Below are 122,608 nucleotides of genomic sequence, written 5' to 3' on the forward strand. Positions count from 1 at the left end.
CTGGGCTGCAGGATATTACGCCTGGCAGGGACACAAACCCCTTCCAGTTCCTGGAATTTGGATTGTCTCACAGAGTGCTGATTAAGCAGTGCTTTCAATCTGCACCCAAGACAAAACCCTCGCCTTGCCCCTGCACAGAGGCTCGGCTGCTGCGTGGCACTGGGACCTGCAGTGGGTTCTCTCTCCCCGAGCTCCAGGGACACAGAAAACTCCAAAAAAAATCCCAGATGAAAAGCTTTGCAGTTCCCGGGGCTGGATGAGCATTTGCTGCTCAGGGCTCTGTCTTTTGTGAAATAATAAATCACCAAAAAACCACCCCCTCCACAACACAGCCCTAGTGCCCTCCCCACCTTGGCATGCACTTGGTGGCAGCTGCACCTCCCAGTCTGCCCAGTTAAGACATTCACTGCTGCATGTCCCCATCTGCCTTTTTAATCTGCTGGGAATGAAACTGCCTTTACCAGCCTCACTAATGAGAGATTTGATAGCTGGGGTTGAGCAGAGGGAGGCAGCCTCAGTGTGTGCCACCCTGTGCAGCACGAAGGGCTGTCCTGGCCCCTGGAGCTGGCACTCCTGTCTGCATTCAGGAATGTGAAATAGGGGTGTCAGCAGGACTGGCAAACTGGAGATGGCACTCTGCCCAGCACCTGCAGAGGTGTCTGGTCCTTTGGGGTGGCCTGGTGCTGGAAGGTGAAGCTGAGCTGATTAGACCTCTATAACAGGCAGCCTGGATAGTCAGAGGGCTCTGAGAGCCACCTTGACACCCTGACATGCCCAGTGCCAGCATCCACAGCACAGCACAGCCCTCCACAGCGTGTCCAGCCCAGCTGGGTCACGGGGTGCTGCTGCTCTCTGTGCTGAGGGATCCCCTCCTGCAGTGCTGTAGTGGGGCCAGAGATGCCTCAGCTGGGCTTTGTCTCCTTGCTGGCACAACTATCATCCCACCAGCTGGGTGGGGAGTGGATGGAAATATCCCCCCAGCACATGTCTCATTGTGGGCCCCAGGGCCTGCAGCATCTTGAGTTGCTTTATGTGAGAGAGGATGCCAGGAAAAATATACAGAGGGGGCTCTTTCAGCAGAGGCTCCCAGCAGGGTGAGGCTGTATTGATACAGCACATCAGCTCAGCACCTGGGGGTTATTCCCACTCCATATCAGATCTGCTCCTCCCTGACCTCCTAATCAGCTTCTGTTGCACAGCAGGTCTCTGGGGTGGCTGGGTGCAGCTGGATGGACTCTGGGATGGGCTGTCAGTCACTGCATAGGCAGGAGTTGTGTGTCTGGGATCCTCAATTCTTGTCCCAGTCAAACCTGTGAGGATGACAAGCAGTGATGGGCTGCTGCTGTGGGACTTTCTCCTCCCTGCACTGTCCCAGCGGTGTCACCCTCCTTGTTACTCTGCTTGAGCACCAGCTTTTCTCTGGGCATGCTCTGGTCTCATCTCCATGCTTCCCTCTCCATGCCTCCCACCAGCTCAGGAGAGGGACTTCAGCCTTGGTGCTCCTCCTCATTCAACTGAAGAGCCAAATCCTGGCTCTAAACTGGCCTGTGCCCTGGTGAAACCAGGCCTAGTGAAGTGCAGGGTGAGCACCTTGCTGACCTGAGGCACTGTGGCCCAGGGGGATGATGGCAGCAAGCCCTGCTGCAGCTCCCACGTGGCCGCCCGCGCTGGCTCTGAGCACACCGGGAGGAAGATGTGATGGGCATTGCAAGCAGCCCCTGCAGCCAAACAGGCATCTTTGTGACCTGCAATAACTCAGTTGGCCCCTGGCATTGTGACTGTGTGGGATGTTGTAGGGAAACACACTTGATGCCGGAGGATAGTCCATGGCTTTCAGGCTGCTGTCCCCCCCTACCTGCGGACAGACACCTGGACACAGTGCAGGGAGCACAGCCCACTGAGGCTCTTTTCCCCTGAGATGCCCCTGACTGGGCACTGCCAGCCCAGGTCAGTGGTGGGGCCATGGGCAGAGCCCCCGTGGGCTATAACATGCCCTAGTCCTTGGGGAACAAGCAGGTGGCAGCTCCCAAGCCAGCAAGTGGCTTCATCTCTAACAGAGAAAGCTGCTGGCCCAGGGACACACCTAGTCACCAGGTCCCCTCCCAGCTGTCCCCAGAAAGAGACATCTCTGCCATCTGCTCAGCCCGCACCAAAACGGGGTGACCCCGGGGCTCCCGGCGAGTGCCAGCCCCGCCGCTGCCCTGCCGGGGCAAAACCCCGCCCGCATCCCTCGCCGGCCTGGACCCGCTTCCCTACCCACGGCTGCCAGCAAGACCCCAGCCTGGGGGGATGAACAGGGCAGACATGACCCTGGAAATCTCTCCCTTATAAGTGCATTGAACAAAACCCCAGCCAAGAGCGAGGAGCAGCCCCCCGTGCCCGCTGGAGCGGCGGGCCGGGCTCTGCCCGCTCCCCCCGGCCCCGTGCGGGGCTCCGTGTGCGCCGAGCCATCCACCAGCCTATAAATCTCCTGGCACGGCTCCTTCCAAACTTCAGGACATTCCCCGGGGGAAGAGTTAAGATGCAGGCTGTGCGTCAGCGGCCGCAGCGGGCTGCCCGCCGGGGCTGAGCCGAACCTCCCGCATCTGCCCCGGCAGGTTGTTCGTGCGGGTCAATCCCAGCGCTCCGCTGCTCCTGGCTCAGTCCTCACGGTACGTAGTCGGGGGAACGTCCTCCCCGCTGCTCCGGGAAAGGCTGGCAGGGATGCTCGGAGGTGCATCGGCTGACGGATGAGGGCATATTCCAGCGTTTTCCTTCCCTTTTTTTTTTTCTCTTTTTTCCTAATTTTTCTGCTTTTGCCGTGGTTATTTTTCTTTTCCTGAGATAAAAGAGTCGTTAGGATTTCTCGACGACGGTTTTAAATCTTGCCGTGCGTTTCTTTATCTGTGTGAGATTTCTGTTTGTGCCGGGGATTTATTCAACACACCAAATTCTTGGGAAGTTACAGGGCAGGCGGCTGCAGCGAATCTCTCAGCATGCTCCTAATTAGCCCCTGCCCCGCAGGTACGTGCCATAAGTGAAAAAATGGGGGAGATTTTTTACTGATTTTACTTTTTTTTTTTTTTTAAAGAAACAACAAGAAAACCAATCCCCCAGATATATCCCTGACAGTCACGGGGAAACTGCTGTGATAAATAAGGTTATTAAAGAGATTAATTTAAAACATTTATTTTGAAAAGTCCAAAAAAAAAAAAAAAAGAAAAGAAAATTAATTTCCGTCTTATTTTGGGAAGTGGGGCTTGCAATCCTGAGCGGTGCCTGTGTTGTTTTCTCTCCTAGATCCACCCGCCTGCAGCAGGGACCGGCGATCCCCCTTGTCCTTGCTCAACTCCGGGCGGGAGCAGAAAGGTGCTGACGGGTCCCAGCGGGCGGGCTGGCATGGCTGTGCTGCACTGGCACCTGTACCTCAGCGCCCTGGGCTGCTGGGTGACACAGCTCTCCAGCTCCTTCCTGCTGCCCAATGCCACCGAGCTGCTGTCCCCGCCCGGGGGCACGGCCGCGGGGCTGCTGTGGGGCGCGGGGGTCCCCCGGAGCCGTCGGAAGCGATACCTCTCTCCCCACGACATGAGCGTGATTTTGGATTACCACAACCAAGTGCGGGCTCAAGTGTCCCCCCCTGCTGCCAACATGGAGTTCATGGTGAGTCAGGCTCCAGATGGGCAGTTTGGGGTCCAAGGCTGTGGTGGGGTCGAGGGGCTCGCTTTTGGGAGCCCAAATTAGTAGGGATGGAGCATCCACCCCATGGGGATGTCGGGATGCTGAACACCTGTCCCGGAGGATGTTTCATGTCCCCAGGGCAGGGCAGACACATCCAGCCTCTGTGCAGGAGGAGTGGAGCTCCAGAGGGAGATGCTTCCACATGAGGGTAGATTTAGGACCTGTGGTCCTGTGTCTGGGACACCTGGGAGCTTGCTGGCTGTGGGATGGCAGGATCCCTCCAGCTGAGCTGCAGAGGTAGCACTAGAGGAAGGGAGGCGGCTACAAGCATGAGAAGCTCAGGGTCCAACCCAAAGACCAGGTGGGAGCCTCTCCCCTAACTGCAGCTGGGAGGGATGACCACATTCCAAGCTCCAGGGTCCTTTGGGAGTGTGCCCAGTGATGCCAACCCCTGGGAGAAGAAAGTGCAGCAGTGGGTCAGAGAGGGCCTGGGCACCCTCACAGGGTCAGGCCCCTCCAGACAAGGGTCACCCTGAGCAGAGCTTTTCCCAAGTTGTCTCCACCCTGGTTGAAGCTCCTAACCCAGCCCTCAAGGGAGGAGAAATGGGGAGCCACCAAGAGGAGGGATTTCCAGCCTGCACAGGGTGGGACTGTCGAGGCAGGAGGTGTCATGTGCAGCTCTGCTCCCAGGGAAGGGACTGGAGCTCCAATGGAGCCCCTGGGTGGTCCCTGGATGCTGGTTTGGGAGAAGCATGCAGCAGCCTGGCTTGATGGGTACCAGGTCAGACATGCCCAGGAGCATCCTGTGCTGCTTCTTGCTTGGCCTCAATTCCTGCCTTCCAAAATAACTCACAGAGGCATCTCCCCAAAGCAGTCCAGGATGGGTGAGGAAGCTTTAAATAATGCATGAAGGAAGCAGCTGTGCTCACCGGTCAGTCTGTGGCCAGGGCTGCACTGAGGGCTGGGGACAGCTGTGAGGACTGCAGGGTTTCACCCCTGGGTGCAGCTCCACCTTCCTGAGGAGCCCATTCCTGCAGGGAATCACTCACACAGGGCTTGCATTGCTTCAGGGCATCCCTGCTCTGCCTGGGCAGTGGGCAGTGCCCAGGAGCCGTGGTGGCAGCGGGGAGGTCCATCACCGGACACGCTGCTGTGCTTCCCCTGGGCACTTCCCAGCCTGGATGCACATGTCATATTTTTTGGACACTCATGGGTGCTCAGAAAGCCCCCTGAGCACAATGGAGCAGGTTTCTCCTCTTCCCTCCTCTGGGAAGCCAAGATTCCTGGCTGCCCTTTTCCTTTCCCCTGGCCAGGTGTGGGATGAGCGGCTGGCCAGGGCAGCAGAGGCGTGGGCTGCACGTTGCCTGTGGGACCACGGGCCCCCTGAGCTGATGAAATATGTGGGGCAGAACCTCTCCATCCAGTCGGGCAGGTGAGTGCCCTGGGGGCAGAGTGAGCTCCTGGGAACCCCCCAGACCCCACAGCAGAGGAGGAGTAGCAGCAGCCCTGTGGTCAAGAAGCAGAGAGGCTCTGAGCTGGGCTTGCACAGGACTGGGATGCAGCTGAGAGGCACACCAAGTCCCTCTGGGGTGGAGAAGGGTCCAGCTCTTGCAGAAGGGTAAATATAGGAAAGCAGAGGTGCCCTCTTCATTTGAGAAGTGGGGCATTACTCCTGTCTCTGCCAGGCACAGGGACCAGGGAGATGTGGGTCCTAAATCTCCACCACATGGCTGAGAGCTCAGGTGTCTCCATGAAGGTCCAGGTCTTCTGGCCTTGGGCACAAGCGGGCTTGGCACAAGGCTGTCATTGCCCCCTTCTCCCCCAGGAATGCTTGGTCCTGATAGGCCCTGGCTCCCAACTGTTTCTCTCTCCTCAGTGTGGAGCCTTCCCTTCCTCTCCTTCACCCACGGCCTCTGGTGTGGGGGAGGTCCAGCTCACGTGGAGCGCCTTTCACAGGTACCGCTCGGTCACGGACATGGTGAAATCCTGGCACCAGGAGCAGCAGCACTACTCCTTCCCCCACCCCCGCGAGTGCAGCCCCCGCTGCCCCAGCAAGTGCAGCGGCTCCGTCTGCAGCCACTACACGCAGGTGAGCCCTGCAGCCCCCACAGCCCCCGGGACCCCAGAGGGGGGCCCCGTGCAGCTCACAGCCCCTCTCCCAGCAGCAGCTGGGATCCAGGATCAAATCCTGGCAGCTGCCAGCTTCAGATCCTGGCAGCGTGTCTGCCGGTGGCAATGCCTTCCTGTCCTGGAGCCTTGCAGGATTCAGGCCGTTGCAGGGAGGTCCCAGGGGCTCACAACCCACTGAAGAGCAGCTGGGACCTTCTGGCCTGTTGACAAGGAGGTTTCCATTACTTTTTTTAAGGCTTTTTTTTCCCTGCTTTGGCCTTTTTTCCCTTACTACACCACTGGCAACTCGAAGGTGGTGAGTGAAGAGGAGAAAAAAGCCCCTTTGTACTTTTGCCAAGTGTGAACCCTCTCCTCTGTGATGGAGCACAATTACAGCACCCAGCTGTGTTCACCTCCCCGGGAATGCAGCCCCTTCATCCCCTGGCACATCCCCCAACAGCCTGGCCAGCACAAGGTGAAAAACTCTCCTGCTCCTGTGCCCAGTAGCAAAGCTGAACCAAACCCTGACTACCTCCTCTGCACAGCTCCAGCCTTTACCTGAGCACGTGCATCCCCCTGTGGCTCCTCTATGGGGGTGCTCAGGGATTCTCGGAGTTGCAAAAGGGCAATATACACTTTTTAAGGAAGAAAGTCAGCCTGGGGAGGCTTTAGGAGGAGCTTCTGTCTCTGCTCGACCTCCCTGTGTGCAGGGTAAGCTGCTGGCCATGATTCAGGGTGAGGTCTGGGAGCTAATTTGGGTAAATTGGAGAAGTGACCCAGACGCTGCTGCTCACTCCTGTGAGCTTGGCAAGGCAGCCCCTTGCAGGGCAGTGCAGGCTGCAGGCAGGAGAGGGAGAGCAAAAAGTCACCCTCTGGTGACAAAGCACTGCCCGTGATGGGACAGCACCCAGCCAAGGAGACTCAGGCAGGTGGGCTGTGATGCCCTGGTGGGACAGAGCCCTGTTCTGGGGTCTCGAGGTGATGGTCTGCGGGATGCCTGGGTGGATGGACACTTACAGTGCCTGTTCTCTGTCCTGGAACAGATGGTGTGGGCAACCTCCAGCCGCCTGGGCTGTGCCCTGGGCACCTGTGCCAACGTGCAGGTGTGGGGCAGCACGTGGCGTCACGCCATCCTCCTCGTCTGCAACTACGCCATCAAGTAAGTGCCTGGAGGGAACCCCCCTCCCCCTGCCATCCTCCCTCCTCTCGCCGGTGGCAAGGCGAGGTGCTGGTGCTCAGAGGTGATGCCCTCCTCTCTTTTTAGGGGCAACTGGCTGGGAGAAGCACCGTACAAGGTGGGGCGGCCGTGCTCAGCCTGCCCCCCCACCTACGGCCGGGGCTGCTCCAACAACATGTGCTTCTCCGGAGTCAAATCCAACCAAGTCAGCTGGTTCTAGGGCTGCAGCCCCAGGAGGAACCCCGGGAATGGGGTCAACCAGAATTATTTATAACACTGACCCCCAGCAGCCCGGCTGTCCAACCTGCTTCATCCCCAGTGCCACATAGGAAACTGCTTTTCTAACCCACCTCTCCAGCAGTGCTCACGTCACCTGGCTGCTTCCCACTTTGAGGGAACTAGGGACAGTTCAGGTTCCTATTTTCTGAAATAGGGAAGGTTTGGGGGTGCATGGAGGGAGTGGGGCTGGCTGGTGTGGTCCCTGCTCTGCAGACTTGGGGGGCTTTCCCCACTGCCCCCCTCGGTGCTAAGGCAGAGTCTGGTGTAAGCAAATACCAAGATGTTCCCTCATGGTGAGCAGCTGGAGAAGTGGGGAACCCCGAGCGTGCCCCTGCTCCACAGCAGCCCTTCCAGCCATGGGGACCCAGCTCTGAGCCCCCAATAAAGCAGCCTGGAGACCCCCATGCTCGTGTCAGTCCTCCCTCACTCACAGGCAGAGCCTCGGGGTTACACCAAGCCAGTGTCTTTGCTCTGGTTTGGGGGGTAAACTGCAAAGTGGTGCAGAAGCCTTGGGTGGGGCCACGGGCTCTGGGCACAGGAGATGCCTGGGTGCTTTGCTCCATCGTGTGGGAGAAGCCAGCACTGCTGGGACACCAGGTGATGGTGATGCTGAAGGGCCACGAACTCCCTGTCCCACCCAGGCCATCCCATGTGATCCTGCTGCCCTACCTCACCCCATTATCCACATTCCCTCCCTCTCTGGAACCTCTCAGCAGTCAGAAAACTCAGAGGCCCCCAGATTTCCAGACCTTGGATCTGAGCATCCAGCTGTGTATTCCAGGATGCACAGCCCTCCGCATCCTGGCAGCACTCTTCCCACTGCACGCTCCCTTGGGATTTGCTTTTCCATCCAGAGGAGCAGATGTCCTAAGTTTGTCCCCTCAGGGCTGCAGGATTTCAGTAGTTGAGGTGCTGGGGGGTCCTGGGATTGACGGGGATCCCTTTGTACCTCCTTCAGCCTGGCCCTGTCCTGAGATGTGCAGGGGATGTGGAAGGCTCTGCACTGCTGGACAATCACTTTTTCTGCTCCAGCTCTGAATTCTCCATATATTTGGTGTCCTCTCAGCAACCCTTCTTGTATGTGGCCCTGCTTGCCTCAGGGCAGCCCCCAGGAGCCTGGACTGCTCCTGTCACGGAGCCACCGGTGGCACAGGGGCTGCCACAGCCCCACGGGGAGTTTGGGGACCCCACTCACACATCTGCCACCATGAGGTCTGGGGTGCTGCGGTCCCAAAGGGAGCACAGATGTCTGTGAGTGGCTGGGGCACCCTGAGAGTCCCTCCAGTTTGGGGAGCAGAGGGAGACGGAGGAGCTGCAAACTCCCTGTGCCTGGCCCAGCACTCAGGGTACCACCCTGCATCCCACCACAGCATCCCTGCAGCTCCCCATCCCCAAACAACCCCCCTAGTTCAGCACCAGGCAGACAAGTCCCAATTCATGGCCGGGGCATTTTGCCCCTTGTGCCTCAGCCAGGCTCCACTCTGCCCCTGCCAGCCCCCACACTTGCCCCACAGCCCCTGGCCCCCCGTGCCATGTTTGCCCTTTGCCGCAGGTGGGCTCAGACATGGTTTTCCCACCGTGGGTGGGTGATGGCACAGAACTCGGCAGGGCCTGGGGCGCTGCAGAGTTGGATCCAGACGCTCCATCTCCGTGACCAGGGGTGAACCCCAGCCCAGCCACTGCCCTGGCCTTGACACTGTCTGCAAACGGGAGCCCCAAAAGAGTCCAGTAAAAGCCATGTTTGAGTTTCTAGCTTGGCAGCAGTTACTATAGCTACAGCAACGGCACCTTGCAGATTGGTTTCCATAAGAGCTTGGTTACTATTTAACATCTCCACCCACATTAGCCCTGATTAAGCGAATCAATAAGATAACAGGAGAGGCAGGTTTCCTCGCCCTGCCTCTCCGCTGCTCCCTCCTGCCTTCACCCAGTTCCTTAGTGAGAGACATTTTTATTTATTTATTTAGATTTCTTTTTTTGTTCCTCTACTTCCTCTGGTTTTTCCACCCCAAGTCCCCATAGCAGTAGCCGGCGAGACATGGTCAATGTAAGCACCCAGCTAAGCGCTAAGATGGAGGCTCCATATGGTGAGTACGGCGTTCCCATCGCCCGCGCTGCCGTCCCGGCGTCGCTCGCGGGGACCGGGGCTGCCAGCGGGCAGCAGCCCCCAGCCCCACGTCCCAGCCCCGCCACGCTGCCTGGCCCCCACCGGCTCAGGCGCCTGCAAAGGCTGGAGATGGAGGCAGGAAAAGGGTTCTGATTGATTTTTTATGCGATGTGAATACATCTGTATACGCGATTTCTCTCTCTCCCGCTCTACTTGGCCCGAAGAAGAAGGCACGTGCCCAAGCCGGCAGAGGGGCTGCTGGAGGGTTGGCAGCACAAGTGGCAGCAGCTTAGAGGAGGTGATGTGCTGCCTCAGGACATGCAGCCAGCCCTGGTGCTCGGGCTGCGGGCGGCCCGTGGCACAGCCGGGCTGTGTGAGCGGGCACAGCGGGCACAGCCAGTGCTGAGCTCTGCCGAGGGCCGGGGCTGAGCCGTCGTTACAGCTGGGCAGGTTTCCCAGCAGGGAGTGCAGCACCTGGATGAACAGCAGCCTCCAGCCTCTGTGGTGCAGAGCATCAGGTGGCACGCTGCTGCCCAGGCTCCTGGCCACAGGGAATGCTCTCTAGGCCTGTGCCTGTGCTCCCTGCATGGCTCAGCAGGCACCATCCCGGAGCAGCCCCGCACCACTTTGCTCCTTGGCTGTGTCGGGTGCCAACTGCCAACAAATGCACATGGGCACCAGGGCACAGGTGCCCCTGCCCGGGCTGACATCAGCTCGCTGTTATCCTCAGGACAGGTCAACTGTGCCTGTGCTGCTGCACAGCAAAGGGCTGGGGCTGGTTTGGTCCCATGTGATCTGGGAACACCAGTTCCCTGGACGTGGCCAGGGTGTGGAGTGAGGCCACAGCAGTTGAGGTGTCACAGTTATGAGGCTCTCCATCACTCTCCATGGCTCTCCATCACTTCCTGTGGCTCTCCATCAGATCCTCATGGCTCTCCATCACTCTCAATGGCTCTCCATCATAGTACCTTGCCTTTCCTCTATTTTTCATGTCCTGCTTCTCTTTTCCTTTACGAACATGTGCAGCCCCCCCAGCCCACCTTCCAGCCAGGTGCCAGGAGGGCTTGTGGGACTCCCAGGCCACCTCCTCACACTTTGCTCATGGCCTCGCTTTGGGTGGTGGTTTCTCTTGCTCCAGACCTGCAGCCTCCTGTGGGTGCCACCTCCAGACCTAACCCACCCCTGTGGTGGCATCCACGCTGCCCTGTGCATCCTGGCCCCAGTCCCCAACACTTCAGTACTCTGCAGATCACTTTATTTCAGATCACATCTCCCCATGGTGAGCCATGGGCTCATCAGCATTTTGGTGGATCCATGGCCTGTGGCAATAGAAACATGTAGGAACTGCACAGGGTCTGTAGTGGTGTCACTGTACTGGGCTGGACCAGGCAGCTGTGGTCAAGCAGTTACGAAATGCTGAGTTTTAGCCTGTTTTTATCAGGTTGCTCATTTGTGCATCCCAGGCCCACAGGAGCCAGGGCCCTGGAGGACCTCCGTTCACCCCGGCCTCTGAGCTGCAGGATACAGAAGTGGGACTGGGCCTGACACAAAGCTGGACTCAGAAAAATGCCCAGTTTTTGGTCTGTTCAGTGCAGGTCGTGGCTTTGTGTCCAGATGGTGCTTCTTGGACAACATGCAAGGAGCCATGTAATGCAGGATGCTTGTGAACAGGTGGAACAAGGGCTTGATGCCTCTGAGATGTGCTGAGTGTCAGATCCTGGAGCGAGGGCTGGCCCAGGAGCAGTGAGTACTGAGCATCCTCCGTGCTGAAGCCCCTGCTGCTGGTGGGAGATGGCTCCTGGCCCACCCAGCTTGCTGGGACTGACTTGAGCCTCCTTTGCAAGAGAAGGGGAGGCTCAAGGGCTGTTCCCATCAGCCTGGGAGACATGGTAGTGCAGGATGACTGGATCTGGCTGCCCCCGCATCCAGGGTGCCTGTGTCCAGCTTTGCCCCAGGGTGCAAAGCCAGCCTCATTTCTGTAGCGAGCAGCCAGCTTTGCCTGACAGAAGCAATGCAAGGAGCTGGACAAGCCCCTTAATCACTTAATATGAAGTTACTCTGCCCACTTGCATCTGGCTCTAATGGGAGCAGCCTCTTGCCAGCCCTGGAACATCGGGGACCTAAAACACAGGCAAGCAAACATTTCTGATATTAATTTCCTCCTGAATTTTTTTTTTTTAATTTTTATTTTTTTTAATCCTGGTTTTCTCCTAATTTTTAAGTCTGAGAGTCAGTGAGCTCATGAGCCACATGCTGAGCTTGGGCAAGTGCAGGCAGAGCCGGGTGCCGTTGGGTGGACGGGGAGGAATCGCTGCCCATCCCACCCGCGGCCGCTCTCCCATCTGCTCCCGGGGCTGAACAAAGGCTCCGGCCGCTGCCTGCGAGCCTGGGGCCGTGCGAGGGGGAGAGAAATAAAAAGCGTAACAAAGCGAGATGGGCCTCCCAGAGCAGAACGAGAGGAAACTCAGAGTGTTGGCAGAAGGAGGGGAGCCCTCATAAATAAAACGGGTGAAAAAGTTATCCAAATAGAGGCGAGGAAGGGCTGGAGGGACGGGGGACCGGGCAGTGCTCCCCTGGCAGCCTGCAGGGCTGGGATGGGGGTGGGCAGTAGGGTGGGCACAGCAGCCAGGATGCATCATCATGAAGATGGCAAAGTGGTGGCCAAACCCTTCCCAGGGCCACTGGCAGTTTTATTCTCGTGCAGAGCAATGAGGGGGCTCATGCAGTGAGTGCTGAGTGGTGGTGCTGAGTCCCAGCCCAGCCCATCAGTGCTGCTCTCCCAGCCCTGGAAGGACAGTCCATTCCAGCTGGCATGGCTGGTAGATGCACACCAGGGTTCACCTTCAGCACTGGATGAGCCTTCAGCCTTAGAAGGGTTGCACAGTTATCTTCAGTTTCCTTTGATAGATGGAAACATATTCTGATTTTTCCTTCTCCCCCTCTATCTCGAGGGCTCTGGGATTTCAGCCTCCATCTGAAGCCAGGGATATATTCAAAGGGGGAATCTGGGCACTGGCATTCAGCCTAAGGTCTAGCCCTCTCTTGGCACTGGTGGCATCAGTAAGAGCAGGGAGTGGGGCATCCTCCCACTGCAGTTACTGCAACCCTCCCATCCATTCCCTGCCTCAGACTGCCATCAGCATTCCCCCCAAACCATACCTCGGGGGCACTCTTTTCCCTCCCATCAGACCTGTGCCTTGTGGAAGGGATCCAGGGGATGCCCTACCAGGTGGTGACAAAGGTGGCCTGTCCCCAGCACCCTGCACTGACCCCTGGCCAAGGGGGGAGTGTTGCCACAGCTCATGGAGAGCCAGGGAGCTGGAGCACAGTCAGCATCCTCACCACCACGTGCTGAGGACAGGCTGGGAGCTGGAAAGGGCTCCACTGGGCAAACTGGTGCTAAATCCCCATGGGAATCTGCAAATGGTTGTGCAAGAAGGCAGGGGATGGAGAGAGGGTGAAGGCACCATCCTCTGCTGGGCAGCGAGGAGGGGATGAGCCCCTGGCTCCACCTTTATCCTCCTGATGACACTTGGGCACAATCTGGGCAATTGGTCTCAATCCCAGTGCAGGCAGCACTGGGAGCAGCTCTGGGGTGCCCAGGGTTGGTGGTTACAGCAGGGCCCAGCGCATGATCAGTAAAGCAGCTTTGGAAAATAGCTGAAAAATGTGAGACGTCATTGCTGCTCAGGCGTTCTGGTCAGATGTGGGCAACAGTTTCAACTGAGGAACATAAAAGGAGGCAGAATTTCCAAATATTTTTACTTTTCATTGTGAAGCAATTATTTTTCACTGCCAAATGCATCTAGTTTTTTACAGCTTTGCACTAGATATGACCTGAACTGAGCTTTTCCTCCTTGATTGCTCATGTCAGCTGCTGCTTAATTCCTCTGTTTACACCTCGTGCTCTGTGTCCATGGCCCGGAGGCCATCAGGGACCAGTGGGTGTTAGGACACCTGAGACAGCCCCCTTCCTTGTCCCCATTCCTGCTGTCCTTGCTGGCTGTTGGGGGAGGCTGTAACACTGGTGTGGCAAGGTCAGCACTTTCCAGTGCCTGAGCAGGGTCTTGATGCAGGCAGGAAGAAGCACAGGTATTTACTGGGATGCAAAAGGGACAATCACTGCTTTAGTGCCTTGGCCTGATCCCGAGAGTTATTTGCTGGTGCTTGGTGAAGGTTTCCCTGGGGAGGAGTTGGGGATGCTCCCCCCATTTCAGGGGCTGCAGGGATGCTGCTCAGTGTCACAGGGCAGCTGCACTTGCCCACAGGACTGTGACTTCTCCTGCCTCACCCCAGCTGTTCACTGGGCCAGGGGAGTGAGCCCAGAGGGCTGCTGTCAGTGGGAAATGAGCTCTGGCTCTGCGAAGTGAGCAGCAAGAGGTTCTGGAAGGCTTGAGGAGTGTCTGAGATATGTTCTGAGCTTGGCAGGGCAGGTGTAGGTCTGCGAGTCAGACATACTGTGTTAGTCATCTGCTGACATCTCTTGAATGGAATTAAAAATGTTTACTTAGCATGAGTGTAAAGGGATGGTGAGCAATGGTGGTCCCACAGACAGCAAGGGCTGGGTGAGTTTTGTTTTGCATATAGCAGTATTTACAGCAGGGCCAGCAAAGGGGCTCAAGGCAGCACACAGGGCAGAGCCAAGGGGTGTGTCGGGCAGGGGGATGCCTGCAAGTATCTCTGCCAGCAGGCCTGGGGTCAGAACAGGGCAAAGACTGCAAAAAAACATCCACGACTGTTTGTGTTCAGGCTCCTTCTCTGTTTGCTTTCCTCAAATATTCAAGCAAACAAGGTTCCTGGCAGAAATGTATGTGGAAATGGCAAGTGTTGCAGAATTTTCATGGAAGGCAGGTTTCAAGGTAGTGGTTGTATTGTGAACCTGGGGCTGATGGCTCTGCTCTCCTGTGCTGGGCACGGGCACCCACATTCCCAGCCTCAGCCTGAGCGTGGACTGAAATTACCCAGCAAATCCCATCAGGAAGTACATGCCTCAAAAAATAAAGGTAGGCTCAGGATGCTCCACTGAAGTTATGAGAGGAGCAGCTCCATGCAGAGCAAGTGGCTGTGGAAAGGCACCAGCAGTCAAAGGTTCCTGGCTCCAAAAAGCTGCAGGGTCTGCGAGGCCAGACCAGTCTTTCTATCCCAGAATGCTGCAGCCACCAGAGGGACTCCAGCTGCATCCACACAGTAACAGGAGCTCTGGTGCTGAGAGGCAGACAGGGACCATCACTATGGGCTCAAGCCCCCTGAGCCCCCAGCACCAAGGTGTCACTGAGGGCACAGCCAGTGCTGGCACCTCCCGATGGGAAGAGGACTGGCAGTAGGGAATGGATGACACTACATGCCTCCTACTGTAGGTCACCAAGCATGGCCCATCTCCTTTGTGACGGTGCTCTGGGAGCCCTGACACCTTCTCCTTCTCTGGACATCCAAATGGGTTTTGACATCCCAATTTCATCGCAGCCCTACAGACCTCTGACTTTGCCCCGGACTTCCCAGGGCAGCACCTTCCCTCAGCTTTGCCCATCCATCTGTCAGGGTGGGTGGCTCAGCTCCTGCCGCTGAGCACAGGGCACCCAAACCCACCAACCAGTGGTGGGGACCAGTGGGCACCTTTCACCTGCCTCTGCACCAGAAACCTGTCCCAGCCATGGGTGTGTGTGAGATTTTATAGGCGATAACACCTGGGAAAGTGGGAAACGCAAGGAGAGCCGAACACTCAACTTCCTGGCGTGGCCCAACGCTCTGGTTGGGAGAGCCAATGTCAACAGATAGACCTGAAGGAAGGAGTAAAACCAAATACCTGGGCACTTCTCAGAACGAGAGCTGTAAAACCTGCACAAACCTGAACAAGTGCCACAACACTGGTTTATGTGGTCAGAATCAATAGTCGAGCCCACTCAGTGTGTTTGCTGACACATAAATGACAGCCACCGTGCCATGTTTATGGCCCAGTGCCCTTCATGGAGTCCCCAGAGCCCGGCTCCTCTGCCCTGCTCAGCCACTTCTCTCCCCCTCTGCTCCCAGGGGAGGCTCATCATTTTGCTGCACGGCCCCCAAGATAAAAGGCTGACACCCCATGGCTGACACCCCATGGTAAGAGACTGCTGCAGCTCCTCTCCAGTGTTCCAAGCTGCCCTGGCTTCCAGCTGGCTGGACAAGTCCTGCATCCCACCTCATAGCCAGGGTGGCACTGTCCACCCCACCACTCCAGTGAAAAGCAGCGGCTCAGCATGGGAAGAGGATTCTCTGGTGCTACTGTCACCCAAGCAAATCTGGCATTGGGCTGTGAGGCTGGGCAAGGTGTCAGGTTAGTGGACAGGGCAGCACCAGGGAGCTCAGCAGAAGGCATAAAACAACACACACCCACATACACCCCGTGGAAAAGGGCCCTGCCTGTGCTGCAGTTTCCCATCCAGCTGCCTGGCCTCTCGCCTGCAGCCACCACGACTTGTGAGCAGGAGCAGGCCCTGCCCCAGGGATGGGCAGGCTCAGCCAGGTGGAGGTGCCCAGGCAGGGAAGAGTGTGCAAGGCACTGATGGATTCCCAAGGGAACCAGCCTGGTGTCGGCAGGGCAAAGGCGGCATCAACAAATGAAGGGTGGAATAAGGAAGCAGGAGGGGCAACAGGACAAACACCCAGATCCACAGCCCTGGCTGCTCTCCTGCCTGAAGTCTGCTGCCATTGAGGACTAAATGGTGGTGGGATGGAGGGGGTGGAAGCAGAGCCAGGTAGTGCCTGTGGCTCATCCATGGGTGTGTGCCTGGGGACTGCCATCGGCTGGGAGAAGTCTGTGTTGACTTGGGTGTGTTTCCCTGTTATAGGCATTAAAAGCTGTGTGGAAACAGAGGGGTGAAGGGAGGTGTCATGGGGTTACACACAGTTCAGTCCCAGCCCTGCCCTTGATGCTGCTCCCTGCTCCACGTGGGAATGTTGGGCATCAGTCCCCACTGCAGCAGCTTCACCTCCAGAAAAAAGCCCAGAGAGGGCAGCGCTGGGGTGGCACAGAGAGGTTTCTTGTAGTCTGGCAGTTGGAAAATCCCTTTTCTTCCAGTGGGCTTGTCTTGGATGGGCTGTGGGACAAGGTACAGCCAAAATCTCAGGCTGCCTGGGATAGGGAGCACCGGGTAGGCAACTCCCTCCTGCCACGCTGCTTCATCCCTATGCCTCCTATCCCACACATCATGATGGTGGCTAGAAGGGGAGACCAAGGTTGTTGCTCAAGGATGTGGTGTTCTGGGTATTTATATAAAAACATTTTAAAGAGAAAACAGTCAGCCCCTCCCTGGAGAAGGAGTCAGACCCACTCCCGCTGTCAGACACACCCAGGCACATTTTCTGAATCAACCTCCAGAGCTGCATGTGTGGCCAGGCACCCCTGCCCAGAAGAAACCTAGTGGCAGGCCAGAGAGCAGGGTGAGGGCACCTCTGAAAGGTGGCCCAGAGAGCAGCAGGTACTGCTGCGGGTGCGGCTGCAGGGCACAGACCCAGGACCACCTTATAATTTTCCTCTGGGTAGCGGCCAGAACCCTTTAAAACCTGCAGCTCTGCAGCACAAACTCCTGCTCCCCATCAAATCTCATTGTGACCAGCATTAAGGGATTAGCCAGCCCCTGCTGCTGCGCTGCAGCCAGCTCCTGGGCATGGCTCGTGCCCCGCTGCCCACGAGGGGCTCACCCACGGCTGGACAGCCCCGTCCAGGGGCAAGACTCCCTTAGCTCTGCCCACGGAGCTGAGCACCTCTGGAAGATGAATGGCAGCAGATACGACCTGCTCCAGGAAACTCCAGGTACCCCCCGCGCTCCCCTCGGCGCTCACAGCACGGAGAGAAGGGGCTGCGTAGCCAGGCTGTGTGAGTGAGGGGCACCAGCAACCCCCAGGGCCTCCCGTGGGGATTCGAGCTGCCAAAATGTGCTTATTCCCACTGGTATTGCTGGTCCTCACCTGAAGGGACCCCACACATTTTGTTTTGTGCGGGGTGAACGTGCCAGGTTTATGGGTGCTGATGGCTGATGTCCCCAGGCTGGTTCTGGGGCTCCAGAGAGAGGCACCCCAATGTGGGTGGCACGTTGGTGGGTGCTGTGACTCCTGGGGGAAGAGGTGGTGGAGTTAGGCTGGCATCCCATGGACAGTCCAGTGACTGCCTGTGCCATTTGCAAAATGATTTAGTCATTCTCAGCCCAGCTCCCAGTGTCTGGCATTACTGCCCTGTGCTGCAGTCTCAGCAGGCCTGGGGACGGATCCTGCCACTTGCAGCACAGCTTCTGCTCCTGAGCCACATCTGCAGCAGGACTTACCCAGTCCTCATAATGAAAGCTTAAAAGCAACTAAGAGAAAAACACTTGCAACTCAAACCTTACCACTTGCACGGAGTTCTTACCAGAGTAGTTTTTTGGTTCCCCCTCCGTGGCCCCCTCCAGAACTTGTCCCCCTCCAGCCAGCTCTGTGCTCAGCCCCAGCACTCACAGGGACCTTGGTGAGGAGGCAAGGAAATGAGGAGGCTGAGCGGGCTCAGGGTGCTGCCGGAGGGGCTGCAGGCACTTGGACATGTTTTATTCATCCCGAGCCCTGCACCCTTGTTGCCTCACAGAGCCTCATCCCCAAGACACCCCGACATCCCCCCTCCACCCTGGGGCACAGCAAAAACCCTCGGGCTCCTCTGGCTTGAGCAATTCCCCCCAGGCAGGGCCTGTGCTGGCAGTGGGGTTGGTGCCTCCTGTCCAGCCTGCACCCGTCACCACCCCACGGGACAAGCTCCCCACGCCAGGGCTGAGTGGGGAACCACGTGCTGGGGGCTGCTCCCAGCAATACCTGAGCTCTTTATCAGCTGGCAATTCATTTAGGAAAGTTCATGGCTTCAGTGTCCCGTGATACGTTCGGTAGAAATGGTTCATTTCCTCAAATGATGTAGTTTATGGTCATAATATAGTTTAATATTTTTATGATACAAAAGGCCAATGGCACTGGGTCTTACAGGAATGCAAAAGGAAAAATAATAGTGTTATCCAGTCTTGGAGACACAGGTCAAATACTCAAAGGCTAATTAGCAGTTTCCCATGTTTGGTTGCAGTTGGCACTGCAGTGTCCTGGCCATGGGTTCCTGGGACTGTGGAGACCTGTGATCCCCTTCTCTTGCTGTTCCCCAAGTAGGAGACTCCCATGTTCCCAGACCTTGCTTTCTGCTGTGTTTTTGTGTCCCTGGCAGTGGACAGGATGGTTGCCTTGTACAGGAGGGTGTGTGGTGGCCACGGGCTGCAGGGCTGCACAGCTGCTGTGGACACAGAGCCCCTGGGTCCTGTTTGGCTCCTACTCACCCCTTGCTGCGCTCTGGCAACTGGGACACTGGGGACAACACAGGCACTCTGCACACTCCTGCAGAGAAAAAGCATTTTGCACTAACTTGTTTCCTTCTGTCTCCAGAAACTGGAATCTCTCAAATTTTAACTTAGAACGCCTTTGTGTTTTCCTTTTTCCCATGCCCAGCCTACTTCTCCCCATTCAGTCCTGCCAGTGCTCCCACCCACAGCAGCTTTTGGCCTTCCTCGTGCTGCCTCCCATCAGGGGCCCGCTTGGCCCTGTCCTGAGATGTTCCCCCAAAGTTCAGCTGAACTCCCCAGCTGAACTCCCCAGCTGGGAATGACTTTGCCAGCCAGCCCAGGGCAGGAGGAGGGCAGCTCGAGCAGCCCACAGCTTGGGGTTCAGGAAGACACTTTCTGCCCTTGAGGTGCCCTTGCTTGATCCTCCCCTGGGGCCATTGGCTCAGACTGTCCCCCTGCTACCCCTGTCCTGCTGCAGCTCGGCCTCCACCCTCCTCCAGCCCCCCCCAGCAGCTTTGCAGATTTTTGCCTTGATTTTGAGTGAGGGCTGATCCCGAGAGCCCCAGCAGCCCCTGGAGGTCACTTCCAGGCGTGGCTTGCTGATGCATCCACCTTTGCAAAAAGAAATTTTTTAAAAAAAAAAAAAGTAAAATTTGATGTGTAACCATTGTTGATTTTGGCTGTTCTCCTCCCCCTATTGCTCCACAGCTGGAACGATTCAGGGGCTGTTTCACGTGTGTACAATGAACATATAATGTCAGCGAAACGCAAGAGCCCTGCAAACAGCTGGCAGGGCTGAAGGCAGGGACTTGCTTGCCTGTCAGACTGTGAGCTCAGTAAGAATCCTCGTCCTGGGAAGCTGCAAGATTATTTCAGGTCCAAAGGGATCACATCCACCTGCTAAACAATTCTCTCTAGGTCCAGAGTGGGCTGCTGAGTTCCCTGCCACACTAAACGAGTGAGCTGGCGAGGCACAGAGGGCAATAGGTGCTTGTTGCTGACAGCAAACCCTCCTCCAGAGCTGCTGCTTCCCTGTGGCTTCTGCTCCCCCTTTTAAATGGGGCTTAAACCACAGGCAAGCAACTGCCAGTGCAGACAGTGAATCCAGAACAGCACATGGCAAAGTCAGAGATTTTCTGGATTTCCTCCCAGATAGGCAGGAGAGTGTTTTGCAGGAAAGTGGCCGAGTCTTCATTGGGTTGGGATTTGGATGGAGTGCAATGCTCCTGCTGTAGGGGCTTAGGGGGGCAAGTGGGATCAGTGGTGGGAGCTGTAACTCGAGACAAATTGCAGCCTGTGATGTAAAGGAAGGAGATGAATCTAGCAGTTCCTCTTCCTCACTTGGTCTTGGGCTCATTGGGCAATTTTACATGAAAACAGAGCAGCCAGATTTCCACAGCCTCAGGTCCCAGAGGCCAGATGCTGTTTTCAGGGGCTGCAGTACAGGCAGGGTGATGTTGATACACACCAGTAAATGCCCTGGCATTTTTGAGCACAGCTGCCCTTCTGGGAACAGCTCAGACTTACTGTCCTTGCATAATAACAGCTCCTAAGGGAAATAATAATTACTTCCTCAAGAGTTCAGAGCCTTTGTTAGGGCAAGATAATAAACCCCTTTCTGGTCCTGGGATGAAAGGCACACACGGTGTTATTGCTAGAGCAGTATATCCTGAAATGGTCTGACTGTCCCCAGGTTTGCAGTTCTTTCCCTACCACATTTGGAGAGCAGCTATTTATTTAACTCCAATAATTGTCTCCAGCCTCAACATCCATCCCAGCTTCGGCTGAAATGCACATGTTGCTTTTGGAGAGGAGTTCAGGCAGAGTCTTCTACCTCCTTTGAAGTGTCTCTTCCCATGCACATAAACTGCCTTGATTCTCCACACGGGGCTTTTCGTTGGTTTGGCCCCATTTTGATAACTTTGGCATTGGTGAGAAACAGCCTGAGGCTGCAGGCTGCCTCTGTCACTCTGAGCTGTGCTGGGGAGCCTGGGCTGCCACCACAGGTCACAAGCTCATCAGTGACAGTGTGTCTGGGGTCTGCTCAGGGACTACCTGTCCTGGGCATCACCCCAGCCCCAAACCACATCTGTCCCAACCTCGGTGGCAGGTGCTTCAGCCCTGGGGAAAGTAAATCACCAAGAGTGACTTGCTGTTTAAAATTGCCCCTTCCCCCAGGCATGTGGCTGTGGTCTCCTCCTGCCTGTTGGTGCTGGAGCTTTTTGATGCTCCTCCCTGTCTGGAGCTGGTGGATCATTTTGGTTCACCTCCACAAAGTGTTTTGCCAGGACATGGATGTGCTGTGTGCAGCTGGCAAGGGGCAAACAGACCCTAAGCAACTTCTGCTGAATCACCAGTTTTCCTGGAAGCTTCTCGCTGCTCCTGGGGGGATGGACACAGGAGCAGACCCCCATCTGTGTGTCTGTCATATGATTGCCCAGAACAGAGGCAAAGATCTGCTCCTTGGACTGGGGGCTTGTGCAGCTGCACTGACCTGTAGGCCCCCAGCCCCTAACAAATTCCTTGGAGCTGCTTATTAACACACTGTCAGCTCTGCTCCAGAGTCACGCCGAGGTAGAAGGCAGAAGGGTTTGACAGTGTGGCCTAAATATCCCTGTTTACAAAAGTCTGACAAAACACAAGCCCTTGGCTTTATCTTTCCCATTTGGAAAGAGTCACAGAGCAAATATACTCATGGCATGGAGGGAGGGGGATTTATATTGACTTTAGAAAATGCTGTTCTTTAAAAACAGGAAAAAAAGCTCATCCTCAAGCTGTGCAGACTGGCTGTGAGACCCAAAAGTCCTGTGTAGAGGCTTAAAGCCTGCCTGCTAATCTGTAGCAGTTCTGTGTGAGCAACTCAAGCAGTAAACTGCTCTCTGTTAATTTTTTAATGCAGAACAAACAGGTCAGGAAATGATTAGCATGAGAATAAGTTGAGCTTAATTGGGAGAATCAGAAAAGATGAGAGGGAAGAGGCAAATTGGAGTTATCAGTTAACCATACAGAGTGGCTCTGCCTCCACAAGCTCATGTTCCCTCTTGCTTTTCACCCCCTCTGAAGCTGCTTTTTTTTCCCCCTTCCCTTATTTAAATCATGAGATAAAATTGCTGGTATAAGCACAATGGAAGTCCTTGTTTCACTTTCTCGGTTTCTATCTGTAGTGACTGGTCAAATGAATTGCAGGTGATAAAACTCCTACCTGGTTATTCCTGATGGTCCTTCCCAGAAAGGGAGCTGCTGACATTAAGTGCAAAATCCTCTTTGTGCAAGTACCAGTGCTGTGCTCCAGTGCAAAATTTCGGCACGATCCTGGCGGATCCAAGGACTGAGCAGAGGCATCTGTGGGCAAGGGGAAGAGCAGTCCTCGGGACTGCTTGGACTGGAGTTTGGTCAGTGGTCGGAGATCTATATTCTCAGATAGGCAGGACTTTGTCCACAAACTGGAATTTGAAATTTCAAAGGGGAAAAAAAAAAAGGCAGAAGGGACCTTTGCATGTGTGGAGATGACTCTGCTGGTGACGTTCCCCCAGGACTTTTGTTCTTTGTCTTGTAACTGGGCTTCCTGCTTCCCCACGGCTCGCTCGGTGACACAGTGATGGGCTGGGCAGTGGCCCTGACCTTGTTCAGGGTTTTCCTGCTCTAGAGAGGTTTCAGACCTGAGCTCATCTCTGCTTCACTTGCATGACAAGAAAAAGCCATTCCAGCTCTACAGTGGCCTTGGAGCTGCGAGTGACATGAGAGACGGGATCTGCAGCAAGGACATCACCAGTGAAAGATGAGGTTGGTCCTGCTGGCTCTGGGCACTGGCATTTCTACCAGGCATTTCTTAAGAGTGGGGAGCTGGCAGGAGGAGATCAACAGGCATAAAAACTGGAGACAGGTTCAGCCAGTGGCTAAGGAGAAGCTTCCCATTAGGACAGTCAAGCATGAGCTGCCTAGAGAGGCTGTGCACTCTCCATCCTTGGAAGTGTTCAAGACCCCACTAGATAAAGCCCCAAGCAACCCATGCTGCTCTCACAGCTGCCCCTGCTTCCAGCAAGAGGCTGGAGTAGAGACTTTGAGGTCCCTTCCAACCTCAATTATCCTCTCATCCTACAAGACCCTGTTCAAGAAGTGCCCGAGGAGCCCTGAGAGAGGTGCCTGATCACCCACTTGACATGAAGAGCTCAGATGTAGCTGATGGCATCCTTACCAAAAATGCCCTATTAAATACTCTATTCCTGATTCTCATTTACTGAGAAGCAGAGATCTTATTTTCAGGGAATCCCCTTTAGCATTGCATGAATTTACCAGTCAGGGATATATAGATAAGGCAGAATTAGTGTCATGATGTGCCAGTGTGGGAAAGGATTTACTGCTCAACAGATAAAAATTAAATACTCACTTGGCATAGAACACTTCATGCCCCAGAGCTGTCATGGTCTCCTTTGCAGCCATCTCCTGACACAGGAAACAGTGGGTGGAGGGACAGGAGGGAGGAAGGGGTCTGGGAGCAGAACTTCCCTGGAGCACCTGATCTGGGAACAGCCTTCACCAGCTGGTGGGGTTTTGCCAGCTATGAGTTGTCTGTCTTGGACTAAAAATGACAAAACATCTTCTGTGACCAGAAGTGTTTGAAACAGCCCCACAACCAGCTGCTGACTTGAACATTTCCAACCTAAAACATATGTGGGGCCGTGGGGTCCTGTTGGTGAGTCCAAGCTATGACTACATTGGCAAGCTGTCCCAAAACCCACCACACAAGGATGTCAGGGGGAGACAAGGACTCCCCAGGCAGAAGATCCCAGGGGAGACATCATGTCCCCCAAGAGCCTGTGCCCAGGGAGCAGCCGACGCGTCTCCATCAGAGCCCATCTCCAGGGCATGGTGTTCTTGGCTGGTCTGGCTGCGAGAAGAGGGATTTAGGAGGAGGTGCTGGTGACCCACAGAGGATGGTGGCAGTGAGAAAACAACAGTGAACACAATTCCAGGCGGAAAACACCACGTCCCATTGACAGTCCCAGCCTTATGAGCCACCTAATGCTCTCCAAACTTCCCCGCTCCTTATCTGCCGCTCTCCTGCACACGCTGCCTCTCCAATTTCTATTTCTGGCCCTTTTAATCCTTCCTGCCTGGGGAGAAAACAGCCTTTGCAGCCTCCTTGCTCAGCAGGCTATTGAAGTAAAAGGTTTGTTTTGCTGAGCAGAGCAGAACGGGCCCTGTTTTTACAATATTTTACCAGACGCTGTGGCAAATCCTGCACATATTTGACCTGGTGTCTGTAGCATTTATCTAATCAAAGGGATCACTGTGGCCTGGCCAGGATTGGGATGGAGGTCCCTGGGATGAGGCTATGGAGGGGGCTATGCTCCACCTTAGCATCCCCATCCCAGTTTGCACATCGTAAAAACAACTTTTGGCCAGGACTGTGTCTGCTTAAGAGAAGAGCCACGTGAGTGCAGAGAGCTCTGGCCTGTCCCTCAGGAGAACTGGCCAGATGACTGTTTTACCTGCAGCAAAGGGTCATTTATCACCAGCCCCAAGTGAGAAGGCAGGGCCTTTCCCCTGAGCTCAGATTCACTCCTGCATACCAGAAGCCTCAGGGTAGAAGAGCTGTTTAGAAGTGTTATGTAGGTCATTGTTTTGTGGGGGGGTAAGGGCTGCTTGAACAATTCCTCGTCCTCCTAAAATGTGAACAGCAAATCATCACTAGCATCACTGCCCAAAGGCATGAGCTATGGTGGAGCCAGAGACCTTGGTGTCACACCGTGGCCCAGGTGGCTCAGCAGGGCTGGCACTGCACTGGGGTGCCTGGGAAGGACAAACACAAGCCAGTTGGGAGCTCAAACCAACAGTGCTGGTTGCGAAATCCCAGGGATGTTTTCAGCGCAGAGCGAACTGATACCGGGTCATTAATTGCTGGTTCTCTTGTTCAGTGGTCGATTAAATCCCCACTCAATGATCTCACAATTGCACTGAAATGTCTCAGTTCTGGCTGAAGTGGAGGAGTGATGTGCTCAGGGGCAGCTGGGGAGGAGAGCACCCAGGTTTAGCAAGGAGGAGAGCACAGGCAGCTCTGCTGCTTGCTCCAGTCAAGGGGGTCCAGCACCAGCAGAGTCAGACCCGAGGTCTGGGCAAGGCAGCAGAACCACTGTTGGTGCACCTGCAGAAGGAAAAATCCCACTGCAGAATAGAGCTCTGCTGCGTTTTAGCACGTCTAATTTATTATTGATTATTTATTATTTAACACGTCTAATTAAAATTTTAAGACACATCAGTCAAATCCCAAGGCTGGGGGTGTCCAGCATGGAGTGATTTCAGTCATGGGACAGGAGCTGCCCCGATGATTCCCAGGGTGCCTGTGCCACCCTCCAGCCCCACTCACTGCTTGGGCACGGAGAGTGGGATCTGTTTATGGGGCATCCAGACGCTGTAAAACCTGATTTATAGGGAAGTAAAAGGAGTCATACACTTTGCTTTACATAGCAACGTGTAAATTGCCAGGCAGGAGCTGACCTTCCCTGACCGTGAGGGAGAGAGAAGGAGAAGGAGTGGGAGGGATGGAGGGAGCAAGAGAAGGGAAGAGCAGGGGTGAAGGCAACCAGTGATGGGGAGGGGAAGGCAATGACAGAAGCCAAGAGCAACCTTGTTCTGCTGGTAGGGTTTCCTACAAGTTTTCCATCCCAGGCACCATTAAGACCAACATTCAGCATCAAGGTCAATAGCCTGGGAAGGTGTTCCCTTGTCGGTGAGCGCCTGCTCCCATGGTCCTGCCCGTGCCCAGGAGGAGCCAGGATCAGCAAAGTGCCTTGAGATTCCATAATAAACAGTCAACAACAATCACTGCAGCTCCACCAAAAAAAAAAAAAAAAAAAGCTTAGCAGCATTCGGCAGTGGGTGAGATGATTAAAGATTAACCCCTGCCTCCTGCCTCCACCCCTCTGGGGAGTATAGGCCTTGAGGCTCAGCAAATCCTTTCAGAGAAATATCTGAAATAAAAGACAACAGATAGGGGACGCAGCCAAGGCAGAGGGAGGCAAGAGGGCCAATAGCCTCGGACAGGGGAATCGGTACAATCTGGCCCGTGTTTGCTGATGATAATGCGCCTTTCCAAAGCCCTAATAGACATGGAGATGGCAGATTATAGCGCAGCGCTGGACCCGGCGTACACCACCCTGGAGTTTGAGAACATGCAGGTCCTGGCCATGGGCAACGGTGAGTCCCCTCTGCTTTCTCCCCTCTGCTGGGGTGGGATGAGCCGGGGGCTGCCGGAGGAGAAGTCCCTGGGGTGGCCACCAAAATGCTCCCAGCGGGGCTGGGGCACGGCAGGGGTGTCAGACGGGGGACTCCTGGCAGCTCATGGGGAGTTTCTGCTTCCCCCAGGGAAAAACAGAGGTGTCGGAGCAAAGGTGTGTTTGGGGTAGGTGGGATGGTGCCCTGCAGCCCAGACACCTCGGGAACAGGCACACAGCAGGAGCTGGGTGGAATGAGAGGTCCCCACCAGACATTCAGCGCAGGGATTGGGCCTGGGGCTGGACACGGTGGGGTCTCACCTCCCCCAGACCCCAGCCAAGAGAAAAGCCTGGCCAAAAGATTTTGAGTGAAATGCTGCTGATGGTTCACCAGACAGATGACTCAGCCTGTGGCTCCAGAGCAGAGAGCCAGCCCCAGTCCAGCAGCAGCTGGAGATAGGTTTTCCTGGAGCAGAAAGGCATTTAGCACCTGGCAAGGGTGAAAATCACTATAAGAAGTGATTTAGGTGCTGTCCCCACAGCTGCTCCGAGGCCATGGCCCTTCCCTTGTGCAGTGCTGGGGTGTGGGGTGGCATCCCCTTCCCTGGCAGCACTGTGGGGCCAGGAGTCTCAGCCCCCAGTAAGAGGGACAAAGGGACATTGAGAGGATAGACAAATGTTCCCTTCAGATGGGTATGGATCACACTTAACCACCCAGGGTTCACACTGGCCCACCCATTTGGGGACCCAAGAGTCCTGGTGATTAAATGCTCAAAGATAACAGAAGATTCCCCTCCAAGTCCTCCCTAAAGTCTCTCTAAATGTGAGGTTAATGGCTAAATGCAGCACACCTCAGAGAGCAACCCTCCAAGCCCTTTCCTCCTGTGTGTTGTGTCACCGAGGCTGCTGGGGCACCTCTGTCCCAGAAGGGCTGTGCTGGTGGGATGGACTCCCCCATCACAGCCTCTGTGGGTCTCCCCCAGGTTATGCTCTGCTCCACCAGGGATGTAACACCGTGGTGCCAAAGCAGCTCTGCTGTGCCATAACCTGCCACCACTCTGGGTCTCAGCCCCTTCTCCACCCCCGCGGTCTGGTCCTACCCACCCAGGTGCCTCAGGACCAAAAGCTGCCCCCTCCGGCTCTGCTGATGTCCATGGACACTCAGGGGCAAGCCCAGGCCTTGCTCCCTCTCTGTGTCTCTCTCCCAACCAGCAAGCATTTGCACAGGGGGCTGCGAGTCGGCTCCCCTGGACCGAGGGCTCTCTGGGGCAGAGAAACACGATAATTTTATATGACAAGCTCAGGTGTGATGTGACACACACTCCAGGGGTGGATGAGTCAGCTGGGGCAGGCAGCACCAACTCCTCTCCTCTTCCTCTGCCCAGCTCCAGACCAGGGACAGGTCTCATTTCCAGGCTGCTTTGCTGTGCCCATGTCTCTGCCTGCAGAACCTCCACCTGTAGAATCTCTGCCTCCTTTTCTGGCCGAGGACCCAGAGCTTGGTCCCTGCCCTGCACAGTTCTGCAGCTCCAGCCCTGAGGCAGCTGCTCAGCAGGGAGTTTGTCACCATCACAGGCCAAAATTAGTCCTGTGTTCAGACAGGCTCTGGGACCTCTCGAGGAGCTCCTGTCCTATCACAAATCTCAGCTGCGAGGTCTCAAAGCCCGTTTTTTTCCTTTCCCCCATTTACCTCAACTCCAAATCAATCCCATGAAGAAATGCTTGACTGCAGCAGTCAGAGCCCACGTTTCTGGCACTACAAAATAAACTTAATTGGAAAATTATCTATTAGGCAATGATTTCATTGTTGCTGGCTGTTAGACCAAGATGTTGCAATTTTTCTGATAATGGTGCCAGTTTTTCCTGCTCTATGTTCATCTGATTACAGTGTGATAGACTGCTAAAAAGGGATTTATCTGGGCTGTCACAGATACACAAGTAATGTGATTACAGGCAGATCAGCCCTTCCTCTCTCATCTAAGTCCTACGTTTAGCTGAAAGTGGAAATTTAACTTTACTTCTGGAATGACCTGCATGCAGCTGAGCCCTCAAGAGGAAGGATGTTTTTAGAGGCAAGCTGCTCATAGGGACAGGAGACAGCCAGAATGGCCTTGGGAGGAGCTCAGGACTTTGGGAGTGGGGAGAGGAGCTTTGCCCCAGTGTTGCTGCACGCAGGGAAACGCAGCTGTGTGACAGGGTGTGCCAGGCAGGGACATGGAGAGGCAGCCAACTGACTCAGAAAGAAACACAGGAGAGACACAAGGAATTACAAAGACAGAAAGCAGGCAGGGAAATGAAAGATACTGCCAGAGCCAGGGCTGGCTCCAGAACCCTCCCATGCTAGCTCACTGCTGGGTCCACGCCAGTCACTCCTGCTGAGGGATGGCGTGAGCAGGATGTGCAGCACCTGCTGCAACACATCTTCTTCTGCAAAACAGAAGTTAAAATTGCAGCCCCGCCCCAGACAGCCTTGCCTTGGCTTCACCTCCCCCAGCACCCACACTCCAGCTACCACTTGGGACCAGCTTTTTTATGGCACCCAGCCCCTTTCTGCTGGGTGCCAAGAGGGAGCAGCTGTGACCCTCCCAGGGTGAGCGTTAACTGTGTCCCTGCCAAACCCAGAGACCAGGGACCAATAGACTCAAGCATTAAAAATCCCAGCAGTTTCTATGGCTTTGTAGATCCTAGGTATTATTTGCAACTGGCATTTCCACTGAGGCAGGGGAATGTGCCTATGCTGATACAGAAAACATGCATGGGAGGGGACAATTAGATCAACTGAATTAAGGGCTGATCCCTTCAGCCTTGAGGTTTGTTTGGCTTGCTGGAGGGGTTTAGTGTAGGTTTTTAGCCTTTCCTTCAGAGGCTGCTGCAATTCCCCATCCTCCCAAAAAAACCCTGTAAATGCCAGTCCCCCTTGGTCTGTAAGGACTGCAAGACAAATCAACCTCCACTGTGGTCCTAACCAGACTCCGGGTAGTTTTTGCCCACGTGAGTTTTCCAGCTGAAGTCATTTGAGTTTGTTATGTACCTAAAGTCTTGTTCTCCCAAAGAAGTGCTGTGCAGGCTGGAGCTGCAGGCCTGGCACTGAGGCTCTCTGGGAAAGGGAGCTGGTCACCTTGTTTCTGTAACTGCATCTGCCCAGGGCTGGCTTGGGCTCTTTCAGTGCTATAACACAAACACCTCCCTAATACATCAGCTGCTCGCCCTGAGCTGTAATACCTCAACTTTAACTCTGCATCAGCTTTTTCTCTGGCCACACTGCTGCAGCCCCAAGGCGTCTGCAAATCCCTGAGGAATTTTGGCTCCTCTCTGTGACTCCTGCAAATGGGCCTCTGCTTTATCTGAAGGCCTTTGGGAAGAGCTGTCTCACCCTAACACACAGGGAGCTTTTGCACACTCAAAATATGACTCCAGCACTCCAGCACTCCAACACTGCTCCTTACACACCTCTCTGACCGGCCCTTGTCACACAGCCTGGCTGCAGCAGCCTCGTTCCTCCAAAAATCAAGTTTCTCACTGGAAACTGAGTTAGGAAATGTCGGCCGTCTGTCTCACTGCGTTCTTCTTCTGCGTCCTTCCCCAAGCAGACACGTCTCCATCAGAAGCAGCCAACCTCAACACTTCCAGCAGCATCGGGGTGAGCGCGCTGTGTGCCATCTGCGGGGACCGCGCCACGGGCAAGCATTACGGAGCCTCCAGCTGCGATGGCTGCAAAGGCTTCTTCAGGAGGAGTGTCAGGAAGAACCACATGTACTCCTGCAGGTAAGGGCAGAGGGGGCAGTGGCTGAGACAAAACAGTCCCCGGGAGCTGAGCAGCAAAGCCCTCAAAGCACAGCAGCACCGTCCTTCGGCCTCATCATCCTCCCTGCAGCATCCACCGCTTTCCCTGACCTCGCCCCCCAGCTGGGAGGGGTCAGGGACTGCTCTAACTTTGGGATTGCCCTCCACTGATCAGTGGGTAAGATCCTGGGAGGTCTTGCCCGTACTTCAGGGGCCAAGCACATCCTGCAAATGGATATGTCCAGCCCTGGATGTGGCAGAGAGATGCTGGGAGAGAAGATGTTACAGGGGCTGAGCACCTCACTACTCAGTGCTCTGAGTGCAGCACAAACCTTGCTCGCTCCCTGGGGGCTCTCCTTCTCCATCATGAGATGGAAGGGTGCCTGCCATCCACCTAAAATGCTGTCACTGCCTGTGACGTGATACAAGAACATCTAAGGAGCACCAAGCTGGGCAGCATGGTGGGCACATCTCTGAGGATGAGGCACTCATATTGCTCCTGCAACTCATGCACTGCACATTGTGCCATGGGTGGTGGCCCTTGGCTCTCCTGTGCCATCAGCAGCTGTGACCCACTCGTTCCCTGCTCTGAGTAACCCACACATAGAGAGTCACAGAGGAAACTGAGGAATCCTCAGCTCAGAGTGTCTAAATCCTTTTGGCTTTTTGAGTTACTCCTGAAGGCCTGACAGCCACTTGGAGAGCGTGAAGAGCAACATGACTCTAAAATCTGAGTGACAGAAGGAAGATCTGGGTTTAAGAGTGCATGTGAAACACATTATCACTTGCAGCCTGGGATTATTTAAGCTGCCTGCCAAGGGAGCCCTCTCCCCACAGCTCCACCAGAAAAGCCAAGGTGCCCAATTCTTTGGAGGCTGAGGCTTTTACGTGTGCCACAGAAATGCTTAAAAAACTGCTTTCAGGCATCCATTTGGGCAAATCTTAGCTTGGGGCTTTGAAAAGCACTGTAGAAACAAGCCTTTTCAAAAGCTACAGAACTCGGCGTGGCTGGGAGCCCTTTCCCAGCTCTGTACCCCTTTGTCTTTACTCTGCAAATTTGAGCAAATTTGCAAGTGAAATTCATGCTTCAAGTGGCCACCAGGCCTGTGCTGCCTGCAGGAGCCACACACATGGGAGATCAGTGTTTGCCCTACCAGGTGCAATGGAGGTGGTGACAGTTTAGAGGGAAGGAGCTGGTTGACTCCCAAGTCCTCTCTCAAGTGCAAGTGGCAGCAGAGCTGTTTGCACACCAGTGATGCTGTCCAGAGGTCAGAACCAACCTGTGAGCATCCCAGACACAGCCCTGGAGAGATGCAGGGATTTAAACTGACTCCTTAACCTTACTAGCTCAAGAACAACCCTCTACCCGCTTTTTATTCAGAATAAATTCATTCTTCCTTCATTCTAACTGGGATCTTCCTTCCTCTAACTTAAAACAGAGGCTACCAAATTGGTTCTGACCCTCCTAGATCACACTTTTAACTTCCCTGGGACTTGCTAGTCCATTATGGGCATCCTATGCCTAAAGAGTTAGTCAGACCAGCAGCCTGAGCTCCTGCATGTGACTCTCAGCTCTAATCTGTCCTTACTGAACATCCTGAGGGAGAGTACAGAGCTGACATGTTCAGTGCAAAGAAGAAACTGTAAGCATAGAAAAGGCACAGACCAGAGCTCCTTTCTCGGGATGAGCCTCTGGGAACCTGCTCTGAGCACGTCTTGGAGCTTAGGGCTCTGTCTTGTCCTGCCTTCAGGCTCAGTCCTGCTGCTCCTCACACCTTTCTTTCTTCCCAGGTTTAACAGGCAGTGTGTGGTAGACAAAGACAAAAGAAACCAGTGCCGGTACTGCAGGCTTAAGAAGTGCTTCCGAGCGGGAATGAAGAAGGAAGGTGGGTGATGGTGTGGCTTCCTGCACTCCCCCAGCAGCAGCCACGCTGGCTCTGTATGTTTGAGGAAGCCCTCACAGCCCAAGGCCAGGCCCCGCCATGCACACACTTGTCCAGCCATCTCAGCCCTGTCTTCCCTCCACAGTGCTCACCTGGGCACGGATCCAGATTTAGGGAGAGTTTTGACCTCCAGTCATGAGCCCGGCATGTGCCCTTACAGGGCTGCATGACAGGAGTCACCGCTCGTTTAGCCCTGCTTCTCGGGACTGGCAGGAAAACCTGGTGGCCCTAATGATGGTCCTGTTGGACCCTGCTGGTGCCCCTGCTGGTGGCCCTGTTGGTGGAGGGACACACTGCCAGGAGCAGCCCAGAGGAGCTGTCAGCCATCCCACAGAGCTCAACCCACTGATGTCTGCAAAGGGACAACCGGGAGGCACTTGGTCCTGTTGTTCCATACAGAGAAATTAAACCCTGTGCTCCTCCCAGTTCACACCTGCTCAAGGAGAAACTTTGGAGTAAAAGGTCCTTGAAGACAACAGGGAAGTACCAGTGGTACCTGGGTGGCCTGCAGGAACACCTCTGGACAGGAACATTTCTTCTCTGTTAAAGGGGATGAGGCATTGCAAGGAACTTGTCTTGGCTTTTCCTGAAGAACATAGGAATCCTCTTCTCCCTGCAGCGTCCGCTCATCCCGTGCCCAGAGCTGTGCTGTTGTCTGTTAATATTCAATAGAAGTTACATTAGGTGCATGACCAGCTAATACTGAGCAAACATTTGGAAAACATCATGGCGTGACTGAACTCGGGGGCCTGCTACTGATAACAAGCAGCATAACCTTGAGAGCTCCTATTTACAGCCGCTGACTGCAGGGCTTTTCTCCTGGCCCAGCCTCATTATTGCTTTTTATCAGGTGGATTTATACATTGAGAACGTATCAATCCAGAGAGCCACCAGCCCAAGGCAGGCACTGTTCTGGTTCCTGTGCCACCAATCAATAGCTTATTTGAGCAGACGCCTTTGAGTGGCACGGCCAGGGTGAGTTACATCCAGCCCGTGGCCTCGTGACAGACAGACAGGCAAATCCTCCCCTTTGGCACTACTGCTGCTGTTCTGGCTGCTGCCACCTTGGACTCAAAGCCCAGACCCTCAAGACTAGACCAAGCAGGGAGGCACACTGGGGTCAAATCTGTCCTGGCTTTACAATACAGGATGAGCAACGCTTTTACAGCAAGGTGTGAGAGAGCTCTGTTGCTCTGGATAGATGAGTAGGAGTAGTTCTGCACTTCTTTCCTTATTGTAGCTTAGATGAAGTTTTCCAACTGCACCCATCTGGTGCAAGAGCTTCCCAAATGGACTCGCAGGAGTCCTGTGGACAAAGGAGCCTTGCAGGTACTCTCCCCCTTCATTGCACACGCCAGCTTTGGGCTGCACACGTGAGCAGGGCCACCATTTCAGACCCTGTATCTTGAAGCAAAAAAAGCTCGGATCCTTTGAGAGGAAATTTTCCCATTGAACTCTACAGGTGTTTGGGTTCTGAACTGACCCCATCCCAGGGAAGTCTAATAAAGCAAATAGGAAATCAGAACCACCAGATGTAGTGAGCTCTCGCAGGCATCCCGTCACAAACCAGACACAGCTGCTCCTCCACCCTGCCTGGCAGGGAAGCTGGGAAACTGCAGCTAAGGAAGGGGATTGCCAAGAGTCTGTGCTAGTTTTTGGTGTGCATTGCCATGAACGACCTGCAGCTCAGCTAAAATGCTTTCTTGCAGCTGTACAAAACGAACGGGACCGAATCAGCACCCGCAGATCGAGTTACGAGGACAGCAGCTTGCCCTCCATCAATGCCCTACTGCAGGCAGAAGTCCTGGCACAGCAGGTACCTCTTCTTTCTTCTTTACCAAATAGAAAAGCATCAGGCACTATCTGGCTCACAGAGCCAGCTAACTATTTAATAGCTGAGTCTTCGAATTACCACCTCTGTTCTAAGTGACTTATCTGCCAACTCAACCCTGTCTTTTCAAAAACCATTTGTTACCTGAAACCACCCCTTTTATTTCTCCTTGGTCCAGAACTCAGTTGTAACAATATGCAATGATTTGTTCTGCTCTGATGAGACACATGAAGGCTGGAGAGTCTGCTGGAAGAAAACAGGGTAGAACCACTGAAATCCAAAGAGCTGTGGCTGCCTAAGTCCACGAGGGGCTGGCCCTGCATGAGCAGCCTCCCTTCCCCCTTGGCCATTAGGATCTTCAGATTCTGGCTTCCTGCACAGTTTCACAAGGAATCGGTTACATTCTTGCTTTATGTAGATATCTTTTCCAGTTCTTGCTGACATTCCCCATCTCCACTAGCATACTGCCAAGATTTCCTAGAGTTTCAGAGCTCACCTGAAAAGATGGCTCTGGTTTAAGAGTCTGGATATTACAAGTGGTGAACACCAGCTCAGCACTCTGTGGGAGGACACAGGACAGGATGGATGCACACTGTGGGGAGGGTTTGTCTGTGAGCACAAGTGATGAGGATGGGGCTGTGCCAGTGGCAAGAGTTCATGGGAGCTGGGGAGAGCAGCAGTTTGTGTCCTGGGGAAAATGAAGAGGGGTTTGTGTTGGCAGTCCATGTTCTTAATTGCTTCAAGGGTCATGTTACCCTGAAGGCTACCCTGGGAGGTGCTCCAGGACAGGATCTGCTGTGTCTGGGCTCCACACGAGGCTCAGGCTGTAAGATCCACTTCCCCGAGGAGGTGATGTGCCAGAAGGGCCAAGGACCAATCCTGTACACAGGAAACACATCCAAACTCATCCCCCATCTCACCTTTTCCTATGCAGGACCTAATATATCTACATACCCCATAAAAATAATATTGGTGCTGCTCCCAGAGGTGTGAGATAAGGGGGTCTCAAGTCATCTCAAGGGAAGGACATTTCCGAGACTCAGAGCCCTGCAGTGGCATCACATGTAAGCCTGTAGCAGAGTCTGCTGATAAAAACTACCACCATGGACAAATCCAGAGGAGCTCCTGCTCTCCCACAGAGCACAGAGAGACTCATTAAACAAGGCAGGCTCCAGCACGGTAATTGGTAACTTTTATGTGCCTGGCTAATTAGAACAAGATACTGCTGAGGAGCTGCTTTCTCCAAGATCTAGGGTCACTCACTCAGAGGTCTTTATTTATTTGCTAAGCCTTCCGGGCCCACTGATTAGGGTAATACATGGTGAGATTTTTACAATCTTATTTATTCAATAATAGCTGGTGATCTGGAAAGCCTCCAGGTAATGCAACCTGCAAAAAAAAAAAAAAAATGCAGGTGGCATTTGAATTCCATTTCCTTGGAGAGGCTGGCAGGGTCCAAGCTGAAAACGCTGGCAGGAACAGGACAGGAAGAGCTGATGTTGTACAAGAGCACAGAGGGCAGGCAGAGGGCAGCCATGGGGTTGAGTTAATTGCTTACAGAAGCATAAGGATAAAGTAGTGACTAAGGGCAAATTTTTAGATGGCCTGAGTGAGCAGCTATGCATGAGAAGCAGGCAGGAGGTTGGGTGCCTGGTTTGGGGGAGATGTCCTGTCCAGCTCTGTGTGACACTACTTGCAGAGCTTTCAGGCTTGTCCTTTGCAAATGAAATGGCCCTATTTGCCTCTCAGTCACAAATAATTGGTCATGCAACAAACGTGGCCTGTGTTGTGGGCATGCTTGCACTTGTCCAGTTTTGCCAAAGGACCTAAAAGCTGGTGGGAGGTGGGAGGTTGTTGTCTTTGAAGTCTGTCTTTAGTAATTCAAAGTGGGTAAGGTCAGATAATTTATGACCTGGTGCTCACAGAAAGCAATGTCAGACCTGGAAAGCTGCCTTGAGCAGAGACTTGGTGTGCTCATGGTGACTCAGGAGAGAAGCAGAGCCTGCACGTCTCCAGCTCTGGCCAAGCACTGGCTCTGGAGCAAGGTGGAAGGAGGAAGCAGTTCTCTGCCCCTTGGTGGGACCAAGTATCTTGTGCAGCAGCACTGGGTGGACATTTCTGGTGAGGCTGACTGCTACACCATCCCCTCTGTTCCCTCCTGAGTCTTGACTGAGCACATTTGTTCAGTGGGAGGTAGATCCTGGCTTTAGAAACATTTTTTCTGTGCCTTCCAGTCTATTCAAGGCATTACAGTTTACCAGGATGATCCCCAGCCTCAGCTCTGAAGCATTCCATGTTCACAGGTCCCCGGGCTGATCTCAATTTAAATGAGTTATGTTGGGTCACCTATTCTGGGGGCTGGTTGTGCAACAGAAAAAAAAGTAATCTAATCATTGATGCTGGAGTCTGCATCAGCACAACCCAGGGGCTGGGGATTTTCCTGTCTGTGTTCCCTCTGTGGCACTGAAAGCTGAAGGATCTCTTCCCTCCTTCCAGATATCATCTCCGGTGTCTGTGATCAATGGAGACATCCGAGGGAAGAAGATTGCCAGTATCTCTGACGTGTGTGAGTCCATGAAGCAGCAGCTGCTGGTGCTGGTGGAGTGGGCCAAGTACATCCCTGCCTTCTGTGAGCTGCCCCTGGATGACCAGGCAAGTCCCCCTGTCCTTCCCCGGGGAGCCAAGGACAGCTGAGACCTTCAAAGAAAATGTGCATTGTCCACTCTGTTATCCTGACTGCTGCAGCTGATTGGGAATGGTATCCATACAATGCCAGCACAGGCCAGGCATCCATACAATGCCATGTGCTGCTAATCAGCCGATGAGCACAGCCATGATAACACTGAGCTCAAATTAGGAACACTATCAGATGCACATTTTGCAGGGGTCAGCCAGCCAATTGTTTATCAATTACAGTTTGAGCAGCACTTTGAAAACGTGAAGTGCTATACAGATGCTTGGGGCAATCAGAATTAGCAGGACAGATTTCTGGCCTAAGGTCTGCTCAAGACTTAAAAACTCATGTGCCTGTCTGTCTGTCTTTCTGTTTTTCACCTGGGGATGTGTTTGTACCCATAGTGTGGAATTGTTTAAGCTAAACACTAATTTGCTCCTCCACAGGCTCGTCTCGACTGAAATAGTTCTGTTATGCCCAGCCATCCCCCATCGTGAGCAGTTCCCAACCTGTCCCAAAGGGCTTGAGAGGAAACACTGCACTGCATTAAAACTAATCAATGAATGCCATCCGTGCTTTTGAAGGACAGTGTGAGAACTGTGGCAGCAGATGCTCAGGGGAGTGTGGGAGGAAGGACAGAAATGCCAGGGAGTAGGAATGAACAAAACTGTGAAAGGCAGCTGCCCAAGGGGCAGGACAGCCAGTCAAGAGGTGTCCAGTGGGTACATACGACGTTGGGAAATGCTGTTACATTGCCATTAAAGTGTTGCCTGAGAATGAATCATCACTGCCAACATTTTTATAAGAAAGGTCATACCCAACCCTTTATTCTTCTTCAGCAAAATGACAGAGTGTTGGGTTTGGTGGGACAAAGCCATTTCTACTTTGTTGTGTTACAACTTTTATATTTATCCTAGTTCACAATGGAATGATGTGTCTTAGGTTCATAATTTCAAGAACAAATATCAAATGAGGTGGCTTTGCCTTGTTGAAGCAACTGACTTTAACCCTGCTCAAACAAGCAAATTTTAGGGAAACAAAAAGGATGGTTACAAACTGAACTTTCCTGAATTTTCATTAGGCAGGAAATTTCTGTGTGAGAGCTTTGCTCCTCCCTGGGACTTGCAGTTTTTTCCATCCTTCTCAAAGTTTTGTCAGATAGGGAAGCCCAGTTTTGTGCAGCTCTGGTAATTACAAGCAGCTCAGCCAACATATCCACCCATGTTTGGATAGTGATAGAGAGAGGCTAGATTTTGGCATCTAGATAAAGACTCCCCAGTGTCATGTGTGCATAGTCTTTTTGCAAGGATCTCCACTGTGTTTATTTTGCATAACATTTTTCACCGTCTGCAAAAAACAAAAATTCCCTCTCTCAGCCATCAGCATCTTTCCTAACCAGAGCTCTCTTCTATGGGTGACACATTCTCCTGGCATTTCTGGTAGGGTAAGACTCCTCTTGGCTTTGTCAGATGCTGAGGGATAACACACTGGAAAAAGGGACCATTCCCACCAGGACATACTTTTCAGGATCTATTAATGTTTAATGATTGTTTTCTCCAGCAGAAGCTCCTGGCAGGACATTAAGAAGCCTCTGTGTCAGGGTGTCCAATTGTTAACTTCCCTTTCTGCCTATATCTCTGAAATTTTTAACTGAAGGAGGGCAAAAGACTCAGAACATTCTCAGGAGCCGCTGGAGGGTGTAAAATTAAACACTTCAATCATTAACGTCAGGAGAGAAAAACATGCCTTTGGCTTCCCTGGCTCCAGTTCCCATGGCTGGGGAGGGAATAAGTGGCCAGAGGGTGACCAGACGTGGGTCCCCATGAGCATGATTTCAGTGGGAGGTGGGCACAGCCCAGAGGGAGAGCAGCTGTCCACAGCAGTGGATTGTGCTTCTCCCCAGTTCTCAGGATGGAGCTTGGTCCCTGGTTCTGCACTTGGCAGGAGTTGCCTTGTCTGCAAACAGCCCCCTGTAAACATGTCCCACGCTGGTGTGAGGTCCTGGGACAGTCTGGCATGGTCTTGCTCATGACATGTGTCCTGAATATGGGATGCTTCAGGTGTTGCCAATTATCTACTGGTTCTGCTGCACCTATAACAGGATTTGCACAGAAGTAACCCATTTTTGAGCTTTCTCTCACTGTGACTGCAGAGGGGCTCTCACTCCCCATCCTTGAGTGCAGTACAGGAGCTCTGGGCTTTCTCTCTTGCTTGTCTCTGCCTCTGCATCACCCAAATAACTTCTCCCTGCCCTTGCAGGTAGCACTGCTGCGCGCACACGCAGGGGAACATCTGTTACTGGGAGCTGCCAAGAGGTCCATGGTGCTCAAGGATGTCTTGCTGCTAGGTAAGGAGTGCACTTCTGCTCCCAGCCCATCTGCTTCTGTGATGCTTCCCCGCTGGGGTGAAGGAGAGGGTGGTTCAGTGTTTGTGGACATCCTTTTTGCAGGGTAATGGCTCGAGCCCTTCTGTATTTTAGCAAGCCTAGCACAACCTTTGGGTGCAGGGAGGCTTGGCAGGCATTCACATCAAGGCCATGGCATGTGACAAAGCTGGGGAACTGTGAACATTCCCATTGCACCTCCAGGTTTGTGTAAGCAGGCTGTGGTGTAATTCAGAAAAAAGCTCTCACTCCTCAGCCAGCTTCTCCTCACTTGAGTGGCTCCCATGGAATGAGAGGCTGCTCTGGCAACACAGACAGCGTTTCTGGTGGGCTGGGACAGGGAAGGGGCAGAAGGGGGAACTTCTTAATTCCTCCACCCTCAAAATTATCTCAGTGTTGGTTGCCTGGGTTTTGTTAAGTCACCCCTGAAAAGTTTTGAGCAATGGCAAGGTGATGGTCTCTGTGCTGCTTGTCCAAAGGAAATGACCACATCATCCCACGGAACTGCCCCGAACTGGTGGAGGTGAACCGTGTGGCCAACCGTGTCCTGGATGAGCTGGTCCTCCCCTTCCAGGAGCTGCAGATAGATGACAATGAATATGCCTGCTTGAAAGCCATCATCTTCTTTGACCCAGGTACGCTCCAGCTTGGGGAGGGTTACCCTCAGAGAGGACAGGTCTGGGTTATGCTGACCAATACTGGCCCTGAGTTGTGGAAATGCTGCCTGGTCTCCTCTCTGGGCCGAACTGTTCTTAGAGGGAGGGGAGAATTCAGCCTGAGAAGAGAAAAAATGCCCATTACAGCAAAGAACACGGAATTGGAGACAGCCTGCCTCAGGCTGTGCCCAGACTTCACCACAGGCAGCTCCTGGGGAACAGCCTGGATAGCTTGGGGTGTGTGTGTGTGTTGTTCCAGATGCCAAAGGACTGAGTGACCCGTCCAAGATCAAGCGGATGCGGTACCAGGTGCAGGTGAGCCTGGAGGATTACATCAACGACCGGCAGTACGACTCGCGGGGCCGCTTCGGGGAGCTGCTGCTGCTGCTGCCTGTGCTGCAGAGCATCACCTGGCAGATGATAGAGCAGATCCAGTTTGTCAAGCTCTTCGGTATGGCCAAGATTGACAACCTGCTGCAGGAGATGCTGCTGGGAGGTGAGTGCTTGAGGGTGCTACATGAGGCCTCTCAGTGAGGCCCTGATCACCCTCCCCTTGAGAACCTCCACAGTGGAGAACATCCACTGCTCCCTACCTGAAAAATTTAGGAGATAGCCTGTATGCAGGTCAGCCCTTGACTCACACAAAATCATCTCCCCGGTCACTGGCAGTGGTAACTAAGGGTCCCCTACTTCTCCTCACCTAAAGAAATGCATTAGCTGTGCATCTATTTACAGAGAGGTGTCCCCAGCCCTCTGCACATGGACAAAATTTGCTGTGCAACCCCAATCTCCTACCAGGCACCCATTTCACTAATCCTTCTCTGCCAGAAGGGAGCCATCAAAACAGAAAAGTCTGAAAGTTCAGGTTGAAAGAGTGTCACAGATTTTCTAGTGGGAGCATCCAACGGGACAAAACAAAATGAAAAGTTGCCACTGTGCTATTCTTTACGTAGAGGTGACTCAGGAATATGATCCTGTATAAAAGGAAGTGCAGGCAGCACACAAGGGTTAGGTGGCTCAAGGCATTCATGGAGGAAAAAGGGAAGGGTGTGCTCCAACCACCTACACACAAGCTGATCGTGCACAAAGCCTTGGACCCTTTGGTGCAGTGGGTCTGCCCATCTGAACTGTCTCCCTCTGCCATTGTGGAAACAAATGTCATATGCTGCATTTTAGGCTCATCAAGTGAAACACCGCACGCCCACCACCCCCTGCACCCTCATCTGATCCAGGAGAACCTGGGAACAAACGTCATTGTGGCCAACACAATGCCTCCTCAGATGCACAACGGGCAGATGTGTGAGTATTGCCAGAGGGACACAGAGCTCCCAGGAGCTCCCAGGAGCTTTCCAGCTTGCCTGTGGAGGTAGTTTCTACCTTGCAAGGAAATTTCCAAGCAAGACAGAGTCTCTGGTAATGAGTGTGTGAGAAATTCCTATGCAGAAAAGAGGGAAAGACAAACAGAGACATGGATTAGGTTAGATTAGATTAGGCTAGACTAACTGATTCAACAAGATATTCCTTGTCAGACTAACCTTTACATAGCCCTTAAGGGATGAATGATCCTATCCAGTGCCTAGTGAAATCAGTGGAAAGGCTCCCCTTCCCTTGAATGGTTCAAACACATCTCAATTTTCCCTCTGCAAAATCACAGGAGAATCTGGTCCACCATATGGGGCCACCCCTTGGGAACTTGGGCTGAGATGACTTTGGCTGACCAAAAAAGTGGCCAGTAAGGGTCAAAATGCCAGCAGGTCCCCTCATTGTTATTGTGGTTCTTCTGGGGCACCAAACCATCCCTGTGTGTCTGAGCTGCCTTATAGCAAACACACAGGCCCTTAGGAACTTCTGCTGTGCTGACACCTGAACTCCACAAGTCTGAGGACAGATCCCAGTGCTGCCAGGTCCATGAGGCCCTCTTCTAATGTTGTTTCTCTCTCTGTAGCTACTCCAGAAACTCCACAGCCATCTCCACCTGCGGGCTCAGGACCAGAGCAATACAAGCTGCTGCCTGGAGCCATTGCAACCGTGGCAAAACAGCCCACGTCCATCCCACAGCCTGCCATCACGAAACAGGAGGTCATCTAGCAACCTGCAGAGCAGCTGGCCTCCTCTGGAAGGCCATGTGGGAGAAAAGCCCAAACTGACTCTGTCACTGTGAAAAGAGAAGCCATCCAGAGGTCCCTGGGCACAAACACACGGACTTGCTGATTGGACTAGTCCACCACCACCAAAAGCTGTCTTCCTGCAGCTGTGGACAGAATGTGCCACGGGCAGCCCTGAGTCCCAGAACTGAGGCTGAAGCCTTACTGAAACCCTCAGTCCTTGTCAGAAGGGCCAGATTCCTGCCTCCCCCTGTGGGGAGAAGGCAGTGACTGGCTGGGGACAGTGCAGCTGGCTGTTCCCCCACTGCCACCCCAGCCTTGGTTCAGCACACACCAGAGCCTGCCAACAGGGAATTCTCTGTGCTGTGTGAACGGAGAGCTCCCCTCCCACAGCTCCCCAGACAGTCCCTAGTCCAGCCAAACCTGATGGAGATGGAAGCTCCCCCAGGAGCATCACAGCAGGTGAAGCACATGGGATTTGCCCAGAACTGCTCCTCAGCCTTGGCTAGTCCCAGGTCTCTGTAGGGTGTCACCTTCCAGCACACTAACCACCCCCAGCCAGGTCTAACAAATCTTTTCAGCTCATACTGGAGCAAAGTCTGGCCCACCAAGATTGTCCTCTACTTGGATCCTTCTGCCTTTTGAGGGGTTTTGTAATTTCTGTGCCATGCATGCCCTCTCACCACAAGAGGCAACCACTGCCAAATCCTTCCCTTACACCACTTACTGCCTCCTGGGCTGGGAATTTGGGGGACCATGGGATTCCAGAGATTTCAGCTAATGGGATGGGGTCATCCTCACACAGGCTGGTGGCACTGGCCCAAAATATCACTGGCCTCACTACTGTTCCTCAGCAGTCAGAAGACCACAGGATGCCTTTTTGGAAGGAGGTGGGGGGAAGGACATAAGAAGGGGAGAGACCTGTGAGGATGAGAAGAGCTTGAGCCTCACAGATTGGACCCAGGTCTTGGGCTGCCCAAGTGCTGGGAGCATTGTGACTCAGGATCTCAGTTCAGACCCAGCTTTAATGCTAAGATGTGCCATACAGTCCACTTCTCCAGTCCAGTGCCACTCTTTCAGCTCAGAATGAGTGGCTGATAACAGATTTATGGGTCTTCATAACATGATAAGAATTTCATTGTGACTCCTTCAGACCTCAGAAGGTTTGAGGGCAGCAACCTCAAAAATACAATGCTCTGAGTCCTGCAGGGACGAACGAGAGGCTGAGGAACGGCCCTGTCTCACCCAAGCCCCCTGGGTCTGCCCCAGCCTTGGGTCTGCCCCTGCCTGCTCTGCTCCCTCCTGCCCTCAGCCCTGTTTCTCTGTGCCTGCCTGTGCCAAAGCCCCGTGGATGTGACCTTTGGTTTACAGCTGGAACCAGGAAAGGAGCCCTCCCGCCCTCCCACCTCGCTGGGGGCCAGCAGGGCTGGAGCTCTCAGAGCCCTGCACGACCTGAGGCCTGAGCCACTTCTGGCCTCTTGGGAGGATGGGGATGGTGGAACCACAGCTGGTGGGGATGAACCCAAGCCAGCTCAGCCAGAGGAGCTGCAGGTCTGTCCCTTGATTTCCGGGGCAGAAATGAACCACCTCTCCTCGTGCTGACGGTGTCGGACGGGTCCCGTCGCCTCAACGCCGCTGGCATCGCACCCAGTAATTTATTGCAATGATGAATCCAATCATTTTCTGTAAATTATTTTGTAAATCACATTGATTATTTATAATTGGGAGATTAAATGCAAAAAACGCCACCCCCCCATAATAACCCGGCTGACTTTTCCAACTGCAGCAACCTTTTATTCTGTACGTAGACATGTTCAGTGGGGAATCCTTTTTGGTCCATTTGCACCAAGTATTCCTCGATATTGTACATTAATTTTTGCTGTTTTCTGCCTTCCAATGGAAACAGGAATATTTCTTCACTAGAGTTTGTATTCATAAAAAAAAAAAAAAAAAGGAAAGAAAAATAAATGCAAAAATATTTTCTAACTTTTCCCAGACAGATGGATTTCTTTCTCCTGGGAGGATTTATTGTAAATCAAGGGGCTCACCTCCCTGTTGCTCTGAGCACAAAGCATATGTGTATTGAGGAAAAAGCCCAAACAAATGTTTGATGGTGTTGCCAGCTGTCACTATTTCCTGGCAAGCCTAACGCTAGCTGGTGTCTGTCCTGAAGCCACGTGTGCTGGAACCATGAGATTGAATAACAACCCCAATTTTCATTAAAAGAAAAACAAATGCGAAGAATAAATATTTGCTTTCATGATTCCAGGGAGCTTAAAGACTTGAAGTAACCACATTCTGAAAGCCAAGAAAAGGGAGCTAAAATATGGCATTCACACTTCAAATATGTTCATTTTTATGCCTTTCTTGTATTTCAGAGGTAATTTCTGAGCACTTTGGGGTGGTGATTGTGCTTTGGTTCCCACACAGCCACCCTGCTGCTGGCAGCAGGTGAGAGCCTGATTGAGCCTACAGGTCACAATAAGATGATCAAGTGAAAGTCAGTTTGTCACTGGTTGTAAAGGTGAAGAAATACACGACAATTAGAGAAGGCTCGTAATGACCTGCTCTTCTGATCACAGGGAGCCTGTGCTCAGCTGTAGCATGCCCAGGAAGATAATAGGGAGATAGGAGAGAAGTCTAGATGGCTGTAAAGATTAGGGCTCTGGGAAGGAACAACATCCAGCATCTCCTGAAGCTCAGGTCTGCAGATGGCCCTCGTGTTCCTCTGTCTCCTGCCCCTGCTGTGAAATGAGGTGGGCAGTCTCATCCCAGGTACAAGGGATGAGAAGCAGCCTGATTTTCCACCCCATTTGCACAAATCCAGTGGCTTCCCAGTGATAGTCATACTGGTGAAAAATGTCAGCAGGGATGAGATGCAGGGATGAGATCCAGACTATGTTTGAGGACCATGTGGAGACAGCACCTAGAGCCTGTCTCTAGTCTGGAGCCAAGGGAGAATAGGACAGACCTCAAATCACATGCCCTCACTATCTGTGCACTTGTGATGATCCAGAGCCCCAACACCTTTGCTGAATGCCTGAACAAGGGCAGCAAAGGCAGTCACAGGACATGTGTTAGCCCACAACACACAGGACTGGTTAGTCCAGTCAAGACAAAGAAAAGGAGATAGTTCATTCTCTTTAATGTGGAACAAAAAACCCCAGGACTCCTCTGCTGTGACCCATGGTTGGTTTTACCTGCCCTAAAACTCCACATATGTAATATCAAATCTTTAAAGCAATAAATTCTCCTGGATTCCTTCCCATGAACTACTCTATCAAGGTTGCACTTTACCTGGTTAATCTTAAATCAGTGCAGTTCCTACAGGAGATTTCTTATTGCTGGGTTCAGCTCACTTGGGAAAAAACCCCATGAACTGTCCCAGAGACAACCTTGTCCTTAAGTGGTGTCCTTGATCCCAACCCTCACCTCTTTTGTCACTCCAGCCTGGAATCATCCTGAGACACTGCTCTTGCCACTCGTGGGCTGTGTTTTACCCTGCTGGGTTCCCTGGAACCCACAGGCAATGTCCCATGTCACAGGAGATGGCTGTTGTAAGTATTGGCCTTTGAGACACGACTTCCTTACATTGTTTTTGAACACAAGAGCTTTCTGTGCTTCCAGCCTAGCCTAAGGATGATTTCCTGGAGAGCACCATCTCCAGCTGCGGAATCTTTTCATGATGTCCAAGCAAAGATCTGTGAAAGTGGTATTTTTAGGTCCTCTGGCCACTATGAAATACATTCTTTTCATATTCCTTATATAACCTCCATTTGAAAGAGCCAACAGGCTTTGGAGCCTTTCCCACTGCTTTCATATCTCAGTGGGAGCGGAAAAAAAAAATAATGGCAAACTAGTTTTATGGCCTGCATATCATCTCTGACAAAAGCAACTATTGCTGCTATTAAACTTGCAAGTGCACACACAGGCACAGATAATCATGAACACCAAGAGGCAGCAGGGACGGCTCAGCAACGTGGCACTGCTGAGCCAGGCAGTTCTGTGTGCCAGGCTGGCCAGTTCCCTCCAGGCTGGATGCAAACATCACCAACCAGTTAGGGAACTGAGGCCACACACTGCACAGCCCCCTTCCACACAGAGAGGCTGGAGGAGGCATGGTAAGGTATGTTTAAAATCCTTCTCCCCATTCCTAATGGAGGTGTGACCCTGCCGATCATAAACACACCCAGCACCAGGCCAATAAACTGGCAATATACTGCCAGCTTCGTTAGGTGGGAGCAAGCAGGACAGCTTGGCACAAACAAGGCTGCAGTCATGACCTGCAGTTCAGTGTCCTGTGTGTGAGAAGAAGAGGCTGCTGGGGTCAACAGAGTGCTCCTAGCTCAAGTCCAGGGGGAGAAGAGCTCTGAGTCTAAACCGGGTCTGGGAAGGAAAGTAGTTTGGGAACTGTATTTCCAAGGCTTACTCTGGCTTTGGACCTGGAGGGATGCCAGGCTTGCCTGATCATGACTGCCTTACCAGCTTTCAGAGGCCTGAGGCCACCCCTACCTTGGGAGACCAGTTGTGGATGGAGACATGGGTTCACAAACCCCCAGGCTCTGCAGGCCATGCTCCACTCCAGAGTCCCGTCTGTCAGGAAGGACATGGAGGTGCTGGAGCAGGTCCAGAGAAGAGCAACAAGGCTGGGGAAGGGACTGGAGCACAAGTGCTGTGAGGAGAGGCTGAGGGAGCTGGGGTTGTTCAGCCTGGAGAAGAGGAGGCTCAGGGGAGACCTCCTCACTCTCTGCAACTCCCTGACAGGAGGGGGGAGCCGGGGGGGGGTCGGGCTCTTCTTCCAAGCAACGATCAGTAGGACAAGAGGGCTCGGTCTTAAGCTCTGCCAGGGAAGATTTAGGTTGGATATTAGGAAGAAAATCTTTACAGAGAGGGTAATCAGGCATTGGAATGGGCTGCCCAGGGAAGTGGTGGATTCTCCGCCCCTGGAGGTGTTTAAGATGAGACTGGATGTGGCATCAGTGCCATGGGCTGGGAACCACAGTGGTAGTGGATCAAGGGTTGGACTTGACCATCTCGGAAGTCCCTTCCAACCCAGCTGATTCTATGATTCTATGATTCTATGATTCTATGATTCTATGATTCTATGACTAGTGGCTCTCTGCTGATGCTGAGCTGCCCAAAAGGTTTCTTTAATTTGTGGTGTCCAGAGATTCCACCTGCTCTCCAAGGACCAGAGCCCCTCCTGGCCTGAACTGCACATAGATTATCTTTATTACAGGACTGTTATGTTTGCACAGTTTAGTGATTTAATATCAGTTTAAAGCCTTCTCTGTGAGCAATGCTGTTTGAAGTCATGCTCTCTCTTTTCAGCTCAGCTTGCCAGGACTGTAAAACCTTTATTGCTAATGGTGGAAAAGCTTAAAGAAGCCAAGATAACTTTCCCAGGCTGGGTATTAAGACTGGGTTCAGATGAGTAAATAAGTGAAGAGTATTACATGGACTTCATTAAATATCAACCAACACCAACAGCCACTCATTTATAACACAACGGCAGGGCGAGGGAGCACCCAGGAGCAGAGCTGGGAAAGGTATGAATCACATGGGATAGGAGAGATGAACATGAGAAAGGCTGGAATTGCCGTGGAGCTCCAGGTGTGGCTCCCAAGGTCACAACACAACTCCTGACTGAAGCTCCTGCAAAGACTATAGATTTGGAGCTGATGAAGTGGCAGAGTTGGTGTGGTTCATCTCCTCTCAGCTGGGGAGGGCTCTGGGTATGTGGGTGTCCTTCTCCCTTCTGCCACAGTGGGTAAGGACAAAATTCTCCCTCCTAGGAGGGAGAATTTAAATTCAAGCTGCAGCCAGCACATCTCCCGGGACTGTCAGTTCTTGGATGTTTGTTTTTTAGCTTTTACTTCCTTATAGACAGCTCCTGCCTTTACTGGTTTCTAGTCCCAGGGTGCCAACACCAGGAAGAGTAAATTACAGAAAGTCTTGCTACAGTTCCTGTGATTTCCTGTGCCAGTACTTTAAAACTCCCCCTACAACTTCGCTTGGTGTTTGAAACCCCTCTCTTTCATTCACCATCCACTGCTCTTCATGAGTTCAACACTCTCCACATAAGAAAAACTGAGGTAAGGACCATCCCCAAATTATATTTCACTTCCAGCCCTTCCTCATTATGAAGTATTCTAACTTCTACTTTCCTTCCTCATTTTCTCTCACCTGCCTAAGGCTCTTGCTCTCATTTTAATATCCTTTTTCATATCTCTCAGTGTGATTGCTACTCATTCTCCCTTGTTTCCTGCCCTTCTTTTTCCCCAAAGCAGAGCTTCCTTCACACGTCACTCCTTTCAAACATCCCTGCTTACTCCTAACACCCTGTTGCAGCAGCCATTAACCAGTCAGGACTGGAACTGTCACCTCCCTGCTAAATTTTCCTCCCTTGTTTGAGAGGTGCAAATTCCAAGCTGATTTTGCAACCTCTAGCATAAATTCCCATTTGCAGCTCTAGTATCTCCCAGCTGTTTGGTGTTTTGAAGCCTTTTCTCAAACCAGCAATGAGCCAGATCAGGTGATCCAGGAAACTCTGTCATGTTTTCAGCTGTGAGGCCACAGATTCATCTCCCCAACACACATCTTCTTCCTCTCTCCAGACTGTTTGTAGCTGCCAGTTTCAGGCTCTTATCTCTCCCCTGGGACTCCAGGGGCTGCTTCTGTCACACTTGTGCTGCAGGAGCTGTTTGAATGGAAATGGGATCAGTGCAAGTTCTCTTGTCCTCCTGAGGTCCCTTCCAACCTCATTTTTTCCCACAGTCTACTGGGGAGGGCATGGAGCAACATCACAAACAGATCCAAACTGGTCCCAGCTTCAGGCACCATCTTGCCAAGTTGCACCCAGGTCTGGGCCGGACTATCACCACAGGGTGGAATCAATGCACTCCTCTTCTCTGTAACGTCTCTGTGACACACTCAGTTGGTTTCCATGCTGGCATATCTCTTGCCAGGTCCAGTGCCACTGGAACATTTTCCACTTTGGAAGGGTGAGTTTTTGGGAGAGAAATAAATCAGAGCTGAACCTCTGATGCTACAGAAGGGCCTTGATTCCTGCTGCGGGTTCCTGGGATTTCCGCTCTTTGTCCAACTATCTTTGGCTCCCTCTCCTGGCTGAAAACACGGGTTACAGCCAAGAGAAAAGAGCAGAAACCACCACGCTCCGGGGACCCTCCAGCCTGCGGACAGTCCTGATGCTGACTAGAGGATGCTGAAGCGTTTGCAATCTAACTTTGCATCCTTTGATCAGTGGGGTTAAACATGTTATTTCCCCTTCCCCGGCACTCCCTGTTGAACCCTTTTTAATGCAGCAAGCCTGGGAGTTTTATTTTTATTGCAAATTCCACGCAGGGATGTCAGGCATCACCACCTGAACTCCTGTGGGATACGGCTCTCTGCCCTCTAAGAAAGAAAACCAAAGCCAAAAACCCCCCAAAATCTCCCTTTATTAACATTTAGTCCCTCTGTTGGCGTTTAAATTCAGAATACAGCCAGCACATCTCTTGGGCCCCACTTCCATCCAACTGTGCTTGCCTGGCCCCTGCTTTGAGGCTGCCCTAACCCTGGCCAGGTAATTCCACGGTTGCTCTGGCTGACAGGGAGCAGCTCCAGGGCCCGCAGATGGTGCTGTGACCTTATTCCCGGCTGCCTTTCTCCTCTGCTCCCGGTCTGGGAGGTCGCTGCTGTCTCACAGACACCGGCTGAGTCACAGATGGGGACAGCGGGCTGGGAGAGACCCTGGAGACATGTCAGGTCATCACCTGAGTGCTCCTGCTCTCGAGGGTCAGCTCTGGGGGGTCCTTTTATATACATACATACATATATATATATATGCACACGCATACATACACACACACACATATATATGTGTATGTATGTATACATATATGTGTAATGTATATAATATTTATTTATAATACATAATAACATAGCATTATATAGAATAAATTGTATATACTGTATGTATATATATTATATATAAATAGTACATACTATATGTATGGTATGTTATATATTATATAAAATATATATTATATATTATTGTATAATATATATGTATAAAATATATATTTATATATAATGTATGAATATATATTATACATTATGTATATACATAATATATAATAGATACATTATATATTATGTATATACACGTGTATATGTTATGTATATACACGTAATATGCACATATATGTATACATATGTACAGATACATGTATATAATGCACGTATCATATTAAAATACATTATTTTATACTTTTACACATTATTATATTTATTACACACACAGCTGTGCCTTCGCGGCTCGCGGCCGCAGGCGCTGACAGGCCGTTCTGCCAGAGGATAAGGTGGGACTAAAGGGCAGAGTGGCCGCGGGGTTCCCTCACGCTGCGACGGGCAGATGCCAGCGATGGAGGAAAAGAGGCATTTTCGGTCCAAGGCCGAACACGCAAGGATCCGGTGGGAGCTGCTACTCCCTGAGGGAACCGGGACCAGGACCGGGACCAGGACCAGCACCGGAAGCGGCCCCGCCCCGGGCCCATCGCGCAGGCGCGGCCGTGGCGTCACTTCCGGCGGCCGGAGCCGTTCCGGGGCGGCGGGGCCGGGACGCGGCGCTGCTGCTGCGGGAGCTCCGGTAGGGGGGGACGGGGGAGCCGGGGCCGTGTGTGGGTAATGCTGGGCAATCCTCGCTCCGCCCGCCGGGACAGGCACCGAGGGGGTGCGTCCTGCCCGTCCCGGGCTGTAACGGGGTGAGACGCGTCCCTGGGAGCGGTCCCGGTGCGCCGGGACCTCCCCGAGGAACCCGGGGAAGGCGAGGCGGGAGTGTGTCGCCGCAGGAGGAAGGCGGTGGTGTGGGACAGGGGTTCCCGTGTGACAGCCAGGAGCGCTGTCATGTGCTGTGAGGGGCTGAATGCGAATAGCTCAGCAAAATAAAGGCATACTTTGTCCCCTTCCAGCCCCAGGTCTAGCTACAGTAATTATACCAGGCTTGCAACAGTCTAATTTTACATTGTTCTCTGTCCACCTGTGACTGGATTTGGAAATGGAGCCCCCAGTTCAGAAACGCTGGCATGCTGCTGAAAACTAGATTAAGCCAACCTTAGTACCCATGCAGTGCTGGTATAAAAGTCTGCAGTTTTCTTAACCCGCTCATCCAGTCCGTGCAGTGCAGCCATTTCTTACGTTCCTGAATGCAGCTGCTCCTGAATTGCTCAAAACGTTCACGTGGGCAGAGATGCTGATCAGTGCCTGTGTTTGCCAGAGGCTCAGGACTGTTTGGGCTGAGCTGGGAGAGCTGCTCAGAAGAGGGTGTAATTTGACCAAATGTGAGAATCCTGCCTAACTCTGATGTGTTTGATTTGCTTTAGTTTCCAATTGAACACAGGAAATAAACATTAAGGTGAATTAAATTCTGTATTTCTGCAATGAAGCTGTGTAATTTTGTATTTTAAGTTTTGTTTGATTGGTTAGGTTTCATCCGAGGTAGTTTTCTACCTGCTAGGCAGAATAAAGAGATTAGAGAAACCTGCACTTTCTAATCCTGGTAAGATAATTAAAATGTCTGGACTGTGCATCTGGTTGTAGCACCGGTTCTTTGAAAGGCAGCGTCCTTAGCAGGGAAACAGAGGGATACAGAGCATAATGACTATGTAAATCATCGATGTGGTTGTTGGTCCGTGGGATTGTTTGTCATGTGCAGCACTTGGTTTTTGACAGATTCCTGCTGCATTATGTCAGGAGACAGCGACTGCACCAGGACAAGTCCATCAGCAGGGTCTCCATCAGACAACGAGCTCTTGCCAGATCGGCCAAAGTATGTTTGTTCACTGTCTCCTGATCTCGTTACCAAAGCCCGGGAAGAGCTCCAAGAGAAACCTGAATGGAGGCTCCGTGACGTGCAGGCGCTCCGGGATATGGTGTGCAAGGACTATCCCTCCCTGGGGACGTGCCTGGACGATGCTTTTTTGCTGAGATTCCTCAGAGCCAGGAAGTTCGATTACGATCGAGCGCTTCAGCTCCTGGTGAACTACCACACCTGCAGGAGGACCTGGCCCGAGGTGTTCAGTAACCTGAAGCCATCTGCAATAAAGCCTGTCCTGGAGTCAGGCTTTGTCACTGTGCTGCCTCATCGGGACCCGGAGGGACGTCACGTCGTCTGCATCCGCCCAGGTACTGAGTCAATGCCTGAATGTCTTTGTTCTCCGGCCTCGAGGTGTGTCTGGGCCAAATACTTGTTCCCTGCTCCCCTGAACAGTGGGGCTTGTACAGAGTATGTGGGTTCTCTCTGAAATTTGAAAAGCTGGCTTGTGAAGGGACACGCTGGTCGTTAGCCAGCATTATTCCAGTTCCTTTTCCTGTGTCAGCAGTAACTGCAGTCATGTCAAAATGAAAATGCAGTGAGGTGGGTCGATGAAATATCAGACAATTCAAGGAAAACTAATGTGTAGTAACTCAAATTGAAGCAGGGCTGCTGGCCTACACTTAGAAGCTTATGATTTGCTTTGACAGTAAGCAGAGAGAGGAGCCTATGGCTCTGGCTCCCATGTAAATAATCAGCCTTCCGTGTGCTTTTGGTGCTGCCAGGCTTGCTGTAAATTTGTCTTCATTCATTTTCCTCTTTTCCATTTACCTGCTTTCTTTCTGAGCTGAAACTGCTAATGAGCTGTGCTGTGTGGAGAACGGGGTTCTGAAAACCATTGCCTTTGCTCCCTGAAGTAAACATGAGTTGCCATTTCCCTCTTGCTTAAGAAAGGTATATTTCTTAATATACAGTTCTGCTCTGAACTAGAACTGTGGCTATTAGAGACTAGCTTTTAAGAGTCCAGGAGAACAGAAATTCAGTTTTTGGAATGTGTTTTGTTAGCTTATATTTACTCTCCGACTTACCATCCATGTCTTGTAACCTCAGACAGATGGACACCCAGTAATTATCCGATTACTGAGAACATTCGTGCCATATACTTAACCTTAGAAAAACTCATTCAGTCCGAAGAGACCCAGGTGAATGGAATTGTAATCCTGGCAGACTACAAAGGAGTCAGCTTATCTAAGGCGTCTCATTTTGGTCCTTTTGTAGCCAAAAAAGTGATTGGAATTCTTCAGGTAAGACCTGAACTGGTGGGAAAATAAGCTTGTGCATTGTAAATGACTGCTTCTGTGTCTTAGAGTTCTTGACTGTGTCACCACAAACTTCATCATCTTGGCTTTTGCCAGCAGAGTTAAACATGTCTCAGCCCAACCAGTTTCTCACACCCTTACTGCTGATTTACCTCACTTGCCCTTTTTTTCTTTTTTGATTTTTGCATCCCTAAAACTAAATTTGCATTAGAAATGCAAACTTCTGAGCTGGAACAGCAAAAAGCAGTTCTGCTAGGTGGTGGTAAGGAAGAGAGAGAGCAGAGAATTACAGTTAGAGAGGAGACAGTGAGGAAATGGCTCGTTGTTTAAAGGGTTGCTGTTGGCAGAGATGGAGCCAACCCCTGGGCAAGTGAAGGTTCCAGTTCAAGTGCTGCTGAAAAAAATTTGGCAGAGAGGACTTTTGTATGGGTGTCATTTGAGGAGGATTTCTATCCATGCCCTGAAGGCAGAGAGGCTTCTCAGCATAGAGATGGCAAAAGAGACAGTAATAAAAAGCATCTCCTCCTTGATGTCTGGAAGGAAAGTGGTGGAGAGCAAGTGTAAACACAGTGGAGTTGGACAAAACAAGGTGAAAGGAGTGAGGGGTAACCTGGCCAAAGTGGCAGGAAGGTCTGATGATTTCCCTTGATGTTGATACAATCTGGGGGGGTGAGATGAGAAACCTTCTCTTGAAGGGGTTCATGCCCTCATTACTTTTGTTCTGGCCTGACTGGTTATGTTCTTTGTTGTATCCATGGGGGGGATAAGGAAGGATAGAGTGAATCAGGGGTGTTTGCAGAGATGAGACCAGTGAGTTTAGGAATGACTTTATAAGAACTCACTCCTTTAAAGTATGATCTAAATGTGTCATTTAACTGTGAGCCCATATTTAATTTGTACAAATAAAATGATGGATGTTACTAGTGGAAGCTGCTCACAGAACAACAGCTGAACTTGTGGAAGGCCATAAAGGTATGGGTGGTATTTAAATGTGTTGCACCAGCCTTGCTGAGCTGCAGCTCTTGTAAAGAGGAGCTAATTCACTGACCTTCCCAGGGAGAAAAATCCTCCAGCAATGCATGTTATGTGCTTTTCACTCCAAGCAGTGACTGCTTGCTTTTATAGGTAGAACTGGTTATAAGGGAAAGGAGTTTCACTGTGGCACGTGAGACCTGAATTGCTGATCATGAGCTTTTCCCTTTGAAAAATATTTCTGCAAATAAATTTCTCCAGCAGAAATCCCATGATTAACTGTTGTTTTAAACTGTCTTGTATAGGAGATCCTGTGTGTGTCCTGCTGGCAGCAGAACCTGTTTGTCTTTCCCAGGTAGTGTGATAGAATAGCTGGAATGGCAGAAAGATTGCAATATTAGATTCCTTCTTTACATAAAGACACATTTAGGGTGTCTTGGGCACCAGATCTTGTAGTTGGACACAGTGTTGGAAGCAGCTGCTCTGGTGCTGAGTGTGGACCACTTTGTGACTGTGACTTATCAGGGCTGGGAATACCCAAAGGACAGGGATTTTCTAAGTGTTTTTGTCAAGGGAGATGAAGATCAACATAAGAAATGAGGATTTACTGACAACAATGTGTTTATTGATGGAGGATTTTCTTGCCTCTTGACTTTGTTTTTATGCTCATAGATCTCATCCTAAGACTGTTGCCTGTAACAAGTTGCATTTCTGTTGCTGTATTGGTTTATGTTGGTACCTCAGATTAAAGTTTGGGAGCCAAACTTTAATGGGATGTGCTGGCAGTCAATCTCAGGAGATTTAGAAAAGAGGAAGGTGGCAAATGTTTTTTAAACTGCATTACAAAAATCTTCTTTACCCTTCAGGATGGATTCCCCATTCGAATAAAGGCTGTTAACATAATAAATGAGCCTCGTATATTCAAAGGCATTTTTGCAATCATCAAGCCTTTTCTGAAGGAAAAGATAGCAAACCGGGTAAGGATTTGTGTGTGATTTTAATGTTAATATTAATGTTTGTAAGTTCCTTGCTTGGCCATTCTGAAAAAAAAAAAAAAAGTTGTAAAACTTGACAGCTGGAAAAACATTGGTGCCATTTTACTTGATCTAACGGATCCTTTCTGCTTTAATTTTTAAAAATATGCTGTTGGGAAAATTCTCTGTGAGAGAGAAACTTTGAGGAACTTAACATGGGCATAATATTAATATGGGACTTTAGTACATATGCTCTGTATTCAGGACATAAATTCAATCCCTGCAGTTGGATTATTTGGGCCAGTAGCACTTCAGTTCTGAGGAGGTGTCACAGGAAACCTGTGTTGCACCTTCCTCACCCTTTTCCTTTATGCAAGTGTCCTGTATGGCACAAGTACCCTCTCCACAGGACTGGGTGTGGTTGCCAATGATTAAGGGTTTTTTTCCATAGGGATAAATACTTTCAATCCCATGAACAAACTTGGTGATGAGTTGAATTTGGAACCTCAGCACAGACAAATGTCAGGTCTCTGTTGCTGGGAGTTGATCTGCACTAGATGTGAGTTGCCTCAAGGAATAAGGACTGTTGTGTGCCCATAAGGACATCACCCCTAAAATTTGCTCTTTAACTCGGAATAAGCTGGTTAGCTGACTGCTTCAGCAATTTGCTGCAGAGTGTTCGGTGTGCACTTTTAAAGCTCTTTTGCTTTCTTCTTCAGTTTTTCCTTCATGGCTGTGACCTGAATTCCCTTCATCAAAACATTCCCCCGGTGATCCTTCCTGAGGAGTACGGTGGCACCGCAGGCAAGCTGGACATCTCTGCGTGGAACGAGCTGCTGCTGGCCTCTGAAGAGGACTTCCTGCACGACTTCTCCCAGCTGGTGGTGGCCTGTGACAGCTCCCCCCACGACATGCTCGTGAGTGGGGATGCCGATGAAAAGCAGTGTGATGATTCTCTGCGGGGCATGAAACCTCAGCTCTATTACTGCTACTGAGAAACCAGGGCAGGGGGGTTTGCCAGCAGTTCAGGTCTGCTCTCATAGGTGATGTTGTGAACTCTGCCTTACTCCTAAACCTGCAGTTTAGGGACAGACTGCTGAGGCACTTTACACTGTAGAACCAAAGGAAGCTGGAGAGGGCACAATGGGGGCAGGGCAGAGTTCGGGGAGAATAAAAGCGAAGAGCACAAGTTATGTAGAAGACTTGAGGCTCATCAACCTCCAGCTGAATGATGCAGATGGCCTGTTCTTTCTAATGATAAAGGGAAAAAAATATTGCAGGATCATAAGCTTGATATTTTCTTATCCCCTCCCCTCACAGGTGAAAAGTGACAATGATGATTTACTAACTTTGTGATCATCTGTTCCCTTCCCCTTCTGCAAACACCAGTAACCCAAGAAAAGAAAATGGCTTGTGAACCCTGCAAAATACAGTTCTGTAGTGAAGATTGCATAAACCCATAAAAGTCTTAACTTGGCCTGTCCTCTGTCACATGGTTCAGATTGTGAGTTGGCATTTCTGAAATATCTCAGTGAATATTTGGCTTAAATTAATACAGAACAAAACTTATTCACAAATACCCATATGGAGAACATCTCCAAAACTTCCTCACTGTAGGAGGAACTGTGACTGATGGATTAACTACTACAACATCTATACCATGTTTGCACAACAGGTGCAATCCTCACTTTCGGAAAGCAGGAAGTTTCTCAGATAAGTCCTTTTGACTAGACAACAGCTTCAAATAATGAGGTTCAGGACCAAATAAAAAAAAAAAGCTGTGTCAGGCACCTTCCCACATTGTCAGTTCTTTTCTGGTTGTGATGAGGAATTGGGTAAGTACCTCCTCATACCCAGAATTCATGAGGAGGCTTTGTAGCAGTTGGCATGTGATGTATAGAAGGCAATACTTCATTGTAAGACAGCAAGGTGCTGCTTTAGCTTGTTACTTTGGGCTGAATTTGAGTTTAAGTCTGTGAAACCAAATGCAGACAGGCTTTTTAAAAGCACATTCCTAAATTTCCTGATATTGTAGCATTTTGTTCACTGTGCTTGTTGGCTCTTTTGTGAAATGTTACAAGTTTGTTTTTTTTAAACTGTGTTAACCTCTTTTGTCTTTGGTTGTCATGTTCCTGTATGAAGTTAGACTTGAGTCATCTCTGTGATATTTACTCATTGCTTGTATGCCTGTGCTTCTAGGTCTTTGTCTAGAGACAGAACTAAGACTCCAGTGTCAAGCCAGGGTAAGATACTGATGTCTAAATAAGCTGTTCCCACTCCCCAAGCTCTTTTTGTTTAATGGTCTTGACTTAGAACTTAACTCTCAGCACACTCTTTGCACACGTTTTTCTGCACTATAATGGTGTGGAGATGGGAACCTCACTAGGACCAGGAAAGTACACCCTGTCACTTCAAGGTGAGATATTTCACTATTTGGTGGAAAAGAATATCCCTTCTAATTGGGGACTTACTTCTAGAGCACTTTCTCTGGATGAAATCTTGATTTAGTGCCAAATGGGATTATAGGCACCAGTTATGTTTCTGTAAATATAAACCTAAAGCATCTTGAGGATCTCAGACATTCATTTTTCAAAGTGCCAAACTCTGTTTTGGATCTCTTTCTTCCTCTCAGTCCCCTTACAGCATAACTGCATTGCCAAAAAGAGCCAACTCTACCCCTGTAACGACTTCCTGACCTGGCAGCAGATCTCATCCTGGAACGAGGGGGTAGCAAATGCCATTCCTGTCATCCAGGCTTTATAAAAAGAGACTGGGTCTTGCAAAAGGGGTAAAACCATGAAGCTTTTTTTTTCCTGGGTGGCAGTTCAGAATTTGTGGAAGCAGAGGACTCATCACGTGAACAGTTTTAGATTAAAGGTGAGAAGAAATTAATTTTCCTTGGTGAAATTAATTCCTTGATTTTTCTTACCTTTGTAAGTCAATTGAAACTTTTCTTTGATAGCTATTACCTTTAGTGTGGAGATAAAAAACCAAACTACCATTTTCATCTACTTGAACTAAGGTGAAAGAGTACTGCTAGCCACCTCCTCCTTTGTGACCACAATGCTCTGTGTGTTTTGCAGAGATTAAATCAGATTTTTGCCTCACAGCAAGGCAGTAACACACAGGACTTAGGGCAGGTCAGTGGCTGCCCACGCTGCTGAACTGCCAGAACAGAAAGGATGGTGGTTTTTTGTTGTTCTTCTGCCTCTTAATTCCAGTCACAATGTACAACTAAAAAAAATTAAATAGGATGGACCATTTTTCCTGGAGATGAAGGCCTGACTGACAGTGGTGCTGAGGGGTTGGAAGTGGTGGTAGTTCAGCAGTTAACTGCAGGAACAGCTGCTTTGATCCCCTTATGGAACTACTAGAGAGGGAGCTGGAATACTCAAAATTCAGTGTCCTTCAAAAAGAAAGGAATCTAGTGGTGTTCAGCAGAAGACTGAGGAACCTCTACAAAACCCACCCCCTTTTCCAGGCTTTTGTACTCTCCTGCATGCCTTAAATAGCAGGCAGCCTAGATCCACCTCACCTTCTTCTTTCCTCTGCTCACAGAGAAACTTAGAATAAATAACATGATTTAAACATAATAGATAAGGCCACGTGGTTGTGCTGGCTTTGGGTGGGGTGGAGTTATTTTCTTCACAGGGCCAGTCTGGTGCTGTGAGAGCCAGCAGCCCTGTGGTCCTTGGTTGCTGGCTGGAGTTAAACCCCCACAATTATCAATGCTGAAAACTGCCAGTCTTGTGCCTCCAGAAATTATTTCTCTTAAAGCTGCCTGCTGGGCAGTTATGTCAGGATGCTTGAGCTAAGCCAGGCTTACCTTTAGCAAGCATCTGTTATTTCTAATTTGCTCTTTCTTGGCTTTAGAACTCGGACAAAAGTTGCAGCTTCACTGAGCTGTGTTTCTCATCCTGAACTGTCTCGAAAACCAGGCTTACAGGAAGCACAGCTCTGTGTTCTGTGCACCTGGCTACAGAGCTGAGAATGTTCTTTGAGCTTTAGCACTTGCTAGTAAAGAAATCAGTTTGTTCCCAGAATTTCTCGTGTCAACATTTGGAAAAACAAACACTTGTGTTTTAAATATAAACACAACTCTCCTTATATTTAAGAGAAGAGCTAGGAAAAGCTTACAGGCTGGGGGTGTTTTTTGCTTGGGGTTTGTTGTTTGTTGTTTTTTTTCTTACAGCACTACAACCAATCTTTTTTCCCCACTTGAAATAACTTTGTTTCCAGAGGTTATATGCCTTGCCCAGTACATAAGGCCATCCCTGACAAATCCAAGACATAATAAGGGAATATACTTGAACTTCATTGGCATGAGGTGGGACAAAAGGTAGCTGCAAACTGTACATTAAAGTACTTGAATTTATACTCTTGCAAACGGGTGTTAAGAGCCCTGAGGTATTTTCAGGAACTGGCTTAAGTATTGTTTTTGTTAAATCTCATTTTGGCATGAGTTAAATCGTAGTGTTACTCAAACTAGTAATTTTGCCTTCTGTTGTATGTGGGCCTAGAGGTGTTGGGTGGTTAAGTGTACATCTTATTTTGACAAAATTTATTTTTATATTGCATTTTATAAAATGAAGTCGTCAAAAATGTGTAATTTTATGATGCATGACTGGGTAATTAAACACATTGTAACAGCTGCTAATTTGATATTTTCAATATGTTTGCCTCGTGTCATGTTGGGATATTTTCCTGTAAAAAGTCAACAGCAACACACAAGTTTCACTAAACACACAGTTGCAACTGAGTATAATCACCACAGCACTGAGTTGGCAAAAGGTGTTGCTTTCTACTGCAGAACTGAAGTTTACTTGAACAACTGTACCTGAGCCATTTAAGGGATGGGATTTGACATTCAGAGAATCACATGGAAGGTGCTGTTGGTTCCAAAAGAAATATTTTATGACTTACTTATTTGCTGCACGGAGAAAACACCCAGTCCCATCCCACTGGACACTGCAGCAGCTGATCACTGTGTGTGGTATTTTCCTCTGGAGAATTAACTGCTGCTCAACAATTAACAACTGGGCCACTTTCAGTAGTTAGTCTGCTTTATTCAAATGAGTTTACAGTGCAAATGCCTTAGTGCCAATCATAATAATATCATGTACAATATTTTTATAAGCCTATCAGACAAGTCGAATTAACCAATCAATAAGCTCTATTTTTCCAACATAATCATAAAGTTGATTTAAGCTACTGATACACTTACCACTCTAACTGACAAACATACTAAAAAACAAGTAACCATAGAAGTTGCCCCTTAGAAAGGGCAAGTTTGTTCTTAAAAAGAATTAATCAGTTTTTCAACCTCTGAGTTCTGTTCTTTCAGTGAGGAACAAAGGGCTTTTTTTTTTTTGCCACAACAAAAAGTTAAGTAATTTAAATAAAGTTTTCCTTTAAATAAATTTTTGCAGTGGAATGTAGAAATCAAGCAGCATGGCTTACACTTCCAGATACTGAAGCATTAGCATACTAGTGCATTATGCTGAATATAAGTGTTCTTTAAAATATATTACTTCATATTTAGCTAAATGTTACTTCTATTCAACAGAAGGTTGTGGCTACTGGACAGAACAGATAATTTCTTTTGTGCTTTAACAGCACAGCTGTAGTGAATTTTAAAAATGCAGTAACAACCCTGATGAAGGTTAAAATAGAAAGATAACTGATGATAATTTTGGTGCTGCATCAAGCTTTATGCAATATATAACTTTCTATCCAACTGCATGTTAATATCAACGTAAGAAACAGTAACTAAAGCAATAAATGAACGTTTTGGCTTTCAGCAAAAGAGTTCCTCACTTTTGTAAGCTCAGACAGGTGCAGCAAGTTAACTGAAGTCTCTATTAGTAAGGACAAGAGGAGCCACTAAGGTCCAGAGATAGAGAAGCAGACAAACCCAGCTGGAGGTTATCTTCACCCACACGGCCGGCCACTTGCTTGTCATTGTCTTGAAATCTGCATCAGGGCTAAAAAAGAAAAGAAGTCACTTAGTAGATAGAGAAAGCACCTCCCACTGCTCCTTGCTAGCTCTCTATGAATCTGAAGTTCAGGCAATCATTTGGGACACTCCAGTGCAAAAGCCTTTGTGAGAACACAGCGAGACAACTAAACCAGCAATTTCCTGTGGCTCCTTCACAGGCCTCTTGTTCTTGGGACCCAGTTGTCAAACCTGCTTGCCCGTGCTGATGTGCTGCTCTTGAAGGAAATACCTGCATGAGCTGAGCAAGAGACCCCTGATGGCTGCTCTCTAAGTGTATTTGCTGATTTATACCGTGTGCCAGTCCTGGGGCAGGTGGTTACGAGCTGCAGCAGCAGAGGGTATGTCCAAGTGTTTCCAACAGATGTAGGAAATGACATCTCTGATGCACAGCACGTATGGCTGTCCCTGCACATCCTTCCCAGGGTGAAGAGCCAGCACCATCAGGCTGGCCTCTGACAAACTTCCCAGGAGGCCTCCTGGAGCCAGTTTCATATGTATCCTTCCTGCTACTTGCTCATCTGAAGGATGGCAGCCCCACTGTGCCCTTGCAGTCCCCCAGGCCCACAGCTGCTGACTGTGCCTTTTTACATCTTCATTCAGTTACACAAAACTGAGAAGGCACAACTCTATAATGAGCTGGCACAGGGACAGCACTTAAAGGAGCTTGGCAGGATCAGCCTACAGGGCAGGAGTCTCCTACCCACCTGGGAACACTGGCTGGCACATACAATCACTTTCCATCTTGCTCCTACCTGTACCAGTTGGTGAGTGTCATCATGATGTAAAGAGAGGCAAGAAAGAGCATGAAGTGGAAGAAGGTGTAGCTGTACTGAACACCCTCCTTCTCGTTGTCCGTGACACGGCGCACGTCCCCCTCCTCCGCAGCCCCGCTCCCCGTCCCCAGGCTCTCCTCCAGGATGGCAGTGTCACTCCCAGACAGGGTCAGCTTGTTCACCTGGCTGTTACTGGAAGAGCGGATGCTGCAGTGGAACAAGAGAGCTGTGGTGAGAAACCCCTTTGGCTGTTTGCTAATACAGCAACAGAGCACACGGAATGTCAGCGAGCAGCAAACGGGATTTTTTTAAATCCATCTGGAAAAATAAGGGAACTCCTCAAAGAAAACTCTTCTCATCCAAGCTTTTGTTAACCTAGGTAAACAGCAATCCTAGTCCAGATCATAGAATTGCCTGGGCTGGAAGGGACCTTAAAGATCTAGTTCTAACCCCCCTGCTGTGGGCAGGGATACCTTTCACTAGACCAGGTTGCTCAGAGCTCCATCCACCCTGGCCTTGAACAATTCCAGGGGTGGGCCATCCATAACTTTTCTGGACAACGTGTTCCAGGGTCTCACCCCCATCACAGTGAAAAATTTCTTCCTAATATATAATCTAAACCTACTCTCAGTTTATGCCATTCCTCCTTGTCCTGTCACTACATGTCCTTGCAAATAGTCTCTCTCCATCTTTCTTGTAGCTCCCCTCAGGTGCTGGAAGGCTGCAGTTAGGCCATCCCTAAGCTGCCTTTTTTCCTGGCTAAACAGTCCCCATTCTCCCAGCCTTTCCTTGTAGGAGTGGTGCTCCATCCCTTTAATCATCCTGTAACACATGTTCTGTTGTCTGGATTGGGGCTGATAAAGCCTCTCCTCATCCACAAAGCTGAACGCAGCTTTATGGGCCTGAGACAGCAGCTGGATGGGAATAAATGCAGGTACATTTTGCACTAGACCCAGGCTCTAACAAAAGAGGCAGACAAATCCCAACTGTTTATCACTGGATAGCAGCGCAGATCCTACCTGGAATACAAGAGGCAAAGGACAAAGATAACCAGTCCAACAACACTCTGGGCATCCCACCACTGCAGGGACTTGGGTGGAGCAGGAGTGGCAGGTGGGACAGTGGCATTGGCTGGAGCAGCTGTGGGTGCAGCTATCTGGGTGATGATGTTCAGCAAACTTGGGTTACAGTTTCTTTCTGAAAGGGATTTCAAGGCAGATTAGAGAAATGAGCTTTGCCAGCACTTAACTAAGAAAAGATGACAGGTAAGCTTGCAACTTCTCATTCCCTTTAACTGCTGATCTTTTCCGTTCTCCAGAGGCAGAAATGACCTGGAACATTTTTCCTTCCTACGAGCTGGGCAAGGGTGTAATAAATAAATAAAAATGTAAAATCAGAATGCCCTAACACTGGTTTATTTTCCTCACAAATACCCCAGTTTAGTTCTGCAAAAAGGCAGTCTGATGGTTTCAGTAAGGTCAGCTTTCCAGCCTTGCTGAATTTTATCTAGACAGGTCAGCAATCCCCACACTGTGATCTGTAACAACCATCAGCAGCTTCTGCTTTCACACCAACACTTGAGACTGTGTGCTGCTTACCAGGCTCGTTGGACATGGCTGCCCAGGTGAGGTACATGGTGTAGAGTGTGATGACAGAGGACTGGAGGAGCCCAGAGCGAGGCTGATGTTCCTGTTCCAAAACAGAAGAGCAAGCCAAGGTCAGAAGGGCAAGTTTTACCTGGGGTTGGATAGTTTTACCCTGCTGCCACAGAATCAGCAGTTACTAGCATGAAAAAACTTTGTTTTAGAAATGCTCTATGTTCAAAAGACTGGGAGAAACTCCTTAGTCATGTAACTTATGCAGGAAGCAACTCAAGCATGGAAGGAATAAGCAAACCAAATTGTTTTTCTGTGGCCAATACTCTGTTATGGATTCTCACTGAGCTAATCCCAGCTTTTTAACCAATGTTGTAGATGTCAATCTAGCATGTGACTTGAGCAATACCAGTTCAGAATCAAGTAACGTGCAAGTGTCCTCTTGCATTAAACAAGCTTATCCATAATTTCAAAGCCGCAGTACTAAGCCAATAAATCTCCAGCTCATTTTGCTGCTCCCTAACAGGTTTCTCTGTTCTGCCAGAACCTTCACCACTACAAGCATGTCAGCAGCCCTCCACATGGAAACAAAGTCCAAAACTGTGTTAGCTAAAAAAAGCCTCTCTTCAGAAAACATGTCACTACATAGTGCATTGGTTTCAGAGCAAGGTATTTTTTTTTAAAGTTCCTAGCTAGCATAGCTATTGTAGCCACATTTTTAAGTTCTTATGTCTGACTGAATTGGTAGTACATCATTTCCACTTCTGTGCTTTATATGTTAGAAGAAAATACCAGAGAAAAATACCTGAACTTTTGGAAGGATAGAAACGATGGAGACAGCAATGCACAGGATCATGTTAAAGCTTATGAAGAACTTGTTCTCAGTGCAGTCATCAGGCTTCGTGTAGAAAACGTAGAAGAGAACAACAAACACCAGGGACAAGGCATAGAACAAGCTTGTACAGGACAGGAGAGCTGCAATTGTTACAACACAGTGCAGTTTTAACAGTACATCTGAAGTGATTCCATGTCCAGCTACCACAGCAATCAGACAGTCCTCACTTGGCAGGCTGGGCCAGAAAACTAAAGTAGCACAATGCATTTTTATTAGGTATGGCTGAATTTCTGCTTGGGCTTACTAAGTGGTGTAGCTCAGAGGAAAGCCAGTGCTGCCATCAGGGGAGTAAGGCTTGCCTTTCAGCATCAGTTTTAATTAGTTTAACTGATGTCAAGGCACAGTGACAAAATCAGAGTACGTTTTGCACACTCCTCACGGGCATTTATCAGCCCTGAATTCCTCCTCCTATGCTAGAGGCCACCCATTTTCATTTCCCCTCTGTTATGTTCTTTGTAAGAAGCTACAAAATGCTGTTGCAGCATTCTTAGCTATGTGCAAAGAACCACAACAATTAGCACTTTGTAATTAGTGGCCAGCTGGGGAGCACGTGCCAAGGCACACTTGGTGTGGCTCTGCAGCCACTGCCAGACACAACTGAGCTCCTGGGGACCACAGCAGGGGGGTGGCAGAGTTTAGATTTGAAGAGAACCAGGCTCTGAGCTCTGCACTCACACTGCAAACCAGGCAAGGGTGTTTATTAGCACTGCCAGACCTGCTGATCACAAGGCTAAAATATTCTGCTTTTTATTGAACGAGAAAAAGGCAACTCTGCAGCTACTTATTCCATGTGTTTGCAGCAGTGACTCAAGGACACTGTGGAGTGTAAGTGTAGGTACATCTACAAACTAATAAGTGATCTCAGAGCACTGGCCAGCAGAAACAAATCCTTCACAGGTTCAGATTCCTACCTGCATACCAACATTTAGCATTTCCCTCATCCATTCTATCAACCCAGCTCTCATTCCAGGAGTGAGCAAAGTCCACAAGAAGCACCAACTGGATAAGAATGAAGAAGAAGGCTCCAGAAACACCAATCCAAAACCAAGCTACGAAAGGGAGCAAGGAAAACAGGGTTAGCTTCCATCATTTGCATGTTACCTCAGTTTAAAAAATTAAAAGCCCCTCATTATACTGCAGACAAATAATGAAAAACTCTGAAACTGTATTTAAAAATGCAGATGCTGTTAATCACTCTGGCTCCCATCCTGCAGAAGTGTGCAAGGAGCCCCAGCTATTCAAGGCTGCAGCTGATCCTGGTCAAGCTGAGCATGGGAATGCTCAGCCCAGCATGTTTTCAGAATGAACACAACAGGTAACACACCATAATTTTGTGTACAGAAGTGTCATCATGCCACACTTCTTTAGGGGACAACAACCCTTTAAAGTTGCTGTGATGTGAACAGACAGTAAAAGTTTCTCACACAGATTTTTCAGACTCTGGGGAAGTATTTAGCACTTGTCAGTGTTCTGAGCTGCCTCCAGTCTAGGTGGTGTCAGAAGACTCGGCCCAGTAACGACTATCTCATGGAGTACAAAATTATTAATACCCAAAACCTATGCAGGTGAAAAGAGACTGCTGATTGCCATAACTTCAGCTGGTCACTAAAATACTGGATGAACCAAGATACTCTAAAGAAGCTGGGCAAAAACTGTGTCTTCTGCAAGAGAATTTTCACTATTACAACTCTATCCTGGTAAGTCTGTGAAAAGGTTTGAGTTTACTCATCAGAACCCACAATGAGTATTAACTGTACCTCTTGTGAAAGGCCCTTCAGGGATGTAAAATGCTCCAACCATGATGGCCACAATAGCAGCTATTTTGAAGAACCAGAACCTTTAAAAGAAGACAGAAGTTGTAAATACTGGTCTTAGTCTGTACACAGTAGTCATGTGCTACATGATCTGCAAGCAGCTTGGTCCTGCTCCAGCCAGGGATTTGGAGCACATGATCCTGTTGACCAGAGAGGTTGAGGTTGTGGAATCTCCACCCCTGGAGGTGTTCAAGGCCAGGCTGGACGGGGCTCTGAGAAACTCTGTCTAGTGGAAAGTGTCCCTGGCCACGGCAGGGGTTTGGAAGGAGATGAGATTTAACCAACCTGATGCATTCTATGCTCTCCAAACATCCCTTTCCAATTAAATGACTCTATGATGATTAAGTCATCTAGCCCAGAACTAACCCACTTTAAATCAGGAAATCAGGGATTGGAAATCAGGAAGCAGTTTCTGCTGGCTGAGTCAGACAGTGAGTGACCCAGTGAGTGTCACAGGCAATCTCACATCTCTGTGGAAACACAGAGGGGTGCCCAGAGCACTGCCCTTTTGGTTACCCCACCTCAGAGCAGGACACTCAATCAGTACACTGAACATCTGACATGAACAGGAAGCTTTTTGGGAGAGCAAAGCACTACTCTGTGTTCAGCCCAAAAGAAACTCGAGGCTGTCAAAAACCAATCTGCCACCGTGTTCAGAAAGGAAACAGGAGCGGGGAACAAGCAGGCAGCCCAGGCAGCTCACACACATACCCGTTGTGTATCGAGGCTCTGGGGTCGTTACTTGTTTTCACCTCTATCATGAGCAGGGAGAGGAGGAAGAAGAACACAGCCATGGCAAAGCTGACACGATAGACAGCTCTGTATCCCACAAACACATCACAGCTGACAAACCCCTCCAGGTGGGGCATCCGGGTGTGAAGCCCCTCATCACAAAATCCAGGGATCTGGGGGAAGACACATTTAGTTGTGAGTTCACAGCTGCATTTGCAATTACCTTCTTTAAGCCCTGTAACAGGCAAGGCTTTCAGTCAACTGCCTGCTGGGAGATCTGAGAACAAAAGGCCTCGTGCTCAGATCTCATTATCATCTGGCTTTCCCCATGTCAGCACTTTTTATCCAGGAAGATTAAGATACCACAGCAGCAGGCCCCTTATAACAACTGACCACCTCCAGGCTGGTCAGGTTTCAGAGACCAGGCATGCACTAAAAAAGGCACATTCACTGAATTTGCTGTTTCAGCTAGAAGCCTCTTAACTCGGGGAACAAGGGCACTTGGGTGTTTGTGCCTCTCACATAACCCACTCCAAGTAAAGAAAATCAATAACCACTGGTGCAGTAATGGCTTTTCAAACAGTCAGAACGAGGTTTTACCCTCCCTACCTTTTTCAGTTGCTCTTCCATGCCTGGTGCCAGCATGATGCAGGCAAGTACAGTGCTGAGGAGGAGGAGGAAGGCATAGATAAGACGTGTCACTGTCGAATTCTTGCTGTTGGGACAACATCGGCACAGCAAACAGGAGGCACCGCTGCACAGACAGGGAATCTGAAGGGCAGAGACAGGAATAGTAAGGGCATTTTCCCTCGCAGCTGACACCGGGGCGTCCGGCGACGCCCAGAGGAAAGCCCGAGCTCCATTTGGAGACACTCCACTCCCGGACCGCACCGATAAATCGCTAATCGGCGCTTCTGACGGACAGCGTGTTTGCGAACACCCGCAGATAACCCTGTTTATCGCCATGGGCTGCCCTTGGGTGGGCCCCGTCCACCACCGACCCGGTCCGGCCCGGCCCGGGGAAGGAGTGGGATCGCTCCAGCCGGGCCCCGCTCTGCCCCGAGGGGCCGGGGCCGCCCCGGCTGCGGCGGGGCCGCGATGGTGGCTCAGGCCGCGCCAGGGCACACAGGGCGGTCACCGGCCCCGCGGCCCCGCCGGAGGCACCGCTCCGGGCCGGGTGCGCTCGCTGGGGTGTCGGGGGAGGCTCGGGGTGGGAAGGGGAGGTTTCGGGGGCAGGGGAGCCCCGCACTCACCCAGCTGGCGAGGGAACAGACCCCCAGCACGGCCCCCATGGCGCCGCCGCCGCAGCTTCCGGCTTCCGCCCACACCCCGCGGCCTCAGGGGGCGGGGCCAGCCGGGAGCCGCCGCCGCCGCTCATTGGCTGCCGCCCCGCTCGGAGGCGCCTGCCCGCCAATGAGACGGCGGGACGGTGGCGAAGGGCGGGGAAGGGCAAATGTTGTTTATCAACACTGCTTCCGCCTTCGCCGAGCGGAGACGGGCGCTGATTGGTCCAGAGGCCGGGAGAGGGCGGTTCCTCCTTCAAGGCAGCCAATGATCGGGGCTGCCAATCAGCCAATCCAGATCTCCCACTCCCTGCGGCCGCTGGGGGCGCTAGGTAGCGCCTCGGCGCACGCGGGCGTTGCCATGGCAACAGCGCCAGTCACCGGAGTGTCAGCGGGTAGGGCTTGGGGACACTGCTGTCACCTCCCTGCCCAGGGCTTGGGGACACTGCTGTCACCTCCCTGCCCAGGGGATGGGGACACTGCTGTCACCTCCCTGCCCAGGGGATGGGGACACTGCTGTCACCTCCCTGCCCGGGGACACTGCTGGCACCTCCCTGCCCAGGGCTTGGGGACACTGCTGTCACCTCCCTGCCCAGGGACACTACTGGCACCTCCCTGCCCACAGTCCAGGGCTTGGGGACACTGCTGTCACCTCCCTGCCCAGAGTCACTACTGGCACCTCCCTGCCCAGGGCTTGGGGACACTGCTGTCACCTCCCTGCCCAGGGCTTGGGGACACTGCTGTCACCTCTCTGCCCACAGTCCAGGGCATGGGGACACTGCTGTCACCTCCCTGCCCGGGGACACTGCTGTCACCTCCCTGCCCAAGGGATGGGGACACTGCTGTCACCTCCCTGCCCGGGGACACTGCTGTCACCTCCCTGCCCAAGGGATGGGGACACTGCTGTCACCTCCCTGCCCAGGGACACTGCTGTCACCTCCCTGCCCAGGGGATGAGGACACTGCTGTCACCTCCCTGCCCAGGGCATGGGGACACTCCCTGAGGTAGAGGCTTCCTGCTGAAGTCTGGGAAAAAATGAAGTGGATGAGGATGGGATGATATAACAACATGATAAATAGACAGAAGTTTGCACAAAAGTTTAGGAGAGCAATTTGCATTAGTTTTAATTGCCATTAGGGCTGCAAAATGTCACAGGGCAGGGTTAGAACTGACAAGCTGGAGTTGGAGGATATTTTCTGCCTGTAGCAATTCCAGCTATTGCACATCGCTTCCCGCTGTCCCAGACCCTTCTTTCCTTCACACAGTCCCTGTTCAAAAAACCTACTTTCACCACAGAAAGGGATGAATAATCAGAGTGACAGCTTTATTGCTATCTAAAATTGCCAAGAAATGACAAAGAGCATCCAGTAAACCAGCCACTTATTTTCCAGAGCAGCTTTAACACTCAGAATTTATGAACATTATGTTAACAGTATCATCTCTCTTGTAATCAGCCTTATTCATGCAGATATACAGGCTTCTTTCAGAAAAAGGTCACTCCATAAATCATTGAAACTGTGCTTCCTTCAGAAAACATATGAGCTTTTACTTTATTGTTAACATATTTTTATTAGCCTTTTGGTTGCACCAGCTGGATCTCTTAGAAGGCTTTTGCCACATCCCTGCTCCTTCACTGTTTGTTCCAATGAATGTATGCAGAACAAAGGCACAATCCCAAATTCTGTGTTCCCTCCCCGGTGGTCAGGGTAAATAATTCCATAGGTATTTTGCTAGTATAGTGATGACACTCATCTAAATCCTGAGTCTGTGAATGTTTTCTACACAGGACATTTATGAGCCAAATAGTTTTAAGTGCTGTGGGATCCTCCACTGGACAAAGGATACAGATAAAGAGCTTTTTCCTTTCACTGTCCACATAACAGGAGATTTCCAAACACTCGTTTTACTTTCCAGCATAACACCCCTCTGATCCTGCATCACATCACCTCAAACCCTACGTGTTTAACAGGAGATAAGGATGAAGTCAGCCTAGGGACTGTCAGCTCTGGGAACGAGACAGGATATGGCAGGAGGTTATCCTGGTTTGAACAAAAATACCCTGCTCTGGCACGTTAATCAGCTCTGACAGCAGAATGACACGGTGCATCCCTTCTGCATCCATACATTACATCCCATACATATGTGAGCTGAAATGCCTAGAATAAACCCCTCGAAATGAGGTAACATTTAAAGGAAATGTGTCAGATTTAGTCATTTGAAAGCAGCTCTCTGCAGTTCTTTGTGCGACTGAGCTCATAAAAAAATGCCACTCAAGCTTGTGCGTTAGTGCTATTCTTGTTACTCTCAAGGGTCTCCTCTTTGTGATAACAAAAATGCAGAACTTTTCTTCATGTTCCCCAGAGTGTTTGAAGGTTCCTGCTCTGCACGGGCTGTGTTTTTGCAGATAACAGATCCCACAGACAGATTATAATCCTTTGACCATCCAGAATCTTTCAGTCTGGTGAAGGAAACTGCAAATTGGAACGGGTGTGTCAAACTGTGTGTAAAAATTAACAAATCATACGTAGTCTGTGTTTCTACACAGACTCATATACAGGTCTGAACATCTTACTGTGCTCTAGCCTGCATAAAGTTCCAAATCTTAAGGTATTGGCATCAGCTTTCTAATATAACCCCACTAATTATTGGATTTATGTAAAGTGTTTAGGTTTAAACTGTATTTATAACTGTGCTTTGATTGGATCTCTAGAGCATGAAAAACTGCGAAGTTTTTTCAGGACAATTGCTTTTCCAGCTGTTTGGTCCAGGCTGTGGGTTGAGCTCTGCTCCACCATCCAGATTTTAAATGGTGCTCTGAGAACAGCTGTCAAAGCCCTCCATCCATGAGGAGGTTACTCACCAGATAATGGGCAAAATACTGCTACAGCTGGAACCACCAGAGGGTTTAATTAGCCCTTAAACGATCAGAATTCACAGCTTCTACAAAATCATGATGTTCCAGCAGGGTAGAAAGTCCTGCCAAGTATAAATATTGTTAAGCTTCTGGATGACTTTCTCTGGGGTCTGATGTAACCGCGTGCTGTGGATGCAGGGAGGGACTCGCTCGTCACTGCCATGCAGAGGCCAAGGTGAGCTGTCTGCTGCCATTCCCTGGGGACACACGGGGGAGCAGAGCCAGCAGTGTGGCTCTTTCTCTGCTGGCTTCACACTCACAACCCCCTGCAATTTGAGACCAAGAAAAACCAACCCAGTCCATGCTCTGGAGTCTTCAAATACCCAACCCGCTTTTCTCCACAGTCCTTTGCTCACGATTTTATAATTCTCTTCTTCCCTTGACTGCGTGCTCTGTGACTGCATTAGCACCTGCCTCTGCACTTCTTAAGCTCTCTATTTTCCTATCATGTCATGGATACGTGAGTCATCCTATTTGTGATCTGCTGAGCTGAGTGAGAGTCACAGTAGAGTTGTGTGCTTCAAGGCCATTAGTAACGCGGCTAAAACTTGCATAATATATTCTTCTGTGTCTAAATCCCTGAGAGACTGAGTAACTGTTTTCTTTTTCACCCCAAGTGACTATGCAACTGGATGAGTCACTGCTGTTATGATAGAGGAATTGTAGTCTTGTGTCTTTCCAGTTTTGTTTGGCCAGAAATTTATTTTATAGGACACCTTACTTCAATCTCCTCTAAGTCTTTATATGTCACCAGAGACCTTTTCACTGACTTCAGTTCACTTAAGATCATGTGCTCTGGTCTGGAAACTGCATTAGTTTAGCTTATTGGTGAAACAGATGGAGAGAAATGTTCACCTTTATTCAACACCCTGGAATGATATTACTGAGCTCTTTCATTATTTATGGAAGCATTAGCGAAACTTAAACATACTGAAAAGTGTTTAAATAACAGTAAATAAAAGCTTATTAAAAAACCAACAACAAAACATAAACAGAGATAGATTGGAGGGAATATTTTGTACAAAAGATCTGCAGTGACATCTGTGAATGAACCATGGGAAGAACTAGCAACAGATGGCTGGTGAAAAGGAGGAGGGAGTGAACCTTTCGTGATAGGTGAACGTGGTGGCCCTGCAAGAAGCATGGGGTGCTCAGCCAGGGCTCTCTGGGGAGCAGGATTTGCCCCAGAAGGGTCTGGGACTGTTGGAGCAGCCTTAGCCCTGCGCCAACGTGAGCTGGTAATAACTGTCCCAGGAGGAGCCTTGGAGCCAGAGGCGTTGCTGGAGCTGGCACTTTCCCCCATCCTGGCAGGGCAGAGCCCCTGCTCCGCCTGGTACAACTGAGCTGAGCTCAGGTCTGGTGCTGGAGCACCTCAGGCTCTCCTGGGCATCAAGGACCTTACTTTTAAGTAGCCACTTCAAGAGAGGGCAGCCCCAAAGCAAGCCAGTCTTCCACTCGAGCATTGTCCAAGCACACTTAAAATGTTGTTGAGCTTATTGTTTCGAATGGTGTTGTGCCTTTTTCTTGCCTAATGTATTATTTTTTTATCAAGTCAGGATTTATTTCCCCTGTCTCTGTGACCCCATCTCTCCCCTGAGAGCCTGCACTGAAATCCAGCTGGCCAGCCTTCGTGTATCAGCGATGGCTGCAGCACAACAGCTCTGAATGAAAGAACAGTGCGAGGAAAAGTCAGGAATTTGTGGATTTAATTCTGCCTTGAGCAGTGACGAGTTGTGTGGCTTTAGGTGAGCCACAGGATTATGTGAGTCAATATCTAATGTGAGAAAATGAGCATATCCCAGGGTCATGGCAGACTCTGTTCATTCATCTTTCAATGCAGCTTAAAATCTGATGAGTGCCTGATCCATTTTTTTTCTTGCACTAAAAAGAGCAATACAGAGTCATACTGGGCATGATAATTTCTTTTAGCTGGAGATTTTTTCCCCCTCCTTTTCCATTGTCCCCCACACTGGTGCTGCTGCTTTCCAAGATGCTCTGAAGCTAGTGAAACAGTTCTTTCTCATAAATCTTTTAAATCATGTAAATCCTCCCAGCGTTCCAGCTGACATTTCAGATGTTGCATTTTTGCATTTGTGCCAGGAAGCTCTTAGCATGTTGCAGTTGCTTATGTTGTTGAATTTTTTTAAAGAAGGCAAAACAGTTCCTTCCTCTTGTGTCTCCAGCAGAGACTGTTCCTCCTTGAGAAAGGAGTTCACATGATCATATGGATGCGTCAGATAAATCCCTTCCCACGTTTGATATTTGCTAAGTTGAATGATTGTTATTCCAAAGCCAATAGCTGGGATGGTTGTGTGATTTAACATCTCTGGAGCAATTTTTTCTTCTGTTCACAAGCTTTAAAGAAATAAAGTCTAAAAATGAAATCCTTCAGCTCAGACTCAGTAACCAAACACTCTCAGCCACGTTATCTTCACAAATATTTCTCCCTGTTTGTTTGTTTAAAGCTGGCCAAAAGTTCCAGAAATACTTTTAAGATAACAAAAATGGGCATCCAGCTCAGAAAGGAACTCTGTATTTAGAAACTCTGAAATACTAGTGGGGGGTGACTGTGCTGTTAACTCTTTTCTGATTGCTCCAAACCTCCATGGCATTGGAGAATGAGTCATGACATTCTTCTTTATCTAAATGTTTTTCCCATCCTGGATGATTGAGAAGAAAAAGTACCCTGGGGAAGTCTAATAATACAATACCATCCTAGTCACATCTCTGGGTTGAACAGGGCTGTTGCCTAAGGGAGTGCAAATCAAGCAGTTTGCAGAAGGCAGAGCAGGGCAGGAGCTGACAAGGCTCAGTATTCACAGTGTCCACGTGCACTGGGGGCAGAAACAGCCACGAGCTTAAATCCTGGAAGGGAAGGAAGGGGAAGAACTGAGGGCTGAGTGTTGGTTTATCAGGGGATCTCACAACCAGCTTCCTGCCCTGGAACACACTTGAAAACAGTTGAACCTTTACTCAAAATGCACACAGTCATTTTAAAATGCACGTTAAGTGTGTCGTGTTATTGCAGAACTGAGCGTGTCCAGAGGAAACAAAAGCAGGTCACTGGGCTAAGCCTGACGTACTCAGGTGTTTCAGTGGCAGAAGCAGAGTCATTTCCCCCGAGTATAAATAACAGTTCAGTCCTGAATTTGCTGGCTTTTTGAGGTAATGGCAGAAGTTTCTTCAGACTTTCTACAGGGTAGCTTACAGTTTTAAGTTGAAAGGTGTTTTGGTATAACTGTGTGTTAGTATAACTGTGTAAAGTATATTTGTATACATATATGCATAATGTATACACACACAGTATTTGTTTTGAGGAGCTTGTGCAGAACCCGATGCCTTGACAGGCCCACAGTGCAGTTCTTGTGGATATTTTCTTTTCAAAGCTGTTTGTTCCAAACATGTATTTAGTATCGTTACAGCCCTCAGACAATTTCATGCAAGATCCATCAAAGCAAAGCCTCTGTGTGTGTCAGAAAATTCCACCACACTAACAGTGGTTTCTGGGCTGAGAAATAGTCCCTGCAGGAACCTGCTCTCCCTCTAGGCAGTGAAGGTGGACCCATGGGGTGAATTACTCTCTGATACCTGATCTACCACCATTCCCTCAGTCCTGGCCTCTACTTACTGTCACGGGAGCTTTGATGTCTTATTTTTAGATGAGCTTTTTGTGGTTTTAAATTTAAAGTCTGATTGTAGACAGGTATTCATTTCAGTGAAAAAAATAATGTGTGCAAAACCTGACACATGCTGGTCAGCAAGGAATGTGCTGGGCAGGGGTAATCTCGACTCAGTTACCTGCCTAGAGGGGTTGAAATGTAGTTATTGTTTTATGGTTAGGCACCAGCTGATGGTAAGATGTTGCTTAACTGAAGAGCCACTATTTACTGCTAATAAAACTGACACCATGACACATTCCTTATGGTGTAGATGTGCTATCATATCTTGGCAACAGTAGCAGAAGAAATTATTCTGCCTGGCTTGCAGTCTTTTCTTTATTGTAAAAGGAAAAATAATGAGGCTGTAATTACCCAGTTTGGAACTAAATGAACCCAACTGAAAGTGCTGAATGATTCGAGATGACTCCTAACTGCTTGTTTGGATACCAGCACTGACAGTGTCAGCTCCTGGCTCTTGCTGGGCTGGACCCACAGCCAGCAGACACAGCTCAGTTGTTTGGACTGTGGTGGTGTCCCAGTTTGAAATGCCATCGAACAAATAGTGGTAAAAATGCCATAAGCCTTGCCAAAATGACCTGTTTACACAAGGAACTCAGCATGCAGCAAATTAGGATGAAATTCATAGCACATAAAGCCCTTCATATTGATTCTTGGGGTAAGGAACCCTATAACAAAGTAGTTTACTCCAAAATACTAATTACTGTGCGGGTGGGATCACACACTTCCTCCAACATCCAACATTTCAGCATCAAATCTATGAGGTTTCTATAATTTTGCATCTTAACTTTATCTAATAAACAAGTAGGTTCAATGAGTCTTCTTTTTTTTTCTTTGTGCAAAGATGGGAAAAGCAGGTCTGGTATGCCATTAATTCTAGTTCTCAGATTCACACAATTTCTTGTTAGCCAGTAACACAACAGCTAGCAGACTAACTTCCCAAATTGGTTTAGATACTGAAAAGCTGGTGACCTTCTGCCTTCAGAACAGAAGTGGTGTGTTTGGTGGAGCTCTAGAAGAGATGAGGATGAACTTCCCCTGCAATGAACAGGCATAAAGGAATCCTTTCAGGTGCCCAGCTGGCTACATTCTTGTTCAACTCATCCTTAAAGACTGCTGAGATTTAATTGTATTATTAATGATATGTTACAGTGCCTGGATAAATGATAACTGAAAGGGCCTCTTAGTCACAATAAAGAGGATTTTCCCTCCTGGTTGCTCAGTTTGAGCCCTGGTTTGTGCAGGAAAGCAGGCAGTGCTGCTGTGGAGCACACACCTCCTGTCTGACCTGCGAGATCGCCTGTTGGTTGCCATAGCGATGGAGAGCTGAGGCCGTTTTGGGGAGCAATTCTGCACTGCAAATGCCTGTTTGGTACCACATCCCCTTGCTCAGCCCCTCAGCCAGGTCCCAGCAACTACACCAGCATGAGGAGGGCAGCTGGCAGTGCCTCACTGTGGAGTGGGACATGTCCGGGTACCCAGCGCGCTGTAGGTGTGTTGAACACGCCTGTGCAGGATGGGCAGCACATTGAATGAGCTTCACATAGAAAAATACATCTGTCCATATAAAAATAACGGCACAACTGTCCTACCAGTGGCTGGCTGCACATCCAGCAGGTCACATCACTGCAGTCATCCCTGTGTGCAGGGAGGAGCTGTTGGGCAGTACAGCAATTTGGGCAAAGGATATTTTGGGTGGCGACTGGCATTTACTGCTCACTCAGTATTAGAGGGCAAGGAACCCAGACTCAAATGCAGACTTTTAGATAAAATAGGATTGAAACTTTCTGGCCCAGGACAGGCTGGATGGTGGCTTTTATTAAAGGGTTTTCTGCAAGACCTGCTTGTAAGACATCTAACTCGGGATTGTACGGAGCTAAGGTTTTAATGGACAGCTCAAGGAAGCTGATGTCTATTTAAATGCCATTGCTAGGTTATTCTAGTGATGGATAATCTGGATGAAGATACTTGATGCTTTATCAGGCAGTTTTACAAAGCTGAAAACAGTTGCTTGAGATATAAAAGGAAATTATTTAATCCACAAAAGTAAGTGGCAGCTGAGATCTGTATGAAAACTTTAAACGCTGTGTCTAAAAAGCTGTGATCCTGCATAAAGGTGAAAACTGTTCTCCTGTCCAAGAAACCTCAGCCCAGCTTTGGGAGAAGCAAGAATCTGAAACAGAAACAGTGAACTAAGGGAGTAAGTAGAATCCTTTCAAAACTGGAAATGCTAGAATAACCATGAGAGAGTACTCACAACACAAAAAGCAGTAAATAAAATACTTATCCAGAGCAGCAGGGAGTGAGATTGACCATTATTAGGTGAGGAAGATCTACTGGCACAGCCCTACAAGAGCATCGGGCTGTCCATCTGCAGTAACAGTGCAGACAAGGTTAATGTTCTGGGCTGGGTGAAAATCTGTCTCTGTAACAGCCATTTAGCCTTCTGTTCTTCCACCAGCCACCTGCCAAGAGGAGCTAATAGTACCTCTTCTCCTTTAATTTTGTCTGTCTTGGCTATTTAAAGGACTAAGCTTTCTGAAGCTGGGATTACACCTTAGTGTCTACTGCCACAGTAGGGCTGGAGCATGGGGTGTCAGTCTGAGACACTGGTGTGACACCACCACTTGAGTACTGATGGCTCTGCCTCCTGGCAGATCCCACGCCCCACAGCATCCCACATTCCTCCCAGGAGCCAGCACCCTACTCTGCCCACAGCTGGTAAGGAACAACAGGGCTCTGTCAGCCCCTGTGTCCACCCTGGGGTCGCAGAGCCCTCCTCTGGGCCACTCAATATGCAGGGTGACCCTGTCACCTTTGCTTACACCCTCCTGTGTCAGCCACTGCACACCTGGGCAACACCTCAGACCCAGGGTGTGTTCCCAGTATGGTGCTGGGAGCAGAGGGCTGCGTGCAGTGCCCAGGGAAATGCTCCCAGGTCACCAGGCAAACCCTGTTTTTATTTCATGTACGCTGTCAGCACAAACGGAATATTTTGTTCCCTGACCAGAACACAGAGCTCTTCCCATGGAGCACCCTGAACTCTGCTGCTCTCAGACCAAATCACAGGAATGATGCGTCCCCCCCAGTCTCAGTCTCCATGGCCTCGGGAAGAGCTACAATAGATAAATGGCACCGTGTCTAAGAGCAACATAGAAACAGCCTTGTTGGGCTCCTCCTCAATGTTGCAGTGGTCAGCTGCTTCAGGAGAAGGCATCTAATTACATGTACTCCCTTCATGAGCCCACATGGAAAGCAAGGAAACATGCCAGGAGGTCAGGCTGAATTTTTTTCCTGACCATAGGTAGAGAGTGAATTTGTATGGTGAAGCCTGAAGACTGCAGACCTTTGGTTCACAACAGAGGATTAATAACCTGACTTTGATCACTCAGCATTCCAGAGCAGCAGTCCCACGTTCAGACTCCATGGAATAAAATCACGTGAAAGCCCATTTAGCTGAGAGCACAAGTGAGAATCAAAATATTTACATGGCTGCTGCACATTGGCAACAGGAATCCTTGTCTGGTTGCCAAGCACTGGTGAACAATCAGAACCCTTGGCTGGGTGGCTCTGGCACTGACAGGGATGACTGTTTTCTTCTCAGTTGTCAGCATACCCCTTTGCTCTCCAAAAAGCAGAAGCACAACTGCCAACCCAGCCTGCTATTTGATTTCTTCCAGCTGTACTCAGAGGGACAAAGGGAAGAAGTACCTGTTTGTGGACCTCAGGGCATCTCCTTCTTCCCTGCCAGCAGCACCTGAGCAGTCAGTCATGATCAGCTTAAGCAATACCTCTCCTGCTGCACCTTCTCATCCTGACAATCATTTGTATATCTGTATATCTGACCCTTCCTAGCAAGCAGAATGAACCTATTTAATTAATACTTGCATATTCTTCCCCCCTCTGAACACACCTATAAGCCAACAGAGATGTAATTCACGCTGTGTCCCAGACAAGAAAGCTTTTACCAGTGGGATGATTTTCTGGTGAAGCATGTGCTGGATGCATGACTGTTGTGAGCTTACACCGGAGAAGCTTCTGGAGTCCTTTAGACAAACAAATCCCTGACCAAGCAGGATTTACACTTGTTTTGTCGTCTTTGTGCCGTGAGCAGCTGCCGCGCTCGCTCCTGTCAGCAGCAGGTAAAGTTCTTCTTATGCAGAGTGTGTGAGGGAGCTTGGAATGGGCTGTGGGACCCCTGGGGTAAATCGTGGCGTAGGGCAGTGCTGTCACTGCCTGGTGACTCTGGCTTGCCATCAGAGCCGAGTTTGAGACCTGCTTGTATTGGTGGCAGCTGCAAAGAGATAACTGTCAAGTGACTTGTTTTGCAAGAGCCTTTGGACAGAAGGAATTTAGCAGAAATGAAGGATTAGAGAGTAGGGTGCATGTCCACGATGGGCTTCCAGCAAAGGCTTTGAAGTGGGCTTTGGGGACTATTAAAGAAAAAGTTAATTTATTTCCCAAACTGAATGCGTTCTCTAGGGAAAAAGCAAAAAAAAGTTGGGGCTGAGACTCCAACCTGTCTAGTTGGGACAAACCTTTTGGAGGTGTTTGGCCCAGAGAGAGAGGAGATAAGGTCTGTGGGGAGAAGCGGCCAAGAAGGGGGAAGGGATGAGTGAAATTGCCCAGAAGCAAAGCAGAGCCACCCTCTTTGCAATGAAAAGCTTTATCATCTCTGCACAGATTAGTGGAGCTAAAAATAGCTGCAGCTCAAAGTAAACAGTTTTTTGAGTGTGCTCTGCCCTGCTGGAACGCCAGCCCCACACTGAGACACTGTGCCACGACCACGTCCCTGCTGCCCCAGTGCCCAGAGGGGCTCCCCACAGCCAGGCTCGACTCCTCGACCCTTCCTGCTAATAGGGGTGACCCTGGAGGGGCACTAACGAGTTTAGCCTCATTACAAGCTTTTCTTTTCGTTTCACTTGTTGAACCTTTCTGGATGAGCAACTTCCATAAAAACAAAATGGGTCTGAAGGCTGGGTAATTCATACACACGTCCCGACACCCACTCTTTAAATCAACAGCAAACTGTGTCCTTCCCTTGACAGCAAAAAGAGTGGCTTGTCACTAAAGCTGCTTTTACCTGTCTGTTTCTTTTCTCACGAATCTCCAAGTGAAGCTGTTATTTGATGGCTGGAGACATCCACATTTGCCTTAGGGAGCCCAGCACATCACTGAAATATGTCCTATGGGCTTTTTAATCAAAAGTTGTTTATTTAGAGCATTTCTTTTATGGGAGGAAGTCTGGGGGAAAAAAACAAAACAGGTCATCAGATTTTTTCCAGTGCGTATCTTGTGCCATTCCACGTTTCCTTGCAATCTTGATGACATCAAGTGACACAGAGACCTCAATGCCTGGGAAATGCAGCGGGAAGCTGCTCTTACGTGAGGAGGCTGCACGCTGCATCAGTGCTGCTCTAACCCTGGCAGCAGGGGCTGCTGAGGGAAGCGACGCTCAGGCTGCAAAAACACTCGGGTCAGAGGCAGGTCAGATCCTTCTGAAGTGACAGCTTGGGCTCCAGAGCTTCCCGGAGGGTCCTTTGTGCTGGTGGTTTTCTTGCCGGAGCAGGCAGCGTGCAGTCCAGCACGGCAGAGCTGCTCCAGGGCTGGGTTTCTTCACGTTAGCACCCTCGGGGATACTCTCACCTCATTTTGACACTTGCCCTACGAGATTGCTCTGGCTTTATCCCTCTTTCAGCTAAAGGTTGACAGTCACCCCGCAGGACAGCTCCTTGCTCTTCCCTGAGCCGTGCTCTCCCACCCCATGCTGCACCAGAGCAGCGAAGGTGGCACCCACAGCATGGGCTGCAGGTGCTGTAGGACCATCCCTTCTCTGGGGCATTGTTCTCTGCATCCCTCTTGGTGATGCAGAACTAAAAAGTTCACAATTTACTGCAGACCAACTGCATGGTCACCAGCAGCAGAGCCAACCTCGGGTTGTCCAGAGTGGCAGTGGCATCACCACCGGTCCTAGACTACACAGGACAGCACAGTATGAGGCAGATGGATGCAACAGGCAGCAAAAACCTCATCAAAGAGGTAAAGTAGAAGCCACTAATGGCTGATTGTGGCTGCAGCTGAGTCAGTCAGCTCAAGGCTGTGACACCATCCGTCACACGGAGCGTGCCATGCCTGGCAGCTCTAACGTCTGCTCCTTACAGTGAGATAGGAACCACATTTATCCACAGCCCACACATCTGGGTGAATGCCTTTTGGTGGACAAAGCAGTAGGACAAGAGATGGGGAACATGAGAACCAGCTAGAAATTTGGGTGTATTTCCAGAGTAAAATGTCGACTTTCACGTAAGAATGGGAAGAGTGAACACATTGAAAGCCATGCAGTTTTATCCCAATGCCTTAAGATTTCAGGCAAACTCAGGATTCCCCCCACTCACACCCCTTGTGGGAAAAAAAAAATACAACCTGTACAAAATCCTAAACTGCATTTTTCTACTTAAGAAGAGTTTTGATGGGAAGTGTTTGACCAGCTCTTGTAGGGGATGGTATTCAATGAGAAAGTCACTGTAAGGACACATGAGTATGTGCAGAAAAGGATAGACTCTTTGGTGGATGCTTTGAGGGGCTTGTTTTCAAGACCACACACAGGATTGGGAGGTTTGAGCAAGACAAGACTATTGCTTTAGGAGCACATATTCTGAGCTCTTGGCTTTCCAAAGGGCTTGGTTGTTGCCATTGTCCTATGCTGCCTGTGCTGTAAGGGTGCTGGCCACAGGCTGCCAAGGAAAAGCCTGGGTAGCTGGTGTAGAGCTTGTATCCTTACCAGACTTGGCTTCCAAACCCTGCAGTCCAAGCTGTAAAACTTTCTGGATTGCTTTCAAATGTAAGCTGGAGTAAAGGGAAAACTGCAGCCTTGGCCAGGCCAGCACAGCAGCCTCCTGAGGCTGTGCTGTCCCTTGGCACAGAGCAGCAGAGCCCTCCTCCCTCCCTGGCATCTCATGAAGACGGGTGGGGCATTGTGGTGAATCCCTCACTGCTACTTTCGAGTGAGTAGCACAACATGTGACTCAAAACCACTGGAGAGAGATGAGTTCTGCCAGGTGATACATCTCAGGAAATCAAATGGGCTTCCTGGGACTGGTTTTGAACTAAAACTGATCCGAACCAGGAGGTTACACGAGGTCAGTTGGGAGATGCTCTGAGCACGGGTATGTTTTGCTCTGTTGAGCTCCATTCCCCTTCCTCCGTGCATCAGTATTGTCATCAGGGTGTTTCCTGCACTGCTTGCTGCTGCTGTTGGTGTTTTTATCTCTTCCTGTGAGCAATGGAAGGGCTGTGGGTATCTTCCAGCGTGGTTTTGGGCACGCACAAACAGACTCTGGCTGGAGGTGGTGATGGCAGCAGAGGTGGAGAAGGTCTGGCTGCACAGCTGGTGCTGGGGCAAGAGGAAAGGCTGGTGCTCCTCACCTGGCATTGAGTGGCTCTGAGGCCCATCTGTCATGGCAGAGCTGCAGGATGGCAGAGCTGCCTCTTCTGTGCCTGTCTGGTGCTCAGAGAATGAAGCCTCATTTAAAAAGCAGGTTGGGAAAGCCAAGTGCTCCTGGCTCACACTGCTCACTTTGCATACAACCCGAAACAAAAGCTCACCCAGCTCGAGTGGGGACGAGAACCATTCCTTGGCAGACACCCTTTGTGATCCCCAGTTGAGTTGTGCCACTTCTCCCCCTCACAAGGACACTGAGTGTCCTTACAGCAGGGATGGAGCACATCTTTCACTCTCTCAGCAAAGCAATTAGCACTAATGAGCTGTTCCAGTCTGGCAGGGCTGGGCAGGAGCGCTGGCCCAGGGAGCAACTGCAACCACCTTGATTGCTTGGCTTCTGTCACTCCACGGGGGCTCCAAGGCTGATGTGACACAGGGAGGTGATGCCAACCAGAGGGATGTCCCTGGCCCCCCGTGGTGCCAAGAACAGCCAAAATTTCCTCTTCTTCTGAAGTGGCCCCAAGCTCTTTGAGAGCTCGCAGGCTGTGCTTCACACAGCAGGGTGGATACAAAGGTACGTGCTCGATACGTGGTACTACCTTGCTCATAACACCTTCCCCTCTTAAATCCAGGTGCTGTCACCAGCTCTGGACTTCAGACCCAAATAAGGCTGGCACCCAGGGGCACACGAGCTGAAGTAGTCTTGGATTTTACCCTGTGGGAGCCAGTGGAGCAAAAAGCCTTCCAAAACCACACAAAGCTGTATTTTTCATGGGAGGCATTTACCCGGTGCTACACTTGCTAGGATAGCTCAGGCTGCACAGGGTGTGATGGCATCTTTGGCCAGGCCCTGCTGGAGAGGATAAACGGTGGGATCCATCTGGGACATGCATCCAAACAATGTGCCGGAGAGACCCGGGGGCAACAGCAGGCAGGCAGCAAAAGCCACAGCGCTGAGCACTGAAGGGAGGATGCTCGGGCACACGCAGCTGCCGGGGGATGGGGTTACAAGCCGAAGCTAAACAAAGATCCCTGTGAAAAGGAAACGGATCCCTCCTGCCGACTGTAAGGTAGGAGCCGAGCGGGAGCTGCTTGACATCATCGGGCAGAGCATTGGATTACAGCGGGCAGGGACTGACTCGAGGAGAGGAGAACACGCCCCTTGGCCCCACAAGTGCAACTTCATTTAGCAGCTCCCAGCAGAAGGAAACTGCGAGTCTGAAACCGGTCGCGGCTCCCCCGGGGCCGGCTTGGCTGCTCGCCAGCGCGGGCAGGGACGGCAGGAGGGTGTTATCCAGCCGGGAGCCCTTCCCGGGCGGCGGGAGCGCGGAGCTCGGGATCCGAGGAGCAGCGGGAGCGGCTGTAAGTGGGGCTGTGCGAGGGGCTGGCGAGCTGGGTGGCCGGGACACCTGCCCGGGGTGCAGCGAGGGGGCTGCGCTCCTGCCCCGGCCACGCCGCGGAGCGGGGCTTTGTGGAGAGGGAGATCGCTTAACTTTTTACCCAGCCAGCTGCGAACACCGAGGTTTGCTGCCCGGCAAACCGTGGGCTAAAAAACCAGCTGCATCCCGGGTTTTTCTCTCTGCTGTTGGGAGAAGCCGCGTGCAGGCTGATGGCAGGGAGGCGGCTGCTGCTTCGCCTGGAAAATAACGCGGATCAGCGCGAAGCGGTAGCGGGGAGAGCAGGCTCGGTGGTTAGAAATCACAAAGGACCAGTGGATCAGTGACGCCCGTGGGGATTTCTGGCCTCATTTCTAACGTGCGTCCGTTTATTCTGAGCGATTCGCCGGAGGGAATCCCTTAGAGCGCCGGGGTGGCTCTGCGCTGGCACGGGAAGGGATGCCAGGCGGTGGGACAGGCACCCGGCGTGCCGTCTGTGCGGGGCCGTGGTGGGAATCCATCCTTCGGGCTGTCAGGAACCGTAGGAGCTGCCCGGGGCTCCCCTCCGAGCTGCGGGCACGGGCGACAGCTTTGCAGAAGCGTGGCAGCAGAAGCGGGCTCGGAGACTCCCTGGCATCCAGCTTTCCAAGCAAATGTTTTAAAAGGCGAAGACTTGGGATAAAAAAAGAAGTGCTGTGTGGTGGTATTCTCAGGAGGCTTTGCAAATTCCTCCACCTCGGAGCTGTGTGCATTTCTCTCCTCTCTTTGGATTCCCCTAAGCAGCTGGTAGCGAGCCGCGGTGGGGGGGCTTTCACAGGCATGTAATGCCTTGGCCCCAAAAGCGTCTTTGGGAAATTTCCCTTTGTTTGGAAGGGGTAAATGGTTCTGCAGAACAAGAGCCAAGTATAGCTGTGAACCCAGAGGCAATGCCCTGGGTGGATGGGCTGGTGACTCAAAGCAGGACACGCTGGGGTCAGTGAGCAAGAAGCAGCTGCAGCAGCGAGAGGGTGAGGGGAGACTTAGGAAGCGGGGATGGCTTGGCCAAGTGGCAGAGCCCCTCGGATGGTGGCAGCCCCTCAAGCTCTGGGCTGCTTTCTCAGCGTGCCTGGCTTGGTTACTGGGGGACAGTGCTTGGCTTTGGAGACTCATGGCTGGAAAGAGCCACCGTGCTAACGTGTGGGCACCCAGCTGAGAAATTGTCACCTCCCAGCTCTCATGAGGGATGGTGTTGGGGAAAGAAGGATGCATGAAGAGATCCTCTGTGGCTGGGTTCATTTACAGTGCAGATAGAGGTCAAATGGCCATTTACAACGTGGACATACCAATAGTGCTTAATATACCTTGGGCACAGAACAGAGCATTGAATCCTTCAGGCAGTTCCACATGCCATCAGTTTTGGGGACACTTTCCAGATAGTGCAAACTCATATGCCTCAGAGAACTGGAGACCATTAACTACAGTGCTTGGGCTTCCAGCATGGGCAGCTTGGTCATGAAGAGATGAAACCCAGGAATGTTCATAGCTGTGCATCTTCTGTACCCAGGTGGACAGTTCTGAGGACGTGTACAGGGACAGGGTGAGCTAGAACACGGAGTTTTGCTTTTTCCCTTTATCCTCTTGTTCCGAAGTAAATCTACTTTTGAGCCCACTCAGAGGAATACCCACAGGCACACAACCCTGCCACCCAAAATAACTATGGAAAACATTTTCTATGTTGCTGACATTTCCTGATCTCCCACATTTCAGAGCCAGTTCCTGCAGCATACTGCTGTGCATTAATGCCTCCAGCCTGTCTGGGCACCCAAACATCAGCATCATTACTATTCTGCAGATCACAGATGATTTTCCTGGGCTCACACAGGTCTGGGGCAGAATCGGGGATGAATCTACAAGTCCATAAGGAACAGCAGAAGCTTCAGCCCAGCTTTTTGTTTGCCTCTCTGTGTCAACCTGTTCTGGTCTCTCCCATCTTCACATTCCATTTGTTTCTCCACACTCCTAGGGGTTTCCTTAATGTCACCAAAGCTCTTTGCATGGGCTGATCCAGAAAACAAATTTTCCATCACAGCACCTGTTTTAGAGAGGGGGAAAAAAGCCCAGTGTTTCCAGTTGTCTTTAGCTCATGACTAGAAAAAGCCAAGTCATAAGGGATGCTGCTCCCCAGGCTTGCCAGCACCAGCTCGTGAGAAGGGAGGGTTCAGGTGTTCCATGGGCTTTGTCCCAAGTTCCTCTTGATGGCAGTTAAGGAGGTGGAGACACCACTCCAGGTCTTGGCTGGTACCTGTAGCACGAGCAGGAAGAGCAGTTGGACTATGAACTGCCTGTGCCCCATTTCAGAACTCTCACTGCCCTCGAGCCTGGAGGAACATGTACTTTACTCCACTCATTTCTGGTTTCCACAGTGAGTTCCCAAGCACTCCCCAGTGCAGCCAGGGTGTTCTTTGCACAGCTCCTGCACAGCACCTCTCATGCAGGCACGTTGCTGGTCACAAGCTGCTGCCTCGGGAAGTCCCCGGCGGGCACCAAAATGCCATTTCTGTTGATACTTGCAGTGATGTAATAATCCAAACATATCCCCACCAGAGCGTCATCAACTTTACTGGAATTACTGTTTCCACAAAGTGTAATTAATCTGTGGTGCTCATTGCCATGAGATATCAGTGGAGCAAAGAGCTCTGAAGGCATTTTAATGGGTACCAGGTAGTTATCTGGGTAACAAAACAATCCTGGGTATGATTAAGAGGATATTGCATTTTAAGGATTATAACACCTCCTGGTTCAGAGTCATTAGTGACTTATGAAAAACATTCCATTACAATTAGAGGTTTTCTTGTACCAAGGATGCCAGCTGCTGCTGCAGACAGGGCACTAAACAAGGCAGTCTGGCTGCTCTGGGAGGACCAGGCTCCTGTTCTGATCAGCCATGTATGCAGCCTGTTGTTTACCCAGCAACCAAGAGACACGAGAATAACCTTCTCTCCTCTGCCATCACCTTGCTTGAAACCAGAAAGGATTTCCTCTCTGGATCAAAGCAGCACCGTAACAGCTGTTGTGTGGAATAATGCTGAATTCAGCCAAAAAATATGCTGGGGCACGGTTTGGGTTTTGGGTTTTTTTTTTTGGAACATACATTCATTTTGAAGCAATGCTGAGAGGACCAAGGTTGTTTCATGTGTTTGTTCCTTTTGGATAACAGCTGGTCAACACGGAGAAAATCTAAACCTCAAACATGTGCATCATCTACATTGGATAGGACAAGAGGAAACGGCCTCAAGTTGCACTAGGGGAGGTTTAGGTCAGATATTAGGAAAAATTTCTTAACTGGCAGGGTTGTCAAACACTTTACCAGTCTGCCCAGGGAAGTGGTGGAGTCAGTATCCCTGGAGATGTTAAAGAGGCACACGGATGTGGCACTTGCAGACATGGCAGAGTTAGATTAGTGGTTGGACTTCATGACCTTAAAGATCTTTTCCACCCTAAATTATTCTATAATTCTGTGCTGGTGCCCTTGTAATTCATTTCTCATGGGTATGGATGTAACTATCCCAAAATAACCCTTGTACCTTGATGGGCTATAGGACTAGATTAGGAAATGTGGTGCTCCTTAACAAGTCACTTCAGCCCATCCTTAGTTACACTGCATGGACTGACCCACCTCACCACCATTAAATCTCCAAACTCCCTGTGTGGGATGTTGCCTGGCCTTTCCAGCTCTGCCCATTGCCCAGGGAGCAGCAGGAGCAGGTGAGCCAGAAGAGGACAAGCCTTTGTGGATGGAGCAAGGGGCTCAAAAAACTTGCAGACTCCAGATGCCCAAGTAGGGGCTGGGGGGAGAAAGTGTCAGGACTGCAGAGTTGGAAAGCCAGTACCCAGTTGCTAAAAAGTTTTTGTCTCCAAAATCAGCTTTTTTTGAGAGAGAAAATGGGGGGTTCCCACTGTGTCCCATCAGGAATGAAGCTGCTCAGTGGTAACTTGTACTTCAGAGCATCGTTGCTCCAGTTTGCTTTAAGCCTCCCTTGGCAGAGGGCCACGTATATTGAGATATTTTGCAACACTCCTGAAGTGCTGGAGGTTTAACTGTTTGGGCTGTGTAACACACGAGCCAGAGCGAGGCAGGAAGGCAAAGGAGGAAAATAAAGACTTGTGGGTTTCCAAAGCTGGCTTTCTTCCTTTTCCTGCTTTTGTTTGCCTGCTTGGTGCCCCAAAAGGGCGATGCATATTCCCAGAGTTGTGGGAATGCTGTTTCTTTTCCGGTCCAGTGTTTCCAGTAAGCACTTTGCTATAAATGAGGTAAACACCAACAAAAGTGTATTGTTAAATCCCTGTGTCTTTGTTTAGCTCCTGTCATGATCATAATTAGCATTTTCCACTTCTGTAAGCCTGTCATCTGCAGATCTGAAAGTGCTTTAAGTTATTTGAAGCATCTAACAGGGGGAGGGAGTATTAATAACTCCATTTAACAGATGGGCAAACTGACACACAGAAGCAGCAAGTGCCCTGTCCTTGAAGCAGGACCAGAGCCAGCAAGTAGTCAGCTCCAACTACAAAGTTTTGAAAGTGGGTCAGAAAAACAAAGAAAAAGGCTGTGGATCTGTCCCAGTTTGGAAAAGGATGAGAAATAGTTCCAGTCACAGTGGTACTCAACCCAGATGGCCCAGACAGATGAATTGCTAGATGAGCTACTGCTTATATGGTTAAATGGTTCATCTCTTGGTTCCTGTTCTGCTAATATTTGTCCCTGGGACAAAGGCAAAAAAACAGTCCATAATGTTCCAAAAAACTCAGAAAGCTGAAACAGCTGCTAAAATAAGCAAGTGTCTTGTTGGCTGGGCTCTGCAGGTCAAGGGATTGCAAGGCACCCACAGATGTTGAGGCCACAGAGGAAATGTCTTTGAGCAGTGCCTGGGGACAGCAGGAGGAGGCTCAGCTGTGCACAAACAGCAGAGACACAAGGAGCTGGACACAGATCCAGTGAGGCACCAGAACTATCAGATCGAACTTCCCCTTTCACCTTGGAGAAGCCAATATGGAAGTTTCACTTCTTTAAAGGGCAGCAGAGCTGCAAACCAATATCCACTTATACCCTGGAGGCAGCTGCTGGGTCACCACCGTGCAGGTCAGGAGACATGAGTTGCCTCAGTTCTCCCCAGCACCCGTGGGAGGGCAGAGGAAGGGGAAGCAAAACCAAAGAGCCCTTCTCTGTGCAGCCCTAGCTGGGCTTTCCTTACACGTCAACCCTTTGGTTGGCATCTCCCTGCTCGCCAAGCCAGGCTCCACCTGAGCCTGCCAACCCCCACCACCCCTCTGCCATCCTGGTCACAGACAGTGGAAAGAGCAGCTGAGCTTTTTGCTTCCCAGAATAAGAACAGATAATGTTTTCTTAATCTTTTTTTCCTTTTCTTCCCCAGAAGCTGTTGTCCTGCTGTGCATGAAGCTTGTTTGAAGTCATGTCCAGAAGGAAAGTCAACTGAATCAGGTAGGCATTCACACTATGGACTGATAAAGTTTCTATTCACAGGGAGATATTATGAACAAAAATGGTTTTTTTCCTTCCTGTATCATAGAGTCACTTGACCTCCCTCTATATTCTGAATTACTAGATGCTAGAGGGCTGCTAAGAGGAAAGAAACATCAACAATTCTGCTGTAATGACTTCCCTGCTGTATTATTTACGCTTCACAGCCGTGTCCTTGTACCAAGCCATGTTCCAGCACTGACTCCAAGGCAGGCCCCAGTGCCAGCCGTGCTGCACAGCCTCTCCCTGCCAGCAGTGGGGACGTGGTGAGCAAACCCTGCTCCCAGGCTGCCCCCGCATGCCGTGCACGGCAATGTTTTCCTGTAACCATGTAAGGGAGTTTTGCCTTGCATTGTAGAGTCAGTCCAGCAAGATCCAGGGAATCCCCAGAGCTTAACCTTTTGTGCCTCCTGCGTAAATGGCAGATCCTTTCTGTGGTTTCACTCCTGTGTCTCCTCTGTGCTCAGATCAATGTCACTGCTCTCTTTGCTCCTGCACGGAGCTGCCAGGGCTGTATTGTTTGAGATCTGCACTACAGGACCTCAGGACTCTTTGGTGCAGAGACACCCCGTGTCCTCCACCAAGGCTGCATTTCAGTGGACCATAAAACAGCTGACAATTCATTTCATTAGGAGATTTCCCTTTCCTGAGACTATGAGTGGCAATGATCACTGAGCATCCCCAGTGTAATGTTACAGGCACATTTCGAGCACCACTGCAGCTCATATCCCTGGGGACTTGCACAGAGAGATTTACCCTGCCTGCAGGAAGGATCAGAAGCTGCTGTCACCTGACACAGCTCTACAGAAATTCTCCATCCATCACAGAAATCTTCTGTGAAGATTTCTACAGAGCTTTCCCTGCCCTGGTAGGAGTCCCAGCAAGGTAGAACAGCCAAAGGGGCTCCTGATTCCAGAGGTTTGCAGGAGCCATGGAGCCACCTGAAAGGGCTTAGCGGAGCCACCTGAAAGGGCTTAGCTCAGCCACCCCAAACTGCCAGCCTGTTCTGAACTCTGACACTTCCCTTTCCTGCTGCACGTCAAGTACCAACAGCACCATCCCAGCCAGCCAACCCTTCTCACAGCCCCCAAAGACAGATCTCCCCCACCCTCACCTTGCCAGACAAGCACTGCCCCTGCCCTGACATGGGGGGGTCCACTGGTGGCTTTGTTCCCTGCAGGGGAGCAGACAGACAGGCAGCCAGCTCCAGGGAGCAGAGCTAAGCCTGGTTTTGCTAATCAGCCTTGTTCTACACTGACACTCTTTAAGAGGTGCCCCAGTTATTTTTAGGCACCACTGGGAGCTGCCAGGGCTCTCTCACCTCAGGAGGCTTCACAGGTTTTCACTCAGCCTTTTACACTGCACTGAGTCAGGAGGACTCTTTGGATGCTGGATGCAAATTCCTGTGGGACTGTGCAAGTCTCAGCCAAGGCAGGTGGCTCTCAGCTTCACACTCCCTGTGCTAAGCAGAGCCCCCTCAACCAAAACCTGCACAGTTACAGCCCTCACAACACCTCTGCCAAGCTGCGCTCCCCTTCCCAGCCACACCAGCACTGCTTTCACACAGTAACAGAGCTCAACTCCTCAGATCACAAAGAAGAACTGGAATAAATAGCTCTTTTTCCTGCTAGGCATAAAAATAAGGATTCATCCTTGCTTACCTCTGTCCTGTAGAGAGGTCTTCCTCAACCCAGAAACAGAGCTACAGCATCAAGGCTTGCTGCGGCTTCACCTTCCTCTTATATGTGACAAGGGCAGCTGTGCTAGAAAATAGCCCCAGCTGTATCTTCTCTGTGCTTATTTGACTTCTCCTTGCCCAGGGAAGCCTGCAAAGTGTTGGGGGGAGTGCTGGGGTTGAGCATCCCTGGGCCAGGAATTCAAGTGGAGTTTTAGAAGGTGATGTTGACTCAGAGGTCAGTGCCCTGGGGACTTTTCTTCCTGAACAATCTGGAGGAAGGCAGGAAACCCGGGGATCCCCATTGCAAAGGAATTCACCCCATGGCCCAGGCATGATAAGGTGTCTGAACATCACAAGCAAGGAGAATACATGGAACACGGAACACAGCCTGCCACAGCAGCTGTGGGGCTTCTGCAGCTAGAGGGTTTAAAGTCCCTGGTCTGTGGGTTGTCTGCTTTGCAAGTTCAGGCATTAGCAGATCTTCCACACAGTCGCTCTTTTTGCTCGTGTAAAAATATGTTGACATCTAAAGACAGCGAAGAAGTTCTGAGAAAATAAAAGTAATGGAGAAGGGACTCGTAGCCTCAGACTCCTTACAGCTTTGAAAGGGCCCCTGCAGGGGACAGAGGGACCTGTCAGTGCTCATGGCAGTTCTGGGTAAACATGAGGGATCTGATTCTCTGCTCGTTGCTCTGCAGAAGTCAGAGCACTGTGTGAGCCTGGCTTGAGGGGGTGAAAAACAGGCAGCAAGAAAGTTGCCAGCCTGCCACGTTCTAAGGCTTGCCAGGGCTGAATGTGCCTCATCCCCTCTGCCACCCATCCCTCAGAGGGACACGTGTCCTTTGGAGGTGGGGAAGAAACAGAGTGCTCCCTGATTTGTGAGCATCTTGAAGCTGGGGGATGTGAAAAACAAGCTCGACCTGGGAACAAAACAAAAATACAACTGCTGTCACGGCAACTGTCTCCAGATGCACAAAGAGACCAATTATTTTCATTAATCAACTTATTGAGAAGCTGCAGAAGAGGCTTAAGCTGCATCAAGGCTTGGTGCTTAGGGGAAGGGAGGAGCAGAGGGCTCCATCAGACCCTGGTTGCCAAGGCAAACTGCGATTCTTCCCGTGGTGGAGGATTTTTGGAGCAGATGCTCAGCACCCATGTGCCATGGGGACTCGCAGAGGGGTGCTGCCTGCTCCAGGCTGGCAGCACTGTGTGGCCAGAGCTGGGCACTGGGCTGTCCTCCTGGCAGAGGGATGAGCGGACGGAGGACGGGCGGCTCTGTCCCACCATCTCCCCACACATCCGTCCTGGCGGCTGAGCATTGCCCTCCCGCCTCCCCCAGCCTTCCCCTCTCCCCTGGGGACCACAACAGCACACACAAGGACTCACCCTACCCCTATGCCAAGGGTCAGCTGTGATTTTGAAATCTGTCTGGAGCGTTTCGTACATCAGCAGGAAGCTGGGCAGTGGCTGTGAGGGTGTGGGGCAGCAGGAGGTGCCTTGGGACAGCAGGGACACTGCACTGGGGGCCCTGGGGACGTGTCTTTTGGAGGTGAGGCGGGAGAGGAAGGAGTTTGGAGAGCTTGGTAGAGCTAAATGCGAGGTTTGTGAAGTCACAGAGGAGTTAGTCTAAGCCTAATCTTAAACCTGGGGCTGAGCAATTAGTTATCAGTTCTACAGGCATGAAGTGATCTTGATACTGTGAAACCAAAAGCAAAAGAAGGGATCTGTTTGTGGACACTGAGCCTCAGCTGTATCCCCTCTCCTCCTGTAGGAATTACAATTTTCCACCAAGTCCTGGGGAACGCTGGAAGCTCTGTTCCTGCAAAACCACTGCAGTGGCTGGAGCAGCTGGGATGTCTGCCCTGGCTGAATTTATTGTACTTAGTGTAAGAGCCAGAGGGTACAGAGTTATTACAAGAAATACCACAGCAAAAGCCTTCCAAAAATACCAGTGTGCCATGCCCAGTTTGACATCTCTTCATCACTGGAGTGTGGTGAGGCTTTTCCATGCTATTCTTTCCTGGAAAGAAGCCGCTCAGCACGTGAGATGGACACACTCTTCCATCGTAGGACATGAGGCTGCTGCCTTGCTCCTGCCTGTTTCTCACCCAGCCAGGAAACTTGGGGCTCAGCAGTTTGGAGCACATCAATTGTGGCCAGTAAGACCCACCCCCACCACATTTTGGAGAACACAGACCCAGCAGATGTGTCTGGCACACACCCTGTCACCAGCCTTACCAACACTTGGTGCTTGTGCAGCCACTGCCAGACTGGGCTCCCAAAAGCAGCATCTTCATCCTAAGCTGCATCTTCAGCTCAGCTTCTGGCCGTGGATCTAGGCTCTAGTGAGGGGTCATGAGACATAATGAGGCCTTTAGGCACGATCACAGGTCTAAAAATACCCCAATAACACCATTACAGAATCCTTCTTCTTTGATGTACAGCCCCTCACGCATGTTCCCAGACAAGATCCCAGTGGAAAATCTGCTGAAATTCCAGCTGGAGGTTGTCAGACAGTTGGTGGAAACCCCCTGACCTCAAGTGCTGGCTTCAGCCCTGCGGGATATTTTTTTCTCCTCACTGGATCCGACTCTCCCAGCAGGAAACCTCACAGCAAACCCACAGGGAGCACAGAAATCCCGGTGCTCCCGTCTCTGTGCTCTACCAGGCCCCCCTCTTCAGTAAACCATCTCACTCTGTAAATATTTTAAAAGCCCAGCAGGGCTGTTGAGTATGTTTTGCTGTTGTTATGGATCCGGCCCCAGCAGGAGAGGTCTAATAATAGTCCCTGTACCCTGGAATGGAAGGGCAAGGGGCACTGCACAATGCCGAGAGCTCCGAGGCCACCACACCACTCCATGCCTTGGTCCCTGCAGGTTGGCAAGAAAGGGCAGAGAAGTGGAATGTGATGCGTGAGCAGATGGGGTCACATCCCCTGTCCCTGGCAGAAATTTGGAATTTCACCCTGGAACTATAGGTTTCATTTGGCTTCATGGCCAGAAGAGTGTTATGTCCACTGGTGTGACAGCGTGTGGGTGGGAGAGCGTGTCCTGGGCTGGGCTGTGGGATGAGAGAGCCATCTCCAAACAAAACCTACAGCTCTGTATCCCAGCTGCAGTGGACAGCGTGAAGCCACAGCTGGGCTGCAGCACCCAGAGCTGGGGCTGTGCTGGGCTCCTGCCAGCAGAGAGGAGGCACAGAGCAGCCGTGGGCTGAGTTCAGCCCAGCCTGCAGATAGCCACCATCCAGAAACAGCCCTTTCCAGTCATAAAAAGTTTAACCCAGACAAGGGAGAGATGCCATATTGTGTGAAGGGTCTCCTTGAAAGTGGAGTCAGTGCTGAGTGTGACTGCAGCATCCATCCAATCCCGGGGACCAGCCCTGGCCACTGGCTCGGGTCGCAGGGCTTGTATGGGCCCTGCAGGCACAGGGTCCTGTGCTCAGGGTAACCTGCCAGGAGTTTCCAGGTCATTTCTCTGCCACTCACGTTATTTGCAGTAACTGTTTGCCCTAGTCCTGGGATCTGTGCTGCGAAGCAGGCAAGAGGGATTTAAATGCAGGCTTGTCAGTGGGACTGAATAGGACATGGAGCTGACCCAAAAGAAATGTCCCAGTTTGTTTTACCAAACGGCAGAAGAAACATTTAACCCTTCAATTTCTTAGCATCCACATCCTAAATGGATACAACTCAGTCCCAGAACGAGTAAAGCTGGTTTAGTTGCAGCCCCCAGAGCAGAGCCAGCTGCTCTGTCAGCTGCTGGGAGACTTCCCTGGAAAATGCTGGTGAGACCAGTTCAGTCCAACAGCAAAATGGCCCTGGAAGTTGAGCCCATGCCAACAAAGCCAAGACTGTTAGAGCTCCACATTTTTTAGTCCTCACAAGACACTACAAAGAACTAAGCTGAGGCCAAACGGCAGGTTTGGCAGAACCAGGTTGCTTTGGGCAGATGGGAGCAGAGGTGGCTCTTGGGACACCCCTGGTGCCAGTGGCAGCTTGTGAGGGGCTTCCTCACTTGTGGCCAGCTGCTCTGGGACTGGCAGCACCACGTCCCAGTGGCAGAGGGGACACAGCCTCCCTCCAAGCAGCACAGGAAAGCTTTTGAGGAATATGCAGTGGGCAGCAGGTCCCAGCTTCCCTGCCCCATCCCTGCAGGCTGGCACGCTGTGCTGAGGGCACAGGGACTCCTTCTGTTACCATCAGCAGCAGGGAGGAAAGGGAGGGAAGGAAAGTGCCCTTGGGGACAAGCTGAATCACCTCTTTGAAGCACCCTGGAAACCTTTGTGCACTGTATGTGTGTGTGTGTGGGATTATTCCCACAACGCCTGGCAAGAGCAGGCCCATCATCCCGTCAGCCCACAGGAGTATGAAAAACCAAAGGTAGGTGATGCACCCCCCTTTGCACCCCCCTTTGCACCTCCTGCCACCCCTAAGTGACTGTCCATGGTAACACAGTTTCAGGTTGAATTACCTGGGCAAGAGGGAAGGTGGTTCCTTTGTTGTCCCTGGCAGATGCTACAAGCTCTTACTGAGCAAAGCCCCGTGGAACTGTTTTGCACCTGCGTGGAACTGTTTTGCACCTGCCTGGAAATGTGGAAGTGGTCATTGAAAAAGCAGGTTTTTCTATCAAAAATCGAGGCAACTGCTCCCATCACCCTCTCAGTCCAACAGCTTCCTGGAGAAAGAGGCTGCAGTCTCTCTGCTAGTGTGGAGGGCTCTGCCTGCAAGGCTTTCGAGAGCCTCCCACCTTGAAAATCCTGAAGGAATTGCACAATTTGGAAAGCTTTGTTCATAAATCCACCGTCTCCAGCTCCTTGCATGGAGAGCCGAAGGCAGGAGCCCTCCCAGCCATGGAAATAAATAAATCACATGCGCCATCTCCCGGCCACCCAGACCTGCACTCTTGGTGCCTTCTATTTTTAGTCAGGATCCCATCCTTTTCCCGTGTGATGGGGCACTTGGTCGCTTGGCACAGCACTGCCACTACTGTTGGCAGCTACATCAAGGAACACTGGGAAAATGCTGCATCCCAGGGACTGTCTCCTGTCCCAGCTTCGGGCAGTCCATCCTAGAAACCAGGTGGTCCAGCCCTCAGTACAAGGGCAGGAGGACTCTGGAGCATCTCAGCTCTGGACTGGCCTCACGGATTGGAGATGAACCGAGCCTTGTGTGGATCGCTCCTGGAGAAGCCTCCCAAGTCCGTATGACATCTCTGGCAGCTGCAGAAGGTCAGCAGCCTCTGAGCTCTGATGAGCTGTAAGGACTTGTCTGGGAATGATGGATGCTCAGCCTGTCCTGGGGAAAAGGCTCGTTGAGCTCATCCAGCCTGTTGCATCCAGAGCGTGTGCCTTATCCCAGGAACGGCACGCCAGGGACAGAAGGAGAGGAGGTGAGGAAAAACAGCTGGGATCTCTTGCTGGGACAAAGGATGCAGCTTTTCCCAGTGCTCATTTAATAGGGGCTAGAGGGATGCCAAGCCCTTGGAGGAGATGGATGTTTGCAAGAATTTGCTGGATTTGGGGAAGCAGGATCTCCTGGGAGGTCTGGGTAGGCTGAGCCCCACATCCCACCAGAGAGCCGGTGCCAGCACTCCCTGATCTGGCATCAGCACCAAGAGAGGAGTCCCTGGGGCTACCAAGACTGTGGTTGCTGCACCCTGCTCAGCTCAGGAATGGGGGGAATTTAACCTCTTTCATCCCATCTGCTTCATCTCCTTCCTAGTGCCATAACACTGGGGGTTAGGCAGAGGAGTGTGATTCCTGTCCAGTCTGGTGGTCTGCCAGCAGAATTCCCTGGTAGGAAAATCAGTATTAAGCAGGATTTGTACAGGAAGCTGAGCAAACTTCTCTGGGTCATTAACCCCGAGGCACAAAAGGGAGTGAATGTGCAATAAATGTGCATGACTTTGTTTTCACTGCACACGAGCGTTTCTAATCGGGACCTGCTCCGAGCACTGACACCATCAGTGGAGCTAGAGGCGTATTTTACAGTGAGCAGAATCACAGATAAGACAACAATTAATCTCTAACTTCCACACAGAAAACCAAACTAAGTGCCAAACGGAGTCTACAGGAGCAGGAACTGAGAGCTGTGGGTTTCCCGTGCCGAGGCAGTGTGTGCTTGCCAGCTCTGTGCCCAGGAGACAGGACACCCCGAGCTGCTGCAGCCCCTGCACTCTGTGTGCTGTGCAAACGCTGGCAAGGGACACCCTGGGCTGAGGGGAAAAACCAGCAACTTAAGGATTCATCAGGCTGAGCTCGGAGCTGGCTCACAGCGGAGCTCGCGTGTGACAAGTGGCCGCTCCGAGCCTTTCTTTGTGCTGTGCCCTTGGCACAGGCACAAGTCTGGAGTGAACGGATCCAAGTGTCTCACAGAAGGGCTGTTTTTCACATGTTAAAGTGCTTATCTCACAGCAGTCCAGCCCAACACTTCTTCAGTGACATCCCACAACCAGTGGAGGCCAGTACTGCTCCAAAGCCCCGTACCTGTAAAATATTCCTCTGTTCCTCCAGCTGTTCCCAGGAGTTCCATCATTTCCCATTACAAATTCAGGATGGATAAGCACCCCTTCTCCCCTGCAGTGAGCCAAACTTGGCTTCTGTTCAAAGCTCCTGTAGCATTTTGAGGAGGAAGGAGGTCTTTCTCTGTAATGCTTTTTTTGAAGGGAAAAGCTGCTGCAAGCGACCTTGTTCGCCTAAAGGAGAAGGCTGGAAACTCCAAAGGAGAGAAAAACTCCTTGTCTGCCTCGGTTTGCAGTGGGAAGGTAGAACAAGGGCCAGTAAGGCAGCTGGGATGAATCCTTGGCACACTGGGCCACCCAGCACGGTGGGTCTCCCCACACGAGGGGGTTGATATCTGAGATCTCAGTGGCTGCTGACAGAGGAACCAGAGCAGAGTTACAGGGGCTGTTTTTTCGTGCTGTAATTTAACCCCACGGAGCAGCCTCACCTGGAGGGAGCCGTGACTCGAGCCTTGCCGAGCATCCTCGTCCTCACAGCTGTGTTTTCTCCACAGTGTTTTGCAGGCGAATAGAGATGCAATGGAGGTAGAGTCCAGCACCTACACCGACTTCATCTCCTGCGACCGGGCGGGCCGGAGGAACGCTGTCCACGACATCCAGCGAGATGCCACCACCATCAGCATGCGCAAGCTGACCGAGGAGCTCGGCGACCTGGCCGTGCAGGGAGCAGGTGAGCTGCCACAGACACCGGCGAGCCCAGCTCCTGGCACAGCCTGGGAAGTGCCTGGCCACAGCAGGGGAGCAGTGGGTCTTCAGGTGGCAATGAGAATGAAGTCAGCTGTAGCAGTTACTGGTGGCTTGTGTCCTCAGCAGGGTGTAACTTTGCTTTCTTCCCAATCCTCCCTTTCGCAGAAAGCCAAAGAGATGCCTCCTCTTCTGACAACGACCCTGGAGCAAGACCAAAGGGGCAAGAAAGCAGCCCCTCCCCATGAGAGCGAACAGGGGTCGGGATGGGCAGGAGGAAGGCCTTGCTGTGAACATCAGACAAGAATTTGCAATTGAATCTGCGGACAAAAGCCAACCTGGAACAGCAAGTTGTCCGTCAGATGCCTCTGCTGCAACCACGTTTCTGTAGAGAGCCACAAGATGCTGTGCAAGGACTGGCACCTCCAAAAGACTTCTGCCTCCATCCCTAATAATTTAGAGCAACACTGCCGTGGTTGTAGCGACATGAGCCATTCTCAAGATGCCTTAGCTGCGATTTTCCCTTAGGGGGAAAACAGTTTCAGTAATAATAGACACATCAGACTCTCCTGTCCAAGGTACCTTCCTCCTTTGCAAATTTAGACTATTATTTATTCTGTTTCCATAGATTAGAAGTTCAGTTTATTGGTTTTTCTAAGCCTCACCTTCATCTGCATCTTAGATCTGACCTGGCCTCTGGACTGTCCACATGGCCCCTCGTCAGGGTGGGCAGTGGGGAAGGGACCTGACCAGTCCCACTGCCCTCATGTCAACACCACTTACCTGTGCTGCTGCTGCTTAGCATCAGGAAAGGACCAAAGCACAGCTCTGTGGGGATGAGCCCCACCTGGAGACCCAGCAGCACCAGCCACAGGCACCTTTTCATTTGGGTGTCAGCATTTTAAGATGTTGTTAAGGGGAGGGGAGAAACAATTTGCTGGTTTGACTGTTGAAATTCAGGCTTAACTTTGCAAGCTGTTAGCTGAGATGATCTCTGGTAGGATCTCACACCATTCTCTCTTTTAGGAGACATGTTTTGTGTTAAAGATGGTTTGATAAAACTATATAAGCTGTTGGAATAAATAACACAACCTTCAAGTACTGAAGGTGTTTTTTTCTGCCTCGGTGTTTCTTCTTCCTCTGTTTTGCCTTGAGCTGTGGGATGGATTCACCAGCTTCCCCTAACAGGGAGACACAGAGCTGTGCTACAAGAGTCCCCTCAGTTTGGGTCTATGAAACCCCCAGGGTTTGCAGCCCCCAGGGGGAGGCAGATACAGTCGGGCACAGAACATTCTAGAAACAGGTTTCCCAGGTTTTCTGCCAGGCAGTGCTTTTCCCATGGGCATTTCATCCACCTGTGGAGCACTGCTCCCCTCCATGTTACTGCCCCAGAAGTCAAGCTCAAGGCTGGCTTGGGACTTGGCACACTGGCCCAGACACCAGCACAACTGGGGCCAGTAGGAAGAGGCATCTTCCCTCTGCAGCACAGAACTATGGGGACATTGCTGGCATTTCACCCAGCCCAAGCTGATCCCGATGGAGCAGCCTGGCTGGGACCAACAGCCCGACAGGGACAAGGCAGAGCTGCCCTGGGAAACACCCTGAGCTGGTGACACAAGGACAAGCATCACCCTGACAGCCCAGGGAAGAACTGAATGTTACGAGTTTGAGGTTTATCAGGGAAAACAAGGCCATAAATAAGCAGAGAAGCAGATGCCAGACAGAGGAAGAATTGTCTGTGGGCCTCTGAGAAGCGGTGGCTGTGGGGCCAGCACAAGAGATGTCCATGGCTCCAGCCCCCACAGGAAACAAGGATTTGACAGCCAGGTGGTGGCTGCAGCCGCTGCTCTGGCACAGGGTTCCCTGGGTGGGATTGCAGAGCCCAGCCAGGACAGCAGCCAAGAGCCTGCTCCCATTTCCCATGCCCAGGGGCAAAACGGCAGGTAGCTCCTGGGCTTGGCTGACTGCATAGTTGTGTCTTTAAGCCCCATTTCCAGCTCTCCTCACCAAGGAGCAGAGTGATATTTTTGGCTCATGCTGGCACACACACACAGAGCTGAAAGGCGGCGTGGAGGGACCATGCACCACCCAAGACCTCCAGCAGTCAAATGGGAGCTAACCTTAGCTCTCCTCAGTCAGAAAATATCTGTTCCAGAATTATATTTAGGCAGAGGAGTAGGGACCTGTGGGCCAGCTACTCTCAAGGGACAGCAGACAGGCATCGGGTTCCCCTTGCAAGTGGCAGCCAGGTCAGCTGCTGTCACTGACTGTGCTGGAAGACCAAGGGCACTGCCTTAATCCAGCCACATCCCCACCTGCAAAGCTGCTGAGCACATGGATGCTCCGAGCCCTCCATTTCAGTTGAACATGTGGCATGCCAGACCTCCCGAAGCTCTAACCAAGCACTGAGCGATCCAGAGTCTTTTGGCAAACACTCCCCTTCGTCCCCCGATGGTGCAGCCCAGGCTGTCCCTCTTCTCTGGCTCTGAGCATCAGCCACCAGTGCAAAACCCAGGAGACAGGGGAAAAAACCTGTGAACTACTTTTGATACACACCAGAAAAAGTGAGAGCACACAGTGATGGCGCTGCTGCTTCTAGCAGGGGTTACACATCCCTTTGATTACTGAAGGGAAAGGACACGGGAGGTTGGAACAACCTGCATCCATAAATCCAACTTGGCTGGCTGGCAAGGGAGCAGGCTTCCTTCTGACTGTCAAGGTGCTCCAACCTGGCAACAGGAGAAGGCAGGAATCAGGCTGCCAAAGCCCCCCTCACACCTACCAGTGGACCCTTGTGGTCTAGCAGGGGTACCAGGGCACGTGTTGAAGAGCAGGGGCCGCAGTTCCTAACAGTCACCCTTGAACAGAAAGGCAAAAGGATTTACCTTTAATATAAATCTGTTATTTTATTAAAGAGGATTAACAATCAACTGTCCAGAATCCAAACAAGAAACTCTTCTTTAGAAAGAATTTTTGGAGAGAAATTACCCAAAAAAAGGCCTGTTTCTTACCGCAATCATGTTCCTAAAAGGGATGCTTTATTTTTTGCTTTATAAAAGTAAGAAAATCACTCTCTCTTATTCATCTATCTATGTGTATATATGCACCACATACTTCAGAGATGAGTATGTTACTCAGAAGACCAATATGGAAGCCCAGAAAGAATGGAAATACTCCCAGCACACTGTTCCTGCTGGATGAGGCTGGACCGGTCCGTGGTCTGTCCATGGTAATGGTGACCACGGCCCCTTGTCAAAGGCAACTTTTTGGTACAGTATCTTTGGAGTAAGCATCTTGGCAGACACCTGGGATGCTAAAGCACACGACACACTCACGTCAGAAAATGATGGTCTCTTCTCTGGATGCACAGCTGTATTGCTTATTGAGTAAAAACACTATTATGCACCAAATCACTTAGGAATATTCAGTGAATTTTTCTGTATAAATTCTCCACCAAACCGAAGATCCGACTTGGAGCCAGTGTTGTAGCTGAGTGAGAGAAGCAATCAGGTGGGATCCAAGTCAACACTGGGCCCTAATTAATTTACTTTTTCAGCCTTAGCAGTGCCTAATGATTATGTCAAATCAGGAAGGGGGCAGAACTGTTAAACCAGCCAATCGACCATGGCTTCTCCAAGCCCTAAACAAAGATAGAGGAAGATCAAACTGCAGTTCACAGGAATTCTCCAGGATGAGTACAAAACTGGGAAAAGTCCCAGAAGGCAGATTTTGGCCCAAAGTGGTAAAATTATGTTTCAACTTCCTATGCATGTGCGAGCATGGTCATGGCCAGCTATGAGCACTGGAGTGGCCTAACACAGCTCCTGTCCAAGAAAGGATGCCAAAGAAAATGTATTTTGTTTTAAATGCCCTTCAGACCTGTGTATAGGTAGGGGCACCAGCTTCCAGCTTGTTCTTGTTCCAGTCTTGTTAGTACAAGACTAACCCTGTGTAAATAGAGCTGTGACCAAACCCTCCTACCCACAGGGACAGGAATAAAGCCTCTGTGTCTGAAACACCTGCTCACTCCCTGCCAGCACTAACACACCTCTTCCCTGCAAGGGTGAAGATTAACCCAGGCCACAGTCAGAGTTAAAGGTGGTTATTTCAGCACTGCAGACAAGGGCCAGGCAGGTCAGTGGGACAGGACAGGAAAAACAGGGAAAGAGTGGGGGGGGGGGGAAAAGCAGGGGAGGTTCTTCTGTTTGCATTTGCAGTACAGAAACACTGACAGATGGAGAAGGGAGTCAGGCCAGCAGGCAGATCCAGTCTGCTTGCACAGCAGCAGGATAGGAAGCTGGATATCCATTTGGGAGTTTGTGGGGTAGAGGTGGGTGAATGAGATAGTCTGATTCTGATGAGCATTGTAAGGGTTAACACAGGGCTGCCAGGAATAGAGACCGACCCTGGGCACCTCCTCCCCAGCTCCCACGGGCACAGAGGAGTCAGCACAGGAAGAAGGGCCCTGCTCCACGCTGGCTCACAGGGACAGGTCACGATGAGTTGGGGATCATCCCATAGGCTTCATGCAGCTTGTTGAGCAGCTCCTGCTTTTCCTTCTCAGGTAAGAAGCTGGACTGGGCTGCATTGATGTTCTGGGGAAGAAGAGGGGGAACACAAGGGAGACATTAAAACACGTCAGACATGAAGAGCACCCTCTCAGCCTCCTGCTTACAAGGCCAGGGCAGCACTTTCTGATTTCCATTAAAAATTCTTCAGCTCATAAAGAAAAACCAGCAGGTTGTTCTGGGCTGCACCAGGACAGCATCAGAGCACCCAGTCAGGGCTGACTCACAACTCTCTTGAACTCCTCTTCGGTGAAGCCCATGTGTTCCTTGACTATGCCATAATCCTTGTCAATGGTGGAGTTAAAGATGAGGGGGTCATCCGTGTTTAGAGAATAGTTGGCACGATCCTTCTTAAATCTGTAAGGAAATGGGGTTGAAGTGGTGGGTAAAGCACTGGATGTGACACTGTGCAGTTCTCAGGGGGAAATGCAGTAAAAGCAAAGACCTCGGGGCTGTCCCTGTAGCTGGAACTGCTGGAGACAGACATGGAGCGTGGCTTCTGTCCCCAGAGCTCTGCACTGACCTGCCAGTAGTGGCTGGGGTGCAGCACCTCATGCCCCACAGCTCAGAGCAGGAGGGACAGGACAGCCAACCCAAGGGACCCCTGCACCCCTCCAGCTGCACCAGCTCCCCCCGTGCCAAAGGACAAGGATGTGCCACGTTGTCCTACATAATTAGATGGGCCTTAGCTTTGTAAAATAGTAAAGCAACCCAAATCCTGGTTATTTAAGATTGCATATAATTGAGAAGTCTTACTGTATTACGGGGTGTTTGGTGAAGTCCGGAGAACATGCTCCAGTGAGATAACTGGACCAAGGGCAGACCTGTTTGGGGGAGTTAAGCATGAAAAGCAGAATCAAGCATGCAGATCTGAACCCCAGCTGTGGACACAGATAGCTCAGCACACTGGTAGAGCCAGATACAGGCTTAGAGCTTTGTTCACAGCTGCCCCTCAGTGCTACTGTGATGGACCAGTGCACATCCCAGGACACGGATGCAAAGAGTCCACAACCCACATGGCAGCAGCAGGAGCCAGTGGGATGTTTCCCATGGCCAGTCAGTCATGAATGATGTGCCAACCACAGTTAGGAAACCATTGCCATTAAGTATATACACAAATATTCCATCTATTAGCTGGATATGACCATTCTGGGGAAAAGCCAAGGAAATCTGCACATGCACAGTAACTCTCAGGCATTTCCACCCTCTAACCAGACTTGCTCTGGTACAGCAGCCTGATTTGTGGAAGGAGGAGCCTGTAGACTTGAGGTATATAAACTAGTGAATTTATCCTTGGCCACACCAGAACCCATTCTTCCTGCTACGAGCCTCCCACAAGCTGCTGTGTGCACTGCTGCTCCTTGCAACAGGTTCCAGTAAACAGACAGGTGTCCCCACCATTTCTGCTGGGCAGCTGAGTTCAGTGCAATGTTACCACACGTGTGGTCAGCACTCGGCTGTCAGGTCGTGCCCCTGGCTGTAGCACAGCCCAAACAAGGGCTGGTTTTCCACTCAGACAGCAGCTGTCACGCTCCCACCACATGTCCTTACCTCAAAATGCATCTTTGTTCTCAGCAGCTCCTTGTAGAGCTCAGGGTCCTCCAGGACATGGTATCCATGGCCAACACGCTCGGCCTTCAGGACATGAACTGCCTAAAGAGAGCACAGGAAAACCACTCACAGCCTTCGAGCACCAGCTCGGCTCCTGCCTGCCCTGAGACCCCTGTCCCACTGCAGGGACAGCCCCCACCACTGCCCCTGCTCTGGGACGGCCCTTTCCAGCCACTGCCATGTCCCCAGTGTTTGCTGTGCTGTGGCTACAGAGAGGGCTGGGACACCTCTCTCCCTGCTGCAGGGGATGCAGGGCCCTTCCCAGCCCTGCCCCTCTCCCTGCCCTGACTCGGGAACTCCTCGTACCTCCTTGACCATGGCAGCAGGGCCAGCCTCCCCAGCATGGACAGTGCGATGAATCCCACACCTCTCAGCTTCCTGCAAAACAAGGGAGAACATGTTCCTGTCCCATTACCCACAGCAAGGACAGCAAACCCCTGGGGTGGCACAGCAAGCAACAGGGCTCTGTGCCAAGAGCCCACAGGTCACAGGCTCCGCACTCCAAGGGCTGCAAGAGAAGAGCCACAAACAGAGACACTGAGAATTCCTGGTACCTTCTGCTGGAGCCCAGCCAGGCTCCTCAAGGGCTTTTTTGGGTGAGCTTTTTTGGGTGCCTCTTCTCCATACAGCAGCAAGCTCCAAGCTTTCCTTCCTCCACCCACCTGTCCTTCTGCACGAACCTTGCAGCAGTTCCAGCCTGTGGAACTTCTACATTTTTGGTCAGCTGCAGCCACGTGTGGGAATTTAGAAGCTCCCCCCAGGGCAGAGATGAAGAAAAGCTCTGACACTGAGCACCTCCCTCCTGTAAGGGGCTGGGGTGGAGGCAGCCCAGCCGAGAGGACCCTGCGGGTGCAGCTTTCGGTGCAGTTCCATGACCAACCCGAAAAATCCTTTGCCAGGGTGGCCCAGAGGCCACCTGGGCTTTGGGAAGCCATGCAGCCTCGAGGGAAGCCTGGCTCCTGGCTTGCTGGAGAAGGGCCACCCAGCTGGCAGCAGCAGGCAGGCTGCAAGCCCCATCCCGCAGCAGCCGCTCCTCAGACAGTCCTTCAGGGCTCTGCACTCAGGAGGGTTTTTTCAGTTGCTTAATACAGATGGGAGTGGGGTTTGCTTCAGCATCTCAGAGCCTGAGCGAGCCCCTGGCACAGAGACAAGATACACCCTTTGGATGGAGAAGGCTGGACCTGGGCACTGCTGGCACAGCAGGGAGGAGAAGACACACCAGCCCATCTGTTCATAAAACCCTGTGCCTGCATCTTGGTTTATAATCACTCTGTTTACCCAGCACATGCTTTCAGACCTGAGCACTGCTTACAAACCACTGTCTTTTTTGCCAGTGGGGGTGCACAACCTCCTCCCCCACTGATGGAGGGGACTAACAACCCCAAATTCCCACCAGCAAAGAGGAACGAGACTTTCCCTCAGAACCTTTGCAAAGGCTGAGGTCTAGTAAGAGTCTGGGATCAGGCTCCTGAGGCTATTACAGTGTTTGTATTTGAGATGATCAGATAAAAGCCCTTCAAATGTGCAGCTTCCTCTCAGCTCCTCGGGTGATTCCTGGCAGACTGGAAAGGCCAGTCTCTTCCACCCTTGGCCATGGTTCCACTGAGCCCCAGGGGCTGACAGCAGCGGGGTGGGGGATGATCTGGGCTCCAAGTCACTTGTGTCATGCTCAGTGCTACAGGGTAGCGTGCCAAGCCTCAGCTCTAAGGCCATGTTTAAGCAGTGATGCCTGCCATTAATCATTTAGGAAATATAAACAAACACTTCTGCTATTTATCTGAATGTTTTTAATAGCTGCAACGCATTTCTAAGTTGTCCCAGCCGTCTGCAGTTGGGAAAACGTGCTGCTTGTCCCTTCACACACGTCCCCTCAATATGTATTTTCCTTGTAATTTCTTTTAAGAAGCTCAATTCCACAAACCTCATAAGCCTTCTTATGCTCAGAGTCATTCTCCACCTTCAGGGTCTCATCCCCAGCCAGGTCAACGGCCACCACAGAGTCGTTTCGATACTTCTTGCAGAGCTCCACCACCTCTGGAGACCAGCCTGGAAAAGACAGCACCAGCATTCAGGAGGAAGCATTTTAATGAACAAATCCTGGTCCTATGACTAGACGGCTAGAGCTGTTTTCTTTGGTCTTTCCTAAAATTTTTGATGCTCCAAAAAGAAACTCCTAGAAAAGCCTGTCGTCTTCAGGCCAATAAAAGCTGTCAACTGATCGGTCTGTCATCAAGGAAAGGGAAACCAAATGCATTCACCAGCTATAAAACTGCTCTTATCATGTTCTTCTGTTCACTTTGAGGAAGAGAAAAAAAATAATAAAAAAATCCCCTCCAAACAGTGTTTGGCTCAAGGTAAGATGAACTGCACTGCCCTGAGGCTGTAACAGGGTGCTTTAGAGAACTCCCTCAACTCACTCCTGAGCTTTCACCCCATCCCAGGCTGGGCATCTGTTGGATGTGTCGTGTTAAGGAGGATTTTGGGCTGAGAGGGATCTCTGGGGGGCCCTGTATAACAGTCAGCCATGCCCTGTTATAGGGCATCCTCGACTTCCCCGGGGCAAGATGATGGATTCTACTCCTGGTGGGAAGGAGCTGAACTTTTATCTATTTGACATCAGTGAGAGAGTAACAAGTGGCTGACAATTACTTCAGAGCTCTCTCTGATCAGGATAGATAACCTCTGCTAAAGGACATGCATCTACCAGCTCACATAGCACTTAACCTTAGCAGAAAGGCCAAGAAACAGAGATAAACAGTAGTGTTAATAATTAACAGGCACCTGCTGTGTACATACAATCCCCAAATCATAAGAATACATAAGATGATGTGTGCAATCTCATCTTTTTGTTTTCATCAGTTCCCAACTCAATGGGTTAGAGCCACTATTTTATCAACAAGTTTAATACAAGCTAGTTCTGGCTGGCATCTCTGCCTTTCTCTCAACAGTTCATTGTGATTAATATCACAGGTGATATGCAGCATATCCTGAACGTAGCACTAAAGACTCTTTACCAAGCACATTCCTGGCTCTGGGTAACAGAGCTGGTGCCCTGGCACACAGGTATGAGAATGCCAGCTCTGTTGCCTGCACAAGCAATCCCTCCTGCAGCTGCACGTGCCCTCAGATGCTCCTGCCACCTCCTGCCGTTACCACTCGTGTGCTGGCACACTGCAGATCAGGGTGACTGTGCCTTACAGCTTTCCAGTTTCTACAAAGAAAAACGTTTTCTCCCTAGAAACCAGAAATGACAGGGTCAAGTTTTCAAAGTCTCGTTTGCGGTTGGCTGTGCAGGCAGGAAAAAAACCCCAGCTCTCCAATCTCCCGGTTCCAAAGAATGTTATTTTTCACATTTCTAGACACAAATTAACCAAGTACTCATTAGGAAATATCTTTCCACCATCTACCCTATTAAGCCTATATGAAACTGATGTGAGATATGAAGATACTCAGAGAAAAGTCTTCACATAAAACAGCTGCTGTCACACAGCCTCTCTCTGACTGCATTCTTCCCTGGAGGAATGTCCTCACAGAACTCAGCAGCCCACTGAAATGCTGGAAATCAGCCTTCCTTCCTATTCTGGGTCACAGCACCTGTTACTGACCAAGTTCAGAGCTGCTGATTTTTTAAAAAAAACGTTTTATGTATTTGTGTTAAGTATATTTGACTTGTGTTTTCAGCTTAATCCAGCAGAGACTGACTGCAGCCAGTGGATTGATTCTCTGGCTGCCCCGTGATCCCGGCTAAGGAAGGAGCACATGCTGCTGTAGCAGCAGGACCATGAGCAGGGAAGTGTGAGATCTCCTTCCACGACCATTTGCTCTCAGACCCACCAGACAGCACGGCAGATGCAAGTGCTCCCTGTGCCAATGGCTTTGACTGGCCCAAGGGGTGCTCTGGCCTTTGGGCAGGGAGCAGAGATCACAGTTCCCCAGGGCAGGGAGCAGAGATCACAGCTCCCCAGGCACAGGACAGACGAGCAAGACGTTTCACATACTGGTTGCACCCACAGACCCCCCCTCTCCCATCCAGCAGACCTTTTCCCCCCAGCGAAGGGAGCAGAGGACCCCCACCAAGGAAGAACTCCTCCTCAGCACTGTCTGGTCCTGCATCAGACCCAGGGACCAGGGGCTTTCCCCACATTTGTGCAGGGACCCAAACCCAGGGGCCATCACCCCCCGCCACGCGCCAGGGAAGGGGAGCAGGGCAGCAGGGGAGCTGCAATACATTACTTGGCATATGGCGCATGCAGCATAGAATAGACCTGGCTTTGATGTGGAAATCCCTCTCTCCATCCTGTAGTCCCTGATTTACGAGCTGAACGACTTCATCTGGAGTGAGGTCTCCCCTGCAGGGAAGAAAAGCCATCAGCAAGAGGGCAGACACCAGCCAGGGAGGCTGCCTGGGGCTCCACTCGCCTCAACATCCAGAGGCACCCGATGAGACCACCCAGAACTTATGAGCACCTTTTACACCCATGCCATGCCCACATTTACCACAAAAGCACGTGAAGATGACAGTAAGATCTAGAAATGCCTCAGGGAACCAGGGGCAAATCCTGCCCAGAGGAACCCCCTCTTTGCCAGAGCATCTCATTAGGGCACACGACTGCCTGCAGCCAGGCAGGGGCAAGCATGGGGCTCAATGCCCACCACAGCACACTTTGGAGGGGCCACAGAGCCCAGCACTGATTTAATAAGAGGCACACATCACAGAGGGGATGACATGCAAGGAAGGGATCGGATCACCAGCCCCCTCCAGTGCCACCCACCATCTCTGCCAGCTCAAATTCCCATTTTGCAGGCAGTCCACATGTGAAGGCTGCCTTGCCTCGCACAGAGAACAGCTCCAGTCAGAAGGTTGAGCACAGTTGCCCTGCACATGCAGAATCCGGTGCCCAGAGCAAGGGACATTAAAACACAGCAGCACACAGCGATATTCAAGATGAAAAACCCTACAGGTGGGAAGGAGAGGTGGAAGCATGCTGGTGCTCACTGCATGGGGGGAGAGAGGAGCTTTGGTTACAGCAGGCTTTGGACACACAGCTGCTGTCCAGAGTGGGCCATGCCTTCTCCATGCCCAGCTGGCCACCCAGCAGCTCCCTGCCACAGCAGGATCACTCACTCAGCTTGTCCCCAGGGGATGGGATCCACGCCAGAGTTGGCCAGGAGGTGAGGGCTGTACCGGACCTCCACGTAGGCGATTCCTTCCTTTGCCTTTGTCTCCACGAACTCGTAGGCGATTCTCCTCACTGCCTCACGGTCACCCCTGCAGGGACAGCAGGGCCACCCATCACTGGGACTGCTCGCCCTCAGGGCACACAGGGAACCTCCAGGGCTGAGCCAAGGGATGCTGCCAAGGGTTGAGGGGGGAGAAGCAAAAAGCGGGGTACTTACGCAATAGCAGGCATGTAGTAATTAAATTTCTCTAGAAATTGGGGAAGTGTCAGCGGTGTGTCATAGCTGACGTACTTCAGGAGCTCCTCAACAGTGTTGCCGGGGAGAGGGATCCCTCTTTTTCTGGAAATGAAGGCACGTGTCACTGACAGGGAAGGAAGGTATCACATTCTTGGTACACAGCGATCACATCTCAAGCTGGCAGCATCAACCACTGCTCCTTCACAGAGACACACAGCACATGCTGTCCTTCCAAAATCTCCTCGTGGATGCTGCCCTGAATCTCAGCGGGGAGGAAGGCAATCCAAAACACAGGCAAAGCACAAACAAACCGAAATGCAAGCCCAGACTGACCCTGCAGGAACACAGCCAGGGCAACATTTTAAGCTTAAGAAGGAGTTCATCTAAAGGGGCTCTGGATTATTTCTTGGCACCTCCTAGTCCTAGGAATTGCCAAAATTCTTTAGAAAAGTCAATATCCACTTATGCAGGCTCAAAGGTTTGAAAAAATCGAGGGGATGCTCCAGGGCCTGGGATCATGCAGGCAGAAGTGTCGTGGCTCAGGGGTTCAGTTCCTGTGAGTGAGCTGGTTCCTGAGTCCAGCACTGTGGTGGCATCTTCTCTGACAGGGACACCTTCCATGCAGGACCAAATGGCAACAACTGCTCTCACCAAAGGGATAGCGATGCTAAAGCCCATTTAAGTACTTCCAAGAGGGGAGAGGCCATTTTTCCCTGGAGCAGCTGGAGTACTGTGTGGGGGAAGGTGTCCCCAGGGCAGTGGGGCAACAGCCAGGCTGCCAGCCAAGGGTGCTGAAGGCTTCCTGGGCAGGCTTTGCCACCCCCACACTCTGGTACCCTGCACGAGCCAACATAAATTTGGAATAACCAGACATTTGTTTTTAATCCTCTTTTCTGCCACAATGAATTACAGCTAATTGGTGGATCTCTGCTAATAGAGACAAAACACCACAGACAGCTTTATTGTCCCCATGCCAGCAACCATTCCAGGGAGCCATGCAGGGACACAGTCCAAAGGACCCTGCTCCTGGGCTCAGTAAACACTGCTCCTTCCCCCCTCGGCCAGGAAGGAAACCAGCCCCACGCTCAGCCCTCACATGCAATCTGCACAGATTAAGTTGCTGGCACTCAGCAGGGAACACTAATCGTTGCCAGGGCATTGGTTTTCCTCCCTGCCTTGCCCTTTCCATGGCACTGACACATCAGTGTCTGCCCTAGGAACCGGCATGCACCTCCCTCCACCTGCCCAGGGAAAGTTTCCTACAGCAAAGCCCCTTCCCTGACATTTTCCTGTGCTTCCCGAAGGATTGCCTCTGCACAGGCAGCAGCAGCAGTGCTTTGGGATGATCTGCCCTGGAGTCAGGTCTCTGGATGAGGAGGTCTGGTGGATCACGCCAGTGTGGCTCTGGGAGCTGCTGCTGCCCCATCCAACCCTGCTGGTAGGTGGGATCCTTCCTGAGGCAAAGCTGCTCCAGGGAAGGTGCTCGTGCCCACCAGCACCTCGGTGTCCTGCCCAGAGCCACCTCCAGCCATGGGCAGCACCACTCAAACCATCCCACCTCGGACAGGGCAGCTTTCCTGGGGACACCCAGTCCCATGAGGGATCTGCCATGGCTCTAAACCCTCTGGCTGGGCAGGGGGGATGCAAACCCTGACCCAGACGTGACAGAACTGGAGACAAAGTTTCTAAAAACAGCCCAGTTCAGCAGTGCACTGCCCAAGGGACCTTGTGCATCCCAGCAGCTCGGGGTTATATTATGCCACCACCTGGCAAATTTATTTCCAGCTATTTACCTTTAAAAATAGACCACAAGCAGCCTTCTGTGCCCAGGGTGAGGTTATTAAGGCAGTCAGTCCCCTACAACCTCCTGCACTGCCCCACTGCTTTTTTTGTGCGAGTGCAAGTTTTAGAGCTCACGAATAGCATGGCCTTGCTCCACCCGAGGGCTGGCAGCTCTGGGGGATGCCAGGGCTGTTTAAAAATAAGAGGGAACTCGGCACACACTCAGGCAATGAAGGTTTCTGCCCTAAGCAAGGATCCTGGCACAGGATCCCCAGACAGCCAGGGCCTCCTGGGCTTCAGGGGTCCCACAGCCCTCCACTGGCATTTTCCTTTTTCTAGCAGAGGGACCCAGCAGAGTCCCAGGGAGTCACCACCAACTCATCTGTCCATTTGGACCTGTATTCCATCCCTGCAGCCCACCAGCAGGAACCCTGACTCAGCTCAGGGCCAACATCCTGCAGCGAATGGGATGGACAGCTCTGATCCACCCTCCTTGCTCTGACTACACTGCAAAAGGTATGGCCATGCCCTGCAGAAAAAGCTACTGTAGAAAGAATATTCCCCCTAGAACTGTACTGCCTTGGAGCCTGCTGGGCTCACAGGATGCCAGAACCACTTCCCATGCTCCTCAGAACTGATTTCCTCCCCAAAGTACCAGAGTTGTGCCTGAGAGCCATTCCCTGAAATCCTTAAGCTCACAACCTTCTTGATCTGAGGGTATCAGTGACAGCTGGAAGAAATCTTGTTTATTTTTCCTGCAAGTGTGGAGCCAGGTCCTCACACCAGTTAATCATTCACCCAGTGCTTCCCACACAGTCTACACTGAAGGGAGAAGATGCACGTGGGCTCTGTCAAGGAAACAACCTCTCTCCAAGCCACTGCCAAGAGCTCCCTGGGGTCACCCACACACGTGAGCGTGACTGCTGACACCAGGCAGACAGCCCGGGGTTCAAAGGCAGCAGGGCAGGGTGGGTTTTTCCTCCCAAACCATGGAATGGCACCACCACCACCAAGACAACGCTCCCACCTGCTGTCATTTCACTTGCTTTTGCAATTAGGAACATGGAAAAAGGAATCAGAATACAGCTGCTCTGCTGTGTCCCAGCCACACTTCGAAGGCAGGCAGCTGTTTATGAGACACCTTCGGGGCTTTTCTCATGGTGGTTCCTCTTGGCTTGCCCGGCTCACAAACCCATGACCACCTTGCTCATGCTCCTGCTACCTGTGCAGCCCCACTGTCCTTTGGGATGTGCTCAGTGTCACCACACTGTGCAGCCCCACTGTCCTTTGGGCTGTGCTCAGTGTCACCACACTGTGCAGCCCCACTGCCCTTTAGGATGTGCTCAGTGTCACCACACTGTGCAGCCCCACTGCCCTTTAGGATGTGCTCAGTGTCACCACACTGTGCAGCCCCACTGCCCTTTAGGATGTGCTCAGTGTCACCACGCTGTGCAGCCAGAGACCCGTCTGGGCAGAGACAGCACCAGCACCAGCCAGGTTTGCTGCCTGCAGGAGCTCTTCTGTCGCAGACCTGGACAAGCAGAAGGGATGATGCTTTGGAACTGCAGCTCCCAGAGCTTTCCTCACCCCACAGCTCACCTGCCAAAGTACAAGATTGTCTCTGGTCTAATGGCTCCATCCAGGTGGACGTGAAGCTCAACCTGCAATAAGAAAAATGGGTCAGATATTCTTAGAGCTGCAGCAAAAGTTCAGAGATAAGTAGCTGGCACTCACATGGGTATAAATGCAGCCAATACAGGGACAAAATCGTGACAAGGAAGCACAGAAACATTTTTAAAATATAATCATTATAAAGTTTATTTTTCAACATCTAAATACTAAGTATTTTCTTATAGCTGCTGCAGCTCACATATTTAATGAGTCTTTAGAAAATTATTCTGTTTCCAGTAATTTTCAGGAACTGCCCTATCCTTATTTAGCTTGCATGGCTCAGAGTTTGGGAAGAGTGAAAAAAGCAAACCCCAAACACCTTTGCTTTCCAGCTTACTCCTCCTTGAAGTCACAGGCAGCCAAACATCAATTAATTTGCTAAGAGTCATTACAAAAACTTTGAATTCACTTCCAAGAATCAGCTCCTGATGAGTTGTTAATTACTTGGTATTATCAGAGCTTACAGGATCTCTAATCCTACACAAGAGGTCGGTCCCATGGTACAAGGTGCTGTAAAAAATAATAACAAGTTGTCCCACAGAGCTACCAAGCTGGTTTCAAAATAAAACACTTAAATTTTTACTCATTAAAAATGGGACAGTAACTCGGGTCTTTTCACTGTGAAACCCTGTTTCCTGATTATTGCTGAAACACTGGATTTTTAAGAAAGAGCCCCAGAAAAACAAAAGTAAGTTTTTTCCATTAGCCAGCTGGGGCTTTTGGAGGAACATGACAGATGTAATTTGGAAGTCAAACTGGGAAGGAAAATATTAGCTGTAAAATGTTTCAGCTAGATATTCATCTTTCCAGCATTGTTTTCTTTTAAGTAACAGCATAGCCTACAAAATGCATGTTTAATTTTATTTTTTTAATCAAGCTGTAGAGCAGCAACTTGATACCCAAAGTTGTTAGTTGTAACATCGTGCACATTCTACTGCATAGATGCAGGGTAAGAATCGAGTAGGATTCAGAAGAGGACTGGATATTTGCATGGATAATTAAACCACCCAGGGTTACTAATTAAAACCCACAAACCCTCTGGCACCAGGGTATGTATCAAACAATAACTACGAGGAGCTGGGAGGAAAAACGAGTAAGCGGTCCCTGCCAGCAGGGCAAGGCAGGACTGTCCACCTCCCCTGGATCCTTTTGGATCCTCAGGAGCATCCAAGAGCAGGTGATGTGAGCTCCTGGCACAGGGCTGGCAGTGCCCACGCACTGATGCCCACGAGCTCGCTCCCGTGCCACCCTGCCCTGCAGCCCTGCCGTGCAGGCAGAGACCCCCGACCCACGGCCAGGGCTGTCACCCACCACTGCTGCTGCACAGGGCCCTCACTGCTGGGCAGGGGCAGGGCTGGGGGCCAGCCCACCCCCACAGGACATGCCCCTCCACGTGCACTGGTGCCAGGCTCAGGACAGCTCGAGCTGCTGATCCTGCACTGTTGCAATCAGCTGGCCCATGTCACGAACATGCCCACAGACACCACCGTGAGCAGGCTGTAAAAAGATATCCCTGTCACTTCTCCTACCCTTAAGATACGATCTGAATCTACAGGGAGGAAGACTGGAAAAGGGAAAAACCTGCTTTTTCCCCCCACCTCGAGTTACACAATCCTGCTTATGAGGACTAAACGTCCTGCAGAGCAGCAGATAAAATAACACACCATGGACTGATCTGCATCGCCAGATGTGGACGCCTGGCATGCTTTCCACTCTTGAGCTCCAACTCCTATTTCAAAACCAGGCAAGCTCCACTCCTTGAGATATCCAACAGCCCTTGTGACAGCCCTTTCTGATGGATAAAACTTACAGGCTTGAAACTTGCTCACACTGGATTTAAAAACCAAGCAACCTGAACCTATTGAGGTCTTCTCACTCCAAACACTTCTCAAGTGTTCCTGCAAGAACATCCCAATGTGACATTCCCATCAACGAGAATGCAGATTCTGTGGTGTCCTTTGTCCATGCAAGTCACCTCCTCCTGCCACTCCTGCAGGTGAGACCCTTGTAAAGCAGCAAGGTTCCTCTCCAACACCAGCAACAGGCTCTTCCTCCCCTGCCAGCATTTCTTTGGGTCTGGAGGAATCTAAACTAAGGCAGCTCAATGCTGTTCAACTCAAAAAGTTTTGGGTTTCCCCAAGATCAGTGCTTCAGGGCGTCCTTTTCTGCAGCTGAGAAGCAATCTATGCTATTTAGATGGCCAAAGGACACTCAAGAGAAGATGGAAAGGTGTGCCTAAAAGGCTCTAGATAAGGATGCAATCAGCAGAGGCACAACCCAGCTGCTCATCTCCCCAGGGCGCCTTGCTGGCAAACCCCCAGGCCTCCAGGTCCGTGGGAGGCTGCTTGCTGCAGATTACATTTCAGCTCTCTTCCTGAGTGTTTGTTTTGGGTAAACAAAGCACAAGACTTTTCCAGACACAAGTGGGTGACATGACCTTGCCTGAAGCCAAGGAAAGCGCCCAGAGAGAGATGAAAGAGTTTTCTCTGAACTGTGGCTCCAGGAGATGATGCCTGAGCAAGCAGAAATAATGATGGATGCAGGAGCCCAGTGCCTTTTCCAGGGCTCTGCTCCTTGGCACACAGAGCTCCACGGGCACGTGGTCACTCACCCCAAACCCTCCGGCTTATTTGGAGCAGAAGCTTGTGCACACAAATTAAATGGGGATCTCAACACTGGTCCAGGACCAGTGCTGCACCAGCACTGCAGAAGAGCCTCCAACCATTCCAGGACCACTGATCATAAAATCAGAGAAAGGTTTGGGTTGGAAAGGAACTTAAAGATCATTTAGCTCCAACTCCCCTGCCATGGGCAGGGTTGCCACCCACTCGACCAGGTTGATGCCTTCCCTTCTCACAGGATGTGGCAACACTTGTTCTGATGAAGAACAAGAAAGCAGCAGAGCGCTCCAACGCTTTCCTGGGGCAGGAGCTTTGCTCGTCCCCCAGTTGCAGTGAGGACCATCAAGACCAACTCTGTGCAGCCACACTTGTGTCCTTCTGCATCTCCACTGATCTCCAGCCAGCCCATCAAAAACCCAGAGTGCAACTCAATAAAACCTTTAGTTTCACTAAAGAGCTGTTGAAAGCCAGAGGGGTGAGTTCAAAAGATGTAACTGGCTGTAAATTGTGCGTCCTCAGCACAGACAGCCCCCAGCAAGGCCATCAGAGCAAACCCAGCGCTTTCCATTTTTATGCAAAAAAAGTTTCAGCTCAACCAGGGCACGTGACTCACTGGTGCAGATATCAGCAAGTTGGTTCAGATTTTAAAAAGGAGAAGTTTTAAGGGCTCTGGCGTGACTTCTCTGGCGATATTGTAATGTTTTCTTTGAGACTTAATAAGCTTCAAAATAAATTCAAACACAAAATTAGGTACTCAAACAAGTATGTTCCATTCCAAGATCAAGTCTGATTATTTTCAATTTAGTGAAATTAGGAGGAAAAAGTTAACTAAACATTCAAAGTATTTTCAGCCACAGTAAACCCAATACAATTTCTCTATTAGAGTTTGCTCAGCAGACCATGGCAGAGCAGTTAACTGCTCAGTTTGCCTATTATATGGCATTAAAAGAGCCATCCAAGCTAAGGTACTTGAAGGATTTTCTGTATGAGATAGTTCTAGGGTCTTTCTTAAAATACCTACAACGACCAAAGTCAGTCCTAACACCACAGTAAAATTAACACCAACTGCAGCTGGTAAAGTGGCATCGTTTTAAAACCCTAAACAGTGATTTTGCCCAGGATTACTTATCAGGCCATTAAAAGCTGATAATTTAAATTCATTCTATTAATCTCAATAGCTGAAAAACAGGGTAATTATAGCTGTAATTTGTCAATTATTAGATAAGTGTGGCAGGCAAATATTAATGGAGAGCAAAGCTGAACAAGAGATAAGACAAATGCCAATCACTGCAAAAAAGAATGAACTGTTTCCCAAATACTGGTTTTATGGAAGTGTGCTGTCAGGAGCAAAGTCATCCTCATCCCAAGATCACCACGAACACTCATTTAGGAGCAAGAGGTGCGAATGGCTCAAGAGGGATGTGAAGTGGAAGGGGCACAGTATTGTCCTCAAACCTGGCAACACCCACAAATGCACCTGGGAGATGAATCTGCCACATGCTTTAAGGCTTGAGTCTTTGAAAGAGAAACGTGGGAGACTTGCAAGACCCACAGGACAGACTGCTGGGCTGCAAAGCACATCCATGCTTTCCAGACAAGCACTGACATGATAATACACAGGTTTGGTGGCTGAGGAAGAGGAGGTTACTCCTGTGCTGGGAAGCCTTTGGTACCATCCTCCCAGCACCAACTTCTCAACCTTCACTGATCTCAGTACAAGACTCGTGGTGACGTTAACAGGTGATGGTGGCTGTGTGTCATCACAGGTGACATCCCATGGGGTGACAGGGCCATGTCCTCGCCAACCCACCATGGATCTCACACCCACCCCCGGCTGGAGCAATAAACAGAGCCCTTGCACTCTGTGCAGCACCAAGCCAACCTCTCACTGCCATCATGGCTGACAAGTGGATGCAGGAAGTTTATCCAAGAGCATCCCTGTATCCCACTATTAAATGCTGAGCACACAAGGTACCACTGTGTAAGGTATGCCTGAGCTCAATGCAGCCTCAGCAGCACCTGTGCCAAGAGTCAGGGGTCAGGCTGTACTGAAGAAGTGGTTTAGCCAAAGACAACATCACCCTGAACACACTGTTGTGCATTTGCAGTCCCCACAATAAGGATCACCTTTGTAAATTTAATTTGTTTTTAATTTTTAGCTTTGAAGTTTTGCTCCCAAGGCAAATCCCTGTAGTATCAGCTCAGCAGACGCTGAAGTGTTACAGGGAGCAGGGGAGGAGACCCAAACTCCCTGGGCACAGCCAGTGCGAGCACCTTTAGTGCCATCTCCTCAGCACTGATGGGACATGCACAGCTCCAGCCAGCTCTGGCCACCCTTCTCAGCTCCTGGGTACGAAGGTTGTGTCAGAGACAACTGCCTCCCTTCGGATAGGGACAGGCCCCAAAGCACCATGACACACACGGTGTGTCTCGCAGGAACACCTGCCCAGTGTGACCCGATGCCCATGTTCCAAACCAGCATCCAGCACCAGAGCCTGACTCCAGAAACTCCTGTTCCCACAACACAGCTCAAGACATATGGGAGATGCAGGAGAAGAGAGCCATGGGTCCTGAAGCCCTCGAGCTGGGGCTGGCCTGAAGGGAGAGGAGCCAGCAGTGAGCAAGGACAGGGTCTGCTCTGGTTGTGCAGCAGAACGGGGGGAGCCTGATGGTTGGTGTCCAAGGAACGTCAGTCTGTTCTGCTCTTTTATGGCCTATGATAAGCAGGGTTCAAAGTTGTCCCCCAGCAGCCCTGGAAGCTCCCTGTTCATCCACCTCAGTCACTGGGACTCAGAGAGCTCCTGAAAAACACAGAGGCAGCCCCGGCCCCAGGTTCAGCCGGGGTTCGAAGCCGCTCCAGTCACCAGAAACATCTCTAAAACACAAAACTGATCGTTCCCAATAGCAGAGGGTCCAGGGGAATGAATAGGGCTCATTAACTGACTTCAGGCTCATTTTTTTTTCCCCAAGCCTGACTTAGCAGGTTCAAAGGACTGAAAGGGACTGCCTGACTCAGGAAAACCAGTCTCATAATTACCAGCAGCCGGGCAACAGAAGCCTGATCTTAGCAGTCAAACCCTGCAGATTTTCCTAGGTCTTTCTCTTTGGCATTCCACTCTCCCACGCAGTGGAAAAGTAGGAAGAATCACAAGTGAAAGAAGAACTTAAGTTGCTTCTCTCATCTGAAAGTTTAAAATCACTGGGGTGAACCAACAGCCTTTGTTCTCAGTGGACCTGATGAAAGGCCACCACCTCCCAAAACTGAAGCAGCCTTAAAAAGGCTTTAACCATTAGCAGCTGTCAGCACTCCCTGGATTTTGGTATCAAGGTTTGCCTGCTACTGCATGAATCAACTTCCCTGAGAGGGAAGATTTTGATGGAGCGAAACATGAATCAGACCTGTGCACACAGACCTTTCCAACTATGCAAGACTTTCCTGGTGCAAACTCAAACTGAGAGATAGATGGTTTGGGAGTGGTAGGGGATGCAAACAGCAGCAGAAAAAACCAACTCTGTTGGGTTTTCAGAGACAATCTTCTTTGGGAAAGCCACACAGTGTTGCCACCACTCAGGTTCTCCCAGAGCAGGACCACCACAAGCCTCACATCACTTTTCTTGGTTCCTCTGCCCTGACCCCTCACTTACCACCAAGAGCCCAACGTGGCAGCCAGGCAGAGGAGACCTGCTCCCTGTACAGCAGCTTACTGGGACCACAGCCTGGGAGCAGAACCATCCTGCAGTGATCTACCATCAGATACAGGACTACTGCTAACCACAGCTGTTTCATCTTCTTCCTCCTCAACTGTTTTCTAATCTGAATAATAAACATTACCACATGATCCTACTTGAGATGCACCTATACAAGGCATGGCAAGAGCAAAAGACTGGAGCACCCTCTGACAGCAGCCACCAAGGTCGTGTCACAGGCACCTGAGGCAAAACTGAACTAAATGTTTGAGAGACAAAAAAAAACAAAACAAAACAAAACACAAACTGAACTAAATGTTTAAGAGACAAAAAAGCCAAACCAAAACAAAACACAAAACTACCAAAACAAAACCACCCAAAAAACAAAAAAACCCCAGAACAAAATGAAAAAGCCAAGAGAAAACATTTAGTTTAGTAGACCACGGCAAGGGTTGGGGGGGCACTTGGTGTGTTCAGCTGGAGAAGAGGAGACTGAGGGGAGACCTCACTGCAGTTACAACTTCCTCGGGAGGGGAAGAGGAGGGGCAGGCCCTGAGCTCTGCTCTGGGGGGACCAGGGACAGGACCCCAGGGAGCTGTGTCAGGGCAGGGTCAGGTTGGATCTCAGGAAAAGGTTCTTCCCCCAGAGGGTGGGTGGGCACTGACCAGGCTCCCCAGGGCAGTAGGCACAGCCCCAAGGCTGCCAGAGCTCAGGCAGCGTTTGGATGATCCTCTGGGGCACAGGGTGTGACTCCCGGGGATGGTCCTGTGCAGGGACTCAACAGTGGGACTCAACAACCCTTCTGGGTCCCTTCCATCTCGGCACGTCCTGCGACTCTTCAGGGCTTATCCCTCCCCCCGCGGCCCCATCCCACTTGCGCATCCCGAGCACCGGCAGAGCCGGGATGGAGCCCCTGGACACCCGCGCACCGCTCCGGGGATGTGCGGGGGGACCCCACGGCAGCGCCGGGTGACACCGCCGGGCAAATCCCCGCCCATCAGCCGCCGCGTCCCGGCCGTGCCCCAATTCCCACGCGGCTGCAGCACCCCGGGGCACAGCAACTCAGCCCCCCCGGGACACAGCACCTCTGCCCACGGGGCACGTCCGTGCCCCGTGGGCAGAGGTGCTGTGCCCCGGGGGGGGCTGAGCCGCCGCGCCCCGGAGCATTCACCCCGCTCCCAAACCCCGCTGCTCCCGGTGCGTGCCCGTTCCCGAGCCCTGCCTACAGCTCACCTTGGGTCCCCCGAAGACTCCCGGTGCCCGCTCCATGATCCCGCTGCCGCTCCCCGCTGCCGTTCTGTGCCCGCCGCCGCTCCCGCTCCGCCGCCCCCGCCCCGCCGGCCGCGCTCGCCCGGCCCCCGCCGGCCCCGCCCCGCAAAGCCCGGGGCAGGCACGGGGCGATGGCATCGGACCCTTAAAGATCATCCCCTTCCACACACCCCCCCCCCCCTTGCCCTGGTGGAAGGGAACACCTAACCTTCCCGCTTGGGTTGCTCCAAGTCCCCCGTCCAGCCTGGGCTCGGACGCTTCCCAGGGGTGTGTGGGGGCATCTTTTGGGCAGCCCCGGTGCCTCGCCGCGCTCGCAGGGGAGAATTCGTAGAGTCGTAGAATCACAGCATCAGCCAGCTTGGAAAAGATCTCCGAGGTCATCGAGTCCAACCCTTGATCCAAAACTGCCGTGCCACATCCAGTCTCATCTGAAAAACCTCCAGGGAGAATCCACCCCCTCCCTGGGCAGCCCGCTCCGATGTCTGATTGCTCTCTCTGTAAAAAATTTTCCTTCCTAATATCCAACCTAAACCTCCCCTGGCGGAGCTTAAGACCGTAATTTCTCTCTAACGTTTAATCAAAACCCACCCTTCCTGAAGTCCCACTGATGTTTCCTTCAGGAGCTCAGAGCCCGAGTGGAGCTGCTCCTCCAACAATAACACTGACAGAAATTAGAACAGGATAGAACGACAGCTCAGTGTGTAGAACCAGAATGCAATCTCCAGCTTTGATTGCAGCCTTAACCTAATTCAACAATATTTGTTTTAACCTTTCCTGCTCTCAGACCTGCTGCTCTGTGACTCAGTTGTTTTGTCCCGTGGCTCTCAGTCCATCCTACACCTGCTTTCAGTTCCTGCAAACTCGCGCTCAGCTTTTCACTTCTTATTTTTAGTGACCTGGCCATGTTTTACACTGCTCCTCTGCCTCCTGCCCTCCTCTCCCATAGGTGATGCACATGGCAGCCCAGTCACTGAGGACAGTGAGCCAGAAAGCCACAGAATTACAGAATGGTTGGGAAGGAACCTCTGGAGATCTGCTAAAGCAGGTTCACCTGGAGCAGGTTACATAGGGTTGTGTCCAGGTTGGTTTTGAATATCTCCAGAGAAGGGGAGTTCCGGAGAAGTCCTGCCTGCTCCTCCCTTTTGAGCAGGGCTTCTCTGATACTGGAGAGAGCAGAGCTTTCAGTCACTCCACTCCTGAAATCCCCATCTAGCTAAAGGCAAGTCCATCAGGTGGAACCACTTCCTAGAGTAAGCCTTGAGGAACATCCCTTGGGCCCTTCTGCAGCCCCGAGTGAGATGAAACCCAAGCTCCCTGGAAGGCGCTGAGCAGGCAGGTGATATTTCCAAAATCTCTGCAGAGACAAGGAGCACAGTTCTGTTCTGTATGACTGGAGTTCAGCTGCCCAGGTGAGGCCATCCCCAGACCACAGGCCAGGTCTGCAGAGAGTCCTAGAGATGAAAATCACTATATCAATGAAAAATACTATTATTACTTGCTCTGGTGCGTAAGCAGAGAAAGCACTTGGGGTTGTAGGCAGGAACACTACCACAAATGGCTGCAAAATAAAGTTCCCTCTTCTCCTTCCCCAGCTGTGTTTACTCCAGAGGGACATTGTTTGTGGAAGATGGCAGCAGGGGATTAGCTATGCTGGAGCCTTGCTTTTGGGGATGGGGAAGGCTGGGGGCTCCTCCAGCCCTGTGCTGTCACACTGCCACCCAGCCAGGTGACATCAAACAGCCCAGGGGAGCAAAAAGCCCTGAAAGCAGGGGCTGCAACCTGTGCTGGCACTGCTTAGTGAATGTAGGACATGCTACAGGCTCACTGCTCCACTGGGGAATGTCACCAGCCTCCCTTGTCACCAGCCTTTGCCATGAGAGCAGTGATGGAATTTCTGCCCCAAAGCCAAGTAGGCATTGAGAAAACAGTAGTTTTTCAGCTTAAATCCCAAGGTCATTTGGGTATGTGCACTGCAGCAGAGCCCGTGGGAAAAGCCCAGGGCTTGGCTGGGGAGGAAAGTTCATCAACATGTTCTCTTTTATTAAGTACCACCTTTCAGGGATGCCCTGACTGCATCCATACGGTACAAAGCCCATTAACCACAGCTAAGTGGCAAAAATATTCTTTAGAAAATAGTGACTGGCAGGGGAAAGCAAGTGTTAGCTGCCAAGCACCGCTCAGGGCTTCCAGGAACCTGTGGGATGGAGCAGCAGGAATAAGCAGCAGGTATTCTTGGCATTAAAATTTGTGATTTCCAAAAGGGGAAAACATTCCAAGCTCCTTTAAAGCGCTGAATTTGGTTAAAAGCCTCCTGGGTGTGCACAAAATGGTTCAGTGTGCAAATTAGCAACTGTTTGTGAAACTGCTTCTGGGCGAGGTGGGCTCTGGCTCACATGGACCATTTCACTTCCACATCGCAGGCTTTCTTTAGCAGCCACCTGAAAAATATCTATTTTGCCTGGATGATGATTCACAGCATCACATATTTGAGGTCTGACTTCTGGTTCAAAGCATCCACAACAGGGATGGCCCCAGTGTGAACAGACAGTGCTTTCTAATAGTCTTTTGTGGGCACAGCCCTGCTCAATGTGTCATGTACACTGGGAGGACAGAGGTCAATTAGAGCATTTATTTGAGATTAGAGGAAATTACAGGGTAAAAAAAAAAACAGCATGTGGGTAATTATCTGCTGGGAGGAGCGTTGATAGCAAAGGTCAGAAAGAGGCAAATGGGGCTGAACTGGCCCCATCGACTGGGAATGGTGCAGTAAGGGG

General features: G+C 50.8%; 6 protein-coding genes across 8 annotated transcripts; 4 read left to right on the forward strand and 2 right to left on the reverse strand.

Moving 5' to 3' along the window:
• Positions 1-3,378: 3,378 nt before the first annotated feature.
• On the forward strand, positions 3,379-7,163 carry R3HDML (R3H domain containing like). The gene is made up of 5 exons (XM_027745911.1): positions 3,379-3,639; positions 4,971-5,089; positions 5,614-5,746; positions 6,810-6,925; positions 7,031-7,163. The coding sequence occupies exons 1-5, from the start codon at positions 3,379-3,381 to the stop codon at positions 7,161-7,163; spliced, it is 762 nt and encodes a 253-aa protein (XP_027601712.1).
• A 1,970-nt stretch (positions 7,164-9,133) lies between these two features.
• HNF4A (hepatocyte nuclear factor 4 alpha) lies at positions 9,134-43,483 on the forward strand. 2 transcript variants are annotated; one of them, XM_027745895.2, is made up of 10 exons: positions 9,134-9,309; positions 29,451-29,625; positions 31,435-31,529; positions 33,296-33,402; positions 35,914-36,069; positions 38,351-38,438; positions 38,954-39,109; positions 39,390-39,626; positions 40,307-40,429; positions 41,076-43,483. In XM_027745895.2, the coding sequence occupies exons 1-10, from the start codon at positions 9,261-9,263 to the stop codon at positions 41,216-41,218; spliced, it is 1,329 nt and encodes a 442-aa protein (XP_027601696.1). In that variant the 5' UTR covers positions 9,134-9,260; the 3' UTR covers positions 41,219-43,483. The 2 variants fall into 2 exon arrangements, with proteins under 2 accessions (XP_027601696.1, XP_027601695.1); XM_027745894.2 differs by lacking the exon at positions 9,134-9,309 and adding an exon at positions 25,673-25,843.
• Positions 43,484-49,832: 6,349 nt separating this feature from the next.
• TTPAL (alpha tocopherol transfer protein like) lies at positions 49,833-58,985 on the forward strand. 2 transcript variants are annotated; one of them, XM_027745854.2, is made up of 5 exons: positions 49,833-49,885; positions 50,968-51,420; positions 52,160-52,353; positions 54,207-54,317; positions 55,034-58,985. In XM_027745854.2, exons 2-5 carry the CDS (start codon positions 50,982-50,984, stop codon positions 55,307-55,309), a joined length of 1,020 nt encoding a protein of 339 aa, XP_027601655.1. In that variant the 5' UTR covers positions 49,833-49,885; positions 50,968-50,981; the 3' UTR covers positions 55,310-58,985. The 2 variants fall into 2 exon arrangements, with proteins under 2 accessions (XP_027601655.1, XP_039238994.1); XM_039383060.1 differs by lacking the exon at positions 49,833-49,885 and adding an exon at positions 49,950-49,969.
• A 374-nt stretch (positions 58,986-59,359) lies between these two features.
• On the reverse strand, positions 59,360-67,454 carry SERINC3 (serine incorporator 3). Its single transcript, XM_027745853.2, has 10 exons — positions 67,375-67,454; positions 66,731-66,892; positions 66,101-66,294; positions 65,333-65,412; positions 64,487-64,624; positions 63,486-63,655; positions 62,684-62,774; positions 62,105-62,282; positions 61,065-61,292; positions 59,360-60,298 (listed from the first exon to the last, which is right to left on the reverse strand). Exons 1-10 carry the CDS (start codon positions 67,411-67,413, stop codon positions 60,160-60,162), a joined length of 1,419 nt encoding a protein of 472 aa, XP_027601654.1. The 5' UTR covers positions 67,414-67,454; the 3' UTR covers positions 59,360-60,159.
• A 15,006-nt stretch (positions 67,455-82,460) lies between these two features.
• On the forward strand, positions 82,461-98,328 carry PKIG (cAMP-dependent protein kinase inhibitor gamma). The gene is made up of 4 exons (XM_027745908.2): positions 82,461-82,798; positions 88,221-88,288; positions 97,018-97,193; positions 97,376-98,328. The coding sequence occupies exons 3-4, from the start codon at positions 97,043-97,045 to the stop codon at positions 97,453-97,455; spliced, it is 231 nt and encodes a 76-aa protein (XP_027601709.1). The 5' UTR covers positions 82,461-82,798; positions 88,221-88,288; positions 97,018-97,042; the 3' UTR covers positions 97,456-98,328.
• A 1,765-nt stretch (positions 98,329-100,093) lies between these two features.
• Positions 100,094-119,834, reverse strand: ADA (adenosine deaminase). The gene is made up of 11 exons (XM_027745932.2): positions 119,799-119,834; positions 112,186-112,247; positions 108,784-108,906; positions 108,512-108,655; positions 107,620-107,735; positions 105,308-105,432; positions 103,693-103,764; positions 103,327-103,428; positions 102,532-102,599; positions 102,003-102,132; positions 100,094-101,802 (listed from the first exon to the last, which is right to left on the reverse strand). Exons 1-11 carry the CDS (start codon positions 119,832-119,834, stop codon positions 101,701-101,703), a joined length of 1,080 nt encoding a protein of 359 aa, XP_027601733.1. The 3' UTR covers positions 100,094-101,700.
• Between the last annotated feature and the right edge of the window lie 2,774 nt (positions 119,835-122,608).

This window comes from Pipra filicauda, unplaced genomic scaffold (assembly GCF_003945595.2).
Source record: "Pipra filicauda isolate LSUMZ 115617 unplaced genomic scaffold, ASM394559v2 scaffold299_size895176_pilon, whole genome shotgun sequence".
NCBI lineage: Eukaryota > Metazoa > Chordata > Aves > Passeriformes > Pipridae > Pipra > Pipra filicauda.

Excerpts from the sequence above, each read along its gene's own strand:
- R3HDML (XM_027745911.1), top strand. The coding sequence starts at position 3,379 with ATGGCTGTGCTGCACTGGCACCTGTACCTCAGCGCCCTGGGCTGCTGG. Across the intron at positions 3,640-4,970 it reads CTGCCAACATGGAGTTCATG|GTGTGGGATGAGCGGCTGGC; the intron begins GTGAGTCAGGCT and ends TCCCCTGGCCAG. Across the intron at positions 5,747-6,809 it reads TCTGCAGCCACTACACGCAG|ATGGTGTGGGCAACCTCCAG; the intron begins GTGAGCCCTGCA and ends GTCCTGGAACAG.
- HNF4A (XM_027745894.2), top strand. The coding sequence starts at position 25,723 with ATGATAATGCGCCTTTCCAAAGCCCTAATAGACATGGAGATGGCAGAT. Across the intron at positions 36,070-38,350 it reads AGCTGCCCCTGGATGACCAG|GTAGCACTGCTGCGCGCACA; the intron begins GCAAGTCCCCCT and ends CTGCCCTTGCAG. Across the intron at positions 39,627-40,306 it reads GCAGGAGATGCTGCTGGGAG|GCTCATCAAGTGAAACACCG; the intron begins GTGAGTGCTTGA and ends GCTGCATTTTAG.
- TTPAL (XM_027745854.2), top strand. The coding sequence starts at position 50,982 with ATGTCAGGAGACAGCGACTGCACCAGGACAAGTCCATCAGCAGGGTCT. Across the intron at positions 51,421-52,159 it reads CGTCGTCTGCATCCGCCCAG|ACAGATGGACACCCAGTAAT; the intron begins GTACTGAGTCAA and ends TTGTAACCTCAG. Across the intron at positions 52,354-54,206 it reads AAGTGATTGGAATTCTTCAG|GATGGATTCCCCATTCGAAT; the intron begins GTAAGACCTGAA and ends TTTACCCTTCAG.
- SERINC3 (XM_027745853.2), bottom strand. The coding sequence starts at position 67,413 with ATGGGGGCCGTGCTGGGGGTCTGTTCCCTCGCCAGCTGG. Across the intron at positions 63,656-64,486 it reads TGCTAAATGTTGGTATGCAG|CTCTCCTGTCCTGTACAAGC; the intron begins GTAGGAATCTGA and ends TAACAATTGCAG. Across the intron at positions 61,293-62,104 it reads CTTTGCCTCTTGTATTCCAG|CATCCGCTCTTCCAGTAACA; the intron begins GTAGGATCTGCG and ends GTTCCACTGCAG.
- PKIG (XM_027745908.2), top strand. The coding sequence starts at position 97,043 with ATGGAGGTAGAGTCCAGCACCTACACCGACTTCATCTCCTGCGACCGG. Across the intron at positions 97,194-97,375 it reads CCTGGCCGTGCAGGGAGCAG|AAAGCCAAAGAGATGCCTCC; the intron begins GTGAGCTGCCAC and ends TCCCTTTCGCAG.
- ADA (XM_027745932.2), bottom strand. The coding sequence starts at position 119,834 with ATGGAGCGGGCACCGGGAGTCTTCGGGGGACCCAAG. Across the intron at positions 108,907-112,185 it reads ACAATCTTGTACTTTGGCAG|AAAAAGAGGGATCCCTCTCC; the intron begins GTGAGCTGTGGG and ends CTTCATTTCCAG. Across the intron at positions 105,433-107,619 it reads CTGCATGCGCCATATGCCAA|GCTGGTCTCCAGAGGTGGTG; the intron begins GTAATGTATTGC and ends TGTCTTTTCCAG.